The 144179-nt window shown below is 44.8% G+C and overlaps 3 protein-coding genes, 6 long non-coding RNA genes and 1 other non-coding gene across 12 annotated transcripts; 5 read left to right on the top strand and 5 right to left on the bottom strand.

Annotated features, from left to right (window-relative positions):
• Positions 1–23588: 23588 nt before the first annotated feature.
• Positions 23589–24550, bottom strand: LOC135395429 (uncharacterized). Its single transcript, XR_010423079.1, has 3 exons — positions 24297–24550; positions 23946–24134; positions 23589–23818 (listed from the first exon to the last, which is right to left on the bottom strand). It is a non-coding gene; the product is annotated as an uncharacterized LOC135395429 (long non-coding RNA).
• Positions 24551–30761: 6211 nt separating this feature from the next.
• On the top strand, positions 30762–32530 carry LOC135395428 (uncharacterized). The gene is made up of 2 exons (XR_010423078.1): positions 30762–31903; positions 32008–32530. It is a non-coding gene; the product is annotated as an uncharacterized LOC135395428 (long non-coding RNA).
• A 4998-nt stretch (positions 32531–37528) lies between these two features.
• On the bottom strand, positions 37529–41866 carry LOC135395659 (uncharacterized). Its single transcript, XM_064626754.1, has one exon. It carries the CDS (start codon positions 41864–41866, stop codon positions 37529–37531), a length of 4338 nt encoding a protein of 1445 aa, XP_064482824.1.
• A 1910-nt stretch (positions 41867–43776) lies between these two features.
• LOC135394267 (sodium-dependent dopamine transporter-like) lies at positions 43777–86966 on the top strand. Of its 2 annotated transcripts, XM_064624946.1 has the most exons (12): positions 43777–43937; positions 49163–49470; positions 56994–57169; positions 62211–62340; positions 71791–71925; positions 72097–72203; positions 74161–74401; positions 74514–74642; positions 75292–75391; positions 81829–81935; positions 85650–85805; positions 86553–86966. In XM_064624946.1, the coding sequence occupies exons 1-12, from the start codon at positions 43814–43816 to the stop codon at positions 86826–86828; spliced, it is 1989 nt and encodes a 662-aa protein (XP_064481016.1). In that variant the 5' UTR covers positions 43777–43813; the 3' UTR covers positions 86829–86966. The 2 variants fall into 2 exon arrangements, with proteins under 2 accessions (XP_064481016.1, XP_064481017.1); XM_064624947.1 differs by lacking the exon at positions 71791–71925.
• On the top strand, positions 51309–53357 carry LOC135394268 (uncharacterized). 2 transcript variants are annotated; one of them, XR_010422807.1, is made up of 3 exons: positions 51309–51678; positions 51851–52009; positions 52506–53357. It is a non-coding gene; the product is annotated as an uncharacterized LOC135394268 (long non-coding RNA). The 2 variants fall into 2 exon arrangements; XR_010422806.1 differs by having other exon boundaries at positions 51791–52009.
• LOC135394269 (uncharacterized) lies at positions 78062–79154 on the top strand. The gene is made up of 2 exons (XR_010422808.1): positions 78062–78388; positions 78450–79154. It is a non-coding gene; the product is annotated as an uncharacterized LOC135394269 (long non-coding RNA).
• Positions 84417–84489, bottom strand: Trnaa-ggc (transfer RNA alanine (anticodon GGC)). Its single transcript has one exon. It is a non-coding gene; the product is annotated as a tRNA-Ala (tRNA).
• A 6691-nt stretch (positions 86967–93657) lies between the features above and the next one.
• LOC135395426 (uncharacterized) lies at positions 93658–94397 on the bottom strand. Its single transcript, XR_010423077.1, has 2 exons — positions 94082–94397; positions 93658–94022 (listed from the first exon to the last, which is right to left on the bottom strand). It is a non-coding gene; the product is annotated as an uncharacterized LOC135395426 (long non-coding RNA).
• A 205-nt stretch (positions 94398–94602) lies between these two features.
• LOC135394266 (peroxisomal membrane protein PEX16-like) lies at positions 94603–114115 on the top strand. Its single transcript, XM_064624945.1, has 9 exons — positions 94603–94717; positions 95030–95142; positions 99330–99463; positions 100186–100385; positions 101677–101829; positions 104923–104995; positions 109390–109512; positions 109973–110037; positions 113927–114115. The coding sequence occupies exons 1-9, from the start codon at positions 94615–94617 to the stop codon at positions 113986–113988; spliced, it is 1026 nt and encodes a 341-aa protein (XP_064481015.1). The 5' UTR covers positions 94603–94614; the 3' UTR covers positions 113989–114115.
• Positions 114116–132224: 18109 nt separating this feature from the next.
• Positions 132225–133548, bottom strand: LOC135395425 (uncharacterized). Its single transcript, XR_010423076.1, has 3 exons — positions 133275–133548; positions 132498–132607; positions 132225–132362 (listed from the first exon to the last, which is right to left on the bottom strand). It is a non-coding gene; the product is annotated as an uncharacterized LOC135395425 (long non-coding RNA).
• Between the last annotated feature and the right edge of the window lie 10631 nt (positions 133549–144179).

Genomic DNA, 144179 nt, shown 5'->3' with positions numbered 1-144179 from the left:
ATGTGATGTGCTTCCCTCTGGAGATCTTTCTGACCATGAGGGTGTGCATCTCTCGCTCACTGGGTTACGAGGTTCTCGCTCCGGATCCGTCTGTTGGAAGCTTCGTGCTGAGCTACTGCGAGACACAGAAATTCGAAACGACGTCAAAGCGTTCCTTGTTGATCGCTGCGCTGACACTTTAGTCTCACCGGAATGGTGGGAAGAGGCCAAATTAGGAACCGCGAGACTTTTTCGTCAGTGGAGAGCTAGGCGTGCCAGGGAGAGCCGGGAGGAATTTGTGCACCTCCGGCAAGTGCTGTCTATTTTGAGCCATCCTGGGTCGCGAGGCCCAGGCAATGATCAAGCCATACAGGACGTGCTAGGGAGGCTAGCCTCTCTGAGGTTACGTTTCTGGGACCAGTTTGCGGCAGCACAGACTGTCGAGCGTTTGTCGCGAGAAGCATATTGCTCTCGCCTTTTGCTTGGCCGTTACCTCCGTCGGCCTCCCAGTGTCATCGAGCATCTTGTTGCAACCGACGGTTCGGTTCAGGAGCACCCTGATAGAGTTCGATCACTGCTGCGTGATCATTTTATGGCGCTTTTTGACTCCGTGCAGCCTGCCGACGTCGAGCTCAGTGCAGCTCCGTTCTCCGAGGACGAATATACTGCTGCCGTCAAAGCTCTTCACACAGGAAAGTCTCCCGGTTCTGATGGCCTCCCAGCTGAATTTTATAAATGCTTCTGGTCCACTCTTCGGAGGCCTTTGACAGTTCTGTTGAATCAGTGCTTGGCACGACGTCTCCTCTGTCCGTCCATGCGTGAGAGCATTGTCACCTTGTTGTGCAAGGATGCTTCCAAAAAACAAGACCCAAATACCTATCGCCCTGTTTCACTGCTTAATACTGACTACAAAATTTTATCAAAAGCGATTTTGCAACGCATCTCTCCAGTTCTTGGTACAGTCATTCCTCCTTTCCAGGCCTGTGCTGTCCCTGAGCGGTCCATCACGCTTCATACGCATGCTTTAAGAGACGCCTTGTACTGGGCACATAGTCGGCGGCGACCTTGTGTTTTAGTGTCGTTTGACCAAAGTAAGGCCTTTGATCGTGTGCTTCATGAATACATGTATCGTGTGTTGGAGGCGAGTTGGTTTGATCGCGAGATCATATCGTGGTTCTGAGCACTATATGCTGGTGCGTCAGCTTCCATTGTCAATGGGGTTACCTCTGCTAACTTCCCCATAAAGGTGGGTGTCCGCCAGGGCTGCCCCCTGTGACCGGCACTGTATGCCCTAATGTTCAGCCTGCTTTTAGAGTCCCTCGCATCCTAAGTTGCATCCTGGATGCTTGCCCTTCCGAGCACATCCGCGTTAACGCTTTTTGCGTATGCAGACGACCTATCTCTGATACTCACCGACGATGAAGCTATCGGGAATGTTCTCCAGGTAATTGAAAAAAGCTACGGTAGCGTTTCGAATGTACAGATCAATAGAGTTAAAAGCGCACTACTTTTCGTCAACCTCATCCCGTCGTGCTCCGCACCCTTTGGTATTCCTGTGAAGTATGCCGTGCGCGTTCTTGGGTATGATTTCCTGCCTTCAGGAATATCTCCCAGTACCTGGGCATGTGTTCATATGCGTAGTATTCCTCTCCTCCGGGACTTGAAAGAGCTCGTAAGTAGTAAAGGGGCGGGCGGTGTAAGCATGCGGTCCAAACTACGGCACCCCTGCCCCTGAGCCCTGCGCGTATTTTTCCCCGCGCGGCGCGTGTGCGGAGGGTTGTCCGCGCGCTTATCGGCAGGGGAGGGCTGCGCGTGCGCTCATCGTAGCGTATTTTTCAGCCTGGACAGACTTCACATATTTTTTCCGATACAACATCGGTGCGCTTATAGCATGCAGAGACATGCAAAGGAGGGCCATACACAAAAAGTACAAGTGAAAATATATTTATTAATGCCAATTGTAATGCCAATCAAGTTGAGATATATTTATTAAAGCAAATAGTGCTGGGAATTGTGCCAATTGTGATGCCAATCAGGTGAAGGAGAAAAACCCAGCCGAAAAACCTTCACCACCTGTAACAGGGTGGGGCTCGGGTCTGGGGCTGCTGTCGTGGGCGGAGTGTGACTGGAGGGCTGCGTGCGCGCTTACCCATCAGCCTGGGACGCCGACTTTCGTCATTTTTCAGCCTGGGTCGACTTCTTTCATCATTTTTCAATCTGTGCCGAATTCAATCATAATTTTTTTCCAGCTACAACAGGTGTGCAGTAGGCTGTTTACATGCAAAGGATAGCCATACACAAAAGTACAAGTGAAAATATATTTATTAAAGTCATTAGTGTCAGAAATTATGTTATGACTCTGCCTGAATGGGAAAAATCTGAAGTAGAAGGGACACAATGCACATAACAAAGAATATACTTTTTAAAGGTATGATACAATAGCATTGAATAGGTATCACAGATCAAACACAATATTTTTTATTAACTGTAATCACACAAGTTTTCAATGAATCAGAATGCAGTAGCACATCTAAATATTCTTAATCAATATGATTACAATCAAAATTACAAGTTTTATTATAAAAAGTCTGAGATGTGAGAACCTGATAGATGTAAGTAATTTGGAGCACGATAGCTAAGTTTAATATTCCAATATGACACGAATTTAATTAATCAATTTCTATTGAAGTGAATAGCGCAGACATAAGGAATAATTCGAATCAACACATAGCATTAATATAGAACCAATCATCCAACATGTAGGGAAATAATAGCTACACCTTATCAAAACGAGAAACAGTCACAACATTTAATCAAAGAAGATATTCTTAATCAATACGATTACAGTGAACCCTCATTATTATGACCATGGTCGTTCCGGAAAATTTTGGTCATAATGCGGAATTGTCATATAAACGGGGGGCATTTCCAGAGGTTTCACTAAATTATTCCCCAGGAGTGTGGTCGTAAAGCGCGTATGTCAGATTAACGGGGGTCATATTAACGAGGGTTCACTGTATAAACAAAATTACAAGTTGTATTAGAAAAAGTCTACTATTCCTATACGTGAGAACCATCAGTGCAATAGCGGGAAGTTCTGATAGTTGTATGTAATTAAATGTGAACAGCACAGACCCTGGAAGATTATGGGACACGAACACAAGAGGAAGTAAAATCTATACCACTACATTGATTAATCAAAACAACATAGTAATCTATCATTCAGAAAATCAGAAGAAAAAATCAAACTCATCAGAAAATAGACATGTTAAAAATGAACTTCATCACATAGCACGCTCCTAGCCAACAACCAGATCTGATGATATCTACACTGATTTGTTGAAGACGGCTGCCAATAGATGTATGGAAGACCACGGAACACGAACGACAGGCCGACACGAACACAAGAGGAAATAAAATCTATACCACTACAAAGAAGATATTCCTAATCAAAACAACAGAGTACCAGCGGCATGGCCGAGTGGGCTAAGGCGTCCGCTCGTTGGTGATAACCAAGGTCGTGCTGTAGACTGGGAGGTGGTGGGTTCGAATCCTACCGCCGGCTGTGCTGTCTGAGGTTTTCCCTGGGTTTTCCGAAGACTTTCCAGACGAATGTCGGCACAGTTCCCCCTGAAGTCGGCCCAGGACGCATACTAATCCCCCTGTCCCCCACTCCTTCCTGCTGTCCTCTCTCCGTCTGTCCACATCTGTACGCCGCTCATAGCCACAGTTGCTTCGCGGTGCTAACACGCAATCAAAAAAAAAAAAAAAAAAAAACAGAGTAATCTATCATTGAGAAAATCAGAAAATCAGAAGAAAAAATCAAACTCATCAGAAAATAGACATGTTAAAAATGAACTTCACCACAGAGCACGCTCCTAGCCAACAAACAGAACAAAGAACGACACGAACACAAGAGGAAATAAAATCTATACCACTACAAAGAAGATATTCCTAATCAAAGCAACAGAGTAATCTATCATTCAGAAAATCAGAAGAAAAAATCAAACTCATCAGAAAATAGACATGTTAAAAATGAACTTCACCACATAGCACGCTCCTAGCCAACAAACAGAACACGAACGACAAGAACACAAGAGGAAATAAAATCTATACCACTACAAAGAAGATATTCTTAATCAATATGATGACAATCAAATTACAAATTGTATTATGAAATGTCTGAGACGTGAGAACCATCATTGCAATAGCGTGAATATCTGTCATAACATTTCGAGCGCAATAGGGAATCTCAGTTTCATATTCCAACATTACTCAACGTTTAATTTCTTATTAAGTGAACAGCATAGACGTAAAGAAATAACGAGAAACAACACAATCAACAGCTACAATTAATAGAGAGCCAAACCTGCGCACCACCCAACACATAGATAAATAATAGCTAATCAATCTATCAAAAGGCGAAATAGCACAGACTTAACGCTGAAGAACAGAGGAACACGCGGCGACACGTAAACATCAACAGAGGAAAATAATCTATCATTGAACCATCATAAAATCGACCAATATACAATTTCCATTCTAACAAACACTACGAACCTTGATGGAGGTATCCAAGACATAGGAAATATGCATGGTTTTCACTCTTTTCCTCAAAGCCGGTAGGCTTTATGTCTCTATCTATGTGACCATAGCACCGCGCAAGCTTTATCACTCAAAGGGTTGGGGGCTATATTACTTCGTCCAGCAAACGGGGCGCTCTAGAGGTTAGATAAGAGAGTTCAAAGGCGATATATTTTATTGTGCAGCGCAAATAGATGTCGATATCACTCGCGGGGGTCACTATCTTTTCGCATCCTTACCCTGAAACGGAAACCTTTTGTCAAAGTGGTTGACAAATGGAATAAGTTTGTAGAGATGCGATATTGTTATTGAACATGTAGAGAAAGTTCAAATTATTAATTCGTAGCAACGATACTCAATCAAAAAAAGAGAAACAAATTTAATTACATCAATTTTTGTAATATCTTGCAACAGAAATTTCTAATGAACCACACAGAAATATCAAATGGGAAATGCAACTCAGAGTTATGAGGCATTCCCATCTTAGAGGTACTTACGTATGTCAATCGAGTGAACAATTGAAACAAATACAAGACAATAATTATTTCGAGCAGGAAGTTCACAACTCATAGAATATCAGTCGAGTGAATACTTGAAACAAAATCAAAACAATAATTCTCACGACAGGTGGAGATTATAGCATTCTAAACCAGATAATAAAATTTTAATCAATAAAATAAACATAGCTATGCTTTTAATTAAGTGTAGATGTGCACTTGAAAACAGAAGAGACAATTGCTCTACATTGGAAAGATGGACAGATTTTGTGCTCGATACCATAAGTCATGGGAAAATGTGATAAAAAACTGCTTCGAAAAGGAGGAGCCGCAAAACGATTTCATTGTCGCTGCATTTCAATACGTCCTAGACATGGTCGTATTCGGAGAAATGGTACAAACTACAGAACTGAAGGTGCAAGAATTTACATGCCGAATCTACAATACTTATAAAAATATCTGCGCATCAACGTCGGAAGGGCCACTGGGATTGATGGCGGAGTTTTTGAGGTTTGCCAACGAAGAATTGAAATACACTAAACCAGATGTAATTGTAATCATTGCAATGGGCATTGCGTTCATCAAGAAAGCAGTCGGATCAAATTATCATATACAAGCCGTCTATATCGCACTATTCATTACGGATTTGTTGAAATTACACATATCTGCGATGGAAAGTACATAAAATCTTATCACATGGTATGTTCCAATACCACGGCAACGCAAATTATTTTCTTCTACCAGTCAGTGATGTCGAATCAACAGAAGTTCAATATTGTCATGCAAGGTCTGATGTATTATCACCTGTTGAAACTCAACAAACATATCAATTACGGTGGACCACTGGACGATTTTCATCTAACACTCTCTTGTACGCCATTCAAGAATCTTCATACAAAGAAAGGAAACATCAATAAGAGACTGTGCAAGTTCATCGCGACAAAGTGCAAGTTGTTGAAGCGATACAGACACGGCGACAACATAGCGCCTGCGTTAATCAACACTGGATTCAAGCGCCCAATAATCAGAATAAACTATTTAATGTCTTCGGAATTCATCAATGAAGACAACAAACGAAAACTTCAGAGTTTGAAATAGAACTGTAATTTATCGAAATAAACAAGTGTATAATTGAAACAATAAATGTAACCTTTGTCATCATTATAATGAATTCTACGCATCGTAACGAAAACAGCTTATGATTAGATTGAAGATCGCTAAGGAAACGAATATTCCACAATTTGTGTAAGAATTCTCATATGGAATGAGACCTGACCACGAAATAGGTTTTACTCGACTATACTCTGTACAAGTTCAACATCCGAAGGATAGAATTGCCGGAGAAGGATCGGTCATTGAAATTTAGAGACATGATACATCAGTGTATGATTACAAAAAGGATCACTAATCTCATGTGAAAACTTATCATATTTCATGAATTAAATTCCACAGTGCATGTATATTTCTCAATCAGTGGCACTAGCCCAGACATAGTAAAAGAAGAAGAAAAGGCGTCTTTGACAAGCAACCCGATTGGAGTGCGGAACAAATAAATAAATATTTTTGTCAACACAGTTGTCCGTTTGTACGACTGGTTAGGAAAAATAGCCGTCCAAGATAGGGCAAAAGGGAAATAAGGCAAGATAACTGATTGCGGCGGGATAAGTCAAAGCGTTCGCGACACAGTGTCATCGACTTTTACAATCGCATTCGGGTTCAGTGCCTGGGAGATAATACGAAGCCTTCGCGAAAAGCGAATCTATTATCAGATGCCACAATACAAACGAAAGATTTTACGAGCATGGCGTGCAGGCCAAGTCTACATTTCTAATCACATAGTCTTCGTAACACACGGCACACAAACGTATATGAAATAATTTCCAAGTGGCAATCAGATTTTGGGAAAAGTGGATCACACAGCCGTCATCAGAAATGCTTAACCAATATACAATGAAGATGAGCATTATGCATAAACACAATGGAAGGTATGTTATATTAATTATAATAAGCTGATCAGCACAGGTCACACATAAACGTAGATCCAATTCACAAAATATACTCGAGGTTTCCCGTAACCATACGGAAAAACCATCACATTATTTTAGTGTCATAGCATCCGGGCACTACAAATGGAAAGGCCATACTTTAATTTTATAAGTCTTTAGCTCATAACGTTGTAAAACGCAAATTCCACACTAAAGATCATTTTCCTCTTTAAATTTTCAAAGTCAATTTTCCGAACGAAAATTTACTTAAAACTCGACGAAAGCGTCACCCGCGTCGACGAACGCGTTTCCGGAAAAAGCAACACGCTCGCGTGCGGTACCGCGTTAACGCGTCGGGCGCAGAATCGCGTTCGGTTTCGGGTACGGCATTGGGGAAACGCGGCAAGGCGTGTTGCCGAAACGTCTTCGAAGACGCGGGTGACCCTTTCTTCGAGTTTTAAGTAAATTTTCGTTCGGAAAATATTCGTAGCTTTTAATATCCACGACATAAAGAATTCGCATTATGTTATAGTGTATACAGAAAATATCAATCCATTCGAATAACTTCTCTGACATCGTGAAAGAGTGCTCGTCGAAGTGAGCGACCTAAAGCTTGCATATTGTGAAATTACACATTATTATAATTAAGCATTATAATATAAGCATTATAATATAAGCATTACTGATCATAAATCGCAATACCTGTTCAAATTGTAATTAAACTCTTACTGATGTGTGGTAGTCACCACTTCTCCTGAATGTGAATCGATAAATTTTAGCGATTAATCCACAATCAAATATGTTGTATAGTATGTGTGAGTATGTGCACAACTTTCTAATCTATATAACAAATAGCGTGCAGTTTTGACTTTGAAAATTTAAGGAGGAAAATGATCTTTAGTGTGGAATTTGCGTTTTACAACGTTATGAGCTAAAGACTTATAAAGTGAAAGTATGGCCTTTCCATTTGTAGTGCCCGGATGCTATGACACTAAAATAATGTGATAGTTTTTCTGTATGGTTACGGGAAATCTCGAGTATATTTTGTGAATTGGATCTACGTTTATGTGTGACCTGTGCTGATCTGCTTATTATAATTAATATAACATACCTTCCATTGTGTTTATGCATAATGCTCATCTTCATTCTATATTGGTTAAGCATTTCTGATGACGGTTGTGTGATCCACTTTTCCCAAAATCTGATTGCTACTTGGAAATTGTTTAATATACGTTTGTGTGCTGTGTGTTACGAAGACTATGTGATTAGAAATGTAGACTTGGCCTGCACGTCATGCTCGTAAAATCTTTCGTTTACATTCTGGCATCTGATAATAGATTCGCTTTTCGCGAAGGCTTCGCATTATCTCCCAGGCACTGAACCCGAATGCGATTGTAAAAGTCGATGACACTGTTTCGCAAACGCTTTGATTTATCCCGCCGCAATCAGTTATCTTGCCTTATTTCCCGTTTTGCCCTATCTTGGACGGCTGATTTTTCCTAACCAGTCGTACAAACGGACAACTGTGTTGACAAAAATATTTATTTATTTGTTCCGCACTCCAATCGGGTTGCTTGTCAGAGACGCCTTTTCTTCTTCTTTTACTACGTCTGGGCTAGTGCAACTGATTGAGAAATATACATGCACTGTGGAATTTAATTCATGAAATATGATAAGTTTTCACATGAGATTAGTGATCCTTTTTGTAATCATACACTGATGTATCATGTCTCTAAATTTCAATGACCGATCCTTCTCCGGCAATTCTATCCTTCGGATGTTGAACTTGTACAGAGTGTAGTCGAGTAAAACCTATTTGGTGGTCAGGTCTCTTTCCATATGAGAATTCTTACACAAATTGTGGAATATTCGTTTCCTTAGCGATCTTCAATCTAATCATAAGCTGTTTTCGTTGCGATGTGTAGAATACATTACAATGATGACAAAGAATACAATTATTATTTCAATTATATGCCTGTTTATTCCGATAAATTACAATTCTATTCCAAACTCTGAAGTTTTCGTTTGTTGTCTTGATTCATGAATTCCGAAGACGTCAAGTAGTTTATTCTGATTATTGGGCGCTTGAATCCAGCGTTGATTAAAGCAGGTTATATGATGTCGCCGTGTTTGTATTGCTTCAACAACTTGCACTTTGTCGCGATGAACTTGTACAGTCTCTTATTGATGTTTCCTTTCTTTGTATGAAGATTCTTGAATGGCGTACAAGAGAGTATTAGATGAAAATCGTCCGGTGGTCCACCGCAATTGATATGTTTGTTGAGTTTCAACAGGTGATAATACATCAGACCTTGCACGACAATATTGAACTTCTGTTGATTCGACATCACTGTCTGGTAGAAGAAAATAATTGCGTTGTCGTGGTAGTGGAACATATCATGTGATAAGATTTTATGTACTTTCCATCTCAGATATGTGTAATTTCAACAAATCCGTAATGAATCGTGCGATATAGACGGCTTGTATATGATAATTTGATCCGACTGCTTTCTTGATGAACGCAATGCCCATTGCAATGATTACAATTACATCTGGTCTAGTGTATTTCAATTCTTCGTTGGCAAACCTCAAAAACTCTGCCATCAATCCCAGTGGCCCTTCCGACGTTGATGTGCAGATATTTTTATAAGTATTGTAGATTCGGCATATAAATTATTGCACCTTCAGTTCTGTAGTTTGTACCATTTCTCCGAATACGACCATGCCTAGGACGTATTGAAATGCAGCGATAATGAAATCGTTTCGCGGCTCCTCCTTTTCGAAGCAGTTTTTTATCACATCTTCCCTTGACTTATGGTATCGAGTACAAAATCTGTCCATCTTTTCAATGTAGAGCAATTGTCTCTTCTGTTTTCAAGTGCACATCTACACTTAATTAAAAGCATAGCTATGTTTATTTTATTGATTAAAATTTTATTATCTGGTTCAGAATGCTATAATCTCCACCTGTCGTGAGAATTATTGTTTTGATTTTGTTCCAAGTATTCACTCGACTGATATTCTATGAGTTGTGAACTTATTGCTCGAAATAATTATTGTCTTGTATTTGTTTCAATTGTTCACTCGATTGACATAAGTAAGTACCTCTAAGATGGGAATGCCTGATAACTCCGAGCTGCATTTCCCATTTGATATTTCTGTGTGGTTCATTAGAAATTTCTGTTGCAAGACATTACAAAAATTGATGTAATTAAATTTGTTTCTCTTTTTTTGATTGAGTACCGTTGCTACCAATTAATAATTTGAACTTTCTCTACATGTTCAATAACAATATCGCATCTCTACAAACTTATTCCATTTGTCAACCACTTTGACGAAAGGTTTCCGTTTCAGGGAAAGGATGCGAAAAGATAGTGACCCCCGCGAGTGATATCGACATCTATTTGCGCTGCACAATAAAATATATCGCCTTTGAACTCTCTTATCTAACCTCTAGAGCGCCCCGTTTGCTGGACGAAGTAATATAGCCCCCAACCCTTTGAGTGATAAAGCTTGCGCGGTGCTATGGTCACATAGATAGAGACATAAAGCCTACCGGCTTTGAGGAAAAGAGTGAAAACCATGCATATTTCCTATGTCTTGGATACCTCCATCAAGGTTCGTAGTGTTTGTTAGAATGAAAATTGTATATTGGTCGATTTTATGATGGTTCAATGATAGATTATTTTCCTCTGTTGATGTTTACGTGTCGCCGCGTGTTCCTCTGTTCTTCAGCGTTAAGTCTGTGCTATTTCACCTTTTGAGAGATTGATTAGCTATTATTTCTCTATGTGTTGGATGGTGCGCAGGTTTGGCTCTCTGTTAATTGTAGCTGTTGATTGTGTTGTTTCTCGTTATTTCTTTACGTCTATGCTGTTCACTTAATAAGAAATTAAAAGTTTGATTAGCTATTATTTCTCTATGTGTTGGATGGTGCGCAGGTTTGGCTCTCTATTAATTGTAGCTGTTGATTGTGTTGTTTCTCGTCTTGGATACCTCCATCAAGGTTCGTAGTGTTTGTTAGAATGAAAATTGTATATTGGTCGATTTTATGATGGTTCAATGACAGATTATTTTCCTCTGTTGATGTTTACGTGTCGCCGCGTGTTCCTCTGTTCTTCAGCGTTAAGTCTGTGCTATTTCGCCTTTTGAGAGATTGATTAGCTATTATTTCTCTATGTGTTGGATGGCGCGCAGGTTTGGCTCTCTATTAATTGTAGCTGTTGATTGTCTTGTTTCTCGTTATTTCTTTACGTCTATGCTGTTCACTTAATAAGAAATCAAAAGTTGAGTAATGTTGGAATATGAAACTGAGATTCCCTATTGCGCTCGAAATGTTATGACAGATATTCATGCTATTGCAATGATGGTTCTCACGTCTCAGACTTTTTATAATACAATTTGTAATTTGATTGTCATCATATTGATTAAGAATATCTTCTTTGTAGTGGTATAGATTTTATTTCCTCTTGTGTTCTTGTCGTTCGTGTTCTGTTTGTTGGCTAGGAGCGTGCTATGTGGTGAAGTTCATTTTTAACATGTCCATTTTCTGATGAGTTTGATTTTTTCTTCTGATTTTCTGATTTTCTGAATGATAGATTACTCTGTTGTTTTGATTAGGAATATCTTCTTTGTAGTGGTATGGATTTTATTTCCTCTTGTGTTCGTGTCGTTCTTTGTTCTGTTTGTTGGCTAGGAGCGTGCTATGTGGTGAAGTTCATTTTTAACATGTCTATTTTCTGATGAGTTTGATTTTTTCTTCTGATTTTCTGAATGATAGATTATGCTGCTGTTTTGATTAGGAATATCTTCTTTGTAGTGGTATAGATTTTATTTCCTCTTGTGTTCGTGTCGTTCTTTGTTCTGTTTGTTGGCTACGAGCGTGCTATGTGGTGAAGTTCATTTTTAACATGTCTATTTTCTGATGAGTTTGATTTTTTCTTCTGATTTTCTGAATGATAGATTACTCTGTTGTTTTGATTAGGAATATCTTCTTTGTAGTGGTATAGATTTTATTTCCTCTTGTGTTCGTGTCGTCCTTGTCGTTCGTGTTCCGTGGTCTTCCATACATCTATTGGCAGCCGTCTTCAACAAATCAGTGTAGATATCATCAGATCTGGTTGTTGGCTAGGAGCGTGCTATGTGGTGAAGTTCATTTTTAACATGTCTATTTTCTGATGAGTTTGATTTTTTCTTCTGATTTTCTGAATGATAGATTACTATGTTGTTTTGATTAATCAATGTAGTGGTATAGATTTTATTTCCTCTTGTGTTTGTGTCCCATAATCTTCCAGGGTCTGTGCTGTTCACATTTAATTACATACAACTATCAGAACTTCCCGCTATTGCACTGATGGTTCTCACGTATAGGAATATTAGACTTTTTATAGTACAACTTGTAATTTTGTTTGTAATCGTATTGATTAAGAATATCTTCTTTGATTAAATGTTGTGACTGTTTCTCGTTTTGATAAGGTGTAGCTATTATTTCCCTACATGTTGGATGATTGGTTCTATATTAATGCTATGTGTTGATTCGAATTATTCCTTATGTCTGCGCTATTCACTTCAATAGAAATTGATTAATTAAATTCGTGTCATATTGGAATATTAAACTTAGCTATCGTGCTCCAAACTACTTACATCTATCAGGTTCTCACATCTCAGACTTTTTATAATAAAACTTGTAATTTTGATTGTAATCATATTGATTAAGAATATTTTAAATGTGCTACTGCATTCTGATTCATTGAAAACTTGTGTGATTACAGTTAATAAAAAATATTGTGTTTGATCTGTGATACCTATTCAATGCTATTGTATCATACCTTTAAAAAGTATATTCTTTGTTATGTGCATTGTGTTCCTTCTACTTCAGATTTTTGGCTAAGTTTTTCCCATTCACGCAGAGCCATAACATAATTTCTGACACTAATGACTTTAATAAATATATTTTCACTTGTACTTTTGTGTATGGCTATCCTTTGCATGTAAACAGCCTACTGCACACCTGTTGTAGCTGGAAAAAAATTATGATTGAATTCGGCACAGATTGAAAAATGATGAAAGAAGTCGACCCAGGCTGAAAAATGACGAAAGTCGGCGTCCCAGGCTGATGGGTAAGCGCGCACGCAGCCCTCCAGTCACACTCCGCCCACGACAGCAGCCCCAGACCCGAGCCCCACCCTGTTACAGGTGGTGAAGGTTTTTCGGCTGGGTTTTTCTCCTTCACCTGATTGGCATCACAATTGGCACAATTCCCAGCACTATTGGCTTTAATAAATATATCTCAACTTGATTGGCATTACAATTGGCATTAATAAATATGTTTTCACTTGTACTTTTTGTGTATGACCCTTCTTTGCATGTCTCTGCATGTTATAAGCGCCCCTGTTGTATCGGAAAAAATATGTGAAGTCTGCCCAGGCTGAAAAATACGCTACGATGAGCGCACGCGCAGCCCTCCCCCGCCGATAAGCGCGCGGACAACCCTCCGCACACGCGCCGCGCGGGGGAAAATACGCGCAGGCCTCAGGGGCAGGGGTGCCGTAGTTTGGAGCGCATGCTTACACTGCCCGCCCCTTCACTACTCTCGTACTCCCCATTACCTGCAGAGCGCGCCTTGCTGCGTCTTGGTTTCTGAGTAAATATTGGTATTTAGCCAATATCTCGATCCCTCCGCGGAGTACTCTTCAGGCCGCTACACGTGCGGCGTTTCGGTTTATCTGGGGCGGTTCTGTAGAATGGGTTGAAAAGATGTCGTATGTATCGGCCTCGCGTAGATGGCGGCCTATTGGTGTCCGATTTCAAAGTGAAGTGCCTTGCCTTAGGTCTGCGCGCTATCTTTCAGGGTCTCCTATAGAGCAGCGGCATCCTGCTCAGGGTCTACTAACTTTTCTGTTAGGACCCGACTTTCGTTTTTTTTTTTTTTTCTGAGCTGACACACACTCGCTCGCGCTCAGAGTGCGTGGCTCCCCACCTGAAGGCATACGTCGTGGCAATGCGCAGCCTGCGAGCTTCTTTCCCTGATGATGACATAACATCATGGCCTGTGCGGCGCCTTTACATGGCACTTCTTGCGCTTAATCGGCCACCCCCGAACTCGACGCGTATTCAGCGCCAGATAGCGTGGCGTACGACCACTGCTTGCTGGCTGGACGCCCGTCGGGCCAGTCTTCAGTGGCGCTTAGCGCATGACGTCATGCCGCTGCGTGAGCGTTTTTCCCGTTTTGGTGTAACGTCACCTGGCTGTCACTTCTGCGAGTACAGGGAGTCAGCAGAACATGCTTTCAGTTTATGTTTGTTGCCGGGTGTCCTGTGGCATCGTGTAGCAGGCCTCTATAGCCTGACGGATGTTGAGTGGAGCACAGTTCGTGGTCTGTACCCCCTCCCTGTCTCGCAGCGGGATAAGCGGCATTTTGTGCTCTTGGTAGTCAAAATCAATTACCAAGTGTAGATTTCACGCTGTCGACGAGTGCACGCGCAGCAGAGCCGCAGTGTGCAGGATGTGATTCGGCTAGTTAACGCCGGTATTCGCAGAGTTCTTTGCAGGGAGCATGCGGTGCTTGGAGCAGTTGAGTTTCACCGTCGCTGGATGACCTCTGACATCCTCTTCAGGGTGGACAATGGCAAGTTCCATGTTAACTATGAGGTGTCCACATCCTAGTGTTGTTCTCCCACTTGCAGCTTTCCAGTGTCATGGACTGGTGCATGGCGAAATGGACACGTATAGCAACCTCCAAACATCCTTAGTCGCTGGGCGAGAGTTGGTAATCAGAATGTTGTTCGAGTCTGCTTGAGATGCTACAGGAAGCATGCCCCTGTGGCCGGCCTTCCATTTGATGCCAATACACTCATGAATGAGTTCGGCACCCCTGGTGTACACTAAAAAAAGAAAGAGAAAAGGATGATCGGATATCGGCCATTGTGATGGGAATAATGGGGTAACGTTATATCTTAGGCCATTGACAGTACTTTGTCGAAGGCGAAATACAACGTCACCTCGAGTGTTTGCAAAAATAGCAAAGGGTGCACTATTTCACGCGCAAAACATGCCGCTAAAATAAGCAGGCAGTCGCACAGAACGATGCAGAATCTGCGACAATTTGCTTAAAGGAAGGATCAAAAAGCGCGCTTCTGGCAATGTATTGTCAAGTCTCTGCACAGGTACGTCGCCATGATCGGCTTGAAGTAAAAAAAAAAAACGTTTAGACAACACGATTACATGCGCCAGGTCCCATTTGTATTCGACGCACTTAAGTGAGTTGAACATAATGGTGTATGCCTTACTTAGATGACATTTACGTTTTGTTCGTGAATGACGCTGCCAGACAGCGCAGGCGCAACGGCAAGGCCATGCACAATTTAAGCATGCTGTCGCCGAGACAAATGTACGCATGAAGAAAAGAAAAAGAAAAATTGTCTTGCGTTCGCTTCTCCTAAATAGAGGTATATAACGTCGTTAGGCAAAATATACGAGCTCACAGCCATTAAAGTACCCATCACATTTCATATAATTAAAATTGAATATATAAATGTTGATACTAAGAAGAAGAAAGCGTTCGATTTCCCAAAACGCGAACCTCAGGGGAACGCAGTATCTGCAGCGTTTTCTTTTCTGTTTTTAAAGCAGAAATCACTAGAGAATGTTCTTCAGTCTCTTTGGCCGTGAAAGCACACCTCTATTTTGTAGATGTTTTTATCAAACCCGTCTTACGCTGCTGGTTGTCAGAGGAGAATGCGCGCTGAGCTCTGATAATTCCCCTCCCTTTCGAGTTTCATTCCTCCTCCCATTTACACATGCTCAAAAGCAGAGTCGGCTTTCCTACATGCGGAAGTGTCGTGATGTCTCACATCTTAGTCCCACTTTCATGCCCTCGGGAACAAAATTGGCTCGCTACATAACCATGATATTCACCTTAGGTTTCAGACATGGTCCTCGTATTATAATTGTGAAACTGCAGTAGAAAATTACCTAAAGCGGATAGCTTCTGATGTATAAGACTATGAAATCACAATGGAGCGCGAATTCTAGTTCTGTCCCATTGAGTACAATGTGTTAGATTTGAAACGCCGGGGGAACAAAAACCTTTGTGGATATACGGACATAGTTCTTTTTCGGCACGATTTCTTGTGTATAGATCTCACAGGATCCCGTGTGGAACCATTGAAAAGTGTCGACGTTTTCCGCCAAGATGAAATTATACGATTGTTACGCATTACGTCTATGGTTGTAATGCAGGCGAAACACGCTTTAAGTTTTTGTCCGCGAATCTTAGGCATGTGCTGTGTTGTTTTCAACGATACCCGTAAAAGCACAAATATGTATAGTCCAAACTACGAAAAATGACCTCCGAATGTTTATGTCTGCTTTTTTGTCCTCCTCCTCCAAGCATATACTCTACAGCGTAGGAATTATCCGTGAACCATGTTTTCCGTTGTCGACCTCCTTTGTTGAGGGAGACATCCTTTTCCAGGACGGGTACTTTTCCGGAGAAACTTGCAATCTAGCGCGACAGACGGAACACACGTCTTTTTTGTTTGTTTTCCAAATAAGCAAACACGGCTCACTTTAATCTTAAACGGGAGCGGCTGTACGGGACATGATCCGGTACAGATACGAATTTAGGTGCCGGGGATGAGACAGGATGTCCTCCTTTACTTTTTCCAGCGTTAGTGTCCTTCCCGCCCAACAACAGGATAAGCCTTTCTTCTGATACATACGACATTTACTGATAAAAAACAATATCATAAATAATTCGAATGAATAACATTTTCGTCTTAGTAACAGGTTTTGACCTTGTTGTGATTAAGATGGGAGGAGAACAGCAGCAGATATCGATAATAATCGCAGAAACTGGACACACAAAATGGACCACGCACATTATTGTAGCTCCGCCGTTTGGGTGGCGTGAAGACGGACTCCGAGGCAGACGCCGGTAGGCAGAAAACGGGGGAAGGCGACACAGAATATATTTACATCATTTGTACAGATTGGTGACGGACATACGTCCAAAGTACAGAAAGGCCATGAGCACCCGATGTCGGATGCTTTTAAAACCAACGAAAGCGAGAGTGTCCCGCTTTCGCTATTCCAGGAATACATTCCCTGCTTTGTTCGACCTCTTCGCTGCGTCCCAGCTTTATTGTCCGAAGGAGACCGCAGGTCTGTTTTCGGGATGGTTCCTTTTCTTCCCTGGCGTAGCTGCTCCCAAAAGACTTCTCAACTAGGTCGTCCCACGATGCCAACTCTCGGAACTTGACCTTGAGTCATAACAACATACACACAGGGAGAGAGAAAGATCACACGTCCAGACATACGCTGAAAATCACTCTTCACTGCATAAAACGGTCGTTCTGTGTGTTTCGTGCTGGACGGGGTGTCGAGAGATGGGAGAGAGGGCAACCAACCCCCATTGAGCTCAAGGTTTCGGGGACCTTGCCCCCTACCCCTTTCATCCATAGGGATCAGAAAGGGTGTCTGGTATTTTCTCTCATAAGGCAGATTTTCACAGGCTTTTTGAGACTTTGTGTTGTGTCGTCTGTTTTTCGTCTTTTTCCCAGTCTCGGGTTTTCGTCATGGATTTTCACAGGATTTCGTAGCTTGAATAAATTTGTATTACTGCAGCTAACGTTTCTCTAAGTAAGGAAAATCTCTTTGCATAAGCATATTCACTGGTACCGTTATTGCTCTGACATGAAACACATTTGAAACCTAAATATGTCTGTATCTGATATGTCTGTATTATTATTTCTTCATCGACATCAACATCAACATCTGTATCTGATCGAATGCTAAATGAAGTAAAGCTTCTTCGTCATATTTCGAGTCATCCTGCCCTGCTTGAAGCATGTGCCACTTTACTACACTCTCATTTGTTCCCTTTTTTATATATACAGATGTCTTCTACCAGTCTTTCGAACTTCAGCTTGGGGCTGAACCACCCCCGCGCTTTCGGGGGCGGGGGGCCGTTTCATTGTCAAAGCGCGTAATAGGAAGGGGAGAGGTGGAAAACTAATGTGTGACCTAGTGTTTGGGGGGCTGTTGGGAGGTAGCGCCACAGATAAACGTGCATGTCTCGGAGGTGATTCTCTCAAACGCGACCTCTCAGGGAGAAACTGTTCTGGGGCTCAAACTCTGTGATCACATATACATTTTACAAAATCAGCTTATGACATTCTTGATATTATTTTTGCATCAAACGATATTAAGCGCCGAAATTGATGAAATTGGCCATTTGGCCCTGACGAGAGACGTTTTGGAAACGATTTTGTCAAACGTGACCTCTCACGGTGCAACAGGGGAAACTGGTACGGGGCTCAAACTCCGTGATCTTAATCTCACGTATACATACTGCGAAATTAGTTTAGGACATTTTTATACCACATTTATATCAGATGATATTAAGCCCACAATTTGATCAAGTTGGTCGTTTGGCCTTCGCGAGTGCCGTTTTGGAAGCGATTTTGTCACACGCCACCTCTCAGGGTGCAACAGGGGAAACAGGTACGGGGCTTAAACTCCGCGACCTTAATTTCTCATATCAACTACAAAATCAGCTTAGAACATCTTTGATGTCAATTTTATATCCCATGATATTACGCGCCGAAGTTGATGAAATTGGCCATTTTGCCCTGAGGAGTGCCGTGTTGGAAACGATTTTGTGAAACGCGACCTCTCAGGGTGCAACAGAGGAAACTGTTACGGGGCTCCAACTCCGCAATCTTAATTTCTCATATCCATATTACAAAATCAGCTTAGGACATATTTGATATCGTTTTTATACCACATGATATTAAGCGCCGAAGAGATGAAATTGGTCATTTGGTCTTAACGAGTGCCGTTTTGGAAGCGATTTTGTCAAACGCGACCTCTCAGAGGGTGCAACAGGGGAAACAAGTACGGGGCTTAAACTCCGCGACCTTAATTTCTCATATCAATTACAAAATCAGCTTAGAACATCTTTGATGTCATTTTTATATCACATGATATTAAGCGCTGAAGTTGATGAAACTGGCCATTTTGCCCTGACAAGTGCCGTGCTGGAAACGATTTTGTCAAAAGCGACCTCTCATGGTGCAACAGAGGAAACTGTTACGGGGCTCCAACTCCGCAGAGTCAAGGTCAGCGAAAACGAAACGTGAAGGACAGTTCATGCCAGTAACTTGCAAGGATGCAACGCGTGCGCGAGAAGCATTGAGATTTTCTGAAGCCGTCTATTTGTCCAGATAGAGCAGCCAGACTTGCACTGGAAGTGCTCCCAATCCGCCATATTTTTTTTTTGTTCTATGTTAGCGCCGCCAAGCAACTGTAACTATGAGCAGCGTGCACAGATGGAGGAAGAACAGCAGGAAGGAGGGGAGGGGGGGTAGTATGCGTCCTTCACCTAAATCAAGGGTAACTTCCTCTAATCTGAAGAAGACCTTTCGCTCTAAATGTCACTCTCTTTTTTTATTGCTCCCAATCTTCGGTACACCAGCCCCCCCCCCCTCCCCAAACAGCACACCATCACTGGTCCAATATCGGTCCAATATTGGCAGGCAATACAGTCAACCCTCGATTTATGAACCTTCGATTTATGAATTCCTTCGTTTTATGAACACGAGCACGGGGAACCAAACTTTTTCCATTCATTTTTCCCTCGTTTTATGAACCTCGATATTCGAATAATGAACGGAATTTCTGGGAACCAACTAGGAGTTGCCCAGCGTTTTTGCCCCCAATTTATGAACGGATCGTTCCGAGGTCAACAGAAACCTTCAAAGGGATTATTCCGTGGTCTTACGAATGACGCCTGAACGGACAAAACGTTTTCCAGGACCAAGTGTTCCTGACCTCAGTTGATGAATAAGGTGGTCGCTGTCACCCGGAGATTAATAAACGGAGGTTAAAAATCCCGGAGGAAATCCGAGACCAGTCCAGTGCGAATGTGGTGACATCTCTTCTTTTCAAGATTGACATAGCGGAAGGCATGGTCCAAAGCAAAATTAAACAATTTAGTATTGCATAATAAACAGAGTGTGAATGCGCTAACGTCTGTTCTTTGCGAGATTGATACAATAGAAGGCATGGTCAAAAGCAACATTACACAATATATAGCATTATAAACACAATCCCAACTCGGAAATACTGTTCCATTTGCTCGATAGTACTCAGTTAACGGAATTTTCGATTTATGAATGATTTTTCGGGGAACCGAGGGTGTTCATAAATCGAGGGTTGACTGTATAAGTTACAGTGGTCCAATATTGGCCGTGCAACTCGGTCCGATGTGCGCCAATGAAACTGCCAATATTTGTCCAATGTTGCAAGCCAGTGGTGAGTCAATGAAAAATATGAATGACCTGTAGCTATAGTAACTGCAACACCAGTCTAGTTTTAATTGGTTTTAATACGTAAATTATTTTGTTATATTTCTGTGTAGATACTCAAACTTTGCCATGGGTGGCACGCGGTGGTGGGATCGTAAGATCCCGCTTGGTCTGGGATCTGGGTAGTGCCACAGAACTACCCATCATAGCAAACATATACGGGCATCCCTCAGCACCCTTCATTGGGAAATATCGCCGCAACAGCCAGAATCATTGGCAAAGTCAGCAAATTGTACACACATCCCGCTCCTGGAGTAAAGGGAGCGTAACTCTCCTGTAACGGCGAGGGACGTACGTCTTAACAACTTACAATGAATCTGTAATTAACTCAAGGCGCCTAACGTACAGCTGCAGAATTCATCCCTATCGAGTATAGCGTTTTTTATTTGAACTTCCGCTCCCGCTGTCGTTATCTGCTTCGCCGCCCATCAAACCGATAATTTTTGTGCGTGGCTTGAAGTCAAAATTAGCAGTATATGGACTGTACAAATAAGAAATATTTGTTGCAGGAATTTTTCGCGGGACCACAAGTTCCATTTTACTAATACAATTCTGTTCCCTTTCCCTCACATAACACATTTTGTGAATATTAAAGTACAGCCATGCACCACCCAGGATTACCAATGGAGTGCCAATGAAGGTGCATTGGTTGAAAGCTGGCTACATTGGCACTTTGGTTTGATGTCAAACCAATGTAACGCCAACTAAGCGCCATTGTTCAGTGACCAATTCCAGAAGGTAATTATATGGACGGCATGACTTCAAACTTCAATAACAATGGTATTCTGGTCATTTTCTAACACGATGAGCTTGATTTGTTCAGTTTTGCATGCTTGTGGATGACCAAAGCTAACACTGATAGAGCCAATCCCTTTAACTGGTAGCTCGACAATTTTGTTGAGCATATGTTCAAAACCGGCATTCGCTGAGGAGGAGAGCGATTGAAGAGTGCCGACACCTACATTCTACTTCTGAAATAAAGTTCTGTTGTTTGACTAAGTATCGTGACGATAGGTGTCCCGGGTGCATCTAAAAAGAAAGACGGCGATCGCGCGCCAAAAATTACGGCGCTTTGGACTGACCTTTGGTGTCTTTGTACAGGACATTTCCTCAGACAGAGATCAGGCAATGCATCCAAACTTTTTTTGGTAATAATATGGCCCTTGTAGCACGTACAGAAAAAAAATCATCTCTCTTGTTTTATTGGGCTCTCTGCTAACACGCATTTCCGAACTTTACAAAATTGTCGAGGTGCCAGTTCAGGGGTAATGCAGTGAGTGAGAATTACATAGCTTCGGTGCATGGCTCCATGTTGTTATTAGTTGTTTCTAAGGGTTGGTGGCATTGATTACCAGTCTATCAGGGTATTTGGGACCGATTGAGCTCACTGACATCCGACTTGTATAAATTTTCACAATTTCCACAAATTTGTGGAAATTTCTAAACGGAGTGTTGCAGCGACCTGGCGCTTGCAGTTTTACATTTTTGTGACTTGTTGAAGCTTCATAAATGCATTAAAAAATTATTTGACCGTGCGTTCTATTTGCGCCAGTTAAAGGGATAAACCGCCATTTATTGGCTCTTCATTGGCTTGAGTGGGCCTCCTTAGGCCCAATGAAACCGGGATCGTGCCAATATTTGACCAATATTGTGTGCTGCTTGGACCCCTTTTTTCTGTGTTTCAAGGGGAACTGTGCCGACATTCGTCTCGAAAGTCTGCCGGAAAACCCAGAGAAAACCTCAGACAGCACAGCCGGTGCTAGGATTTGAATCCACCACCTCCCAGTCGCCAGCCCGATCTTGGCTACCACGAGTAATCCGCCATTGGAATTCAACGTAAGTACCTATCTACCCTTGCAAAAAATTTTGTTGTGACAGGAAAACTCTGTAGAGCAAGGTCAACAGGGCCATGAGGGTAACTAAACACTAAGTACTAAAACAAGTCCTACTAACCAAATCGTAACATTAATATAAGTACTGTGCTTCGACTGTTTTCGTTCGAGCGTTAAGATTATTCAGTCGCTGATTCTGCATCGAGGCTTTCGAAAACAACGTAGTCTTTGGCTCGCTCTACGAGCTTGTTTCCGAATAGTGGCAATAGCTCTATTACGTGACGAAGATCTGTTTTTTCACTACTGCGGACAGCTGTTTGAGCCATGAATACCGCTCGGCAACAGGCTGCGAAAAATATGTAAGTGGTTTTCGAAATTACATCGAAAAACATGTCATTTAAAAAGAAGGTATTTATTTACGGTAACCAGTTGGTGAAGGAGGTAAGTATTGCAGAGATCGCTTATCCGTACACTTCGGGAGTCGTCCCTTTTTGTCCGCATAAGCGAATCCAGCGGATTGCCAGAAAACCCAAAAATTTAGGAGACTTCCTAATTGCTCCACAAGAAAGAAAACAAGGAAGAGATGACCCCCTGGTGCCCTTTACCTAAAACAATACCTCAGAATGGCCCCAGCTGCGTCACCCAACTGTGGGTTCGCTGGAGCGCCACTTCTCTTTTTTCTGGGACTTTCCCAAATCAATGCCCAGGGTCTTTTTGGCCCAGGCCAAGAGACTGGAGATGCTTTCGGACGGCCTGGACATTCGACGTTCACATATGGATTTCATGTGCACAGTGGATACAGGACACCTCGCCCGCTTCTCGTCTAGCATCTCTACTGTGTGCCCGCAGCCGCACACGTTAGAGTCACTGTACCGGGGGAAGAGTACCGCAATCGCTCCGCGTCGTCTGCTCCTGCAGCCATATTGCTTCCAAGCCGCCGCGGAGCGCGTGTTAAGATGGCTGTAGTCAGTGTTACATCTCGTTGATTCTGCGGCTGTGCGGCACGCCTTTTGTGACTTCCTGTGGTGGGACGTGGCTAATACTTAATGAAACAGGGCACAAGCGTCACTACAGTATCATTTGTTGTATACTGTAGCTAACAGAGGAATTATGTTGGCGCGTGTTCGCCGCTAAAAGGCATCGTCGAGTCACGTTTGCGCTCTATAGATCAGTTTTTTGTTTCTTTTAGTTCACTTGTTTTGTGGACATAAAACTATAGTACTCGGGTGTGCAGCTTCAGATTGACATAAATGTCCTCCACCAGTTTTATTCTCATCTCTTAGCAATTAAATTTCTATTTCACACGTTCAACGGCGATGTGCATGCCAACGCTTTTTGCGCGCATGTAAAGTGCTATGGATTGTTCTTCCAATCCCCCGCTCCAATGCAAGCAGTTGATCTTCCATGACGAGTAGACCGTGAGCCTGAGATCACTACATTCTCTCTCAGCCTTTGCTCATTTCTTTTAAGACTGCGATCTCGTCGAGGGGACCATGGCTTGTCTGCAGTTTGTCTTGTGCATGTTCCTCGATGCTCTGGTCACAGAAATTTGTGACGGTGTTGTCTTCCTCTGCAAAGTTTATTCATTCACAATTACAGCTCAATATTTAGGAACAGCTTTAATAAGAGTACCTGATACGGTGCATATCTACATATATTTCGACACATTACCTTCCTTCATTGCCCCTGAAACTTACACTGGGATGTCATCAACTTGGTGCAACTCTTTTGGTGACTCCTCGGAGAACTCTGCGTGCGAAGAACGGGGGATAGGAGCTTTCCTCAGCCTCGTAGGTGTCCGGTATGCGAAAATGCTTCGGACTGCCGTTCACTTCAATTTCTTCCTTTCGATTCTTCTTGTCCTCGAGGTATCGCGTGGGATTGCCCTGAGAGTGGCGTTTTGTTAGCACTGCAGAACAGGGAACGCAATGGGAAGATCCGACAACCACTACTTTGATACGCCTGGCTGTTCTTCGCACAGTCGAACTGTTATTCAATACAGTGTGCAAAGGTTCTACAATGGAAAATAAACACACTACGAAATTTACCTCGCTCAAGCGCGTGTTATTCGTAGGCGCGAAGTTCTTCCGGCCGATTCTGTGCCGATCTACGTGTCTCGTAATTTTTGCCCGTCGGAATGCAGAAAAAGGCTTTGCCTGACTCTGTCCCGTTGCTGCACAACAATCAGGCATGGTTGTTCGTAGTTCCTCAGCTCTCTGAGATGCATTTCACGTACAAAAAACACGAGAGCAGCACACGAACGTACACGCACATGCGTCCCAGCTATTGCGTTCCCCGTAGACCCGGCGGGAGGTTGGAAGCAAAGAGGAGGAAAACGCACCACGTGACGCGTTTCGGCGAATGAGCGAGGCGGCGGCACGGGGAAAGCGAATACGATACTCTTCCCCCAGGTACATTGACTCTAGCACACGTCAGACGGGAGCGACCTATGAGGAAAGGCGAGACAAATATTACAGAAGGCCCGAGTGAGATGTGACCCTTTTTCCAGAACAATATAAACACAGCAAAACAACAACTTTATTTTGAGATGATGACAAAAAATGCCCCCGGAAAAAATGTTCCCCGGAACAATCACTAGAGTTGTTCCTGGTGAAGAGATTGCATGCAACCAAATTGTTTTGCACCCCTCTTTTAATGTATTTTTTCGTGGAAAAGGTGGGGGACGGGGGAGGTTTATAGAACAAAACGGTGCGTGCGCGCACGTTCAAGGAATACGAACGTGGTGCGGAAGAGAAATGAGATCTTTAATAACATATATCAAACACAAAAGCGAACTGTATGCGCAACCGCAGTCAAAAAGTCTTTCATTGTTTGCGTGCCGCTTGCATACTCGGAGCACAAGTTTCTCAGACGTTCGACAAGTTCGAGACGTACAGTTACATACCTAACACGCTTTTCAGGCGCCGCTCCGTTCTCACTTCTTGCCAGTTTTCCTTGCACAGTTGCTTCTTCTCTCTGAAGCGTTTCGATGAGCCTCCAGACGGTGCATGGGGTGTTTGTGCCCCACGATAGACTCTATGCGACGGTCCAGGCCTCGCACTTGTTGTTTGTCTGGTGTCCTCTGCACAGGGTTGCCTCATGAACATTCCAAAGGGAGGGTGGGAACACCGGGGCGCAACGCCTCACCCGGACAGTGCCATCTTGCCTGGTGACCCTCCTGTACGTTCCGGTAACGTAAGTTACGTCGAAGTAGTCTAAGAGCTCCACGGCCTCTTGCGGGCAGGTGCTCCTTAGAAGGCCCCTTCCTTCTCCGACGTCCTCAACAAACAAGAAATAAGACGAGTCCGTCTATCTTCCCCACGAATAGCCTGAAGTCGACGTCATCTTGTCTTCACCTTGTTGTCACCTTGTCTTCGCGTCTTCGTGAAGGACATAACCCACGGCATTGATGGCTGCAGGCTCAAATTCCGTCATGACTTCTTCCGGGTCTGGGTTAACACCCAAACGTTTGCACGCGTTCACTGTCACCCCCAGGAACTGTTCGTAGCTTTCCCTTGTCTTGTTTTCCATGAGCGCGAAGACTGCTGGAACTACACTCTGCCCCAGAGGTACAAGTACGAAGTAGAGTTGCCGAGACCAATTAGGCGCCAGGTCAATGTTCCCATCCATGAACCACAGGTCGCTCCGTGCCAAAAGCCTCAGGCGCTCAGGAGACCCAAAAATCAGCAGCCTCCCGTTAAGGGTACCCTCCCAGGAGGGTAACTGGATGATCGCTGCTGTCGAATGCTTCGCTTGATGCTTTCTACACTCTTTAGCATGCCCTTCTCCTCCCTTGTAAGGTCTTCCGTGCACTGAGAAATCACGGCAGAAGGCGGTGCCACTGTACAATGAGATAGTTCCTTGATCTTCTTCCGGGCCTTCCTCACGTAGATTTTGCAGACGCCTGGAGGATGATTGTGAGGGGTGGTGACTGTTACTTCACCAGTAGACGCTATTGCTGCCCCTTTGCAAGCTCCCGTCCTGTGGACACAGTGCCAACGGGTATCAGTCTTCAGGAGCTTCTGCTTGGTGTACTGATATCCTTCGAACGCAAAGCATTTATCGCCCTTTGCCGTTTACAGAATTTCCATTCTGGTGATCTGGAATATATGTAGAAAGGTATTTCCATGGGTGTTTAGCCTTTCCACAGTGTGCTAACAAGAAGTCTGGATCCCAATGCTGACAATACAATGACTGAAACAATTAAGATAGCTAAACGCATAGAAGGTACAACTTACCTAAGGGTACCCCCAGGGAGCTAGTGGTCGCTGCCAAGTTACCACGGTCCAGAGGCAGGTACGGTCATGCGTGCAGAACTCGATGTGCAGATCACGGCACACCGTGCTATGCTTTTAAGCAGGGCGCCGTCCACTATTAACGGGCGGAGGCTATGCCGGGTTAACCCATTTTTCTACGAGGCAACGCCATAGCCCATAGTGCCCTGCTGAGATTTTTTTCCCTTTCTACAATTGAACCATGGTCCTTGCAGCCAAGGTGAATGCACTTTACTTCTTGTTACCCCGCGCTCCTGGCAAATCCCTTCACAGTAGGATATATTTTATCCCTGCCATGTATCCACAGATCTTAATTGTGCCTTGCTGAGCTTTTCTCTTTTGTTTCACAAACAAACCTATGGCCCTTGCGAACAAGGTTGATGACCTGAGTGAGTTCTTTGACCACTTTCATGGGGACGTTCGCCGAAACAGTGAAGCTGGCATGGGTTTTCCCCGCAATACAATTTTCTGTGCCATGGTTCTACGACTAAATGTGAGTCGTCGACTCTTCGTTTGTTATCTTCTAAACCAACATCTGGCCTCTGTGGCCAAGGGAAGTGACCTTCGTCCACAGGCCTTCGCGTATTGGAGAACACTTGCTCATGGTTTAAACGCTTATCACCGTCCTCATGTCCCTCCTCTTTGTCGTCTTTGTTGTTTTACCGGCTCTCTCTTGGTATTATTAGCCCTGCTTTTTTTTTCGAAGGGGCGCAAATAAATCGCAAGGAGAGAAGTTGGCCCAAGACGCACTATCTCCACGTTGCAGCATGTCGCAGAATAGGGTACCTCCTGTTTGTCGTCTTCTTTCCTCCTTTTCTTCTTCTTTTCTTTTTATGTGTGTGTCTTTCTATCGCTTGCTTCACAACCTCGCGCCTACTCTAGTGATGGTTACGGGAAACATTTTTTCCGGGGGCAATTTTTCCGGGGAACATTTTTTCTGAGAACATTTCTTCCGGGGGACATTTTTTTTCGGGAACATTTTTTCCGTTTCCCGCTGTCCGGGTACGGATAACGAATACCTGAGACAAAAGCCAATGGTAGCAGGTTCATACCAGGCAATGTAGTCCGGATAACAAGTTTTCCGGCTTACCTAAATTCCGGATAAGCGAGACATGGCTGTAGTTGAAAGTGGCACTCTGGAGGAGAGTAATTAGTTACAGTTGTTGATTACGTTCACAATAACTGGTTGCTGTAAGTATAGCCGTGCGTTGTCAGGATGGCGCGTTTAAGCCCCACCCTACGTGTGTTCCTAATGGATGCAATAGCAGGCCGCATCGCTCCTCATCGCGACAAGTAGTGCACCGACACCGAAACTATAAGAGCTCTACAGGCGGCACCTGATGGCGCTGCAAGATAAGTTTTGGTCCCACCGTCGGCACTCGCTGACTCTTTCCGGCACACCTCCTTCAGTATAGTTTTTTTTTCCGCCGGAGAAACTCTAACAACAACAACTTTATTTTAAAATGAGAAGTGGGGAGGTTCATCGCCAGAGGCGATACTCTACCCCATTGCTGGTGGGGAGGTGGGGAATAAAATAATGAGCCCCTTCACAATAACGATCGAAGTCCGATGGTGTCCAGAAATGTCAGAGAGCTTTGAGCGCACATCGTTGCTGGGCTGGATTGGGCAAGGCACCAAGCAACTTCGATAGGGAGAAGGGGCAAAGAGTCCAGCTGATTAAAAGACTCGAAGAGTGCGGTTCGGGAAGGTTGGTAGTGGGGGCAATGAAGAAGAATGTGCTCCAGATCCTCAAGAGCACCACAGTGGCAGCAGGTGAGAGAGTCAACTTGTCTCAAGCGGAAACGCCACTGAGCTGTAAAGGCCACCTCGAGTCGCATTCGGTGGATTAATGCAGCATCTTGACGAGAGGTGTTTCGTGGCATGCGGAAAGCGTGCGTTGGATCAACTCTGCTCAACATAGATGGGGGGAGATTGTCGGTTGTCCATTGGCGGGAAGCCAGGGGTGTCACGAGGCGTCGCAGAATGGAACGGCGGTCTCCTCTCAGCAGAACAATACTGGTCCGTTTCCGATACGAGAGTGCTGCTTCCGATACGAGAGTGCGGCGCTGTCGGCCTGCTCGTTCCCCACGACACCACAATGTGCTGGAACCCACTGGAGAACTAGCCTGTGTCCTGCTGCGTAGACAGTGTGGTAAGCCATTAACACATCTGTGACTAGGGTGCGGATGGGCCTCGTATGCCGGAATTTTCAATAGCTTGAAGTGCACGTTTGGAGTCTGTGAAGACTGCCCATTCCGGCGGGGTAAAATCAGCGATGTGTTGTACAAAGAAAATGATGGCATAGAGTTCCGCAGTTGTTGAGGAGGTTGGATGTGAAAGGCGTCGTCCTTGCACTACGCCTTCGGATGGTATGACGAATGCTGAGGCGGACTTATTGTGCGGGATGCGCCATCTGTATATGCTGCCATAAATGTAGAAAACTTCTCGTCTACCAGAGCATGAAAATGGGCTCGGAGGACTTGAGGGGGGACCTGATCTCTTCTTTCCAGAAGGTTCGGAAGGCTTACGAAAGTCGCCGGTACCGGCAGAGACCAGGGGCCTTCTGGCCATAGAAATCATAAGGAGAGACTAGAAGCAAAGGCCTGAGGAGGAAAATGGGAGAGAGCAAAGGAGTTGAACTATGGTGGGACTAGAATGAATGGGTGTGTTTATCGTCTCATTCAATGCATGGGGCGCGCGCGGGCCCCGCTGTGAAGCGAAGCACGTGACTCTCAGGCCTGCGCTCGTAGCGCACCACGCGGATTCCTGCTGAACTATTTCATAAAATGCATTATTGGCAATTGCATTTATGTGAACCATTAGTCTTGCACGACATGCTTCCTTGTAGTCTTGTTGCCGCATTCTTCACCCCCACGCTGTATAGGTCACGTGACACATATGGTGGCCAGGTTCGGGGAGCGAGCCACTGTGTGCAAAGATCATGCCGAAGAAGATATCTGAATGCTACGTTGAACGGTCGCATGCACGCGCTTTGGCTAGACCGTCGCGCGCTGCTCGAGCGCCGATTTAACGGTGCGTCCTTGTGTCTATGCTTTTTCTGAGTCAGAACAAATAATAAGCCGGACCGCGAGAAGCGGCGGCAACTTAAAAAAAGTTTCGAAATGTTAGTTTGCACTAACTTCACTAGTACAGTCGTGAGTGCATATCACAGGGTGTCCAGAATAACTATACAAGTGTCATTTCATTTCAGAGCTAAAAAAATACTGACGTCTTTCCCGCGAGACTTGTGTTGCAAAGAAGGCAGATCTCACAATGAAGCATCTCTTTGCAACACAAGTCGTGTTGGAAAGAGTTTTCGTTTTGTAGCTGTGTTTCTGACAAAGCACTTCCATAGTTACGCTGGACACCATGTACATAAAAACGTGTTGTTAAGCCATATGAATAAGTTGTTGTTGAAGTATTGCTTTGTACGATTGTCAACATGAATAACAAAAGGTTGGTTGGTCTCCATTGGTAGTTTTCCTGGATGTTGGCAATACACAAAAGGGAGACTGGGGTTTTTCCTGGGTTTTCCTCAGACGCTTTCAGACATATGTCGGCACAGTTCCCTTAGAAGTCGGCCCAGGACGCACATTCCCCCAGGGCGTCAGTCGTGACGTTGCCCACATACGTGAGGCCGACAACGGCAAGCCCTATCACCACCACCACCACCACCACCAAAGGGAGACAATTGTGGATCATATGCCAAAAATACTTCTTTCTTTTTTTTTGCAATATGCCGTGTAATAGTTAGAAGGATCTCGTAATAGGAGTTACCCACAACCAATGGAAGGTCAACAAGCTAGTAAGTCATTATACAATTTATGCGTTCAAATATTGTCAGGCTGTCAGGTAACACAGCAGATAGCCCGTGCTGTGAAGTATACTAGAGCACACTGTGAAGAAACACGTAGATTACCAGGGTAATTTCGTTTATTTATTTGTTGTATTTTTACAACTAACTAAACCTCCAACACGAAATATGGATTCAACGGCAATTACACTAATAAAGATAACTAAAAAATAACATAGCTTCCCGACCGGCCGGCCGTGCCCACGTGCAGAGCGCGAGCTTGGCCAAAAAAGCGAGCGGCCCTTTCCATTGCGACATCCTGCCGTGCAATGACCACTAGAACGAGTGTATGAAGAGAAAGATGCGCGCTCTGAGTCTAGAAGCACTAGTGCTATCACGTGATGAATAGTTGCACTGGGATCTCTTAGGGGCGCCTCAATCACAGGCCTTGGTGGGACTAGAACGGAGGGACTTTCCTCCTCAACGGGAAAGCGCGGGCTTCGCCATATTGTAGTAGCCGAAGCCGACCGGAAGTGCATGAGCGCCAGATAACCAAGCCAATCCACAAAAAAACAAAAACAAAAATGGCAGCTAGTGCAGGTACGTATTCGTTTTTCTGCCTCCCGAATGTGCCTCTCCAAATATTGTACGCTGCAACGTCATGCTAGCCTTTTATGTCAGATATCGTATACCTGTTTCAACCGCAGGTTCTGCTAGCATGACAAATAATGTCTGTAAACGTGTACGCTGCGTAATTTCTTACGGGGATGGAACGTCAATGCTCAAATTTTCAGTGCGTGTTACCGATATATCTTGGTCTGTGCAAGAAGTTTAGGTATTGTAAGCTACTCTGTCATATTGAAAAATGCATGAACGGTGATCTGGGTTGATATGTGACCTCCATTGAGCTCGGCGTTCTTCACTAAGCAGACACACAAACACAGGAAAATGGGAGGCCTAGCTTAAAGGTGATAGGTGCTGTCATTGTTGTAGCATAAATTTTGAGTAAACGTAGGACACTTGGCGCCTAAATATTGTATGGCGTGTAACGAACATGACTGATTGAACTCGTTTATTGGTCTTGTCGTGACCTCCGCCTCACTGGTTCATGAAGAGCACTTGTTTTGTCATCTTGCGCATGATGTAGGCCTTCTGGGATATCTCTGTTATCTTGCGGAACAGTTCGTGCAGCTTCAACAGCAGGAATGATCTTGAGCTTGAATGAGCTTCCACAGCATGATCACTTTCACCAGTGAGATGATATGTTCGGGCTCAGAGCTGTAGTTGTCCAATAGATGTTCTTGATCTATGTAGTGGACTTTATGGTAGAGTTATGCTACATTGTTTATGACAATGTGATTAACCAAAACAGAGTTCTCATTCATTTTGACTTGAAGGAATTTCACCGCACGTATATGCATGTAGAGACTGTGTTTTCAAATCTGTTGCTTGCGCTCTCTCATTTTCACATTTTCTTAAATCCTAATTTCACCGGCTGTGGACACTGGAGTCATCTGCTCAGGAATGACATGAATATGGCACCGTGCCTCGCAAACAGGTGAAAGCGCTTCATCACCTTCAGAAGAAGGTATCGCCAGAGTGTGGAGCCAAGCATAAATAGTAAAGCTTTGTACCACAGTACAACTAAACAGTTTTCAGTATTTGCTTATTCATTGTAATACCTATTTCTAGGTGCACTTTACTGTGTGCTACAGTAAACATTTAGTAACTGCAACAGCCAGTATCCAGCACTTCTTGTTTGAGCAAAGCAGTAATTCGACTAGTGGACTGCACTCAACACAAGAGTGAATATCCCTGTGCACCATGGTGTGTTTGAGTTGACCATAAGTTTCAGCTAATGTAACGTTTGACTGAAAGAGCATTCACTGTATAATGCTCGAAATTGAGGTATTGATCTTGAACTTGCACGTTAGTTACACCTCAGTCATAGCTATTGCATATCTCTGACATTAGTACTTTTCTGGAACTGTTACTTACTTGTACTATGATAAAAATCTTGATTATTACTGCCTACTCCTGCCAGAGGTGACAAGATGTAATTATGTAAGTAAGAAAACAAATGTAAGTAATTATTTTCTTGACAGGCATCGTGTGTGTACACGACCTCATTCTTGCTCCAAGATTGCTTTCATCTGTCCTGTTGTTCAAAGGCCATACCACTTTTTGCATATGAAATAAATTGTAATGTACCACATCTTGTTCGAGTGTCATTCCTGCATGTTTCATGGACAAGTGTAGAATGAACATCATGGACCCCCGACCAGTTGCAAACGCTGCCAATACCCCGAAAGTGTGTAACTCTCTGCATCACAAAATGAAATTAATATACTACCGTGCTGCTGTCCTGTTTCTAGGAGAAAATAGTGGGGATAGCACCTGGCTTCAGCCATTTCTTGTTGTGGCTAAAGTAAAAGCAGGAGGGCTCGAAGTGTTTGGGACATATCCTTTGATTCTGAGAAGGATGAAAAGACTGCTCAGATACACTTTGAAACCTGTAATATTGACAGAAGTACGACCTATGGCACCTCAACAATTCCCATCGCCTATCAATAGAAATAATGATTTGATTATTTCTATGTCTCCAATAAAGGTGTTAGGGAATGCTAGTGAATAATGACAGTCACTTGTGGAAAGATACTCCAGATACGGCAGAATGTCTTGTGTGACACCTTGGAAGCGCGCATGACATGGGCATGACTTGTGCCCGAAGCACAAACATAATTCGGGAAGCAAAACTCCAGAAACTGTGCAGCAAGATTCGCAAGTCCACCAGCCAACACCAAACACCTTATTACAAATGAAGAAATGCTGACATGACAACAACACCGGAAATAGTGGGCATTGCCGGTGTACATTGAAGACCAATATTCACCACGATCCTGCGGCCTGGGAAGCTTCCTTGCACTGGCTTCAAAACTGTAATCCACATCTCCAGGAAGCAGACCATTACATTAAAAAGAAAGAAAGTCAGAGCCCCAAAGAATTCTCGGCGAGTTTGTGCTGTGAGGTACCACCTCTTCCCCGGGGGCGCCGAGCCCGTAAATCATTCCAATTCACATTATGTAATTTTTCTGCTGTCTTTGCTATTCCAGTGACACTCCCCTTTTCATGTGTTGTCTTTTCAATGTGTATTAATTGTGTAAAATGAAAAGAAAACAAGTCGTCGCACCCAAAAGTTTAACATAAGAGTGACGGGCATAGAAATCATAAGGAATCATCCTTATGATTTCTGTGGTGTCAGGGCCCCATGTCTTTAGCAACGACAGAATGCACCTGAGGCGGTATGTTTGTTTGTGCGCTTACGAGGCTCTTCCGGGAGAGACAAATATTTTTCGGCTGTGGCGGCAGTCCCACAAAGGAGGGACCGCCAGAATTACCATCCCCAGGGTCAAACCAGTCTTTCAATCGTTTCATTACTCCGTCGGAATTTCCCCTAATTCATCATGTTCTAACGTTCTAGTCAAGGATGTCTGGTCACTTTTTTCAGCCGCATTGTCTCTTGTGATGCAGCGAGCGTCAAAGTCGCACTCCGCGTAATTAGCTTTAGCCGATAACCGCGGCCGGCTGTCGGCAATTCCGGAACCGAAACTCTGGTAGCTTCTCCTTGCACTCAAGGCTGCCTTTCCTTTTTAAAACAGGTGATTACAGCACGGGAAGGCCGCAGTATTACTTACTTCACGCTTATTTTATGCTTACTGCCATTTATTTCCTCGTAAATTGATTACAGTAACAATATTCACCATTGAAACCGAGCTGCCAAGGACAGCGCGCAGACAGCACTGGCACATGGCAACACTGGCCGCCACAATATGGCGCATCCCTCGTTTTCACGCAGAGCAAGCGCCACCTTTGCTTCTAGCCTCTCCTTATGATTTCTATGCTTCTGGCGGTATAATGTCCTTAGCTATGAAGCCAGTGAGAGTCTTGCGTGTCCTCTGCACTATATGCTCAATAGAAGTCGCTTTCAGGGCGGTATCGAATTTTCCTGAGGAGCGGGTGACGGGGAATGTGAGCACGCAAACGTAGGAAGTGCCGAGCCGTTTCACGTTCACGTAGAACCTCAACCGGGAGTTCACCAGCTTCAGCCAGTACTTGCCGTGTTTCAGCAATTCTTGGAACTCCGAGGCATCGACGAAGGCTTCGAGCAAACTGGGACCGAAGTGTATTTAATGAAGTTGTTGATATCCTGTGCAGAATAGGAAGGCTGTAAAGCACAGTCACCCTCACCAATGCCGCGTGAACCGCGAGCAGGGAACGCTGATCACAGCCCCATCCTGAGCCAGAAAGATGTTGAATTGCGGGGAGCCATCACTGCACTTTAGTTTCAAGGTGTTTTATGTGGCGAGCCCAACGTAAGTCCGAGTCGATTACCACGCCAAGGAAGCGGTGGAAGCGTACCGGCTCAAGCCTCTTGGCACCAACCCAAAGAGGGAAATTGGTCATAGCTTTGCGCGTGAAAGCGAGCTCGACGCATTTTTCGGCTGAAAGGTCCATTCCAAGGTGCGTGAGGTACGTATGTACGTTATCTAAAGCGAGCTGCAGACGGCGCTGTATGGCTGGGCGTGATTTTCCTACTGTCCAAAGGGCGACGTCATCTGCATACACGGAAAACGACACTTTGCGAGGAATTACTGATTGGAGGCCGGCCATCACCACATTAAAGAGTGTCGGACTGAGAATACTTCCTTGGGAGACTCCTTGATGAACAGGATGCTGAGGGCTTTGGCCTTGGGACGTACGGACAGCGACAGTTCGGTCCGTAAGGAAGTCTTGGAGCCAGATGAAGAGCCGACCGGATACCCCAAACGAGCGCAAGGCGTGCAGCACACAAATGTACGAGACGGTATCATATGTGCGCTTGATGTCGAGGAAAACCGATAGGACGATTCACCGATGGGCACGAGCATGTTGGACTGTAGAGACTAGGTCGAGAACTGGATCCATGGAGCTCCGGTGGCGACGAAATCCAGCCATTTCTTGAGGGAACGCACGTTGTTTTTCGAGCCACCAGTCGAGGCGATGCAAAACCATTCTCTCCATCAGTTTTCACATACAGCTTGTCAGGCTCACCGGGCGAAAGGAGGATAGGGCATTTGGGGGCTTGCCTGGTTTCAGGATGGGAACAACCAATGCCTCCTTCCAGGTAGGTGGTAAAGATCCTTGTTGCCAAGACGTAATATACACATGAAGGAGAGCTTGGAGTGACCGCCCGTCAAGGTTTCGCAGTGCGGCATAGGTGATTTTAGCGGAGAAACTCTGAGTTGGCGAACTACATTTCGTGCTGTTCTTAGGTTGAATATGGGCTTAGTCACTGCCCGAGACTGCTTCGTATTACCCACTGTTCTTGAACGTTAGTTTGCCCTTGAAGACAAATGGTATATTAGTAACTAAACTTACTGAACTTCATTATTAAATATTACAAACCTTCCATGCCTGTTTTCAGCACGCGATGAATATTGTCTGTCCCGTCTGGTGTAGTTTCATCGCATCCATCGCATTCGTCCTCGGTAGCTCAGTCGGTAACGTGCTGCCTTGCTGAGCTCAAGATCGCGGGTTCGTTCCCGGCCCTACTACGGTAGTAATGTGGGGGAGGTAAACATTGCTTCCAGCACCGTGTGTCGGAGATTTCCAGCGCACGTAAAAAAAAAACAGACAGTCCAAATTATCCGCAGTCCTACCGTGCGGCACGTGCAACATGTCGCCACACTGCAGCGCAGACAAACGTTACGTGTAACATCACCAGTACCATTACCACTGATCTCTATTGTATAGGCTGGATCGCGCATAGGGTGCTCGACAGCGGTCACCGACCGCCATATTGGTGGGCCCAACGCATTTAGTTGTCTGCATTTAGTTCAAGCGGGGCTGCCCGTATTTTTTAAAATTTCCTTTAAATTAAAGGGCATGTCATGCCAGTTTGTTGCAGCTTTGAGTACACTTCACACGGGCAGAGAAAAATTGATAAATTGTTCACAGGTAAGCTCTTTACTTCGAGGAAAAATCTCTTTAATCGTATCGCGCATCTGACAACTGGGACTTGCTTACATAGCTACTTCGCTGGTGCCATTACGTACTAAGAAAATATGTGTGGCTGCTCCTATAAATCTCAAAACCATGTATTTTCTATAAACAATGCGCTTGTGCTATACAGGTTCCCCTCACAGTCGCTCAGCTGTGCCGAAGAAGCGGATGCAGAACCTGCGCCAGTATGCCAATTTGTTCCACTGTTCTTTTAATTTGTGAGGTACGGTGGAAGTAAATAAACTGCTGTGTTAACCTCGTATGTGCAGTCGCTCCTACAGCGTGTGTGATAAGTCATGCATGTGCATGCTAGTTGGTGTTTCCCCTTCTTGGGAAAACGTTGGTTCCTTTTGTTGCGTCGGACACCTTGCAAAGAACTTGAGCGACGAAGCGGTGACTATGTTCATTTATTTACATAGGACCAGGACGGTCCTTCATACAAGATGATTTTTCCGTGGGTCAGACATTAATTAAAATTCAAACAAAAACACCAAGTCTTTTTAGAGCACAAAATATTAGGGTCCATCCCAAAACTTGTACCACCAATCAGCGGTAATCACACTCTCTCCAGAACGACTGATTCGCAGTCGTTAATTAGTACAACAAATCAAAGCGTTACTGCATCCTCTCCCGAGCTTCGTATAGGCACATACAAACATACACACGGATTCAATAGTTACGAGACCCCAACCTAATTCTCACGTCAAAGTTCCACGAAAACCACTTAAAGGATTAGGAGGCTGGCCCGGTATCAAGGGCAGCGTCCACAAATCTCTGTAACAAAGACCGTCGGGAAGGACGTCTGCCTTTTCTTCCACAAGGTTGGTGCCACTGAAGGTCGGCCTGGCTTCGTGTCTTCGTGTCGCATAATAGGACAAATACGCAGCGTAAACAATACACTGGAGTATATCGGAAGCGACATACAAACAACTAAAGCGTGCAGCTTTGGGGCCACGGAGCTGTGCCTGACACCCCCAACGCAAGTGTGATGCATATCTTATAATAAAATGCAGCACAATTAAATACAGAGCACAGCTGCAACTTCGGAGCAGAGTTCACAATCGGCTACAGTTCAGTCCGTTCACATGACTCAAGGTGCCTCATCGTCGAGACTCATCATTTGTCATGACCGGAGTTGCACGTTCAAATATAAACCTGAGCTAGCAATGTACTAAGTAGAGCACTCAGTGGCGGTTGTCAGTCTGGACAGGGCGTCCGCGTTGGCATTTAATGTTCCCTGTTTATGAACGATAGTGACGTTGAACTTTTGTAGAGCCAGGGCCCATCGCGTCAGCCGAGCACTGTGTGGTGTCGTTAGCGTCAAGTACTTCAACGGGTTATGATCTGTTATTATGGTGATCATAGCACCAAACAGCCACGTCTCTAGTCGCTGCAGCGCCCAGATAATAGCGAACGCTTCTCGTTCTATGGTTGCCCAGCGGGTCTGGGTTGGAGACAGCTTTCTGCTCAAGAAAGCAATAGGGTGTTCTTTCCCATCATCCGCCAATTGTGACAAACATGCCCCTACTGCGTAATCAGAGGCATCGGTGGCAAGAAGGTAGCCCTTTCCGGGATCAGGAGCGTAAAGTAGAGACGCACTAGCCAAACACCTCTTGACTTCACAGAATGCCTTTTCTGCTTCTGTGGTCCAAGGTAGTTTTTGCGGTATACGCTTACAGGTTAACTGCGTTAAAGGTAACACCACCCCCGAGAAGTTTGGCACATAATCTCTGTAATAATTGCATAGGCCTAAGAAACTTCGTAGATCCTTTTTTGTCTCAGGTCTAGCAATTTCTTCTATTGCTTTGATCCGACCAGTGTCGGGTGCATGAGTGCCAGACCCAACCACATGTCCCAAGAAGTGCACTTGTTTCTGTGCAAATTTACACTTCGTTACATTTATAGTTAAACCAGCATCTGCTACTGCGTTAAGTACCTTGCCAAGATGCCGTATATGGTCTTCCCATGTCTCTGAGAATATAGCAACATCGTCAATGTAGGCGCATGCGTAATCACGATGAGGTAACAAAACTTCATTAACGACTCTTTGGAACGTGGAGGCGGAATTCCTTAGTCCGTACGGCATTACGCGCCAAGCGTACTGTCCTTGATGCGTTACAAAAGCTGTGCAGTGTTCTGCGTTCTTCTCCAAAGGAATTTGCCAGTAGCCTCTCAGCATATCAATGACGGTTATGAATTTTGCTCCAGCTACTTGACAGAGAATTTCATTAGCTTGACTCATAGGAAAAGCATCGGGTTCGGTGATGGCATTTAATTTCCTATAATCAACACATAGACGCATTCTCCCGTCCTTTTTGGATACACACACGATCGGATGTGCATATTTGCTTTCAACGGGATAGATTAAGCCCCACTCCAGCAGTTCATGAATCTGCTTCTCTACCTCCTTCCGAAGTGCCATTGGTATTCGATAAGGATAGGCCTTCTGCGGTTCTGCACCGGTCTTAACATTGATTGAATGGTATCCTATTTTACATCTTCCTGGGGTCTGCCCAAAGACATCTTTGTACTTGTTGATAACTGACCTTAGTTCTTCCAATTGCTGATGAGTCAAGTCATCTGTAGTCAGCGTTAGCTCCTGACGCCCATTTTCTCTTCTAGGAACCCATTCTACTTTCCCAAAATCATTATCCTCGTCAAAGATAACGCCTACCGTGTTCGCTTTTGCATAGTATGGCCTGAGTTTGTTAGCGTGCACAGTTTTTCGGTTACCATCTTCAAACTCAATCAGATACGAGTATGGCCGCGTGCGCTCGAGGATCGTCGCGGGACCTGTCCACTTCGGTCTTAGTTTGTCCCCATTGTTGTCGTCAAACCAAATAACTTGATCACCGTCAGAAAACTGTTTATCCCTAGTGCGTAGGTTGTAGTGCCTGATACTCCGTTCCTGACTCTCGGCGACTGCCGCGCGTGCTCTTTCATCAGCGACATTGATCTTATGCCGGAGTTCTGCTAAGTACTCACTGGCCGGTTTGTTCAGCTCATTTGGAACGGTCCAGTCTTCCGTCCAGGTCTTTTGTAGTATAGACAGCGGCCCATTCGGAGATCTTCCGTACATCATTTCAAATGGGGACTCCCCCGTTGTTACATTAGGGACCTCCCGGTACGCCCACAGTAAGAAAGGCACGTGTTTATCCCAGTCTCTACCGTATTCCTCAACTACGTGGAACAGCATGGATTTAAACGTCCCGTTCCACCGCTCAACTAAGCCGTTACTCTGAGGGTGGTCAGGGGTAGAAAATCTGGGTGTGGATCCCATTCGCTCTAGAAACTCCCTTGTGAGCTTTGCTGTAAAGTTCGTTCCGTTATCGCAGCATATGATTTCGGGTACGCCTAACCGTGCGAAGATTTCAAGTAGAGCACAACATACAGCCTTGGCCGTCAGTGTTCGCAAGCATACTACCTCGGGCCACCGAGTACAAAGATCGACTACACAAAGCGCATACTTATGTTCCTTAGACGACGGCGGATCTATTGGTCCTATGCAGTCCATATTAACTACTTGGAAACGTACGCTAGGTCGTGCAATCGGTGTTATCGGTGCTTTGTCCGACCATCGAGCAGGAGACTTAATTTGGCAACCATGGCAGCTTTGACAATAGCGCTTTACCTCTCCACTAATTCCAGGCCAGTAGAAGGAGCCCTTTATTCGCTGCAAAGTCTTTTTCTGTGACAGGTGCCCAGCCCACGGTATGTCGTGCGCTAACTGCAAGACTTCTGCGCGCTTTTCCTCCGGTAGGACTAGTTGTTTACAAGTGTGGCCGTTTATGCTGTCCTGATGATAAAGTAGGCCATCTATGATCGTCATACCATGCGTTCCCTCATGCGCTTGATCCCATGCGTCCGCTAACGTTGGGTCATTCTTTTGTAGTTCTATGAACTCCGCCCGACTACCCTGCCTTTCGGTGTTCCGACTCTGTACCACTTGCAAGCTAGAGATGCGCGGTGCCAGGTCATCCTCTTCGACAAGTCCGTTGTCTTCCTCATCAGAGTTTATATCGTCTACTTCTGTTAACAGAGTATCCCTGACTACTGTATCATCTTTCACACATTCTCCTTCATTAGGGGTAACGGATGGATCAAACGTACGCCGAAGCTGCTCATACACATCATATGTTATTAGCGCAGTGGTGCCCTCAGCTAATCTGTCAACTAATGCACACAGGAAGACGGGATCGGCTTGTTCCGACGATACATATGTGGTGCTCATAACCAATCTGAGAGGTACGTATGCCAACTCGGCCGTTTTTACTTCTCCAAACGCGCCTATTAGTTTTAACGTAGATCCAGATGTATCATATTTGCTCACCGATGACCTCTTTATCACTGATATCTCCGCTCCCGAGTCCACATATGCAGTGAACGTGCTGCCACTATTTTTTAGTTGCACCTCCTGTAGCTTATTAAAGTGCAGCTTGTCACTACCGTCTGCCGGCTCGTGGCTTAATTTCCTATCTGCTATAGGTACAGCTACTCGTGCAACCAACACATTGTCCTCCGGCACAGTAGCTACACTGACTGCATTTGTTTGCGCTTTCGGTTCTTTTTTTCGTTGCGGGCAGTCCTTCAGAATATGATCAGGGGAATGGCGCCCATAACAACCCCCCTTCTTGGGTCTCGCTCCCGCGTGAGACGTGTTAGGTCTCAAGCTGCTGTCCAATTTAGCTTTGCTACTGACAGTCTCACGATGCTTATTAGGAACAGTGTTTCCGCTACTATTCGTTTTGCACTTGAGACTTTCATCAAAATTCTCAGCCATCTTTGCCAGGTCGCTGGGCTTCAAAAGACCTTCACCACCATTAAGGATTATATGCGCCCGCGCTTCTGGGGTTAGGCATTCCTTCAAACGGTCCACTACCATCAACTGTTGCAGCTCTTCCATGCTTTTCACATTACAGCTGCGCAGGTAATAACTCAGATAGTTTTCTATCCTTACGGCAAACTGATCCCAGGTTTCCTTGCCACTTCGCCTGGATTGCAGGAAGAGATGTCTGTACTCAGCCGTCGATAGTCGCAGGCCCTCAAGAATTTTGGACTTCAATTTATCGTACTGCGTTCTCTCTACCGAAGACAGTCTTGTCAGTAACGCTCTTGCTCTCTCGCTAAGCAGCGGCAGCACCAAACCGGCCCGCCATTCTTTAGGCACATTATATGCTTCTAGAGTGGCTTCCACGTCCTCAAACCACCCGGGCACGAGCGACTCCTGAGTCGGCATTGGCGAAAGTACGCCCTTCAACAAATTTGCAAATTTGAGCATTCTATCTTCCTCCCCACTAGTGACCGTCGTACCCCGATGGGCACTGGCTCCTTCCAAAGCTAGACGCTGTGATTCTACTACCAGCTGCTGGCGCTGCATTTCAATCTCGGCTAGCTTAATCCTCATCTCCATCAATCTCATCTCCTCACTCCCTGACGTCATAGAACTAGCCTCACTAGGAGCCGTCTCCGCAACCACCACCACCTGGGACTCTTTCTGCTGATCCTCCATTCTCAATTCGTTACCTTTACCTCTACTTCGTAAGTTATACCCTCCGGTCATCACTCATGATAAAGTCCGTAACGAATAGAGGCACCCACCTGTGAACCTTTTCACTCCTCTGGGTAGAAACAGCAATCCCAACGACGGTGCGACAACCTTGCTGCGTTCCGCGACGTTTCTCCTCTGTGAGACTTTCTATTCGGCGTCCTTCCGAGTGGTAGCGACGGATCGTCCGATGGCGATGCGGCAGATGTAAACCCCGATGGTCCTAGACGGCACACCCGAAGCCAGCACGGTTCGTCTTTGTGTCCCACGGCGATGCAGCATAGTCCTCTTCAATGCAGCTCACCATCCATCCTTGCAGAAAGTCCAGCCGCAATCCTGTCGACTGCGCCAGTTGGTTTTTCCCCTTCTTGGGAAAACGTTGGTTCCTTTTCTTGCGTCGGACACCTTGCAAAGAACTTGAGCGACGAAGCGGTGACTATGTACATTTATTTACATAGGACCAGGACGGTCCTTCATACAAGATGATTTTTCCGTGGGTCAGACATTAATTAAAATTCAAACAAAAACACCAAGTCTTTTTAAAGCACAAAATATTAGGGTCCATCCCAAAACTTGTACCACCAATCAGCGGTAATCACACTCTCTCCAGAACGACTGATTCGCAGTCGTTAATTAGTACAACAAATCAAAGCGTTACTGCATCCTCTCCCGAGCCTCGTATAGGCACATACAAACATACACACGGATTCAATAGTTACGAGACCCCAACCTAATTCTCACGTCAAAGTTCCACGAAAACCACTTAAAGGATTAGGAGGCTGGCCCGGTATCAAGGGCAGCGTCCACAAATCTCTGTAACAAAGACCGTCGGGAAGGACGTCTGCCTTTTCTTCCACAAGGTTGGTGCCACTGAAGGTCGGCCTGGCTTCGTGTCTTCGTGTCGCATAATAGGACAAATACGCAGCGTAAACAATACACTGGAGTATATCGGAAGCGACATACAAACAACTAAAGCGTGCAGCTTTGGGGCCACGGAGCTGTGCCTGACAATGCTCTTCGTGCACAGCGCTTCGAATTTCTGTAATGAAATACGCTGGCAGCTGAACAACTGCAACGCACTCGTGACAATAATGTTATTTTAAGATAAGGAGTGGGGAGTTTCATCGTCAGGGGCTATATTCCACCCCATTGCTGGTGGTGATGTGGTGAATAAAATAATGAGCCCCTTCACAATAAGGGTCGAGGTCTTACTGTAGAACACACACATGGACACTCGTAGAACATAATACGATAATGGAAAAAGTCAAACGAGACCCATACAGCACCAAACCATACAATAACAAACCAGAACCGTGGAACACCACACGAAAACCGAACAAACGAAAACAAACAAAAAATATAAAAACGGAAGTACCTTACAATAGCAAACAGCGTGAAACCTTTCTGAGCAAAAATAATTAATTTTATAAGTTGACATTCACCTAATTCACCTTCATGCGTATGCTCCCCGTGCACGACACTTACGACCCCCTATTCGGAGTACAGACAGCGGAGAAGAAAAAGAAGGCAATTACCATTAAAAACTACAGGAACACGGCTGAAGCACGTTTGGAATACATCAGCACACTGATTCCTACGAAAGATGCGTGCTAATCAGCAATGGGGAGCGTTTAAAGCGCAATAAATACTCCAAATCAAATCGCTTCCCATTGTTTCCTATGGGAGCAGCCGGAGCCAGTGGGCCCTCCGGTTGCCGCACCTCTCTCCCACGAGCCCCTCTCCTATGCGCGATCCAGCCTTTACACATAGAGATCAGTGACCATTACCCTTTGGGCAACGTGCCACTTCCTCTTGGCACTCACTCAGTACCATAACCATTGTCATTATCGCCTCACGCGTGCCTCATGCCACACGTAAAATTCGCTTTGGACTGGTAGCACCGAAGGAACCATGGTCGAACTCGATCGCCTGCGTTGGTCCGAGAAGACTGACTTCTTCACCATCTGTCTGGTCAGCTGCATCAGTTTGGGAAATCTCTTCCAATTCCCGCTCAGCGTGTACAAGCAGGGAACCGGTAGGTGTCACAGAAGCCCCGCTCATAGTCAAGAAGGTACTTCTTCAAAATGTTGGAAAGACAAGGGCTTACCTTGGCTGTTAGTGCTGTCTTTTCCCGTTGCTTAGCCTCTGACGATGTGCTATGCCCTGGTGATATAACACCAGGATGAATAATTCAGTGCGGATTAGGGGCGGATCTAGGGAGAGGGTCTGGGGGTCTTTCCTGACCCCATCTCAATTTCTGTCGCAGCCATGTGCCTTAATTGATCGTAGTTAGTGTATGTAGCATGCTGTCCTATATCAGACCCATCCTATATCAGAAACATCCTGGGTCCACCCTTGGTGCGGTCTATCAGCATGTCTTCCAATTGTCTTTAGCTGATCAGGAATATTGAAGGAATGGCTGTTACTGGGATAACGATTTCCAGTAACTTATAATGCTCTCGCCCTCCTCGGGTCCATGGGAGACGCCGCTCAAACAGCTTCCCCTTTACAGGGGTTACAGATACAAGTAAAGCGTGGCAAAGCATTTCGTAGCCTGCCATGACATGGACGCATGTATCTCAAGATTCTGTCCCATCGCAAAACAAACCGAAAAGGCATGACTTGTTACAAGACGCATAGTCTAAACGCGTGTTATGCAAGTTCTGCTTTGATCTGCCTTCGTGTTGTTTGACGCAAAATGAGGTACGAATTTGCAATTCAGCGTCGTTTCTTATATGTACTTCTGTTTCGAAAAATTAATCATAGGAGCGTTCTTATGGGTGACCACCTGTAAATTTGAAAGCAGTAGACAGAGTTTCACTCAAACCAGCTCCCGTTCCATAGTGGTTAAGATGACCGCTTTCCATGCTGAGACTGGGAGGTGACACGGGTTCGAATCCTGTCACCGGCTGTGCTGTCTGAGGTTTTCCTTGGGTTTTCCGAAGACTTTCCAGACGAATGTCGGCAAAGTTCCCCTTGAAGTCGGCCCAGGACGCAAACTTACCCCTCACTCCTTCCTGCTGTCCTCTCTCCATCCGTCTACGTCTGTACGCCGCTCATAGCCACAGTTGCTTCGCGGCGTTAACACGGAAATAAAAAAATAACATAGAAAAGTTTCACTCAAAAATATACGGAATCGTATACGAAGACGGGAGTCAAGTCCTGTAGATCACATAAACAAAATACAGAAACCGACACTGAAGATTTTTGTTTAAGTTTAATTTGTACAAGCTTTCGCGTGGAGGTCCACGCTTCCTCAGGTACCTGAGGAAGCGTGGACCTCCACGCGAAAGCTTGTACAAATTAAACTTAAACAAAAATCTTCAGTGTCGGTTTCTGTATTTTGTTTATGTCAAAAATATACTATGAAATTCAAATATTTGATCTTGTCTCATTTGAAAATGAGACAACATAGCAACAACGACAACTTTATTGTGAGATGATGAATGGGTAGTTTCATCGCCACGGGCGATACATTATCGCAACATAGCAAAATTAGTTAGCATACCAAGCATAGCATAGTTAGTTCTTGCAATGGAAAAAGCAACGTGAAGTTCATGATCCCCAATACAATCTTGAGTCCAGTCTACGCATGCTGTGTCTAAATGGAACGTTGTCGCGTTATGCCAGGTGCATGTCCTTACCTGCGTAAATTTTCTCGTCAAGACAAGGGTACCAAAACAGGATACATAAATCCAGCTAGATAAGTAAACAATTGAAATGCAAACTTACTTTCGCATACTGCTAGACTAATTTTAAAGTGCCACAAAAAGTGAAAGAAAAGTGAAAGTGAACAAAAGGTTAGAGTGAACACAAAACTAAAGCTGAAGAATCGCACACTCTGGCTTGATCCTATGATGTATGCAGAACTGGTATAGAAATAAGAGGAAGGAAGAACAGAAAAAAAAAAAAAGAAGAATCAGAGAGAACGTAAACAGTGAACATGTGCACAATTGAAGGTAGTGATGGGCGATAGTCATCCAAACACTATCGATAGTACTATCGATGGTTGAGATGACCACTCATTTAAGTATCGATAGTTTTGTTCAAAACTATCGATGGTTTCACCTATCGATAGTAAGCTGGACACATACCAAACCCGCTTGCTGCAAAAATGTAGAAGTCACTGCTTCGAGTTATTTATCAATCTAATCAAATACCTTTATTTATAGTTACACAGCAGATATCTTTCAAATAGTTTCGCACCGTTAGCACGAAAGAAAAAAAAAACTATTATATAAGGAGCCGAAAAACGGACGGGAACTTCTGCTCTGCTTTTAAGCCAACAAAGCAGAAAAAGAGATTTCGTGGGTTGTTGTGCGCTATGCGTATGGTTAGTATTATTCAGAGCAGCCGCATACGCTGTCAAACTGTTACTAGTTTATGTTACTATCACAGTAATACGGGTTTGTGACAATTAAGGGCCACTAATTCCTCCTCAGAAATGCCAACTTTATAGAAGTGTGTAGATGTATACTCCGATAGTTCATATTTCGTGAACTTCATATTTTATTTCCCCCCCCCCCCCCCCGCGAGAGGTAATTATCAATGACGAGCGAAACGCGATCGTCGAACTGCATGCGAAAAACAAGAATTCATACGGTTTTGTTCCCGATGGAAATATGTTCACTTTTAAATTGCGAGTGACTAAACGATACTTTGCATGAGTGAAACGCGAACTCATACGTTTTTTTAAAGAAGCATGAGTAAATTTTTAAATTCGTAGTCAACAAACTATTGAGAGTTTGCAGGAGTGAAACGCGAAGTCAGAAAGTTTAGTTTTCAATAGAAACCTGCTCAAATTTTAAATTTTGAGTGAACAAACTATTGAGAGTTTCCAGGAACAAAAGCGAATTCAGAAGGTTTCGTTCTTAAAAGAAACTGCTAAAATTTTAAATTCGCAGTGAGCGGACTATTGATAGTTTGCTGGAGCGAAACGTGAATTCAGGAGGTTTCGTTTTCAAAAGAAACATGCTGAAATCATAAATTAGAAATAAATAAACTATGGATAATTTGCAGGAGCGAAACGCGAATTCAGAAAGTTTCGTTACCTGCTCAAATTTTAAATTCGAAGTGCAGATAGTTTGCTAGAGAAAAACTAAAATATAATATCGGATTGAGCGAACTATTGATAGTTTGCAGGAGCGAAACGCGAATTCAGAAGGTTTCGTTTTGGAGAGGAACATGCTAAAATTTTAAATTCTGAGTGAACAAACTATTGATTGTTTACAGGAGCGAAACGCAAATTTCGCATAAAGTGTCATTTTCAAAAGGAACAAGCTAAAACTTTAAATTCGGACTGAATAAAGTATGAAAAGTTTGCAGGCAGAAGCGAAGTGCTGGACTGGCTTGGCTTAAGCGACGTGAAGCTCAGTGAAGTGCACAACCGACGCATCAGGCGCACCAGTCACCATACTATCGATAGTCCGAAAAACTATCGCGATACTATCGATATTCCGGTTCACTCGATAGTTGGACAATCGATAGTCAAAAAGTATCGATAGTATCGAATGTTTCGATAGTATCGCCCATCACTAATTGAAGGCATTACGCCTTTGAAAACTGAGTGCAAAAGGAACAAAATGCATTGAATCCTCGGTGTTTGACCCGAAATGCGCCCAATATAATGAATATGGTCAATGAAATGGAGCAGCGAGAGTTGAACCCGCTCCCAACGGATATGTGTTCTGGAGATCCTGCCGTTACACCTGACTGGCCAACTGCTGGTACCTTTTCGACTGCCTCGTTTCATTGAATTGCTTTGGGCGAAATTCAGGCTATGTGTTGTGTCATACTCTGTGTTTCTTCGCCTCACCTTCTACTGTGATAATGAGTATGGTGGGCGGATACATATTTTACAAATTGCAAGATGCGTTTTGGGGGTTGGTGCCTCTTCGCTCTTTTGACCCGGGCGCGCCGAGCCCCAAAGGTTGGTGTCAGTCTCTTAGCGGGACTTCCCGGGGGAGGCGGCGCCCCCGCTAGTTCATGTTCCGGGGGTGCAAGCCCCCCCCCCCCCCCCCCGCAGTCGGCGCCTATGATGAACAGCATAAGTGTTACAAAAAATGCGTACGCCTCCCGTTTTCAACAAATCAGGGCGAAGACGATATCATTCAAGATGATGGTTGGCTAGGAGCATCCTACGCGGTGAAGTACATTTCTAAAAGTGTATTGTACTGATTACGAATACGAAGCGTCGTCAAGTGTCAGCCTCAAACGTCTGCACAACCTTGATAGCGATTACCTGCCCGAAACATGCCAGTCGTGGCTAAGCATGCGCATGTTTACTCGGAAAAGGTTCATTAAGCTTCCCTTGCTTCGCCTTCCACGAAGGGTCCAGCTTTTGCTTTTTCGAAACCGTGAGCAAAAATTTGGAGGCAGCAGATAGGTCTCACTTTTACGAAGCGCCCAGTGTGTCAGCATCGCGTGCTAAGACCAGTATACACCGAAGTAAAAGCAACAAAGTGACTTACTGGATACGGCATCCGCCCATGTAAATGGAATCGATGATAGATAACCAATGATAATGAATGAATGACGAATGACATAACATGATAACCAATGATAATGAATTAATTACATTACGGACTTAACAAAGACTTAGACAAACATAGAGCAAGGACACACGCGAGCTGGTAGTTACGTACATCCATGATTTGGATTTTCGTTGTTTTTCGCTAATCTCAGGGTTTAGTCATGGGTGTACTCATTGCATCTCCAGCGCTTATCACACTCCAGGCACTCTTTTTCTCTAGTACACCCCCCACCCCACCCCCGTCCGTATACACTAGTTTCTTTCCTTACACTCTCTTTCTTGACTGAATGATTTCTGTGCTGTCCTTCTTGTTATCAATTCGTCATCAACACGCCTCTCACTGTGAAATAATGCTGCTGATACTCGTCTAACAAAATTACGAAGTGATACAATTGTTCCTTTGATATACCACACTGTTAAAACAGAACTTCACCACATAGCACGCTTCTATAGCCAACAATCATTCAGAATGATATCATCATGTGTCCTTGTTTGCCGAAAATGGGATGAGGCGCCTATCTGGGACACATTATGCATGTCCCAGATAGGTTCCTCCCTCTGTTTTGAACAAATCATGAGACAGAATAATATCATTCCGAATGGTGGTTGGCTAGGAGCGTGCTATGTGGTGAAAGTTCTATTTTAACAGTGCACTGTTCTGATAAGGACACATTTCAGGTGTTGCTGATTGTTGCCTTGCGACGTAAAGCCACTTATCAACATTTCAGGTGCTTTCCTGCTGGTGTACGTGTTTACAATGGTCGTGGCCGGCACCCCTTTATTCTTGCTGGAAGCACAGCTGGGTCAGTTCAGCTCCTGCGGCCCCCTGCACGTGTTCAGTTGTTTTCCTATGGCTAGAGGACTAGGGCTGAGCATGCTGCTAGTGGCCTTTGTGCGCGCCGTGTTGGGATCCGTGTTGCTGGCACAGCTGGTGCTTTATTGCTACAGTTCCTTCCAAAGCCGCATTCCCTGGATGGACTGTGACACCGCTTGGGGAGCAGATATAGAGACATGCTTCGTTCGCTCCACTGGCATCGTAAGCATCTGGCATATTTGATACTATCACATATGGAACGTTCATTGTCAAGATGCGTGCCTCCAGCCCCAGTACATTTATACATGACATTTTCGGGTACACATAAACAAGCCGCCGCCACAAATTTCCGCGCCACGAAGACTTCTGGTCCTTTCGCGACTAGGGACGCTCGGAACCAGTCGCCATGCAGGGTTACATCCCACTTCGCCTATTCACATTTCGCCTAATCCGGATTATCGGATTAAGGAGGTCGGAAGGGTGACAGGTGTTAGGCGAAATGGGACTGCCGTGCAATGCGATTAGGTGAAATGGGACTGCGCAGAGCGATCTTGCTCTTGAACATTTTCTTTAGATTTCAACTCCACATATTTCTTTTTTTAGATGCAGAGTAATGTGCACGAGGGTTTCGTCCTACTTCACAATCGTTTGCGTGTGTTTGTAGTACGTGTGCGTGTATGTCAAAAACTTTTTTCCCTCCAAAGGTGATTTTTCTAGTTCCTTCCTCTAAAAATACCCATGCCTAGGTGTGATGTAACACCATGATGGTACTCGTGCAGACCTTCACAGGGGTATAGAGCTATACCCCTAAAGGTATGGCATATAGCCCTTTGTTGAGGACTATTTTTTTATACCTGTAACCGAGGTATAAAATAATACCTAAGAAGGGCTAAGTTATTGAGCAGGCGATCTATACCTCTAAAGGTATAGATTTTTCTCTGAGTGCGGTTGAATGAGACATTAACTGAATGGCTAGCAATGTTGCTAGTCGAGGTGACGGACAAATAAGTGATCATAGCGATGCGGCGGTCATTTTGAAGCGTGAACAGAAGCGGCGCTTAGTGCTGCGCTGTGTTTATACTTACTGCCGCCAACAACAGAACAACTGCAACAATCATCACGATAAGGAACACCATACAAAACACAGACATTGACAGAACAACGTTTAACTGGCACCTGAAGTTTATTTTCATAATCCATCTACTCCTGAAGGTCGCAGGAGAGAAAAGCGAGCTCCAGCGGGGACATGTTGACCGATTTTTGGTTAACGTTGTCCGGGGAGTTCAATGAGGATGGTCTCCACAATCTCACGGCCTAACCTTGAACCATGCCTTGAACGGTGTCTGTAGACCAATGTTCGTTTACTGTATCTGATAAATATAAGAAAAAGCGAAAAGAAACTTCTTCCACCGCTGCGGCGTGGTTCCGAGTGAAAAAATAGCAGACGACGTTTCTCTAAACCAACCAGCGGCTCCCCTTTTCTGACGTCAAAATGACGCAAGCGGCTAGTCTGCTCGTTCCAGGCATTGCCACCGTTGCGCACGGTCGCGATTTTCAAAATCGAATTCTGCGATATTTGTACACCTGTTGATTTAATTATGTACTTCGCACGGTGCATTTTAATAGGCAAGAGAACCGCTTGGTTTAAAAAAGTAGTAGTGATTTAAATGTTTTCCGAGCTCCTTTAAAGGGACTCTGACCAGAAACTGTGGGAGCTCTTTCGTACCTGTAGTCGATAAAGCACCCAACAAGGACTCTCCATGCGAAAATTCACGCATTAAAACCCCACGGTTTCTCTAAACTCGAATTTTAAACATTCGACTTCATCCGAGTGCAGCACGCCTAGCGTCAAACCGAGAAAACATACGTTTATATAGAATATCCACCCCGGTCCACCATCAAGATGACGTCAACACGGGGGCCACTCGCAACACCCACAATTGGCTCAAACGCGTCACGTGGTCACGCAATATCTGTCAATTTCCTTCGTGAAATGGCATTTCTACGTTAATATGTTTTTGTTACAGAGCCTCAAAAAGAAAAATATACCCTGCATTTATCACCTGCAACAGTTTCTACGATTTTCTTTTCAATCTGTACACGGCGTTCGATATATGCTTCCGTATCCGGTCAGCTGTAATGGATGCCGTATGCCGAGCTTGCGAACTGCGAACTTGTGTGACTCCCGGTTCATCCTCTTTGTTCGGGTCATTGGGTTGGTGTTGGTCACCATATTCTGAACGTTTCACCTATCGTTGCGGTGTACTGTTCTTGATCTGCTGCGAAGCGACGAACCGCAACGGCAGTCACTCGCCTCAGCGAACTTCTGTCTGCTGCATCTCAAAGGAGCATGGGGACCTGATAATACCTTCAACTAAAGAAACCAAATGTGCTCTCGTGTGGTCCTGACGGAAAAGTAGTATCAACAAGGTTAGCACATTTATTTTTCAGTTCCAAGTCTACGTACTGAAAACCATGCAGGTGCAGTCGATCATTCTCGTAGCTGTTGTGTAACGCGTATGCTTTCTTACATATCCCACAGAACCCTCCACTTTTTCGACCAAGTTATCGTTATGAGATCCTTCTGATGGCTTCTTACTAGGCTATGCCGCTCCGAAGCATTGAGATGACGAAGCGTCGTGGTAGCTGCACCTCTGCCTTCGAAAGATGAATCAGTCATTCCACACTGTGCTTACTGGCTTTGTGTAGAGTCTGGCAAATCCGACAGACTTGGACTGCCTTTTTCAAGAAAGTTTGAAATGTAAGTATGTGCATATTGGTTTCACATATCCACCACATATTGAGCGTGTGTATGATTGTACTTTATATGCTACAGCGTATCAGCGTACATTATTATTCAACACGTAGTGTGGCAAACTCGACATCAGTCACACAAAGCCAACAATTGCCTTTTCTTCAATTGCTTATTTTTATCATATCATGTTTTTGTCTATATCTCAATTTACCAACCAACAAAGTATATTATTTTAGTATAATCGTCTGATATTTAACAAGTCACAGTTTTACCATGGTTTTGGCACACTATAGCCCGAGTTGCTTATGCGTCATTAAATTGAATCATCGTCATCTTCAACTGCCATTATTCAATTGAAGTGCCAGGTGGATATAATGATATGGCAAGATATATTTTTTTGCTGTCATCCTGGAATTGCTCATTTCAGAAGAATAGTCACCGTGAAGTTTGTTTTCGTTTTCAGAAACATTAAGAGGACTAAAACCAAACACTTTTCTTTCAGAGCATCCCTTATGCACCTGCATTTCAATTCCAATCTGTATTACAAGAATGACAGACCACTCAACAGAGATGAACATCTGAAAGTGAAAGAGCTGGAATGAAGATACGTTAATCTGTGTCAAAGGTTCTTGGTATGTGTGCGAGTCGAGGACATAGGTCTCAAGCTTATTCCTGTCTTCAGAAGAGGTGACAACTATGCTCCTTCTATCTATTAACCAGCTCCACTTTTTAGGGTTCCCTGTAAACTAATGGAGCACATCATGTACTACCACGTTGTCAACTAAGTTGACTCTGTCAATTTCTTTTTTTAAATTCCAGCATGGCTTTAGAAAAGGGTATTCAGGCAAAACTAACGTAGTGGAATTCGTTCACAGCATTTCAAACTGTCTTGATTTCTGGGTCCATGTAGATGTAGTATTCTTTTTATTTTGTAAGGGCTTTTGACACTGTGCTCTACGCTCGCGTGTTGGCCAAAGTAGCCTAATTAAAATTTGATCCTGCTACCTGGATATGCAGTTTCTCAACTAACCGTAACTGTGGCGACAACTCGTGAGGAGAACCTATCATATCGCCACCATGCAGCATTTGTTATATTACAATCGCTTCACATTTTAATCTAGTCAAAAGCAAGGCCTTTTGGTGATCGGTCTTGTATAATTACATGCCCATCCGTTATGTAACACCACACTGGGTTCTTCAACCTATGAGAGAGAAATAAATATATTGCCAAGTAAATTGTCTACAAGGCTCGTTATTCCATTTCGCCACACTACCACAAGCAATTGTTAGAGTAGTGGCCCAGGGTATGAAGCTCGCCACTAATCATCATTCAAACAAAGTTCATAATGTAAAATGCTTTACTCAGAACACTGGCTTAACACAACAATTAAGAATAAAGAGAGTAAACGTTTCATTGCCTATCCAGGTGGCATCATCCCTCCAACAGAGAACAATCAAAAACAACATCAAAGGAGTCAAATCGGTGGTCCGCATTCCTTTCATGCAATGTATTTCATACGCTGTTTGGAGGGCACTGTGCCCTTCAGGCATTTTGACTGTGCATATCAAGTTGAGTGCATAGAATCTGATGCAACCTACATTGGCGAGATAGACAAAAGACGTGGGACAAGACTAAAAGAGCCAGTTGCCAGGGCTACTAATGCTTAGCTTAACTAAACAGGACCGAATCAGTCTACCACTGCTGTCCTAAGGGACATATATTTTGATGGTGCAGTAACCTTTGCTCATGACTAGCGATGGGACCCTAGAAAGTTCTTAGAATCCTGCTTTATCAGGCGTGATGCTTCAGCCTGTAATACATACCGTGGCCCCCTATCGGATGTGTAAGATTCCCTCTTAGATAGGCTGATGTGCTCATCTTTGGCCTCTGTTGTACTGATGATGCCACCCGGATAGGCGACAAAACGTTTACGCTCTGTTTTTATTCGTTGTGTTGAGCGGTGTTTGCAGTAAAGGACGCTACATTATGAGGTTGTCACCCGGCTTTTGGAATATATTTTTAAATAAAGTTGTTGTTTTACAAAGCTCAATACATTGCAGAAATCATTCTTGTTGTCTATTGTTTTGGGGGTGCCATTCTAGCAGTCACATGAAGCACTGAAGGGCCAATTTAAAAAGTAAAGGCAGTCTGATTTATGTTCTTGCCGACATGGCACAGCGTATGTACGAGGTAGCTCCATTTCAGAAGCCTGAGAACACTCAAAGCAATTAGTGTGCTAGCATCAGATATGGTGTACAGCATTACATATTTGCTTTTGCTAGGGCAACTAAGAAGGGTGGATAGAAAGGCAGTTACAACCTGTTTCCACAAAAGACACTCAGATTCATTAGCAATTTCCTCTAAGAGAGCCAAGGCTTTTTCTAGATTACTAGAACATGGGTACCTGGTTATAAATAACAAGAATTCATCTACCAGAAGTCAGTGTTTCACACACCCTGCTTTCCATCAACACTATTAAAAGGTGTGACCCCCAAACCTGCACAAAATTCCTGGAGAGTCTTTACTGGACACTGTTGCTGTCCCTCTCACCAGGTGCTCCCTATGAACCCGATTCACAGTTCTGGATGCACTGCCTGAGCTAACTTCAGCATGCTTTCCCAACACGAATGGTAACTGCTATGAGGAGTGTTGTACTTACTGAAAGCAACATGAAATGCTGTACCTTGACAGGTAACGTTGATATCCTTCTTAAGACCGTAGAGAGATGTTCCTTGCTCCCTTTCTTCCAAATCTTACTATCAGACGCAAGCCCACTTGCCACCAAGCCAATGAGATGTGCCTCACAGTCAGTGCAATCAAGGGAATCAATCACTGAGGCTCAGAAAAGCTGTTTTCCATCGGGATCTGATCCAGCACTGAGCCGTGAGTAGCCCCGTGAAAGTACCAAGGCTTCTTCGAATTTTAAATGTGCCAGCATTTGTTTTCCTCCCCTCCTTCTTTTTATGTAGTAGCTGATTACTTTAGCCTTGTACTGCTTTGGAGATTGTGGAGATGATGTAAGAGGTGGAACTAGGCTTTATGCAAAATGAGGCAAAGTGTGACTATGTACAAATCTTCTGAGAATGTCTATGTATCATTCACACAAAGAGAGGATACGTGTTACATCTTTTTCCGGTTTTGATATTTATTTATTTATGAATATGTCTCAAAGGCTATTGCAGGCATTACATGAGGGGGGACATCAACATGGGTCACTTAACAAATACGGAAGTTACAAGGAACATACATATTTGGAAGACAAGACTCTATTTTTTGTTCGTTCATCAGTCTTGCTCAAGAAATTGTTCACTGTAGCAATGGTACACAATGTCACGAAAGGAGTGCTCATCTATCGTTCCGCAAGACTCATTAAAAAGGACTAGTGTTGTGTTTCAACACAACATGTTGAACTCATGAACCATGCATCATCCTGAGAGCTATAGATCATCCTAAATACAGATGCTGAATTATTTTAAATGTGATAGACGAGCTGTGCGAAGAGGTACCCCCAGTTAGGATCTTGGGTACTTGAAGCCTGTGGTATTTTCTGTGGGAAAGGCTTGCCAGACCCTCTTCACTGCACAGGCTGGGATGACCATGATCTTGTTTTTTCCAAGCTTGTGCCATACTCACCTTGCAAACTGGCGATACGCAGTGTATCTGCATCGTCTACACAGATGTACATAAAATATAGTTTAGGCAAATAGGTAACCGGTTACAGTACAGTGTGTGTGCATTGTCATTTCTACATGTACCTGAGAGTAACTGCAGTTTACCTGCCCACACCTTGTACATTACTACACATGCTGTGTTCTTTTAGAACCCAAAATTGTTTTGCTTTTCACTGAATCGACAATCAAGAACACTCAATATCGCTAAAAACCTACGCTAAAACCTTATGCACAGGGCAATACATAAAAACGTGACTCGGGACACAGCACACTGACAATTACAAAACTGCCTATATTGGTTTTCTCCAGTTCAGAGTCGTGTACTGTATAGCCTTTTTATGTGCTGCGCCCTGTACTGGAGCTTTTAACGACTCTATTGCAGGACCAAACCAGTTTTGGGCGCCCAAATTTTAACATCGTTCGACAAGGACACATGTGACTTACTTGTGAATACAGTCGCTCATAGGTTCGCGCTGCCCACGGAGTTCAATATGCGACCTTCAGGACAGTCATATTGAAGAATAGAAGTTGGAAATCTTTGTGGGTTGTAATGCACTGATACTGCAGTCATTCGGCAGTGTTTTCGAGCTCCTTGCAGCACAAGCATTCGATCTCCTTCGGCATTATGACACACCAGCCACACCGGCACCATGAACAGCAAGTGCGCATTAGATATCAGAACACGAAATTTCTGAGAACGTTTACATGTTCGATCACAGTGTGCGTTAAAAAGCTCATCGCTTACCTGAAGACAGTCGACTCATGCTGTTTGCTTCATCTGTAACTGATGTTCGTAGAGCTCTAACTTCGTCTCGCATTCACGGCATCGGCGACGTTTCGAAAGCCTACCGAGCTGTTCAGCACGCAGAATTTTCTTCTCGATGTCTCGATCGCAGAAAGGTCAGAAAGAAGTTCCGGGCTCGAAGTCTCCGCATTTCTGCCTTCGACGTCCATATTGAAGATCGCTTTCCGGACGGATGCCGGCGCTCTCACAAACTCACTAACAACAGAACTTCCGGTCCGGGCGCCCAATGAAACGTGGCCCTCGTGACTTCGTCACACACACGGAAATTGGCGGATGTCCACTGCAAAGAGGCTAGATTTCGGCCCCGATAGCGTGAGTTGAGGGGGAAAAGCGAAGCCGGTTTTGAGCTCCCTGTTTGGCAAACTTTGCCTCCGCGCACAGCCAAAATATTTCGCGTGTGGCTTGGAGGCATATTATACCTTCGTAATAGATGCAAACGAAATATTTGTCGAACTTCTGGTCAGAGTCCCTTTAAGAGTGAATGTTTACTGAAGCGACGAATGTTACTTTCAGAAGCTGTGCTCAGCAGGACGTGAGACGATACTACAAAACTACACTTCAGCAAAGGCATCATTTGGTGTTCCATTGTTGATCGACAACGTTACTTACATCATCAGTCAGGAAGCGTTTATGACACAAATGCACGGATGCCTCGAAGCCGAGGAATCATCGCCCAGGCAATTCTACTTGTGAGTGTCGCCTCATGCGTCATAAAAATTGGGATACTAGAAGGGTACTTCGCCATTCGTAGTAACGCAGGCATGTGAACGAGAGGAACTCTAATGTTGTTCCAGCAATAGATACGTCTCAGTGACAGCTGAGCTGCCTTTTGCGTGACAGAAGGTTCCAAATCATTAACATGACGAAGGTCGCATGAATGTGTGTTGAATCGATTTCCAATGTCACCCAAACGTATATATCTACTCAATGCAACCTCCCTCGAGTCAAAGCAGCGCACTTTTGAACTGGCTTGGACTAGAACACTGCGCGGGACAGGGTATAGCCCGAGACCCGATCCTTGCCTTCTCAAGAGAAAGGTAGTGCCTTCCTTTGGTTGGCTTGGCCCGGGCTTGGGTTAGACGTAATGGACCCTGTTCGGGCCCGTATTGTGACTGGCCTAAATGAGGATCGAGAGTGTGCAACCTCCCGTTAGTTAGCTACGGCCAGATTTTACAGTACGCAATACTTGACGGGCCAGGTAGCCTAGAAAGCCCTCGGGCTACAGGGAGGAACTGGCAGGGAAACCTATTCCTCGGGCCTGCGCCAAGTCGGGGCATTCATAGAAAGCCATCGAGCTTCGAGCATCGAAGTCAAAAGAAGGTTGAGCTGGGGAACGGGTCTCGATCTAAAATTGTGGCCCGTGCAGTGCTTTAGCTTGGATATCAAGGAACAACGCTCCGTGCCTAGCGGGTGCGATCAGCGTTACCAAAAGTGATGTCGGCTGTGACTCAAAAAAACGTGGGGTTTCCAAATCCAACACCGCGAAACCCGCTGCAACAACTTTGTCTTGAACTGACATCGTATTGACGGTGACTACCCCGTCTCGATGCCTGTTTCTGGCATGAGGCTAGAGAAAACGAAAGCGCATCAAGTGCATCTATAGCGGACAGGTTAGTTGCAATGGTCTAATAAATAATATTCGTTTTGCCGGAAACGCCACAGAGTTCTCCTAGAGTGATTCTACAGCGTCTCATGCGACGCCTTTGAATCCTCTTGCGTTGATACGCGAGGTCTGCCTGCTTGCGTTATCAGTAGGATTCCGGGGTTTTGGAGTGCAGTTTATTTTATGGCATATTCGGAAAGTGTTCGGAGTTCATTATTTTCCGAAAATTTTGTCGATTGCTTTTTTTACGAATGAGCTGATACTGGGAAAAGAAGCGACGGCTGTGAAACGACATGCTCACAAAGAATGAGAACCTAAACCGTCCGACTGGAACCGTTGGTATTTCATCTTGATTAAAAGCACTAAAAACAATGACAACACACACTGAATGCGCTAGCAAGGCATTTCATTGTTGGGCTTGCCGGGGTTATTGGTTTCTCTTGGGCTTGTCGCGAGGGAGAGGGAATGTTTTACAGGTCGTTTACGTGTGCATCAATAAACAAATCGTGTGTGTGTTGTAGTCAGTCAGTGTGTGTGTTGTCTTTTTTGGCGCTTTTAATCCAGAATGAGAAGCCGACTTGCGAACGTTCTTACTGTGCGGCAGAACTTGTTGAGAACGACATCTGTATCATGATTACCTGGCGACATGAACATTTCGAAATCCGGATAATCCTTAACACAGTTGCCAGGCAGCTTTTGCGCGGTTGTGTCCCACCTCCTAGTCTGTGTTGCAACTACTACCTCTCCTTTCATGAAGACAATCGTCATCTGTACTCCCAATTGTCTACTTTGAGGAAGAGGTGAAGCGTGATTCTCAGGAGGGGAAAGGGAAACGGGAAAACCCTAGACGCTGGAGGTTTTCGAAGTATGACCACCAGAATGGTCTAAACAAGCTCTCATGTCGAGTAAGTCACTAAATAGGGTTCCGAGACTCCCACGTCGATGTGCCCCTATAGCAGAGGTCTCCAACTCAAACTGAGCCGCGGGCCGCATTGGCCTGGTCTACACCACGGCGGGTAGCAGATAGTGAACGTGCACAAATGCTGCCTCTGATTTGGGGGACCGCGTGACCGAGGCCGACTGGCGTAGCGGCAAATTTCTGAACTGTCTTTAATATGACATATAACTCATTCTCCAGGCGATACATGGATGCCGTTGGCTACGATCCTCTCGTCTAGACGAGAAGCCCGAAGGAAATACGCAGGAGAACAGACAATATCGACTATTGCAGCCAACGGCAGGAGGCATGCACCTCGGAATAAATTAAACGCGAAAAAGGTTGCAGGAGGACGCGCTCCTAATTATGCGCTGACGACACTTGGGACCTCTTCTTCCTCGCCAGATTCCCGAGGTCCACTTGTAGGTTGACCACAGCGGCAATTCTCAACTGGGCTCGAAGATGGTCATCAGAGAGCTGGGACCTCAGCTTAGTCTTGTTGATATTCATCATTGAAAAGAACTGCTCGCATACGTATGTGCTTCCAAACGTCGACAGAACACGGTTGACGTCAGACATCAGGCAAGGAAACGACTTCCTGCCTACATATTTGTAGAACTCGGAAGCCCGATTTCGTCACTTTTGTCTCATTGTGGAATTGCACTGGAGATCTATTAGTTTCATTTGGAGCTCGGGCTTAACGTCTTCTCGAAGAACTAAAAAGGGGTCGGCGAACAGTTTAAACATCGCCTCGAGGATCTCAAAATCATGAAACCTTGACATGAACTCATACCGCAGCACCGACACTCCTGACGAGTATGTGCGAAGCGTTTCCTCGTTCTTGCAGTCAACGGCTTTTAGGCAAGGATTGTGGATGAGGTCCTTTGACGTTAGCTGTTTCTCTTAAAGTTCCAACTTTCTAACAAAACCTTTCAGGCTGTCGTACATCCCTGTGATGAATCGAGCTTTCCCCTGCAGGTCCATATTCAGAATGTTCAGGTGATTAGTTGTGTCGATGAGAAACGCCAGGTCACGCAACCAATCGGGGTCGGCTATTTCAGGGCATTATTACCCTTTGTTGTGAAGAAATTCCTTGATTTCATCGAAGGTCGAAGAAACATTGAAGTACTTTCACCCCGCTGTGCCATCTGACCTCTGCATGATAAGGCAAGTCTCTGTACGTGGCATCCAAGTTTTGAAAGAAATCGACAAACAGACGATGATTCAAGCCTCTCCACCGAATTAAGTTAACTGTCTTGACGACAACGTCCACGACGTGTCTAAACTTAACTACGCGGCAGCGCGATGCCTCTTGGTAGTAGGATACAGTGAATTGGTGGAAGGTTCGTGGGCACGCCTTCTTCCGAAAGCGTTTCTTTAAGGCGGGCTACCACACCTAGACTGTGATCAATGATTGAAGGAGCTCCATCAGCCGCTACTGACGCGAGATTCTCCTACTTAAGACCTGCTGCTTTGATGCTGCCTTTTACCGCGCTCCACAGGTCACTCCAAGTCGTCGTCCCTTTCAGAGGAAGCAGATCAAACAGTTCCTCGTATATGTTCAAGTCGTGCGTGACACCGCAGATAAACACCACGAACTGAGCAATATAGTTTATGTCCGCGGATTCGTCAAGTGCTAAGGAATATGCACAAAAATTCTCCGAAATATCGCGCAGCTGCATTTCGAAATCTGCACCCATGTCCTCAACCCACCTAGCGACAGTATTTGCAAAAAGGCTATCTTCTCATAACAATATTTTGCGGGTGGGCACACAATTTCAGCGGCACGAATTCTTCAGACAGTTCTTGATAAAAGGACCTTCTCTTCAAGGGTTTACGCTTTTGCGATCACCTGGGTGTTTTTGTGTAGTGAAGGAACTAGGAAGAAAAAGCTGAAGGGACTGAAATCCCCCGTGCACCCGGTACCACAACTCGAGGTCGTATCACTCAGGTGTGGGGAGAAAAATAACAAACGAATGATAGGCAGCTATCCAGAAGAAGACGAATGGGGTAGGTAGATGAGTCTGTCTCCAACGAAGCCGCAGCCGACGGAGCGACCGCAGCAGGACCGGCGGGGGAGGAAAACCCCATCAAGCCCGACGTCCACCCAATCTGTGAAGATAGCCGCCGTGTTGGTTTAGGCCTGGACAAACCCCCATGCTGGGCAAGTCCCGCGGAAGCAACAAGGCTCCTGCAACGGTTGTTGTTTCTGTTCCATGTGGATTCGCCTTCTGCCCTATCCTAATCTCTAATCTATGTCGAAATTATCAGCCATGTACCTAAAGCACAGTTCAAAGGCCCGCGGGTGAGGCACTGGCAGGAGTGGAGACAGTATTGGGTCCCTTGTCCCAATACCGGCCATGCCTTTGCCGAACAACTGTATTGTTAAAAATATTTTTACTCATGATGACGCATGAACAACGCCAGCTGAAGCTCGCAGAATATACAAATGCTGGGACACAATATCGTACTTCTCTTCCTTAAAAGGACGATCGCATCCGGAAACCCATCTATGAAACCAAAACTACTATGTTCGGCATCGACCGACAACTTGGCAATTTTTTTCGTTCGGAATGTGCTTATCTATTAAAGAAACGAATTTTAAAAGATCGGCGTTGCTTCCGTAGCTACACAGGTTCCGGCTGTGTAAAGTCACTCCCTTACCGGAGGAGTAAGAGGGCGACGCTAAGGTGAGAGGGCGCCATCCAGACGCTCGCACCGCCGACGCCAAGGCATTCCTTTTCTCAAGGCCGTGCTCTGGTTGGTGGTGTAGGGAATGACGTTTTCTCCCGTTTTCTAAAGAGAAAATTCCGGCATACTCTCAACATCCTGCGGCTGCTCTTGTCATGTATTCCATCGAATACCAGTCAACGTACGCCACTATTTCGGGTGGGACTTTCGATACCGTGGTCAGTGGTATACACGGGGAATAAAATGACACAATGGTTTCAAAATAGAGTGGAACGGATGCGACCGTGCCTTGCAATATCGTTATGAGGTCGTGATTTCACTATAAAAGTCTAATCTCTATATGATGTTTGGGAAGTTCGGCAATAATGAAGCAAATGTGCTTGGTGCAGCGTTCGCTCACAGCGCGTCAATCATCATCCTGTGCTAGCTTGGTCCGGCTGACAAGAGCGACCGGCACTATACTCACGGTTGAGATTAACCCTGTGCATTCTGTATGCAGTCGTCGGATACTCGCACTGAGTAAAGATATCTCCGGCATCACAGAGTTCAGCTATGACCTGCTCATCGCGTACGCCATCATCTGGTCACTGGTATTCTTAAGCGTGATCAAGATCCGCTTCTGTGCTAGGGTGAGTTATGTTCATCCCGTCAGCCCAGCGCTTAGCAATAGCGTTTAGCGTTGTCATCGACGAGGGTTTATGATCCCTCATGCCCATTGCGACACACACTCTAGAAACAGCGCTTCAAACCGCATAGCACGCTTCTAGCCATCATCATCACGAATGACAATATTCACTCCCTTGATTTGATGAAAACGGGGGGCGTTCCCCATTTTTGTGCCAATTATGAACTATATCACACTAAACTTTTTTACACCTATATGTTAGTGTAAGAGGGGTATACGCATTTTGCAATAAACACCCAGATCACACTCATATTACACCCCTTCGAGGCTGATCCTCTCATAGATGGGTGTGAATTGGGTGCACATCTACATTGGTCTGTTAAGGGTGTACTAAGGGTGTAATAAGGGTGCAATGCTTTAAGGGTGTTTTGCCTTATTGTACACTCTTAGACATGTGACACTTAATAAGAGGCATTTTTTGAAAAAAAATTGCCGCCTAGAGGAGGCGTCGCCGCATGCTCTCTACACAAAGGTCTACGATCCAAGGCGTGGTGCACGTGTTACACGGTGCCGCTTGCACACATGGATAGGGTGTAGCGCGTGGGATACCAGTTACATTGTGCTTCCTGGGTATGTAGCACGAAAAACCGCCTGCGGTACGCGGTCCAACGTGCCGCGTCGCGCGCCTGTTATTTTGTGCCACATTATAGAGGCAACATGACTGACCTAGACCTAGGACAGCGACCAGGCAAAACAGATAGAGAACACACACGAAGGATTCAATAATGAGTCTGCTGCGTGTTCTCCGGTCCGTATAGTCTCGTCGGTGTTCTCTGGCTCAAAGCAATGCTGTTTCTGTAATGATAACAAAAGGGTAAGTGCAATATGTAAAACTATGCAATTACAAATACAGGGGCGAATACACACTCTTAAACCCGTACCTTTTATTGTAACTTTTAGAAACATGTAACTTCTATATAGACGTAGATTTCGAGATTTCTTATAGGTTACACCACTGTAACGTATATTTAGGTTAAAAGCGACCAAGGTCATGTCTTTACAACACGAATAGAAGTTACATCTCGGAAAAAACAAAAACAGCTTGTTGTAACTTATAAATTTTCCCTCTACTCCGACACTGTAACTTCTAAGCGAAATGTCCAACGATAATTTCTTTGTTAGTTTCTTATCGTTTGTTTTCCTTCTGTTTTTCAGCATAATGCCACGTTTCAGCCTCCCATTCGAGACGAGAGTTGCGAATCTATACGCTGTTATTTTTTATCTGCGTCATCTATACGTCGACTACATGTTATCAATGCTGTGTGAACACAGATTATAAGTTCGCAGTCTGGAATACTGATAGTATGTTTCTTTCTAAAGGGTGGAAAACCATTGTCAATGCCGCAACCACCAAGATTTCCGATTTCGCTGCGTAGCCGAGCCTGGTCTAGGTCTATCCACATTGAGAGCGGTTTCCTTGAAACGCTCGTCGTCACTCCGTTAACAAGTGTAATCTGTTTTAATCAGTGGTTTTCCTCGCGTTTATCATAGTATCGTCAGGAACAACGGAAAAGCTAGATGTCGCTAGCAAACAAGGATATTTTCGGTGTTCTCAAGGGAAAGTGTAGTGAGTGCGAAGATTGCAAAGAATATATAACCGAAAACGAACGTGACCACCGCAGCCCTAATTCACACACTTCATACACTGGGTAAGTTTACATTTTGTGCTAGGTACGTGCTTAATTTGATAGTAAGAGCTCTTAGCGCATGTTTGTTGTGATTATGGCAAGCGTTTTGCGGTCCTGCATATGAACGCCACTAACGCTTGCTACTTTTCTGCTCTTACTTGCATTTTGCGAGCTGCGGATATATGCATCGAGATATATAATTCGCAGCTTCCTACTTGTTGTATTATTACGATATTCTAAGACTCAATCGCGGAGTGAACGCCTTCCTGCATTTATGCTGCTTTATAGCTTGTGCTTTGTACGGATTTGAATGGCTCCGTAAATGTTACTCTCATTGCCCAAACTTTTGTTCCCAGGATCTCACATGCAGGTTCACATACCGTCACCAGCGCAATGCAGTATACCTCACAAACTCGTCCCAGAGCGCCTCCAACGCTGATAACGCAGTAATGTAGTGTCCCCTGTGTTACTGTACACTTCCTCACACTGTATTCCTCAAGGTTGTGTGCGTTTTATGTAATACTGTATCGCCATTTGCGCTCGCCTCTGCAGCACGAATGTGGAATAAATTTTTTCTGCTGCAATTCTCCATTTCGTTGGGTCTGTTCAGCTTAGCAAACATAGGTCAGTTGTTTTGACTCGCTGGCTTCCTTGCACTTTTATGCATTGCTTCTGACTTAGAAGATAGTTCTTTTTTCCACATACATGGTAAAGCGACCATGGTTTCTCCTCACATCAGAATCGCACTTGTGCACAATGTGTCACCTCTCGACAGACTTCTGTTTTTGTAATATGCAGATGTTCAAGATCTCCTTTTCTGCTGGTTCATTTTGGTACCTTGGTGTGTTCTGTAAAGGTCTGTCCATATCCCACGCACAGGGTGTTTGTTTTTATTCGCATCACACCAGCGCTCATTTGACAGGTGGGTTATGTTAATTTTCGCAAATTAACCCATCCGTACACTCTTAAAAATGAACGTCACCACATAGCACTCTCCTAGCCAACCATCATCCCGAATGACAACGTTCTCGCCCCCTATTTGTTGAAAACGGGAGGAGGAGCCTATTTTGTGCCGTGCATAATGGCACAAAATAGGCTCCTCCTCCCGTTTTCAGCAAATCAGGGGCGAGAACGTTGTCATTCGGGATGATGGTCGGCTAGGAGCGTGCTATGTGGTGAAGTTCATTTCTAAGAGTGTAGTTACAAACATTTCCGACATTTCCTGACGCATGTGTTTGTAATTACGGATCGATTAATTAGCAAAAATTCACATAACCCACCTGCCAAATGAGCGCTACTCTGTTGCGAATAAAAATAAACATCCTGTATAAAAAGCCGCACGTTGGCGTAACCTTTACGGGCAGGTGCATGGACTGAAGGCCGTAACCTCTAATTAGTGGGTTTCCTTGTAACTTTTATAAAAGGTACTGCTCAGAGGGTACCTGGTAGCTTCTGAAATAGAGGGTAAAATATTGCGATTTTTTACCCTTTACTAAAGGGTACCGAGTTAAGAGTGCAGACGCGCGTTTTGAAAGCGTGCGGCTAGGATAAAGATAGGTAAAACCCTTTTACTTCGCGAGCTCTCAATTTTATTTTTTTTGTATTGTTGACTATTGTATTGTTGACTCTCAATTTTTGCGAATTTCGTGGATAGAGAAAATCCGAGAACTTTGACACGCAAATAGTTCAAAACAGAGAAGGAGGAAAGCTCGAGAAGCAGCAGCTCTGAGGACCTCGCGGAGCTCGTGAAATTTAGTCGCCACGAATATATCCCTGTTACTCGATTCGAGAAAATTCTAGAGCCGTGACATTAGAGTTTTACCCTACAAGGACCATTATTCCTCATGTGAAAAGCCTGAGCGTGGGTAACCATTAGAGGGACAGGACAAACACACTACTGGTGTGTTTGTTACATTCAAACCATCATTTAACCAGAAGCATCAGCTCAACACCGATGTGTCATATTTCATTTTGCAAAGTCTCAATCGGTTGCCGGTAATGCTATTTGAAAACGACTCCAGTCAATTAGTGATCAACAAAAGACACGAAACAGATACTTATTTATGTCAAGACACCTAGATTCAGGCAACAAAGCAAGCACTATACAAAAGTTGAAGCATTTATCACACAACAATATCACAGAACAGTAAATATCACCGATGGGTAGAAATCCAGCGAACCGATAGAGATGTAGGAAGGGAGTTGTCTCAGGACAGGAGCAGCCGATATTTCGAACAGAGACTGTTCTTCTTCTGGGTCAAGAACAGTCTCTGTTCGAAATATCGGCGGCTCCTGTCCTGAGGCAACTCCCTTTCTAGTAAATATCACAGCACGTTTTCTTCAAAAACAATGCAGAGCCAGCATTTTGCATGGCATATAATGAAAATCAAGGTAACGTTGAAGTTTTTATATGACTTCGAAACCGGCTGAAAAATATGCTTGTAAATGCACACCCCGAGCACCGATGGTGTACAATGATGGTTGAGGGAGTTGTTGCCGTAGAAGGCTGTGGTGTCCGTGCTTCACTTCCTGATGTGCTGGCTGGTTTGTTTGAAGGACACACTCGTTTTTCAAATTTTGTAGCGGCAAATTGTAGTAGCGAATTTTGTAACGATGAGAGATGTCGCTGACTTATTGAAACCGCTAGTCTTGTTTAGTGATATATGGCACACGATCGAAACTGAACACGCTGCTTGTGGAGCTACCTCTGCAAGAAAATTATGTGTTTGACAAAAATGAGTGCGGGAAAATACTGAACGCAGGCAAGGGAATATGTTTTGCGCGCCTGCACTTTAGCAACGTAACTGCCCCACACAAAACAAAAAGGGTGTTAAGATCACTCAAGATAATTTTCTTGCTGTTTCGCTCGTTCCTTTGACAGAATTTACTGCTCAGGGAGGCTGCACTTTGCGAAACTTGATTTGAAGCGTCACTTGTGTGTGGTGGGCTACTGCTTTATTCTAGCGCATCTGTACGAAACAAATAGGGAGAAATATGAACCTATTTGCATACCCACAAATTCATTTCACGATGCAGCAACCAATTTTAGTTCTTACGCTGAATAGCATGAATTATGGGATGATGCATGCAGGAGAGACACCACCCCCTTCATGAGGTAGCTCTCCTGTTTGATTACAGCACATGAGTGGGCATTTGATGTAGTTCCGATCGAATTGCATATTGCCCCACAGAACTCTCCGAGCTTCTCTGTTACGTGACATTTGTGAGTCAAAATCGGCACAGTCACTGCTACATCCCGTTCATTCCCCAATCGCCATGCATGCCACGCACATTTGCTTCGGCCATATCACGAGTTACTGATTCATATCGCAGTAAGCCCACCCGATTTAATTGACCGCATCGATAAACAAGAGCCTGGAACACGGCATATTCCACGTCTAGTTCTCATGAAATCATAACGCTCTGAGGGGCTGAGGCCCTATACATAATCAGTATCTCTAGTACAGGGTTGGCCACACTTAAAAGTATCGCGGGAGCGGATGACCTGCAAGTACGGCAGCGCCAGGAAACGGATGCTCCTGGGTTTGAGACCTCGCGCCTAGTGAATGTTCGCCACCACCAGTGATACGAGAGCAATGACGGACCCAACCGAGAGGTGGCGAACGTTCGTCAGGCGCGTGGTCTCAAACCGAGGAGCATCCGTTGCGCGGCGCTGGCATACTTGCAGGTCATGCGCTCCCGCGATACTTTTAAGTGTGGCCGACCCTGTACAACTGCTATTAGGAATAATCACAGTGTACACAAAGAGAATTCGACAATGAAGATTTCTTCTCTGTTGCTTAATGTTAGTGTTCTTTATAAACGCTCGTGCATGTAACCCTTTCTCATGGCTAATCCCTGTATGAATATCCACTTCTTTTCGGTACACCCCTAAAAAATGAACATAAATGCGACCAGCACAAATGTAATTGTGCACTACACTGCATTTCTGGAACACATTTCGGAAATGACAGCCAGCCCACCTTGCCGCTTCGTAGTAGTCGATGTTGACTGAGAGACTCCTGAACTCCATATTCCGTAAATTCCGTCAAGGGGGGGGGGGGGGGGGGCAATTTATTGGCAGAGAAAAAACTGTGCATTTGATTTTCCACTCGCATGCGTAGACAGACAGTTGACCCCGCGTCCTCGCATTCTGCGGTTATGGTCGTTATGGTGGTTATCGCTTATCAACTGCCATGCGAGAGAGTGAGACGGTTGGCGACGCAGGTAAGAGCGGAAGTATGCAAACAAAAGAAACAAAAAGCCAGACACGTCTTGACTTACCCGGCACAAATAGGCGGCACATTGCTTTCGGTGGACAACTTTCCTCTCATAAAGCGTTAGACCTTGATTTGTGCCGCGTGTTAGGAGTAAAATTACACGGGCAGGCTTGTATCGCCTACAAATTGACGGAAAACGCTTGAAATAGGCGTTTTTCCATCGCAAGCGGCACAATAAGCGTTTTTGGATTTAGAGTGTAAAGCAGCTTATTGTCATGGAGTATGAATGGCGTGTACACTGAGTCTTAATTTTCCCTCATGCAAAAACAAGGAAGAAACACAAACGTTATCTTGATGGTGAGTTGATACACCAAGCAATGCTTCAATTCAGTGTTGTTGTTGTTGTTGTTGTTTTTTTTTTTTGTGTGTGTATGATCAACTTAAACTTGGACATCTCACCCTTGGTTTTGACTGGAATGCAAGCACGGCTATCGAACTTGCAGACGCCTGCAAAACAGGCAATGTATATAGTATCTGTTTTGCTCTTAGAAAGGAAATGCCTTTGCAAGTGAGCTTTTGGTTCGTCATCTCGTTTATGTGATGTTTCAAATCCATCTCTAAATTTAAGCGCGTATATCCTTATCCGTATATCAGACCGTATATTGGTCCAATATGGCACCAGTTCGTGATTGCTATATTGGGAGAACACAATGCATTACTTCATGTTATGCATTTACTTTGGCTGGTATGCATGATGCACCCACTATGGAACCAAAGCTGCACACGTTGCGCCACACCAGCTGCACATGATACGGCACACCAAAAATTGAATCAGTTTCAGTTATAGGGGGGATATAGGTTTATTGCAAAAAGGTTATAGGGTATCGTCCAATTACCAATGTGGACCAACAAACCGCACACCCGCTAAGTATATGTTACACGCTTTCAGAGGTGTGTATACAGGGTGTTTCAAAAAACGTGTCATTCGGACTTTATAAAAAAACAGGGCGACGGAAAAATACGGGGTAAACGGCATTTGTGTGGCAAGTGAATTTGCCATCTTGCAAAAATATTTTCATTTGATTTTAATTAAAATGAATTGAATTTCTTTAATTGAACTCCAAAATTTCCCAACTCAACGTAATGGTTTTTTTACAGAATTTGAGATCCCGTAGCGAACTTAGTCAGATCCACCAAGAAATCCGCTCGATATTGCAAATGGAACTGCCCAAAAAAAGTCCCGAAGTTGAGGCTTCAGAGTTTTGGGTATTCAACAGCGCACCAAATCAGTCGGAAAAATGCGCGGAGGGCAGGACATGCTCCTGCCCCCATGAAGCTAGAACAGTTTATCTCCGGACCGGCGTTTAGCACAAGACGCGCAGATAACAAGGCAGGTGACATTCCACCATACGTTGATAAGCGGCAAACAAAAATGATTCCGCCTCTTTTTTCCCGCCCTGTGTTTTTTCGACCTTCTATCTTTCATGGGGGCAGGAGCATGTCCTCCTCTCCACGAATCTTTGCGTCTGATTTGGTGCGCCGTTGAATACCCGAAACTTTGAAGCCTCAATTTCGGGTACCAGCTCCGGTGGCGCAGCGGTAACGCGTGCGCTTGGAGACTGGGAGGTCCGCGGTTCGAATCCGCGGGCCGGCTGTGCCGTCTGGGGTTTTTCCTGGGTTTCCCTCAGATGTGTAATAGGCGTATGCCGGCACAGTTCCCCTGAAGTCGGCCTATGGACGCAGCTATCCTCCCCCCGAGCGGATTCCGCTCGGTCTTCCACTTCACCCTTTCCTCTCCACCACCTTTCCCTTCCCGAGAAACATGCCGCCTAATCAGGCAGGCAGACCTCTCGGGTTCCTCCCAACGACACTCCTCCTCCTCCTCAATTTCGGGTCTTTTTTTGGGCAGTTCCATTTGCAATATCGAGCGGATTTCTTAGTGGATCTGACTAAGTTCGCTACGGGCTCTCTAATTCTGTAAAAAAAAACGTTAGGTTGACTTGGGAAATTTTGGAGTTCAATTAAAGAAATTCAATTTATTTTAATTAAAATCAAATGAAAATACTTTTTCAAGGTGGCAAATTCAGTTGCCACACAAATGCCGTTTACCGCATATTTTTCCGTCGCCCCGTTTTTTTATAAAGTCCGAATGACACGTTTTTTGAAACCCTGTATACAGGGTGTCCCAGAAAACGTGTCATTGAATTATAATTAAAAAACTACGCCACCTAGAATCATGCGGTCAACAGCATTTGTTCTTATTAGGTTTTTGCCACCTCCTAATGTGAATGTCATATACTCCAAGTTTAATTATGTAAATATTTGCGAACTGAACTCGGAAATTTGTAAATGTCAGTAAATGTAAGTAAAGTAAGTAAATGTCACTTTTTTACCCCACCAATATGAAGAGCGTGCCGAATTCACTCAAATTCATAATAATTGACAGTGATATTCATGAGTTATCCCATCGAAAAAAATAGCCGAATATCATGCTTTTCGGGGCACCGGACCATAACGCGCGATGACTTTTTGAGCGCAATCGCTCTCAGTGCGACGAAAGGAGGGTCCGAAGACAGCCCACAGTGTGATAGTAGAAAAAGTAACAGTTCCTAAAATTGGGACAGAGAAAGCATTATCCCAGCGAAAGTCGGACGTGACAAGACGTGCCTGTTTTATCTCTCTCTGCGATGTCGGGGAGGGCTGGGTTTCCAACCTCCTTTCATCGGACTGACAAAGATTGCGCTGAAAAATTCATCGTGCGCTATTCCGTGCGACCTCCGTATAGCATGATGTTCGGCTATTTTTTTCCGATGGGATAGCTCCTGAATATCCCTGTCAATTATCATTAATTTGACTAAATTAGACACGCTCTTCACGTTGGTGAGGTAAACAAGTGACCTTTACTAGGCAAATTTCCGACTTGAGCTCGCAAAAATTTACATAATTAAGCTTACGTTACACGACATTCACATGAGGAGGTGGCAAAAACCCAGTAAGAACAAACGCCATTGACCGCATGACCCTAGGTGGTGTAGTTTTTTTATTATAATTCAATGACACGTTTTCTGGGACACCCTGTATGTGTGTGTTGTGAAGTACACCCTGAGAGGTACGTGTGTTTCATTACACTTGGTACACCCACCTTCCACTCAAAAGGGTGTAAGAAAGTTTAATGTGTACATAATACCGCAAAAATGGCGTACGGCCCCCGTTTTCAGCAAGTCAGAGGAAAGAACGATGTCACTCGGGATGATAGTTGGCTAGGAGCGTGCTATGTGATGAAGTTCATAGTTCATACTTAGGGTTTAACCTCACATACCACGCTGATGGCCAACCAGCCCTCAATGATCAATCCTCAATAGACTGGTTGATGCATGAATGTTTAAAAAAGTATACGCTCTGTTACGTTATACGTGGTGTTCTGTTTTTAGTGTACCATGTGTATTAAGCTAATGTTTTTGGGTATTTCTTGTGTGGGGGGTGCTTGGAAAATCTTTAGCCTTTGCGACACAGGGTAGTAACGTATGGCATTGCCTTCTTCGGTAGTTCGTGTATGCCTTCGCGCCGTCGGTGTACGTCGTTCTCCTTGTGATCTGCTACTTTGCCCAGCGACAAGACCATTCCTGGAGCGGCATCACTTACATGTTCAGTGTTGACACTTCACGCCTCACCGATCCCACGGTCAGTTCCTTCATGCACGCTGTTCCCCAACCACCTTCGCCAGATATAGTGAGAGTAGGATGTATATAGGACACAAGAAACAAATCCGGAAGAGTTTCCGGCGGACTACATTTTTGTTTGTTTCTTGTTTAGCGAGCTCTATAATATTTTTTTTCTTTTTAATGTGTGCAGGTTTGGCATCGAGCTGTGTCCAGTATGCTCACCTCTTTGGGTATCGGCACAGGATCAGTTTTCGTCTTTGCTAGCTTCAACGAAATCAATACGCCAGCAGTGCGCCGGTGAGCCATTTGTTGTGTATGCCTCAATGCAACAGCAACAGCGCCGAAAGAGGAGAGGGGGAGGTGCGTACGCCTTTTTGTGTCAATTATATTCGAATTGACACGAAAAGGCTTACGCCTCCTCTTTCTTCCAATCAGAAGTGACAGGTCGTGGCAATGGTTCATTTCTGGCGGCATTGAAAGTACCAATATAACAAATCGGCCATATAGGGTTTGCTAGGAATATACCAAATATTAATATTAATGAAGAAAAAATCAGACGCCAGGGACGGGTTTAGAGACTCGTCAGCGAAGACGACGAAAGCAACACAGACAGACAGGGAATGCCGTACTCTGAACCTTTTGCCATATCATTAGAGGCTTATGATTAATGGTCGAAAGTTCGACGTTCCCTGTCTACATCTGTGTTACTTTTGTGGACTTCGCTGTTGTCATGTGCCAATTGGCCCCGCTCGTCTCTTAAGGACTCATCGGCTGTTATACAGGTCAGCGGTAGGAGGTTTCTATCACTAGTTAAAGGACCATTATCGTGACCGGTAGTCGTTTTTCGGCACAGAGTGTTCTTCAATGAATAAAATAAATTCCTGCGAAAGAACGATGAGCGCAGGTGATCTCAGAGCGAGCGCGAGGGCTCTGTTCTGCACACCTTCCAAAAATTCATGTCCTCGTGAAAAGAGCGGGTCACAGAACGAGAGGGCCCTCACGTAACCAGTTACGTACAGCGGCACAGCTCAAGCATGTATGAGCGGCCAAGAAAAACAGAAACATGGCACGGAGCCTTTTCAACGTCACGAGAGCATCCTGTCGGCCGTACGCGGTTGCTTTCTCCTCCCTTTTTTTTTTTTTTTTGTAAATTGGATTGCACAGCTATAACGCACCGCAGAGCGAAAATATTTTGCACGGTGACTTCTGGTGGACAGCTTCAGAGATGAGGCAGGGTTTCGAGCGATGATAAATGTCACCTTATTGCTCCTTTAACGCAAGATAAACTGCACGAGTACACAGCCTATCGCGTCATATCAACATCATAATCCATCATGCGGCATCAACATGAAACCCCATCACTTGGATGAAGTTGAGGTCGAACGACCATTCGATTCCAACTTCAACACCTTTAACTTCAGCATGACATCACATCATAGGACATAATTGAACATCAACAATACACGTCACGTCACGTCATACAATACAGCCAATCACACAACATCACATCATTCTCCATGATGTGAATGTGAATGATGTCTGTGATGACCACCATGAATGAATTTACTTAACTGCGCACCAGAGTGTGTATTTTCACTTTGTGACTTTAACCTTCGTTATATTTCTGCGAAAGTGCCTCTAGCAATGGGGTAGAGTATCGCCTACCGCACTGAAACAGATTGTTGTTCAGCGAAAACGATTATAAAGGAAACGAAGAAAATGAACTCAGCGATATGACAAACTTAAAAAAAAGCACACACATAAATATATATATTTGTGACACCAGCGTGTGTTTTATCATGCATGTGCATGCTGCATGGAATTAATTGCTTTTGATGCCCACGTTGCGTGGCGTTTCACACAGGTCACCTACGTCAGTTATACCGGATCGGCTTGCTCTATATACCGTTACGTGTAGCGGTTGGTACAGGCGCTGTATGACGTATTATATAGCACACGTAATATACGTGTGCGGGAGATGGCGCTAGAAGTGGATCTGCCAACAAGTGGCACACTTCTGTCTTTTGTAGAGCCTCTCTAGAACATCTTCATTCCTCTAGTTTCTTAATGCCAGAAGTAATGCTCTTGAAGGAAATTTGACAACACACTGAGAAGTATATACAGACTCCTGGTCCTATACTCCCTATATACAGACTCCTATATATACTCCTGGTATATACAGACCGACGTCGCGACAGACGTATGTTTGAGCTGCCCCGTATTTGATCTGCTTATCCATTTTCTTTGTTTATAGGGATGTGGTGTACATCGTGATCCTTGACCTGCTGACGAGCCTTCTGGGTAGCTGCCTGCTTTTCCTGGTGATGGGAAATCTCTCCTACACGTCCCACGTTCCACTTGACACCTTTTTCTCTGGCGAGGGCGCTTCCCTGTTGTTTATCATGTCAAGCGAGGTGTTAGGGGCTCTTGAGTATCCGCAGCTGTGGTCCGTCATATTTTACTTCACAATCCTTTACATCGGTATTACCCACATGGTAAGCGTCTTGGTTGTATAGCTTCCAGTAACGATCGAAGTTGTACCGGTCGGACCTTGAACTTTAGGTGCTCGAACTGTCCCACGTATTTTCTTTTCGTTTCTGTCCTCAGATGGCAGGGATGTTGACGGTCATTACTTGCGTGACGGATGAGATCCTCGTTCTGCGCCGGGCCGGACACTTTGTGACACTAGTCTTCTGCGTCTTTGGTTTTGTGGCCGGACTTCCCCTCTGTTCTGCGGTAAAGCTTAGACCACAGTGACCGTCTTCGTTAAATTTGCCACTTGTGTATCATATCCGCATTGCTAACGAGTACTGTTCATGGTGCAAAGCCAGATCTCAAGGCACGATCTGGGCGTTATGTCAGTCTTCTTCAAACAGTTTGATAGCGATAGCTGAAGCCGCATGTGGGACGATCGCCTGCACCCAAGCAGCACAATGTACTGAAAGTCGGGTGCAATAGGGGTGGAGGGGTAGGTGGAAGACCTTGAACAGACTCCTGAAACTAAAGAACATTGATAAGACACATACCGTCCACCCCTATTGCACTCGACTTTCAGTACATTGTGCTGCTTGGGCACTCACTTCGGTATGAACCACATTCCAAAAGGGGCGGCAGCGTGTGTAGTGTGACATATTGAGGCACTAGCAATCTTCAACGTGGCATAAGCGCTTGGCGCGAGACAGCCTGGCGTATCACTTGCTACGTTTACATGAATGCGGCAAAAGCGTATCGCATCGTCCTATCGCAAAAAGTCCTTTCCGACAGGGCCGAATTAACCAATCCACTGGCCGTAATAAGTGCGCGATAACTCGATACGATGCGCTTTTGTCTCCCCCACTGTGTACCCTAACACCTACCAGACCCCCTGTTTCTTTAATTTTTTCAGGCTGGCTACCATGTGTACCAGCTGGTGTCACGATTCGCCGTTGAGATGCCTGTCCTCATATTAGCTTGCTTCGAGGTCGTGGCTCTGACTTGGGGATACGGTACGTTTGTGTTCTCATACATTGCGTATCGTAAAAGTCCGAGAAAATCGCCTCATAACGACATCTGAGAGGCAACCTCTTCAATATATTAGTGACACCGTGGAAAGGGCACTTCGGAAATGCGCTTTCCGTGAATACTTGTAATGCGTTAGCATATGAACCCCCGAGTTGGAAAATTGTGACCGTCTGTCTATGAGATGGATGTGTGAAGCCTCTAGTTGAGACATAGGGTGCTAGATACAAGAAGAGAGGTAGATAGTAGATTTAGATAGTAGGTACAGCAGTAGAGGATTTGAAGATAGTAGTGACAGTGATATTTAGTAGTAATTAGTGATTAGTGATAATTGGTGATTAATGATGGTGAGTAGTGATGATAGTGAGTAGTGAATGTGATAGTGATCATATGATAAGAAAACGTATAAAAAACAAGAGAACGTATAAAACGCAAAATTCCATAATAGAATACGTCTAGTGCTGACGCATTTCCGACGCATTAATGATCATAATGAATCGTCCTTCAAACTTTTTACACTGGTATTCGATTGAGTACGCTTTGAAACATGTTCTCTCACTGTTGTGTAGCGTATAATGATAATGAGATGCCCGTTTGCATGTCGCCGGTCAGGGACCTTGGTTGCGAGCAACAGGTTTAACGTCTCATTTCCTGTACACTACTTCCCCGCTACAGAAAGCAGAGGGAGAAGAAATAATTACTCGAGATTACTGACCTCCTATAATGCTGGGCGTCGTTATCATGCTTCAGCGTCTCACTTCGCAGTATTCGTGAACTTGCTTCACGCGGCATCAGAAAGTAATTTAAGCACACCACGGAACAGTCCAGACAACTGTCCTCTGACATTCCAAGACAGTGTATCCACTCCCTTCCTACATCGACGTAAGGTTTGTCATTTCTTAGAACCTACGAAGGACTATGTATAACGTTAGTTTGCGGCTGCACGCCCTCACCTTTCCCATAAAAGGCATTCGCTCCCGACAGCATCAGTACGTGCAGAGACGTGTCGTCATGGTCATCACAGCAGCGCTGTATTTAATGGGTTATTGATCTAGATGGCTGTTGACGAAGAACTAGCGAGTGCCGTTGGCGGGACTCGAACCCACACCTGCATGATTGCCAGTCAGGTGGTGCTACTATTACACTACGCGACGACATCACGCGCTCGTCAAAGTACCAGGACCTCATTCATGAAGACACGAACACACATTCACCCTGGCCTATTCTCTTACATTTTCTTCCATGAACGCTCCATTCACACCCAGAAGAACAAACCGAGGCAGGCGGCATTTTAGATAGGAACGTAAATTGTGTAGGCTGAACGAAAGATTAAGACGAACACAACATCTCCAACGTCCAGCCAACGTCCAAGCAATAATCTGAACGTGAAGCGCAGTGAACCACACTCTTAAGGGCAACCTCCATGGAGCGAATTTTTGCAACGAAGTTCGCGCGGCAGACTGCCACGCGCGTTCCGCCGCCAGTTGTTCGCCGGCACCAGCTCCATGGGGCGAAAATCCAGCGGACGGCGTCGGGAAGTCACGCTGTGATGTCACTGTTGCCAGGGTATAAGGTGAAAGCTTAGTGAAATCAGTTGCTCGAAAAATTGCATTTAATGTCACAAATTTTGCAACTAAATCCAACAACTGTCTGAAAAGATGCACCCAGTAACGTACCGAAAGGCATATTCACTACTGCATAAGGAAAATATGCTTCTTGGCAGAGAATGCCTCACGTTCTAGCGCTGCAGTTGGCGAAAGCGCGAGCAGACGACAGCACCCAGTTGCAAGAAGAGGACGATGACGATGATTCACGAGAGCAGAGAACCACGTGCAGACGATCTGGCGTGTATTCGTAGCGGAAGAGCACTTTGATTGGTTCATCTGCAGTTGACGCTTCCGGAACCGCGGACGCTGGGCGAAAATATCTAGCATGGGCAGATCGGCGGCGGACGCTCACATTTTTGACGCCTCGCGCAGGGCGTCCGACGCTGAGCGAAGTTCGCAGCTTTTTCGCTGTACATTCGCTCCATGGAGGTTGCCCTTTAGAAATGAACTCACGCTCACGCTCATAGCCAACCATGATCTCGAATGATATCGTTATCTGCCCTGATTTGTTGAAAACGGGAGGCGTACGCCTTTTTTGTGACAATTATGAACAGCATAAGTGTCACAAAAAAGGCGTACGTTCATGTACGTAAGTTCATTTTTAAGAGTGTCCATTCAACATGAACACCCAAGGATCCTGATGCAAGCCTGGAACCATGCCTGGATTGATGCAAGATGGCGTCGCTGGCGAAAGACGTATGCGGCAGCTGCTCTCAATCATTTGTTGCCAAGGCGAAGGCAATTACTTGTTCTGGAGCTTGTGCTAATCGCTTTCATCTGAACTGTGTTAACATCGCTGTTTCTGATTTACCGTTCCTTGTTAAAAATGGGAAAAGTATGTGGAAATGTGTTCCGTGCACTCGGCGGAGTGGGAGTAACCTGGTTCTGCCATCACCGACCAGCAGTGATGTAACAAGTAAGCCTAACATACGTACGGAAAGCCCAACTTCTGACGCCGATTTATCTGACATGTGCCTAGTTCCACGTGTGCAACTTAGTAACCTACTTGCAAAGGTCGACGAAATGGCATCCGAGCAAAGGGAACTGCGTTCCGAAATAATACACCTCAAGGACTTATTGTCTCGAGTTGTGCCAAACGCGTCAGAACGGCATGCTGATGGGCAGAATAAGCAGACATATGCCTCGGTGTCACACCTGAAATTTTCTTCATTTGGTGCATCATCTACTGGAGGCTCCTCGACAGCAAAGTTTTCCTCTGGTCCTAGGTTCGCAACAACTCCAATGGATCCATCACCGTCTGCTCATGGAAATGGTCTGGTACGTCAGCCGGTGGAACAAGTCGGAAATAACGAATGGACGACAGTTCAAAGAAGGAAACGACCTGCCGCTGTGGGTGGAAAGAGCACTTCGAGCAAAGTAAAATCTGTCGCCCGCAGTTCGCCCACGAAATCTTTATTTCTCTCTCGGCTTGTCCCAGACACAACTGCTGCAGATGTAAAGGATATGGTTACCGACGCAGTGGGACACGAATGTGTGACAGTAAGACAGCTGAAGACAAGGTATTCTACCTACAGCTCTTTTCACATAACAGTCAGTGCCAATGATTTTGATAAAATAAACTCGGAGGAACTTTGGCCGGAAGGCTCCATATTCAAACAGTTTCTGGGAAGACTAGACGAATTGCGTATTATCGGTGGTAATGACGAGGACAAAGATGCTACCACGAGCGTTTAATATATTTCATGTTAATATTCGCAGCATGAGAAAAAATTTTGACTTGCTTGTTACTTTGTTAGCCACATCTAAGGTTCATTATGACGTAATCTGTCTTTCTGAGACATGGCTCAATGCCAGCGAGCAGTATAAATTACCTGGTTTTGCCTTTTTCTCGTCTCCAAGAAAGCACTTGTTAGGAACTGCAAGGGGTGGAGGAGTCGCACTTTTTGTATCTGACAGGTTCTGTTGTGCTGTGAGAAATGACATTGACCTGTGGGTGCCTGATTATTGTGAATCTATGTTTATTGATGTCGTGGGTATTGGGCTAGTTGGCTGCATTTATCGTTCACCCAGTTGCAGCTTGGATGCGTTCCTCAGCAGGTTTGAGAATGTGTTATCTAAAATACGCAGCCGTGAATGTGTATTTATAGCAGGGGATTTTAATATAAATTTGTTACATAATCCATGTAATGACTACACTATGCTTCTTGAGTCATATGGGCTACGTAATGTCGTAGATGCGCCTACTAGGGTTGCTGCTCAATCGGAATCGCTGATCGATCATATTTTGGTTAGAAACAGGTGTGTTGTTCGATGTGAGGTGATAGGTGAGCCTATCACTGACCATAATGCGGTTTGCTGCACATATGATTTTACTGTTCAATGCAGCACGATCAACAGACACGGTTTGGCGCGCCGTAATACAATCGAGTTATCGCGGAAACGGGTTAATTATCAACAACTCCGTAGCTACCTTGAGTCATTTGATTGGTCGTCCATATACGATGCTGATGTAAACATCGAATTTCGTAACTTTATCGCTCTTCTGCAGTATCTGGTTGATAAATGTACAACCTACATCGTTGGGAACAGACGGGAGATACCAATATGCCCGTGGATGAACGAAAACCTGCTACATGTTGTTAGGCAGAAAGCAGAATGGTACAGAAAGCATAGAAGATGCCCTAATAATTTATTCTACTTCTCCCAATACAAAAAGTTTCGAAACCATGTAAGCAAGTTAACACGTCAACACAAACGAGACTACTATGCGAACTTAGTCTCTCGCGCTCAGGGTAACACACGAAAGATATGGTCAGTAGTTAATAGTGTAACAAAGGGAAAATGTGAAACGAAGACATATCCGGAGAATATCGGCTCTACTGAGGAGATGTGTGCTTTGTTTGGAAAGTACTTTTCGAGCATAGGGCCGAAGCTTGCAGAGGGAGTTAATAATATTCGTGCACCTCATCCTGAAACATATCTGACCAATCGCATTAGTAATTCTTTCTTCATGTCTGCCTTCGTTGTACCTGATATAGTTAAAGTTCTGGGCCGTATGAAATGTGACACAGCAGCTGGTTATGACGGCATTACCGTACGTGTGATTAAGGAATGTTCTAGCGCATTATCCATCCCGTTGTGTTATATGTTCAACCACGCGTACTTCAGCGGTGTTTATCCAGACATACTGAAAATAGCACGCATTGTTCCTATATACAAGGCAGGTGACAAGGAAAAAGTTGAAAATTACCGTCCAATATCTGTACTTGGTGTAATTAACACTATCTTTGAGAAACTCGTCTGTGCTCAGATGACATGTTTTATCGAAAAATATGATGTTCTATGTAAAGCACAGCATGGTTTCCGCGCAGGCAAATCAACGAGTTCAGCTGTTTTCTCTGTTACTCAGAAAATCAACTATGCTCTAAATAACAACCTTGTGACTGTTGGTTTGTTTGTTGACCTTCGCAAGGCTTTCGACACTGTGAACCACGGCATTCTGCTAAGCAAACTGCATCATTGCGGCTTTCGTGGTCTTATGTTGTGCTTCCTGCAGAGTTATTTGTCATCAAGGTGTCAGTTTACGTCAATCAATGGAATGCTCTCAGACCCTTTCCCGATTGTTATGGGGGTCCCTCAGGGGTCTGTATTGGGTCCTCTGCTATTTTCCTTGTATGTCAATGATTTGCCGTTCTCAGTACCTAAAATGTCCACATGTATGTACGCGGACGACACTTGTTTTGTTATCAGTGGTAAGACAGTTGACGAAGTTAAAGCTGCTATTTCGAGTGAGACTAACTGCATTGCACGCTGGTTTAGAGCGAATCATCTGTCGTTAAATGTAGATAAGACATGCTTTGTTGTTTTTAGAAAGCCGTCCACAGTCGGCACGCAGATTGAGTTGAGTATTGAAGGCCAATCTGTTAAACAGGTAGAGGAGTTTAAATATCTTGGTGTCTTGCTTGATTCGTCTCTCACCTGGAAACCGCATATCGATTACATTGCGAGAAATGTAGCGCGGTCTTGTCACGCTCTCTTTTTGGCTCGTCAGTGTTTTTCTATTCATGTAACTAGACAACTTTACTTTTGTCTCGTTGAATCTCATTTGTCCTATTGTATAACCTCATGGGGAAATACATTCCCTGCTTATCAGGAAATCCTATTTAAGTTGCAGAAAAGAAGCCTAAGACTGATAACTTTCTCTCACACGAGGCATCCATCGGTAGACCTTTTCACGAGACTTAACATACTACCGTTACCTGATTTAGTTCGCTTTTGGTACCTGAAGCTAGTGTATAAAATAATAAATACCGGGGAATATCATGGCACAACAGGGTTTAATTTGTGCCCTAGAAATAACAGGAGTGTACAACGTCTTATTTTCAAACCTTTTCGAGCAAACAATGTTTATGGGAGCCGGTTGCTAGAAAGCTATGGTATCAGATTGTGGAATATGCTGCCATCCGACTTAAAATATGGCAAGTATTTTGTGCGCAGCTTACGTCGCTATGTGATGAACAGCTCAACCATTCTTTCATCTTAATTATCTTGCTGTAAAATTGTAGTGTAAGTGTATGTGGGTAATACTTTTAATGTCATTGCACTGCTTCTCAGTGTCTTTCTATGCGACTGTGAATTGATGTTATTGAGGATGAGCTGTGGGAGTCAATACTAGCCTGTGCTAATGATACCCATAATTCCATCCCAAAGCTTTGTATTTAGTAATTTTAATTCAATAAACAATAAACAACCGTAAAAAAAAAAAAAAAAAAAAAAAAGATATCATTGCAATATTAAACATTCCCCTGGCAGAGGGTACGGGTGCATAACCCATGTATAAACTACCCACTCCGCAGGCATCGACCGGCTTCTCTTCGACATTGCCTTCATGGACCGCTCGACGACCGAGTTGCGTGCTTACTGGGTCTTCTGCTGGAAATACATCTCGCCCATTACCTTACTCGTGAGTCGTGGTGTCTGACGCAGAGGCGTATCTATAGGATGTGGCAAGAAGGGATACTCACCCTGGACCTTGCTTGACGGGGGCGCCGGGCAAACTTACATAGTGGGAAGAAGAAATTGGGACGACGCGCCAGCGGTACTTGCGCTCTATCACGTGTTCCACCGTCCCCGGCGCGACTAAAACACCAGCGACCAGTATCGAGTTCAAAATCGTAACGAACTCGAATTGTACTTTGCGTTCAAAATCCGGTAACGCCATTCCAGACATGGGTGTCAGATGCTTTGACAGGGGGGCAGTTTCATTTATAATCGAATGATGCCCGCCGGTCACATTTTTTATTTATCTCGGGAAAAATGTTACTCCACCCACAAAGAGATGCAAACGGTGCCTGACCGCAGGTCTCTGCGATATTTTCTTCTCCGTCCACCGCGCTTCGAAGCAACCGGCGCGGTTTCGCGGCTTAAATTTTTTCCAACTTTGTGACCTTGTATCTCTTGAACGAGATGTCCCATTTGAACGAATTTTTTTTTTTCTGACAGAATGGATGGTGCACGTTCCACCGTGGGCTATTAAATTTATATGGTCAAGACAGAAGTATACGAAAAAAAAATCTCGAAAATGCAACAGAGAGCCTTTTTACCGCACGTTTGGAAGGTCATGGCCGAGGCCCTGGATCTCCGACTGTGATGTTCTTCGCGTGAGCAGAAAGATAATTCTTTGCTCTTTCGTGTGACGTCAAATACATTGCTTTATCTTATGCTATGATCCCGTAACAACGCCGTGAACACGGAAGGGTAGGGGAAAATTTTCATTTTCGCGGCAGTTTTTACCCAAAAAGGACATCTTCAAATTTTCCGATCTTTTGTAGTAACACAGCTGAGACATAGCTCTTTCAGGATATGCAATAAAATGTTTGCTTTTTGTCTTTTCTTTTTCCTTTCGGTGAAGGTGCCGTCATGCCGATAGCTGACTATAGTAATATGCACAGATCACTGTGATGTCAGCAGACAAGCAAAAGTTCGTTGCTTAGGCTTTCCCACCCGGTTAATGCAAGCGGTTCAAGGTTACGTGCTTGAAGGAAATCTGACGTGGGAACAGGGCATTTATGGCAATACTCCGGCTTTGCTGAACCGAAGCGCGAGACGTCTATTCTCTTGCAATTTTGTTTTATTTCCTGGTTTCTTCTACTTCTGTTTCTTCTGCTCCATATGCTACGGGTGCCTCAGTAGGCTCACACCAATATCGTGTTCTGATATGCTCCTGTTCAGTCTGCACAATAGACCTGTAGAGGAGGTGGTGTTCCTCTACGTGGTGTTCCTCAGGACGCATGTAGAGGAACACCACCTCCTCTACAGACCATTTCTATATTCGCGTCGCCCCTGGCGACGGAATGTCGAACGTCGTGTCTTTCCCCCCAATAATGGTGACGTGCTTTTCGGACTGGCACAGTGCGTGGGAAAGTAGCAAGAGAAGATTGGAAGAAGAATGCGGAAAGAGTGAAAGCGCATTGTACTCGTTGCCAGACCTCAAACGTCCGCGCAATCTTGAAACCGATTATCTCCCCACAATGAACATGACAGTCTCCCGCAGGTGGGTCCATAGCGATGTTTTCCACTCAAAGATGGCTTACTCAAGGGCTGGGCATGCGCATACGCGTTGTCGGAAATGATCCACTGAAGTCAGCGTCGTTAGGGCTTGAAGCCGGAGGATCTTGTTCACCTGAAGGCCCTGCCTCAGCAACTTGCAGTCGAAACGTGTTATAGCAGTTCACACATATTTCGTCGATGTCGTGGACATGGACTGCCTCCGAGGTGCTCAAGATGGTCTTCAAAAGCCCTGATCCTATCAACGATACCGGCCTGAAGTTCTTGTTCCAGGGTATTTTTTTCTTGCGTCGTTGAGTGTAGTCCGGGCAGTATAGTCGACTTCTGGTGTGGCTATGGCTGGCCATGGGGAGCGCAGAAGTACACGCTACGCCGACGACAAAACGAAATCCATACGTAACATCGAGGAAAGCAAGGCCCTTGTCTTAAAATGTGGAAAGCGGCGAGAACCCCGTAGACGCCTAAAGACCGTCTTTTCCCACGCAGCGCCCCGACTTTCTCACCTATTGGAAGGCCAAGTCCTTCAAATAATATTTCTGAAAGGAGTTCGCCTTGAAGAAATAAGGGACCGGACATGTCCTATCATTCCAAGGAAGACCAGGCGACAAGTCCTTGGGCGATCTGTCGGCATCGTTGCACATCACCTGAGTGTTTCAAATTCGGTCTTTGATCACAGGTAGAAGAAACCAGCAAATAACACAACAAAATTGCAAGAGAATAGACGTCTCGCGCTTCGGTTCGCCAAAGCCGGAGTATTTACAAATGCCATGTTCCCACGTCCGATTTTCTTCAAGTACGTAACCTTGAAAAGATTAACCGGGTGGGAAAGCCTAAGCAACGAACTTTTAGATCAAAGATGAAAGTCACTGAAAAGGTTAGCCAGCTGTAGGACTCGAACCCACATCTTCTGGATTGCCGGTCCAGGGCTCTACCAACTGAGCTAAGCTAACACGCCTAGCCAGCGACTTCCAGGGTGCGTCATCTGAAGAGACAAACCAGCCTGTCTCTCTTAGAGCCTTAGACCGGCAATCCAGATGATGTGCGTTCGAGTCCTACAGCTGGCTAACCTTTTCAGTGACTTTCACCTTTAATTTCTTAGGCAAATTGAGGCTTTGTATGTGTTTGTCCCTTCTATGTTGTTCCAGCCTCAGAACATCAGTTCATTCATGTTCACTTTCATGAACGAACTTTTGCTTGTCTGCGGACATCAGTTATCTGTGCATATTACTACAGTCGGCTTTCGGCACGACGGCACCCTCACCGAAAGGAAAAAAAATAAAAAATACAGGGAGTGGGTTAGAAGTCCACTCTTTGTACGTGTGTTTGACCCCTGCGAGCGCTGCCCAATAGGGATGCGAAAAAACATTGCACGCCCTGTGGGATAAGCAAACATTTTATTGCATACCCTGAAAGAGCTATGTCTCAGCTATGTTAGTACAAAATATCGGAAAATTTGAAGATGTCCTTTTTGGGTAAAAACTGCCGCAAAAATGAGAATTTTCCCCTACCCTTCCGTGTTCACGGCATTGTTACGGGATAATGGCTGAAGATAAAGCAATGTATGTGACGTCAAACGAAAGAGCAAAGAATTATCTTTCTGCTCATGCGAAGAACATCACAGTCGGCGATCCAGGCCCTCGGTCATGACCTTCCAAACGTGCGGTAAAAAGGCTCTGTTGCATTTTCGGGATTTTTTTTCCATATACTTTTCTCCTGACCATATAAATTTAATAGCCTACGGTTGAACGTGCACCATCCACTCTGTCAGCAGAAAAAAAAATCGTTCAAATGGGACATCTCATTCAAGAGATACAAGGTCACAAAGTTGGAACAAATTTAAGCCGCGAAATCGCGCCGGTTGCTTCAAAGCGCCGTGGACGGAGAAGAAAATATCGCAGAGACCTGCGGTCAGGCACCTTTTGCATCTCTTTGTGGGTGGGATAACATATTTTTTCCGAGAGAAACAAAAAATGTGACCGGCTTGCATCATTCGATTATAAATGAAACTACCCAGGAGCGCAATCGCGCTGCGTGATATGGGCGCTGTCCTTCCTAGATACGCCACTGGTCCGATGGCATAAACGTGTCTAACTCACTTCACCCGTAACAGACAGCCCTGGGAGGAACGGTACCAGCCTTCCAGAAGCACACCGAAGAACTCTTCCAGCTAAATGTCATATTTACCCTCGTCGGTGCGGGTCTCCTGCTTGCTTCCCTTGTCTGGCTTCCTGTCTACTTGTTCGCCTGGCTCCTGGAAAACGGATTCGTACGTATAAACTCGTACTTCTCGTACAGGCTCTCCCGCACTGCATCAGGATGCGCGCGTAGTTGAATCTTTAAAGAAAAATCAAAATAAAAAAAAGTCGGAAAACAACGTCGAATAACGAATCCCGTATTGAACAATGCACAGACAGGTTAACACTACATAGCATACAACCAAGTTTTAGAATAGGATGCGTGAGGACAGGGGATCCGAACAGCACGCAACAGCCTCTTCCAGCGCGCGGCTTATAAATAGGGTAGCTTTTTTTTTTTTTTGCAAATTGGAGCGCTTGCTCTAACCGCCTGCGGCACCGCATGTGGAAACCAGCTACAACGTTTTAAAAATACACCTGCAGTTCAGTGTGATATCCAATGCACTCGTAGATGACTACATACGTAGTTACGAAACACGAGATAGCGAAGTCCGCGTATGAGGCATGAGGAACGACGTGCTAGTGCAAAAAGTCGCTAGAAGTAATTTCAGGAAAGCATGATGGTTGAAATAAGGTTGTGAATTAAGAATTGGGAACACTCAAGATCAATAGCAGATTTTATCAGGTCATGCAATACAACAAACATGCCAAGTACAAAAAAGCTGAACACGAACGCTGAAATGAAGTGAAGTGAAACTTGATTCTCGTCAGTAGAATGTGCCGAAGGATCCTTTGACCTCGATATTCAATTACCGTCATCTCGTGCTGGCCCACGGTCCCAGACCGTAGCTTCTTAACCTGTATATCTCGCTTTGTAGGACGTGACCATGTCCCTGCTCCCGTGTTCCCACTGGGGACCCAGAGAGCCTCAGCAGTTCCGTGCCTACCACGAAGCCCTGAAGAACTCTGACCTGGCTGCCCAGAAGAGGGTCTATCGCACCGATCGCAAGGAGACTGTGGCTGAGCGTTTCACCCTGTACTTGGTACACCACAGCCCAAAGTACATGGGCCGATTCATCAAGAAACGTGGTGAAACTGTTCAAGAGGCTCCCAAGGTGGTCAGAGCCCAGCCAAACTATTTTCCCTGCGAGTAGGAAAATTACTTCACAACTAATTGTCTCCCTCACCTCATCGCCACCGCAGTGTCTTAACGCCAAACTGCGCGCGTGTACTGCATTCACTGTTCCACCCTTGTAGCATCTACGAAATAAAACGATAACTATAAATTCTCATTTGAGATACAAGAAAGGTGTGCTTGTAGGTTGGAGTAGGTAGGTTGGTCCGATTTTTCGGACTCTGCGGGGATCTCGTAAAAGTCCGAATAATCGAGCTGTCGGCTGTCGATGCTTTCTTGATGGGCAAGTCTTCCATTTCCGCCTGATAACATCCGATTGTTTTTCTCGGAGCGATATTTCGCTACTATAGTATACGGACGAGAGCACCACAATCTGCTTCATTCAGAGTTTGACGGCTACGCTGGGAGACTGCAATGGTCGATATCCCGAACAAGGTGAGGGAACATTTCCGGACAACTTCTGGCAACATTAGGTGCAGTGATTTATCTGTACACTCTACACCCGGTAACCCCCCCCCCCCCCCAAATATTCAGTGACATCCCCCTAACTTTTTCACCTGTGTACCTCCTACAGGAGGTGCCCTTGCGATTTCAGCTTTAGACACATGCCGATTATGATATGTTAAGCTGTAATGACATATATAATGCCCCCCCCCATTTTTTCTAGCACCCCCTCCGTGCTTGGGATTCTGGATGAACCACTGATTATGCGTCACCATTCCTTAAGTTGGCTTCACCTAACGCCTGCGTGCTCTAGGTGAAGGTCGCTTTACGGCACTGTCGCGCGACTCGCGGGTGGATAGCACGTGCTGGGCCTTCGCGAATTTCGGGAATGAAGCCGTAACCGCGTACGACAATTTCTCGACGGAAAACGGCCAACTTTCTCACTAGCACGACAACTCGACGGAGGAACGGCGGGACGAACCGCATGCACAGATTTTCACGGCGACGGACGGTGGCGCCCTTGCGGGCGTTTCGTTAGTCCGTGGTAAGTATTGACTTCAAATTGACTTATAAATATCGTGCTACACATAGAAAAGCATAGTGGCACACAGAAGAAGTTCTTGCGGTTAAAGCATATTCGCAAAGCAAGCGCTACAAAAGCGCCCTCAGACAGCAGCTGGAGGGCGACAGCATGCTTCCCCCCAGTTCCTAGGTTGGTCATACGAGCATCCGAAATGCCCGCCACGTCCGCTCGTGGAACGGTAGCGCGTGGGTCACCAAAAACGCATCGACAATTCGTTGTGCTGCATGCGATGTCAGCAGTGCTGACTCAGCACTACATCCTAAGAGACTAAGCTGTGCCTTGTTCTTCAGTGGACCGATGCAAGGTGCAATTCTTGGATTTTTCTTCCCCCCCCCCCGCACGTTGGCTTATGCATGCGAAACAGACTGATGAAACAGTACATAGGCACGCTTTGAATGCCTTCTGGGCTATAAAATTAAATTATGAATCATAGGGTCGACGCCTCTGCCGCTAGGTGACGTTAGGCCTAATGTTCCTATCGGTCGGGCAATTATCGGACAGTGAAAATTCCGCTTCAGACCCGCCTACTTGATTTTCGCAAAGAAGCGCGCGCCACGTGTACGTCTAGGGGAGGATGTGTCCCCGCCTCTTGTTCTACACTCTTAAACATGAACTTCACCGCATAGCACGCTCTTAGCTAACCATCATCTCGAATAATATCGTTATCTGCCCTGATTTGTTGAAAACGGGAGGCGTACGCCTTTTTTGTGACACTTATGCTGTTCATAATTGTCACAAAAAAGGCGTACGCCTCCCGTTTTCAACGAATCAGGTCAGATAACGATATCATCCGAGATGATGGTTGGCTAGGAGCCTGCTATGAGGTGAAGTTCATTTTTAACAGTGTACATTTCTTTCCCCCGCTTTGACCTTGATGCTGGTGATTACCGTCTTATCACGAAGAAAAAGAAAATAACCGTCTTATCACAAGGAAGGAAAAACAAATGAAGGCGGGGACACTTCCTTCTCCGCACATGTCTCTTACGCGTCTTTGCGAAAATCAAGCAGGCGGGGCTAAAGCGTCATTTTCATATTCTTTTTTTTTTTTCAACTATTTCTCTTGTGATACTGTGCATAGTTTTTGTTGGGTCTGTGGCAGACTTGTACGTATCTTGAGTACGTACTCAAAATACAGTATTTTAAATACTTTTTCCGGTATTTTGGTACTCTACTCAATACTTTTTGCGACAAGTATTTTTAATGTATTTAAAATACTTTTTTCGGTATTTGCTACTCAGTACTCAAAATACTTTCCTTCCTCGTTAAACCATATCCAGCACGCTTCCCGCCGTGCCGAGATTTTCAGCTCACTGGAATTTAACCCCCTTTTTCTTCGTTTTCTTTCTTTCGGGAATTCGCGAATCTGTCATTTATCATCTTGTACAATAGGCTGGTCCCAAGCCTGGCCTTGCTTCTCAATAGCCAGCTTCGTCAGAAAACCGTTCCTATATATTCATATTGCCAGGTGAATCACCAGGGGATTAGGTACAAGATAATCCCGGCATTTATTTCCTTGGTCATCAAAGCAATAAACACGTGCCAGAGGTTGAAAGACCCAAACCGATATACAGGAGGGATTACGAAGTTTTGGGTCAGAACATATCAACAAAGTTTACTTGGGTTCACCAAAGTTAACCAAACATTACTTGACACCAAGACGTTGCAAATGAAAGATATGCATGGCTGATGAAGTTTATTCCTTTCATTTGTAAGGCCACGTTCAGAATACGCGTTTCACTTACTGCTAATACTAAAGTACTTTAAATAGTATCTTAAATACTTCTTAGAGTATTTAGTACTCTATTCAAATTACTTTCAGTTTCGAGTATTTTGAACTCTATTTTAAATACTTTTTCCGTAGAGTATTTAGTATCTTATTTTAAATACTTTTGCGCAGTATTTTGTACAAGTCTGGTCTGTGGTTATCCGTGGAGGGCTTCATATTTCTGTCAAAAGAAAGTGAGGTTCGCTTGGCAATTTTCAAAGTTCATTTGAAAAAAATTAATTTCCCTCAATTAAAAAATGTCGAAAGCCTTCCTCAATGGTGGCAAAGATTCCAGAAGGTAATTGCCGAAAGTCTCACAATCCTTCGGCGAGTACATCGCCAGTTAGAATTTTCTATCACGTTAGGTGCAACACCCTGTATACTTCATCGGAGTATAGCGGGTGTGTCACGAAATTCTCCCAGCTGAATAATTCAGAAACTGCTGATTATATCGAAAAACTTTCTGTTCAGTAAATATCGGCAAAGCACTGAGCAGCGAGCAGCTCATTTGCGTACGCTCATTAATCAAATTGAAGTCCTAAGTTTTAAATTTCACTTCGGACGCACTCGGCACCTGTGCCGTAGCGATTGGAGCCTTCAGCTAAATATATCTCAGAAGAAACCTGCACTTATTCAACACCTATTGATTTGTTCGAGTAATTAATTGGTCTCGGTTTGCATATTACTTACGCAGGGTAGCGCAGCAATGCGCACTTCGCTCAGCTATCCGGCTCTCCCATCGCGTGTTCAGAGCCAGGCGCACATGCGTTCGACCGGATCAGTCACCGGCAAGTATCCTAACCATCGCAGTGTGTTTATCCATGTGACGTCACTCTCAAGGGCGCGCCACTCTCGTTTCTGCTGCTATGACGCAGTCCGACGGTTCTAACTGGCCTGACTTTCGTCCGCATCGCCGTTCATCGTTTTTTGCCGGTTTGTTACTGCGGCAAGCAGTTTCATCATTATGACAGCCACCACCGTTCTTTTGCTGTTTCATAGTTCTCGCACTGTGTGAACATTATTGAGACCAAACCAAAACCAAATTTTGTCTTTTCGAAGCATGCACTCTAGAGGGGTGACATCAGTGAATAATCGCTTCCACATCAAAAGAAAAGAACGTTACCGCCTAAAAAGCTCAGAACCAACCGTCATTCAGAATGACATCGTTCAGTTCTTACCTATATTTGTTGAAAACGGGATGTGTACGTTTTTTTTTTTTTTTTTTTGTGACATCTTGGATGCACACCGGTACCGATAACTATATCATTCGGCGTGCTGTAGGCAGGCGCGGATCTAGAGATGGGGGTCAGGATGTCCTGATGTTCTCTGTCTTTTTTCTTTCTTTTTTTTCTTTACAGCGGCAGCTGTATATGTGGAGTTAAACACCGAAGAAGCGCGCTGCGACGTTGGGTATCACGTGAGGTGTGGTGATGCAGGTGGCAGGAGTGGAAAGCACAAGACGCCAGGATGGCTCCGCCGATGAAGGTTCTTGTCTTGTGTACTTGCAATGCGAACTCGTTCAGAAAATATTCTAAAGATCCCTAATGAAGCCCTGAAAAAAATGATGAGAAAAGTACCCTCAAACACAGAGAAAGAATCGTGTTAAAGTCTGCTCACAATGCGTAGAGGTACAGCTATCGCTGTATTTCAGCTGCGAGTACCAAAGATTTCAAAGCTATATACTCCGGATATATATATATATATATATATATATATACTTTTTTTTGCGTTCACCCTAGTGTGGTATGTGTTATGAACATTCCAGTGTGGCACAACAATTTATTTTGTACGATATTTGTGTATGCAGAGTTTGGATGCCGTTTCCTGCGTAAAAGTGAAGCAAATGTAATCTTTCACACGTTTCTCTTGCCTTCAGCCACCAGATCATGTTACGTATAGGGTACCGGGTTTTCGGATTTATCCGAAAAAATCCGAAAACGGACTCCGGTAAAATTTTAAGCAATTCGGATTAATCCGAAAAGCTCCGCTTGGCAGATGTTTTTTTTTTTTCCTGATAACCAGGTTATTGTTCTTGGCCTCCTTTTGTGTCCTGGGTTTCTTCTGACCTCGGATACCTGCCCACCGCAACATGGTTTCCGTGACCTAGTGTTTTCTTCGGCGGTCATCTCGTCCACTTGAGGGTTCACCGCCCGGAGTTTTCCCCAGTCCGTTTCTCCGATTCCCTTGTCCTACACGTGACCTAAGCACTAAAATTGAGGTCATACTGAGTGGTCTTTTTGAAAGGGCAACTAGTTGCAGTGCTGACTACAAGATGGGACGCAAGCGAGAGCTGCCGTGTGAAAACGTCAAGGAATACCCTGATTTCGAGGAGTTCACGTCGTCCCGCGATCGCGATGCAGAGGTTCTCGTATGCCGCATAACCGTGAACATTGCACACGGAAGGGGTGCATGAAGAATTGCGGAACGCCTCAGTGTGCGTCGCACGAAATGTATTGTTAAGCTTGTGTTTCTTTAGCGTTGAAGCAATAAATGTGACAACTGCGTTTTCGCTGCACAACTGTGCGTGCGTCGTCAAGTTTTCTCCGAATTTCGTATATTAACTGAGCTGTAAATCATGAACTCCGAAAAACTCCGTTTTTTTAAAAACAATAAACTCCGAAAACCCGGTACCCTAGACTTATGTACAACCGTTCCGCCGAGCTGTTCTATGAGGTAGAATATTGAAACAGGATTTACAGAGTAGACACTAAGGGTTCAACGGTGCAAGAGCAAATGATCTCAGCAGCCCTTTGTATCTATGGCATGGATAAGAATAACCGGAGCTGTGAAATAATTATGAGTACTTAGGCTACTGTAATTCCTTTCAGAGTTCTTGTATTCTGTGTCTCAATACTTTAAAAATGGGGACCACCATTGTAATTTAACTTTGTCCATAACTTGCACACAGGGGACAGTTACTTTTTGCTATTGCTTAAAGTAGCACAGAAGTCACTTTTAACACCCTGTTTTCTTTCTGTAAAATTGTTAAGTAAAATGCACCATGAGAAGTAATTCACCTCACAGAGCCATAATTATCCTAGAAATTGAATTTAAAGTACGCAGCAGAGAGCGACTGTGCTCACTTGAGCAACTTGCACCTTGTAGGGTGAATCGAGAGTGAATGAGCACCACTGTATTTGTGTACGTTTCTTTTTTCGCTGCAAAAAAACTTCCATGCATCTAAACCTTTTGTGCTGTTCGGCAAATTGACGCATATACTTTCATCAGATGGCTTAACCTGATATTATTTTGGATGGCCCTGTTTTGGATGCCACAAATTTGTCAGCAGTATGATACATTGCAAAAGACCGAGGCATGTTTACTCCATTCAGGTTTTTCAGTTTTCTTATACCTACTGATTTTGTACCATTTTTTAGCCCTTCTAACCCTTTAGAACATATTATACTCACATAATGCTTTAAGTGCTGGTGTGGACAGCACCATCATCTACAGGGGGGCAGTTGCCTCCCCTGATACTGTCTAATGGGGTGCCGAAAAGACAATTTTCAGGCAGGAAGAAGGCACATTAGGACGACAGAAGAGAGGAAGAAACTCGAGAACAGAGGGGGGAGGGGCACAAATTTTCCTTTTTCTCCACCAGGAGGCAAAAAGTAGACGCCGGCCCTGCGTGTGAACCTTCATGACAGCTACTCAAGGGTGTAGATGTTTCACTTCCGTTTTTTAAAATTCTATTTATTGTAGTATGTATGCACTACTTTAATGTTGAGTATCTATAGTGCCTTAGAACAAATTTCACATGTTAGATGTGCTTTTTGCATCTGTTGGGGAGTTCTGTTCCATATATATGAGACTCCACATCAACATTTTATGTAAATTATGAACGTGTGGTACTAAAAGCTTTCATGTAAACTATTTTGCGAGAAGCTGTAATATCTGGTGATTTTAAATGCACTGAGCCTTAAGAATAACACAATTACATTCAATTAGTTGTAATTGAACTACGTTACATTTTCGTTATGGCAAACTTTTCCTGTAACTTAACTGCTTTTGGAGCCATGAGCCACTTTCTGCACATCTTTTACAATAACACACGACTTCCAAACTGAAAGCGTTTATTAGGTTCTCAAAGGACCACATGACTAATGCTCTTCAAGGGCACTAGTCTTTCCCCATCATCCTGTGAGAAAGTAAGTGTTGAGACAGGCTAGTCTTCTGAATGTAACTCTTGGGGCACATGTTGCACTTGAAAGGTTTCTCTCCTGTGTGATACCGCATATGCGTCCGTAATGACTGGCTGTGCCTAAACGGTTTCAGGCAAATACCACATTTGAAAGGCTGCTCGCCTGTATGGATCCTTTCGTGCACCTGCACGTTGTTCTTGTAATCGGAGCTGTAGTTACAGTATCGACACTTCATCCGCTTCTTGCGGGAAAGGCCGATGAGGACTCCAGTTCCATCGCCTGTAATTCAGAAGTTAAAATACATGTATACAAGGATACAAACCGATATGATGGATTACAGTATGAAACACAAGAGTTGCGAGCACAGCAGTAACAGCATATCCATGTGATTGCTACACAGAAATATATCAGCATTCGCCTTTGCCGCCAGTAATCGGTTTCTCTGATTTTCCACTGACAGTTATGCGCACAGTATGCGCAACTTGCAGATGTTTTGATGTTTCTGAAAGAGAAAAGAAAACCGTAATGTACGATGCTATGGTTTCATGCAAGGCGCAAATATCACTCGAATCAGGCCAATAAACAAGTAGGGTGCACTATCTGCCAGAAACACCTATAGTAATGAATTAAGAAAGTGAAACGACATTCTCTACACAAAATAACAACCATTTTGAAGATGTCATTCGCACTACGGTTGGAGCTTCGAGGACTCCTGCAATATCTTTGCTGAATTTGGGCAGAAACGCTACCAAATAACTGAATCTAAGAGAATTATTAGTAAACCTCTATCTTTGATAGTTTGATAGTATTCCTATTGCGGTGTTGTCTCATTCTTTACCGGCAGTAGATGGTGCTGGAAGTCGTGAACAAGATGGCGGATAGTATTGCGCGATATCTGGAGTTCGTAAAAGCAAATCCCACATTAGCAAGTGAACTAGAGGCTGTCTTGCGATGGGTATCTTATTTTACGGCTGGTATGTGAGTCTGCTACATCTATTAAGTGAAAGTATTGTCTTTCACTTGTTAATATTCCATGAATAGGTTTAACGCCACCACGCTGAGCCATTGACATCTCCTGCTGGCAGTTTTGCCGCTGATAAGAAAAGTTAAAAATTTATGTAAATGCTCTCTTTTTATGAAGCTGAGAATTTTGTATACGTTTCGTACTCCTCGTAATCCTGATGTCCCGCGCTTGGTTGCTTCATTTCCTCCTTCCAGACTTGCTTGCTTAATTTCTTATCTTTACACTTCACCCTCTGTCTGTATGTGATTTCTGTCTGTTACAGGTCGCTTTGGTAAGTCAGCTGTGCTGTCGGAGCTCCTGTACTCCTCCTCGAGCCTGTTAACGTTGCTGAATGACACAATCCTCCGTCGAGCAGCGAATGTCCCGGCCCATCTTGTACGCACGTTTGTTTTAACTACACCTAATCACTTGTTCAGCTTACAGTGCTTGGCAGTCCAAATAGAAGTCAAAAGCTGGAGTTTCGGGAATAGCGTTCGTTAAGAAAGAAAGAAAGAGAAGAAGAAAAAAACGTTTATCTTTATGTTTAATGTGCCGACTGTCTGCAGGTGACTGGGGAAAAGCCTGAAATCTCGAAGCATAATAAACATCAAAAGCCTGCTTTGAAAGTGCCAAAAGGTGCCTACCAGGGTGCCGAACCGAACCCGAACCGAATACCGTACCCGAACGGTTATTTTTGCCGGAACTGAACCCGAATCAAAATTTTCATGACACTCTTGAACCCGAACTGGAGCAGAACCAAAAAAAAATAATAGCGGTAACTGGTTTGCAACAAAACGGTTCGGACATAAAAGAAGTCAGCATAAGAGTTCGAGTGGCTCTCAGTCCACGAACAAGGACACATTGGTCTCCATATTATGGATTGTAAAAATTTCACCTAGCAGGTCAAACAAGGAAGTATAATAAGTATACTTTCAGAGTCTTTTTTTTTAACACGTTGAAACGCAGTTGTTCTTGTGAGTGCCGTGGCTAGCGCACACGCTGCGGCGTCTGCTCTTCAGGGAGGAGGCGCCATGCAGACGAATGAAGCAGGAATGGAGTAGGCCAATTGTGTAGCTGTGCAGGACGAATATGTGATTAAGCAAGCGGCCAGCATTTCCCTTTACACGTGAGCAGTAGAAATTAAACAAGGCAGAAACATGAGAAGTGGAGAAGGAGCGTACGTTCCTGTTTGATTGGTCATGGTTTGGAAAGTAAATGTAGTTCTGCTTACGGGTAGTGCAGTTGTGTCGTGACACGTTGCTGTTGTGTTGTGTTGTGGATTAACTGGTACAGTGCTGTGAGCTCGGACAGAGCAAGGCTGGAACACATTATTTTCGACATGCTTCAGTGCGGTTTCAGATTGATTCCCGCTGCGAATGCAGTGTGCCGGAAAGTGCTGTCGTCTATGTAAAATGCTGTCTATCTTATTAGGCCTCCTGTAAGTGTATCTTGCTTGTATTGTGCGTGGGAAAAATATATTTTGGGAACAGAAAGTAGCAGGGCTACACCGCTTCATCAGCGTGGACGCAATTTGCAAGTGTTTATCCATTTCGCCTTTTTCTCGCTAAGCGGAGTACCTGACCACTAAAACTATCGATGCAGACAACAGCAGTAAGCTATTGGCCACGCATTTCCTGATAAAAGCAGTTTTACAGTACAGTTTTTAATTTTTGCCGTGGCCGAACCGGAACTGAACAGTAACGAAATTCAAGCAACGTGAACCCGAACCGAACCCGTATTTTTTTCGGTTCGGCACCCTGGTGACTACTCTGACAGACTATCTCATGTAGGATGGACAGAGATAGTGGGTTTTCAAAGGTTTTTTTCGAGGTGAAGCTGAAAATGGGAGGAGGAGGGATTCATTGTAAGGGTCAGCTCACCTTGCAAGACTTTATTGCAATGTCTTATCCATCTTCCTAGTCTTTCACCTATTCACCTGATTGTGGCAAGGGCTTGGTGTTGCCCAGGCGAGACTAGCTGTACCAGTAGCAATTGATCTTTTCTGAGTAAGCATGTGCGCATGCTCAGCAACGGCTGCCATGTTTTGGAGTAGGTAATCGGTGTCAAGGTTGTGCAAACGTTCAAAGCAGACACTTTATGACGCTTTGTACTCGTAATCAGTATGATATGCTCTCACTCTTTCTGCATTCTTTTTGCAATATTCTCTTGCTACTTTCCCATGTGACGTACCGGTCCAAAAAGTACCCCTCGCTGATTTGGGGTTAAAATACAGTGTTTTGCATTACGAAGCCAGGGGCGACACATAAATGGAAAAGGTCCATTCGGAACCTGAGCTTTACTCATGTTGTTAAAATGACGTTCCTCGTGCCTTTCTTTCCTCTATGTCCTGCATATACTATTGGTGTGTTTCATTGTTGTCGTCTTCTGGTACAACTGGACACTCCCAGGATTATTTCCAAAAGGGTGACGAAGAATTCCCTCCCTCTTGCCCCCTTTCTTGCTCCAGGATATCGTGGTAGAATGCTGACTACTTGGCCTTACAATAGTATATCAAAAAGGGTTAGATATTGGGCATTTCGGTAGTCCATAATTAAAAACGCTGAAACCCCCAGTGGCGAGGAGCTAAAATGAACGACACACCACACAAGGCACCGACTGACGAACCAGTGCTTTGTGGCGTCGTTCATTTTAGTTCCCCTGCACTGGGGGTTTTACCGTTTTTAATTAATTGCTTACAACAGTAACATTTGGAATCAAGAGTAGCATATTTGGAAATGAGAAAGTACCAGTAGTGTAAAAAGCACACATGACAAAAAACTTACCAGACCCGCGAAGTCCTCGCATTGTGCATTGCTCACAAGACATGTGATGCATTGCTACAGTGAGGTGTTAATAAGGTGTTTAATTCTGTGTTAGCGTCTCGAAGCAACTGTGGCTGTGAGCGGCAGTGAGTGGACAGATGGAGAGAGCACAGCAGGAAAAAGCGGGAGATTGAGGGGGGGGGGGGTTGTTTTGCTTCCTGGGCCGACTTCAGGGGAACTGTGCTGACAACAGCAACATGTGCCGTGTGCATAAGTTAGTTTAGAGTCACAGTCATGGTTACCGCATGCCAGCTTTCCCATATACTGTGTGCTATTGCCAAAATTTTATCTTCTTGTGCACGCGGCTCTTCCCCAAGGAGGAGCTTTGATAACTGTCACTTTCTGAACGATTATCGAAACCTCTGATACAATGTGGAGAGTTCTCTGTGGTAGGTAGACTTCAGACTGTTATGACGACATCTGAGTACAAATCTTAGTGCCTTGCATGCGATATGTAGCTTCCATAAAACAAAAAACTTCCTTATTCAACGTGCGAGACATTTAGTATCCTTGATCACTAGCAAAGGCTACAAGCTAACCATTTGCTGGGTGCCCAGCCATGTGGGCATTGCAGGAAATGAATGTGCTGACCGGGCTGCAGCTGCCATCCTGCAGTCCGATGATGTTACCCCTTTTGATGTGCCGTTTGAGGATTTAGTTCGCGTGTTAAAATACAAAATGAAGGTGAAGTGGCAGCAGTTTTGGGAAACTCAAACCAATAATAAACTCCGTCTCATCAAAGGTAAAATTGGGAGGTCTACTTATCCTCTTGAAAACCGGCTTCAAGAGAGAACACGTTGCCGGCTAAGGATAGGACACACATATGTTACACATGGGTTCCTACTTGAGGGAGAGGAGCCACCACATTGTATGAACTGCGACACACAACTTTCCATTATACACATTCTCATAGAATGCCCTTTGTACAATTTTCATCGTCAATGCTACTTTCAACACTTCTATAAGAACTTTATTCCTTTTCATCCAGCTCTTTTACTGGGTGATGAACCACTTGTTCAATTTGAGAACGTTTTTAAGTTTTTTAGAGACGTCTGTATACTCGACGAGTTGTAAATTTTTAATCCCGGTTGTTCTTTTATCTATGCTACCTTGTGGTTTTAAATAAATCACTACAATTTTAACTTTCACCAAGCTTGGCGCATTATGACCTTCGTTGTCGCTGCGCCAAAAAAATCCCAATCATCATCATGAGTACAAATCATGATGACCTGTTAGTAAAGGGCGGGCAATTTCCATGGACGACTTTAGAACCCCAGTAGTGAGAGGAATGCAGGTCCCCCCCCCTTGCACTTTTTTATGCATCACAATGCAAGCATGGTCCGGTGCCATCGTGCTGTTGTCAGTAAAATCTGAAGCTATAGGAAATGCTCACTGTCTTAATGTGTCTGTACTTGGTGTACATCTTTTCCAACCGTATTCCCACTCCATCCTAAGGGACCTTTTGAGCCTAGTGCACATTTGAAATAGCTTTAGCAGCGATTCTTGCATGCCAGCTGTTCAGATGTCCCTTGAAGTGCAGGTTAGGGGGCTCAGTATAGCTGTGCATGCATCTGCAGGCCTATTTGAGATGTGGTCTCCTGTAAGGGACGTTGAACATTGCGAGATTTAAGCACATGTGTCACTGTGGCACCATTCATGATCAGAGCTGTTTAGACCAGAAATTACTATGTTTATGATCATGCATCATAAGTTTACTGTAGTAGTTGTCTAATTTTCTTTTATTCTACATTATCTTTGCAGAATGAAGTGGTGGACAGGCTACAGACCTGTTTAGCTGTTGTGGAATACGTGGAAGTATTCGGTGAAATTGCTGCCTTGCACTTGAGTGGGCCAGGAACAAGATGGGTCATCATTGTCATCCTACAGATCATCAAGTATATCAACACTTTGTTCCTTCACGTGTTACATTCTGTCCTATCTGAACTTATTACCTCCGATGTACTGGATACCATTTGTTCTGCCGTGCAGTGTGGGGGAGACATTTTGTGAAATAATGTTGCCGAAGAAAGCATTGAAATGTGCTCCTGGTATGTGGAATGCTAAATGACACAGTTACACAATTTTCAAAGCATACCGTGCAATCGGCAATTAGGAATCATTGCAGACAAGTGTGTCTCGAGCAGTAAATTCTTGCAGGGTACGCTGAAATTGTGCAAATACCACAGTAACAATGCACAACAAAGTAAGTGACTTAACAACATATGAAAAAGCTTTCAATTAAAGTTTAACAGCATTTCCAGAAGAGTTACACCAAAAATATGGCACCAATGATGGTCCTATAAAGCTACTGCATCTAAACCTGTTTGGCACAATGCCCAAAACTGCAGCAAATTTTGCGTTTTCATTACATTTCTAAACAGTAGTGTATGTATAGTCTGGAGCATATTGACTGTAGCACAGCAAATTATATACACTTTGTACAGTACTTTATCGGAGGTTGTGCCTCTTTAAAACCAAAAACATCAGTTTTGAAGACATCTAATGAGTCTTTGCAGCCATGCATACAGTTCCTACATAGTGGAGAACTAGATCCCATTTAATGCTTTCAGTTTTGCTAAGACACTTTGAAGCTACATATCAAATTTCTTTCATCCAGGACAATCATTCGGCTAGCCCTGCTGCTGTATCACCAGCAGGGAATCCAGCGGTCACCACCGATTCAACCATTGAACCGACATCAGGTCCTGCAGCCCAACTCCACAGGTGGATCAGATGCATCGTCAACACAGGATAGCACTTCAATGGCTACATATTCTCTCAGACACAGTGGACGTGTAGTCAGGACATTAGCTGCTGGTATGGTACTAACCAACATTTGTTATGTGATGCTTTCGTGTGACATGTACATGCACTTTTTTTTTATTCATTGGTCTGAACCACATGTAACCACACACGTAACCACAGCAACATTTCGTTCCTTTTTACATGCTTCCGTAACTACTTAAAAAAAAAAAGAAGCAAAAAACACACACCGTACAATTATGTTCTTCCGTATCTACAGTAGAATCTCGATGATACGAATCTCACGGGGTAGCGGAAAAAATTCGTATAATCCAAAATTCGTATCAAAAGAATTATACCAAAATAAAAATTGAGGCAAGAAAATAGACAGCGACTGTTCATTTTCCAGTACTGTCAGTGAAATTGGAAGGTGGTAACGCTTTTATGTCTCCGTATTTGGCCAATGCTGCTCAAATTTGCGAGATGATTCAAAAGGCCTAGCATGTGCTTTCCACCCGCGAGTCGTGCGACAGTGTTGTAAAGCGAGCTTCTCCTAAAGCACGCAGGCGTTAGGTGAAGCCGACTTGCCGAATGATGACGTGTAGTGTTGCCAGAAGTTGTCCTGCTATGTTGTCTGGTTCCTTCCACGAGTTCTCATCGCTGTTTTCCCACTGCGATGTCACACAGCTTCGCGTTTTTTTTTTTTTTAGCATCTGTTTTTTTTGCTACACGCGGGGGGACGCGCTATTTAGGTCAGCCCTCGTTTAACTATGTACCCCGTATAACGATGGAATTCGCGATTACCGTCAATGTCTTTATACGCGGGTTTCACTGTATATGCGAGCAAGCGCTTTCGCGGGGATCATTATATCGATGTTTTGCTTACATGTAGTTCAATGGGAGAGCTGATGGGAACCAGCAATTTGATCGCAATATCAGAGTTATGGTTCTATGGAAGGTCATAACAAACAGGCTCGACTGTAGTTTAGTTACTATCAGTAGGTTTGTTGAATTGATACAAAGAAGGAAAAAAAAAAGAATTTGTTACACATCTATTGCTATACATTGGCCAGGAGCCATGGATTCACGGCTATTTTATTTCAGTACGTACATATGGGGGGGGGGATATACTTTTATTAGAGGGAAAGGTCACGTACATATGTTTAAGTTAAGCAACTATGCATTGTCTAATGTGATGGTACCATACTTGAACTGTCTTGCTTTCTACCTGAACTTGGGGAACAAACATGTTCACTGTTCAGCTTGCTACACTCCAAAATAACGTATGGGAAGACACACCTTTGCACACAAACACAGCCACATTGAATGGTTTGCGTGAAATCTGTTTGTGCATGCCTTTATGCAGCCCCACCCGTATCCAGGAGAAGCTGGAGGCTTCCCACCCCATTGGGAGGTGACAGTTGCTCATCGTCTCTGCAAGATAAATTACCATCTACAAAACTGACTGGAGCAATGCTTGCAGCTGAAGTGGTGCATGTTTTGCGGCCGCTCACACATCGTATCCTTTGCACATATCACTTTGTCACAAAGTGACCTGAGACACTGTCCTTTTGAAGCTCGTGTATTTTTCTCTACTACAGTAAAACCTCATTAATTCGGACCGCACGGGACTGACGAAAATGTCCAAATGTCGAATTATCGAACAGGCAACAAAATATACTAGGTGAACTTGCCGTTATCAACGTACCTTTGTTGTGAAAAGAACTGCAAGAGTGTGGTTTGCTTTGTACCGGAGATCTGAGCCTTTAAAACAACTGTTCTGATAATCCGCGGATAAGTCCGCGGATTAACGGAATTCCACGGATAAGTCCGTGGCGTTCTTTAAACTGCGCAAACCACCCTTCTGATGCTTTGAAGGCTTCGATGCCCAATCTTGCCGCAAAGTTCTCGTCTTTGGTGCAGATCAGTGGTACTCTCAGGGCGTTTATGTTTATTCGCTTGAAGGCGCTCGGATGCATAGCAAATACACGGCTTGGAGCGCCTCCAAGTGAATAAACCTAAACGCCCTCAGAGGTAGCTGTCCACGACTGCTGCCGAATTAATGAGCGTTCGTTCCCATGGACTTGTGCAGGCATTTCCTGGGACCATGCAGGTCGTCCGAATTTCCGCATTAACGGGGGTTGAATTATCGAGGTTTTACTGGGGGGGGGTACCAGCTCAAGGCTGTCCAAAATCAGCATCAGGAAACTTGCTAGAAGAGCACCAACATAACGGGAAAAATTAGCACTGCTGTTCAGGCATTCCACGACTGCTACAGCTTCCCCGCATGACCTGACGTTTGCTGGCAATCGTGTTTGGATGATTAATTTCAAATTATGATGTTACGCGAGATTAGGACCTCTTCAGGAATATGTCAATATTTTATTAAGTCAGTGGGTGATCATGTCACGGACTGATTTACCAGGGGAAGTATATACAGTTGCCGACCGATTTTTCGGACATGCTCGATTACTCGGACTTGTTCGCGGAAATGCCACGGGCCCCATAGAGTTGATGTATAGGAACATCCAAAATTTCTGACACCGTACAGCCCCTTCACTCGATATTTCGGACCCTGTTTGCCCGACCAGCAAATCTCTGTCTTGGGGTGACGAAAAATATTGGTATCATCTGAAATTCGTATCAAAAGAATTCAACCAACAAAAATATTGAGGCCAGGAAACAGACAATGATTCTTCATTTTCCATTCCTGTGAGTACAAAAGGGGCTAGATCTTGAACTTTTCGCTATCCCGTAACGCTTGCTAAACGCTCGTGCTCCCCAGTTGACGGCCAATGCACCTGACGGAATGAGCGCGCAGATTTCTAAAAATAGCTATAACAATCGCAATGTGCAGATCAAGATAGAGCCGAAGGTCTGTCGGACTATTCTCTAGAGATCTGGCCTAGGATTTTCCCTCTCCCTCGCGCGCCCCGCCCACCCGGAGCGCGCCGTGGGCGGAGTCGACTTTCATTGCCATCTGGGGGCAGAGGTTCGAACGTAGACGGAGACGTGCTTTTCGCGATGCTACGTCCACTGGGTCGTTCCATTCACCGTGGCCCTGAGTTGGCCCGTGTTCCAGAGATGGCGCTGCTCGATCTGTGAAACCAGAGCCGTTTGGCTCTGGAGCAAAAACAAACAAACAAACGCAGGCATCGCTCAGAGACGCCGATCATGAAGCGTTTATTAAAAGCAAAAACAAACAAACAAACGCGGGCATCGCTCAGAGACGCCGATCATGAAGCATTTATTAAAAGCAAAAACAAACAAACAAACGCGGGCATCGCTCAGAGACGCCGATCATGAAGCGTTCATTAAAAGCAAATGGACGTAGCATCGCGAAAAGCACGTCTCCGTCTACGTTCGAACCTCTGCCCCCAGATGGCAATGAAAGTCGACTCCGCCCACGCGTCCTCCCATTGGCCCGCTCCGGGTGGGCGGGGCGCGCTAGGGAGAGGGAAAATCCTAGGCCAGATCTCTAGAGAATAGTCGTCTGTCGTAACGCTTCTGCGCAACAGTGCTGTAAAGCGAGCTTCACCTAAAACACACAGGCGTTAGGTGAAGTCAACTTGTGGAATGGTGGTGATGGCGGTGCCATCGTCAGTGTACAGTTACGAAATGTGGCTTCGGCAAATAGAAGCTGCTGTTATCAGGCAGAGCTGGAAGTCCGTTAAGAAGGTATTGACAATTTTTTCTAGCCTACTAGTGCTTAGCAAAGTTGACTTTGAAGCGAAATTTGTGTTTTCGGACTGCTCGATTAGTCAGACTTTTGCGTGATACCCGCAGAGTCCCAAAAATCTGACGGCGGCTGTACCTATCTTAGTTACTAGACTTGAGACACTTGATACTCCTGGCTATTCTCATTATGTATGCATTATATCACACACCAAACTAATAGTGAAGTGGTGGAGTTACCGTATTTGCATGATTCTAACGCGCCCCCGATTGTAACGTGCAGGTGAACTTAGCAAGAAAAACCACCAAAAAAAGTTAGATGCCAATTCTATCGCGTGAGTATGAAACAGGAGGCCAAACACGTTTTTATGACTAGAACAAAGTATGTTGTGACTAGAAACATACAACACAGTAACGTACAACCGCCAGTGAGTCTTCCAGTGTGGGGAAGCATCCGGACTGAGGTCCGTTGAATCCTTTTCTCGAGGATTTACAGGAGATGTTTTACTTCTGTTTTCTCTAGTCGTGCACACATGTTCCCGGTTAGCACAAGTTACATTGCAAATTAGCATAGCTCCCTGCGGGTGTGGAATTCATGCAAAATGCATGTTGTAGTTGTGTCCCCTTCTACAAAGTTATTGGAGATGTAGCACACTTGTATAGTGTCAGTGAAATGGTTTTATGCAATACCGAACATCCATAGAGCATAGAGTTCTAGGCTCTGAACAAAGGTTGTTCCTTTATCTTTTTTACAAGTAACATTTTCATCATAATACTGTAAAAGAGTGATGTGTTTGATAATTTGTTAATTATAAATATTCACTGCATTTGAGGTTTGATACTAAAGCACATTCAGATAGAAATGTTTCACAGCCCTTTTATCCAGTTTCATTGGATGAATGTTGACCTCTGTAGTCCTTAACTACATAAACCCCAGTATCTGCTGTTGGGGTTCTTGGTGAACAGTCTTGGGCACCATGGTTGGTAGCTGCTGCCATGGACGTCGGCAGGTAAGCCTTATCACACTTACCACACATAAATGACAACGTACAAGGTTTTTTACCTCTTGGATATCCTATGCACTTGAATTTGTGGTATGAATAGACAGCGTATTGACAACCCACTTACCTATCCTGATTTAATAAATGATTATATCCTGAAAATGATTTGTGGGTGATCATGTTTTTTATTTGCTTGTAGCCCATCTATTTGATGCTTGCTGAGGTGGACCAGCACAGAAATACGACAAGTACAAAGCGTTGGGACAACAGAAATGAATTACAGTAAAAACCTAATAATACTACAGACGAGGGACCAATGTAGGACAGGTAGTTTAATAATAAGCACATCAAATACAAAAGTTCTTGCTTGTCATCTCTGACCTTATCTGTGATGACTTCCATTGTTGAAGTTTGAGGGCATCCTGACACATTGTGATTAGGGCCTGACTTTTTCGGGTTTTATTTTTGGCCAGATTCGGGGGGTAAATATCGGGTGATATTTTTCATTTGAAAATCCGGGTGTATTCGGGTTAAATCCCGTTACGGCATATTCTGTCGTCAGGAATTCGGGTGTATTCGGGTGATTTTTTTTGTTTAATAAAAATTTGTCTTAACATGGAACTAATGTTTAGCAATGTTATCAAACTTTATTTGAATGCACGCTTATGAGTGTGCCACGCGGCCCAGATGTTTTCGGGTAGATTCGGGTTAAACCCGAATTTTACAGATTTCGTTCGGGGGGTAAATATCGGGCGGATACGGGTTTAACCCTAAAAAGTCAGGCCCTAATTGTGATGTGATACAGGTGTATTTCAGATGACAATTTAAGGTTTGAAAATGGCAGCAGCCTTTCTGAAACTCAATTACAACTCAAGAGAACTGCTCTTTGGTGGACGTCCGTTGGGAGGTCCCTGGATGTAGAATTCCTTGGTACAGAGTTACAGTGATTTTTTTTTTTTTTTGTTCAGTTGCTCATTTTGATTATACAGCAATATGCATATCTTAAAGGGTTGTGACATTTTGCTTGAAGTTATATGGAGTATTTATAAAATGGTTATTTGCATCAGTGTGAAGCTGTGGTCCAGGCTTTACAACAAAGGAGGAACTAGTACTACAGAAAATTCAAATTGCGTATGCACTGTTCTGACATCATGGTGGACTCTTGCACTGCAATTTTGGGAGAGGTCACTTGCTCCTGAGGATCACTAGGAATCCTCTGATGTCAGCATACACAGAAGTTTGCATCCTCTTAGCTGCATCACTTAGTTTAATATCTTTCTTCTGTATGATTTAAATCAGAGTGTCGCACAGCAAAAAATACGGGTTCAGTTCAGGTTTGCGTTATTTGCATTTCATTCCAGTTCAGTTCCGGTTTGGCCACGCCAAAAATCAAACCGGTTCACAAACTGGTTCTCAGCCCCGAAACGGTTCAACGCTTCCATTTTATGTCTCCCATAAAACTGCTTTTATCAGGAAATGCGTGGTTGATAGCTTACTGCTGTTGTCTGCATTGACGTCTCTAGCGGTGAGGTACTCCCTTTAGCGAGAGAAAGGAGAATGTATGAAAACTTGCAAACAGCGTCCACGCTGGCGAAGTAGTGTAGTCCTGCTATACTTTCTGTTCCCAAAATCTCTTTTTTCACACGCACAGTGCCAGCAAGATACACTTAAAGGAAGCTTAATAAGATGGACAGCATTTTACATAGACGACAGTACTTTCCGGCACACTGCATTCGCAGCATGAATCGATCTGAAACCGTAACGAAGCATGTCAAAAATAAGCCTGCCAACCTTGCTCTGTCCGAGCTCACAGCAGTGTACCAGTTAATCCACAACACAAAAGCAATGTGTCACGACACAGTTGCACTACCAATAAGCAGAACTGCAGAATAAGCAGAAGAATAAGCAACAACATTTACTGAAAACCACGACCAATTAAACAGGCACCGTTCTGCATACGCTCTTTCTCCACTTCTCATGTTTCCGACTTGTTTAATTTTTAGTGCTCATGTGTAAAGGGGAATGTTGGGTGCTTGCAACATATTCGTCCAATAGAGCTACACAACTGGCCTACTCCATTCGTGCTTTGTTTGTCCGGCACCTCCTCTCTGAAGAGCAGACGCTGCAGCGTGTGAGTGGGGCGATAGCCACGGCACTCACAGGACAACTGCGCTTCAACGTGTTGAAAAAGACGCTAAAAGCATACTTGCTGTACATCCACGTTTGATTGCTAGGTGGATATTTGCGAAATCCATGTTATGGAGAGCAATGTGTCCTCGTCCTGGGATTGAGAGGCACTTGAACTCTTATGCTGACTTCTTTTATGCCTGAACCGCTTTGTTGCGAACTGGTTACCGCTATTATTTTTTTTGGTTCTGCTCCGGTTCAGGTTCAACAGTGTCACGAAAATTGGGGTTCAGGTTTGGTTCACCACCCTTATTTAAATACCATGCGAGATCATCGCTTTGTTGCCAAGAGTCTCGCACAGCATCACTGTCTTGTTATCACAAGGGTGAGCGCACCATTTGTAGGGACCAGGACTGTGTTGTTGACCACACAGCTGAGCATTTCCAGGAAAAGAACGAAGTATCTTGAACAAGATTATCTTTTCTGAATTGAATGATTCCAGGGCATACGTGCGAAAACTGCCAACTATAATTCTGAGATCACGAACCCACAACAGTGTGGAGTAGCTGAGCGTATTATTTTCGTTTGCTTATATATAGTACTTGACGTGGTTTGCAGTTTCTTTATTCTTCGAGTTTTGTAAGAATTCTTTATACTAACTTCTGTGTCATGAGGTGCAAGGTGGCCATGCTGTAATTAGCCTCTTGCACGACCCTGGTTTTTGTGGAAGGACTCCAGCTTTAACTACGCTTTACTTGCGGATCTAACCATGGCACCATTCTCAAGGGTTCTCCCTTTTCTTACACTTGAAGGAAATCGATTAAATCTGGAGCAAACATCTTTCTCTTCTTTTGCATCATCCTCTTCTTTCACTTGCAATTTTTGTGTGATTTTTTAAGTATTCCATGTAGATTTTTAAGCCAGTTTACGAGGAGGTTCTTTCAGCATGATTGTCTTAGTTTTTAACTAGTTTCTAGTTTCTTAGCTTTTTGGTGACATCACCTAATCTGAAATCTGATAATCTGAAACTATAAAAAGTAGAAAGTTATTTTTGAAAATTTGTGGCAGCGCGTAATGTTCATGAGCAGCGTTTATATTTTTCCACCGAGCCATATAGATTTTGCAGAGTCTTTCAGCATGCTTGATTTGTACACTGAAAGCTCCCTATTACGGACGCCCACGGGACCAGGATTCTTGTCCGCTGAAGGGAGGTGTCTGTACATGAGAGGTGTTAAAGGAAGAGCTTTAATGCTCGCCGATGGAAACCCAGCTGTCAGCTGTAAGGGAGTCTCCGCCTAGGAGAGGTGTCCGTAATGGGAGGTTTCACTGTAATATGAAATAAAATAACTAGCATTCTTTTAGTTCTGAGTGGCACTTTAACATGAGCTTTTGCCACTGCTGTGTGCTTGATGGACCTCACTTCCGATTAGGGTCCCCCCATAAAACTGCCCAAATAGCTTATTCTTTCGAACTTCAACTATTACCTTTCCAGCAAGGCTGTAGCTTGGTCAACATATTCAAACCTTGCTTGTGGTTCATCTTCTACTTCCTCAGTCCCAATAATGCTAGTTCAGCATCCACTTGTTTTAAGCTATCTAACTGCTTCACTGGAGCAGTGAATATGTCAAGATCATCTTTTGCCATAACTTATCCAAGCTTCTCTGCAGCATTCTTGATGGTACAAGAAAGTGCACTGATCAGCAATGATGCTTTGGGCCATCCATACCTTCCGTTTATTTTACTGTACACTCTAAACAGTGAACTTCATTGCATAACACACTCATGGTGAACTTGCACTCTGAATGATATCGTTTTGTCTTCTGATTGTTGAAAATCGGGAGGCGTACACCTTTTCTGTAACACAAATACTTGTGGATATGCAAAGTATCACAAAATTTGCGTACACCCTCGTAAAGGAGGAGGCAGAGCGATGCTTTTTGGCCTTGGACGTGTTATGCAGTGAATTAGTGCTGGCCCAGAAACTTCTGTGGTATTTCTCCGAAATCTTGCAGCAATATTCTAGCATACAGCACCACATCCTGCAGAGAATTGAAACCTACACCTTTAGCATAGACCTTGTTTACATCGCTAATGTAAAGCGTCTAAAAAAATGTTATTACAAGAGCTGAAAGACAACATCTTCCTCATGAATCTCCTTGTTGTTCGGTGTCCTTTTGGAATGAGTGTTTCTTCACCACTGGTGTCAAAATGCAATTGTGACCACATGTGTGAAATGTATACAGTGTACCTTGCATCAGGCCATCTTGTCTTCACAGCCTTCAAGTTCTGAGCAACGGCAGAGCTTCACTGCACTATCGTGAAAGAGTTGAATTGAATCGACGTCTGCTCCTTCTCGTGTTCTACCTTCTTCGGTCACCATTCTATGATCGTTTCACCAAGTAAGTTCTGATAACACATTCCACGTTAAGAATGGCGTAACCATACCGCATGTGTGGCAGGAAATGTGTATGTAACGAGTGTGGGTGGGACTCAGTTTGCGAACCCAAAGTAACGCTTAAGCTTTAAACCAAAGCCTGCCTTCTGCCCAGTACATATCTGCTAACATTTGTGCACGTGCACTGCGTAACGAGTTAATCACCCCAGTGTTAAAAAAAATCTCTTTACAAGGTTCCCCAAATTTGAATTCTCCAGGAATTCAGGTGGGAAAGTGGTGTGCCCTAACTGCACTAGGTCAAGCACTAGGTCATTCCTTTGGTCAAGTGACTTGTCTACATGCATTTTCTCTAGTGCTAGAGTAAATTAATAGTTTTCTATAAAGGGCAGAAATCAAATACATGCAAGTTTTACATCAGTGACAAAGTTCGCATAATTGTAAGTTTACGTCACTGTTCTGTCCAGGGTTCGACTACTCAAGTTTCTTGGCACCTTGTCCACAAACATTCCACTTGTCGGATACCTGTTGCGTAAGTGATGCCAATCTTTTTACCACACCGGTCTTTCAAGGTTTGTTTTGTAGAAATTTTCCTCGTTAGATTTTTTGTTGCTATTCCTGTCTTCCCTGCATTTTCAACCCACCGAAGACGGGGACCCCATAGCATCAAGGTGCCCGGTCTGCATATTTGGAGGCCGTACCATTTTGTCACATCGTGCTCCGGCCATTTGGAATGTCACACTTTCATCAGTTATTTGTGATGAAATTATACAAGGTGTTTCACCTAATGTGTCATAAATTTCTATTCAAAAATCTACTTGTCTGAGTATTATGGGATCAACAGTATCTATCTCAGGGGAGATTTTGCCATTACTCCTGAGCACTGTTATCAAATTTAATTTGCGAGAAATTGAATTTTCCCAATTGAACTCCGAAATTTGCCGAGTCAGCCTGACGTTTTTTTTTTACAGAAACAGAAAGCACATGCAGGTTTTACCCCATTCTAGCACAAAATGCATTCGCTACTACGAAGGTAACAGCCGGGAAAAAAAAATTGCGAAAAACGTCCTTTCGCGACCCGCAAATCGACAGCCGCACTCAGACCTCCCAAACAAGTGATGGGAGGAGGCCATGTACCTGCCCTTTCACTTTTTCGTTTATAACCTTCCTCTGATAACGGCAACACAGTTGCAAGAGGAAGTATGTGAAAGAAGAGAGAGAAGGAAACAGGAAAAGGCGGGTGACCGTTTGTTTTCCTTCCCCTGCATCTTGCATCATCTTGACGCAGAAGTGAGCTTGATCGCCAGTTTGCGCTCTTCGAAAGGATGACTTTTGCAATTTTCTTCTGGCTATTACCTTTGTACAGGCTGTTACCTTTGTAGTAGCAAATGTATTTTGTGCTCGAATGTGGTTAATCCTGCATGCACTACCACTACCTGTTTCTGTAAAAAAAAAAAAAAAAAGAAACATAAAGTTGACTTGGCAAATTTCGGAGTTCAATTGGGAAAATTCAATTTCTCGCGACTTAAATTTGATAAAAGTGCTCGGAAGTAATGGCAAAATCTCCCCCGAGATAAATAGCTTTGATCCCATAATGTCCAAACAAATAGATCTTTAAATAGAATTTTATGACACGTAAGGTGAAACAAACCGTATAATGACCACAAAGTACACTAGTGCCATATATGATGTTACTCGCTTGTACGTCCACTCTCATGCTCATGATTTTGACAAAGTTTGCATTGTACTTAACTTTTATATGCTGTTTTTGCTGGCACGGCAAGGCTTAAAAAGAGACTGTCTGGTTTGTCTGATGTCGACTGTAAGCGACATGTGCATGCCATATGCAGAAATTCATCCAGGAGAGCATTCTAGCTTTTGAGGTAAACAAGAAAAACAAAGAGCATGGTCACATCCATTTTTGGTTTGACTGCGTGACTTCTCACAAGGGTGAGAGACCAAGATACAGGTGACAGAGAACTGTTTTGAGATATGGTAAAATGTAATGAGCAAGCTTTGTCTTGAATCAGTGGCTTGATTGTTTGGTAAAACAAAAAACTGAAGTTGCTGATGTAAAAGAAGTGAAAGTATGGGCGTATAAAATTTAATTATGAAGCGTAGTGGTGTATGAGGCAATTAAACATAGAAGGACGGACAGAACACAAGCCTCACAATGCTCAGTCGCATACTTCAAGCATGGCTTGGTACATTCAAGAGAGGATAGCTGGCATGGTGTAAGTGCATAGTAGCATCTGTGACCGCAAATCACTGGGTGCGGGTTCGAATCCCACTGCTGGTGCCTTTTCCTCAACTGCCACTATTCGACATAATTAGGAAGAATCGGCTGCAAACTTAATTGAAATAGTCACGTCTCGCTTATCCACAGGCCTCGGTACCCACACTTCACTGTCCGGTAGCGAATGCCCCGATCAGGATGAGGTTCGGAATCAGTGACCTATTCGATCACGCAGGCTGGATAGAAAGTTTTCCAATTAATGGAGTTACGGATGAGTGGGACATGACTGTATTTTGCATGGCGAGTCTAAGCACCATGAGAAAGCATGCGACAGCATTTATTTAGCTTCAGTTTGTATCTGGACTCTTGCTTTAAGTTTTTTTAGAAGAATGTCACTTTTCCCTAGAAGGTATGCCAGGTATGTAGGTGTGAACGGGTGCGTTAAGTAGGCTCCTCTCTTTTGGCACACTAAAACAGGGAGTACGAGACATCCAGCGTGCCCACTTAATAGCGAAAAATATCTTTGTCGCATTATGCTTCTGGCTCGCTCATGCCACTTCCTGTTGTGCCCATGGTGTGCACATGGAGGAAGTGGTAGATTTGTTTGGACGCAGGAGGTTTTGAGGACATTTCCTGGTAACAGCAAAGGAAACTTTATGAATTAGGAAGACTTGCAATAGATGCCATTGGAGCAATTATAAAAGAATGGCATGAAGTTACCTGTGTTAAAGCCCAGCATGACTGCAAATAACCACCACTATCCATAGGAAAGTTCCCAGTAATAGAAAAGCATCACGGCAGTTGAAAAGAAAGTGACACCTTCACGAAATGTAACAGTCATTAACATAGTAGGCCCATATTCTGCCTTCAAGTGTACGCTTCGAAGTAGAGCCCTGCACGGGCACGGGCTCCTACCCGGCCCGCGGGCTGGGCATGTTATTGGCTGTGTGCTCTGGGCCGACAAAATACACCGGCACCACGGGCCGAAAAAAAACATGTCTCCGTGAGTCAGGCTCGGCCGGGTGACACAGCAAATTCCACACAATGGAGGACTATTAGTTCATATCATCACGTCCTTGTGTCATTCCTGTGCATGTACTTGCAAAGACAAGCAAAGGACACTGCATTATGCGTATCATTTGACCCTCTACAACATTCTCAAAGCCACTTCACATTGCTCCTCACTCCTCACGTATTTCACAATCACGTTCGTAAAGCTTGGTGAGAGGGGTAGGGACTGGGAGAAGGAGTTTGTCGACAGCATCCTCTACCTCCGCAAAAAATTGATAGTGTTACGATAACGCCCTTGCCCGAGTGTGTTCTGGCTTTAATTTGGTCTCGTGCTCTAACGGTGTTAAACCGCTTGCACTTGTATGCTTGTGGCCTTGTCTTTTCTTCGTATAAATTTACTTATAAATTTGTTCGATAAGCGCCAGAAACGCGTACGTCACGACTGGAAATACTAGGCTGGGTTCTACTTACTGCGCCGCCGGGCCGGGCCCGGTTTTTCTATTCGCCTGGGCCGGGTCAGGCCCCGAAAAATCGGCCCATGCAGGGCTCTACTTCGAAGAACTTACAAGAACAGTCCTGCCAGCTCCAGCAGCTTGCACAAAGTGAATCAAATCACTTGGGAAAGAATGCAGAAAGAATGTGACGTTTCGTTAAGGTTTCCCAAAAACATGCGCACCAGTGACATGCGGATGTCGCAACATTACCGTGTAACTTGTAAACTACATTCCTACACGCGCTACACACTTAGATGTTAGCTCTAAGAGAACTGCAGCACAGATGTCGTGTGCTTGCATGACTCTCAAATTCCTGCAGTGCAGGACACTCGCTGCTTGCTATTTCGGCCTCGCAACCGGTAAACGTGAAATTCACCTTCACGAAATGTGGTTGATCAAACACGCAGGAACTTCGCAAATAATACGCGACAACTATAGCCTTCTCTTTGGACATCCCGGTTACGCCTGCCAGAAGTCAGTGAGCAGCGTTTAATACTTGTTTGTCTTCAACGCATCGAGAGTTAACATTTCAGTTCAGAAATCTCAAAATCGAAACTAAGCGACAACCTCGATACGTCCGCCATGGTGGAGTTTAGATACGCCACCTACAGGTCATGAAAAATGCGAATACACCTTTGTGCCATATGCACAGAATAATTGTTTTGTCATCTTTCTTACAGGTCCATTGATGGAATACCTCCCTGAATGGCAGAAAACTTACTTTCATACTTGGGTATTTTAATATAAGACTTGTCTGGTTGACATCTATAAACGGTGATGAAACGAGGCTGCTTGAAGTCTTCACAGACTCGATTTCTCTTGATTCTTTTGAATCAGCAAAACAGATTATAAAACTTTCTATGAATGCATTTCTGTTTTCCTTTCTATGTATGTGTAATACCATATTTACTCGCATAATTTGCATGCCCCTAGTTTGGCACAAAAAATTATGAGAAAAGAAAAAAAATAGCGTAACTTGCGCACCCACAGTTTCATGCGCGGCTACCTAGCGAGCGAATCTCAGCGACTGCAGTGGTCTGTTTTCACCACGCCCTCCGCGTGTGCCCGCTTCACAATTAACGCCGCCGCTGTCAATGCTACCGAAGTTACTGCAGGGGTTTTTGTTCAGTTTGCGCCCTGCGTTTGGATTATGGTCTACTGACACGATGGATTATACTGTCGCTCAAACCACAAAACAAGCGCGGAAGGAAACAACAGACAAACACGTTACGAACATACAGCACAACACGACCAAGTTTTCAGCGTCTGCCAGCAGCGTCTGAGTGTCTCGCAGTACCTTCTCCGGTAGAATGAGTGGTAGTGTACCCGGTATTTTGCCTCCCGACAGTGCCAACTGTTGCCAGTTGCACGGTAGACCAGTACTTCTTTCGCGCTTGTGCAATGCCGTGATAACGCCATTAGTACCACCTTTACTGGAAGCCCACACGACCAGTATGCTCAAATTTGAGAGTATCTCGTCGTTTGAATATCGTTACAAATGTTCCTGCACAATTTGCACGCCCCTAACTTTACAAACTTTTTTAGGAGAAAAAAGTGCGCAAATTATGCGAGTAAATACGGTAATATGTACATGATACATAATTCTCTATGAGGGTTTGCACTTTTCTTTCACTTCCAGGTGACCAAGCATTTTGCCTAAGTGAAACTGTTGTCCCAACGAGAGTACAATATTTAATTTTCGAATAAAACAGATTTTTTATTCAAAACGTGTTGATATTTTTATTTCACTGTAATCTTGATGATTCGTGGCTTTACGTCGCGAGACAACTGTGATCATGAGCGACGCCTCAGTGGTCAGCCTGTGGTTTGATTTTGCCTCCCTGAGGGTTCTTTAATAGCACCGAAAGCTCAGCACACAATATACGGCACACGAGGGTTCTTTAAGGCTACGGTCTCACGGTAGCCATCTTGAATTTACTTACGGACTTCCTACGGCAGGGCGCCACCGTCGCGGTTTCTGTGGATGACCCCGTTAGGGAGAAATGCGCGTGGGGACAGCTGCTGACTGGACCCTTTGACCTTGAGTCTCTTCTCTATGCTATTGTACCCGGTGTTTATACGTGTGTAGAAGGGACGATTGCCTCGTAAAAGTCTTCTGAAACTGTCGTGCAAGACGGCGAGTTTCGTGCTTTCGTGTTTTGAGTAGCACGGGGGTAGCTGTCGCGCGCGTAGCGTGTGACGAAGACTGTGCAAAATATAATATATTTGAGATATATAAAAATATATATCTCAAATGCAAAATGGTCAAACAACCGTCATAAAAAATGGACGCAAATACTAAATAATTGCAGTCAGCTGTGAAGTGTCTGTTCACGTGCCGATCGGTAGCAGTTTTATCTCAATACAGCTTACAGAAACAGGATTTCTTGAAATGAATTATGGAATTACCAGTTCTGTTGAAACTAGAAGTGCAACTCACAGTGCGCACACAAAATGATAAGAATCAAAGGAATGGCATAACCGAAGTAAAATAGGGAAGGCGACAATTATACGTTATGTAACCTGTCCGTATTCGGTATAGTAGCGGCTGTGACTAGTAGGCAGTGGCGTAGCCAGACCTCCAAGGTAGGGAGGGGGCTTGATACGAAAACTCGCCCCCCCCCCCCCCCCCCCAGCTGATCCTGTGTCGACAACACACACATACTTGTGCACACTGCAAATTGAGGATTAAAAAAAGGAACGAATATAGTTGATTTAGACGTTCACAGTACGATTACATGTATAGGCTGTCATGACCAATGAGGTGGTGTCACGAGGTTGGAAGTATTTTGAAAAGCTCATACTTTGAAAACCATTCAAGAGTGCTTCTTAGATAGACGCCATGAACTGCAAGAACTGCAAGAAAGAAAAATAGGATGCTACGATTTTTAGTTCTGTCCACAACAGTTGTTTCGATCCAAAGCCAATATGTTACTCTAAGGAAACATTGCAAGAATGTCAGAAATACAAGCGACGAGACACTCACGAGCCAAGCTCTAAACAATAGCTTTGTTGCGTTCTCCTGTGATTCTCTCTTACAATGAGAAATGAGATACAACAACCGAAGTAATGCCAACGCGTGCGCATTCTCGTTGTTTTTCTTCAGTCTTTCGTCCTGTGGCTATGTGTCACGTTGACCCGGTTGCAGCAGCGCAGTGGATGCCAATCTCCCGTGAGGTGGTCTATTTCCAGGTCTCGCGTAACGGACTGTTACACTGGTTACACACTGGTCATTTCAGATATATCCGCTGCGCCGTGGAGCACTACGTAGAAGGTAAAGAGCATGTTGGTTGGAACTCATCAAAGGAAGACGTCACCTTTGTCGAGAAACACGCCCCCGGGTAGCGGTAGGGAGGATTTGTGTCAAATAAACCTGGGTTTCTAGTTGAACGCCGTCCGTGTCTGTCGTGTTTGTGTTGTATTGCCAACTGTAGGATGGGACAAACGAAAGCTTGCCCACATTACATTTCAAAAATAGTACTGCTCTCGCCCTAAATACGAAGAGCAGGATCAAACAGGAGCAGGATGTTTGTGTTCGTTCGTCCACCACGATGCATCGCCGAGAAAGCACGAATTGAGCTGAAATCGCCCGCAGAGCGCTGGCGCTGTTGTCACTTCCGCACTTCGTTCGTAGACCATGGCGCAGACGATATCCCCAGGGTTCAACTGATTATCGCTGCTGAGTACACTTTTCATGCTGCTCTCATTTGTTTTGAGCAACGACCGCTCGTCAAAAACGCTTAGGAAATGTTCCTGGGTGGGTTTCCGTGAATCTACAGTTGTGAATGTAGAAAGGCGCGTGTAAAAAAGGGAAAAATAGATTTGCCCCATTTCCTGTCTTTTTTCTTTTTTTTCGCTAATAGAAAAATCGGGAACTCCGACTCTGTGAAAAGCATGGCGGCAAATGATGCGCAATGGTTCGTTGTGCTTTGTTGGTTTCTATGATGTTGTTTTACGCTTGATACACATAACCAACCAGCCAAGCAAATACAGTCGACACTACAGTACGAGAATACAGTAGCATTTTAGTAGTTATAGTATTTTTCTTTTTGGAATACAGCGTACTGAGGAACGTAGACCGGGACCAGTGGCGTATCTAGAGCTACCTGCGCCCATGGCAACACATGGACTGATAAATCGATTGAAAGCCCCAGTCGACTAATCGTCAAGGTCGGATGGCGAGGGTGTACATGACAATCGGCTGGGACTCCCAAGGTCGCACAGCGCTCGACTGAAGCTTAGGGGAACCTGCTGGATAAGTTGCATGACCGGTTTCAGTCGACAGCTGTCGTCTGAACCACCCCATCGTAGCGACTTCCTTCCTCTGTGTCGACTTCCCTTTTAAGTCGATGTACGCCGGTTTATATGCAGAGGGGCAATCGACTTGTCTCGTCCAGTCGACTTTTATCGCCCTCATGTAAACGCGCCTGGTTAACACGATGTCCTTGGGGATGCGTTTTCGTGTTGTCCGCACTAGGTTTCACACTATAACCTCTCTAATGGCGGGTGCTTTAGATCGTTTATGAATGCCTCAGGTTGAGTACCCGACCTGGCACATTCACAGGCCTCGAGCGCTGGTTTGGCGGCGCCACTATCGGGCTTGCGTCAGCGCCCCCTCGTTGCCCTCGTTGCGAGCCTGTCGTTACCTGTGTGGACGATGGCGACGATAATCGTATAGGCACCGCATCGGATGTCTCCTTTCTGCGAATATTAGCTGGTTTTAAGTCGTTAGTTAACATCAAAGCGTTTTTCCAAGGCCAGAATATCAACAAGGGCGAGCTCCTGTTTCGCTCCAACCACGTTTACTGCATGGGTGAGGGCACACAAGATCACGGCTGAGACATAACTAGGCAGTGTGTTCCACTGACACGAATCAACAATCGCAGTTGACAAATTGTGATCTAGGGAAGGGTTCGCAAGCTGATACGCAACCTCATTGACTAAATCAGAGACGTTTTTATTGAGGGTGAACAACGAAAGAGCCATTGTAAGTGCGCTCTGCGGATGGAGAGCGGGTATTTCTAGCAAGTGCACGCTTGCGGCGGCAGTTGCCGTCTACATTCAGAGGGGCGCTGCTGGAACAAAGACGTTACCAGGGAACGTGGGACATATCGGCAGAGCGCAAAACGCAACCCAAAGCAGCAAGACCCTGTGTTCCAGCGGTTCAGCTAATACAAATCAATTGTTCCAAGAGCGGAGAACAAATGAAGGCATGGGATCTCCCATTTCAGTTTCAGGGTTTGCTCATGCACAGATGAAACTAGGCTACATGTTGCAATGACTCCTTTCCTGTTTTTTTTTTTTTTCTTTTTTTCGGTACAGAAGTACCAAGGCCCAGGAGCTTTTATTTTGCACATCTCAGAAATCAGAAAGAGGAACAATATATGTTCTTGTACGCCACTGTGTGTTGAATGCTACTATGAATAAAAAGAACGCGTACTTTGAGATGATGCATGGAATGGAATTGATAGTATCGAAGACTTTTAGGCGTTGTACGACTCTCTCGACGCGAATCCTCGATGATAAAACCCAAATGTTAAAACTACACAACAACAACAACAACAACATAGATGAATGGATGATGATGATGTGGGATGTTTCCCTACGTTGAGTGCAGGACCCTACCCCATTCCAAAAAGGTTCACATGAAAGGATGAGGAGGGCAGGAAATCCCTACAGTTCGTGAAGGAGGCCGGTGGCCCTCAGAAAGGAAAGAAACTGATGATGCAAAGGGTAACGGTAAAATATATCTCTGTTGCTGTGTAGGAAGCACACGACAAAAACGCCGACAAGAAACGACCTGAAAGTGTTGTCTCTCCTGCCTCTCTGCGACGCATGTTACACGTCAGGGAATACCGTTGCGTTGTAGTTGGGGCTATCAGTTTCGTTAGAGTTTTTTTTTTTTTGACGATGAAGTGCTTACTGCATGTCGTGGAATCGACAGAATTTCCATAGCTGCTGTTGCATTTCATGATGCAACAATTTACTTTACTTCATTTAACGGACGTCATCCCGCATGCCGAGCGAATTATCCATGTGAACGCGGAACACTGCTGCGCGTGGCCACACAAGGGACGACGTCACCGCCGACAGGGCGGCGCTGGTGCCTACGAGAGTTTGCTCCGCTCGGGGCCTATAATAGCGCCCCTGTTCACCTGGCGCCCATGGCACCTGTCCACACCTGCCACACCCTAGATACGCCACTGAACGGGACAACGTCATACGCGAAATTGATACATTAGGGAAATGTGACGGGGTTTTCATTTCGTCATTTCGACTGGGACATTTTACCCAACGCCGTTTCATCGAACGCCGATTTATCATCCCTTGCCTTTCGTCGTCCCTCGTCTCGGGATTTTACTGTCACGCAAAGACAATTCTCCAAAGCATCGGGGTGCACAATCGGTTATGAAAAGCAGAAAAGCGTGAACGCAAATACAAGAAAACGTACATCTGGTAAAAACATCTGTGATCTTGTCAGCCTGCTGGCCGGCATCAGCCCCACGCCATCATCATGTCTTCGTGTGCGTGTGTTGTTGTAATCTTGTATTGTGTTTCGTTAGAACGGATGCCCGGAAATGTTTTCTTCCCTGTCCCGCAATAATTATACTTGAGCCACTACACGAGGAGTTCCTCGTGACATTCGCACTTTAGGAATTAGCTAACTCTGAAATTAGCCGCAGGAATACCGCTGGTAGCCTGAATAACGCGGTCAGTCGGGGACATTTTTGGGGCGGGAACTGGACATTTCGGTGTGGAAGTTTCGGTGTACGGACTTTTTTTTTTTTCGGGGATATTGTTTCCTACAACCATTCTTCGCTGTTTGCGAAGGCAACGCCGATAGCTACTGTCATAATAATAATAATTCGAGGCTTTGCGTCGCGAGACAACTGCGATCAGTTACTGTCATGAAACAGGTTCTCCGTTCATTGGCTTACGTGAAGCTAATGGCAAATGCTATGAGCACGATATGGAGAAATGCAACGAAATAAAAGCAAGTTTCTCACAGACACGTAGCTGATTGACGTACTGTCACTGTGACTTCCCTGAGAGAAACATACGACGCATATGACACGCTACTGCTATTTCCTTTTCATGTTCACTCCCAAAATCGAAAATTCTCTTTCCACACCCAAGGTCATCGAGTATAGCTTTAGAACAGGTTTGCTAGCCAATTTTAGATAGCTTTTAATTATGACACCCAAGTACTCATAACGTTGTACTCGCGCGCTTTAGCCCGAAGAGGAAAAGCCAGTTCGCCGCGTGACTCAGAAGAGGCACCCGAACATATGTATATCAAATATCGTGTACGTCCTCGAAGGAGGAGCAGCAGTCGCCAAGTAAAGATGCTCCAGAGCAGTCGTGTGTTTTGAGCATCTAGACGAGCGAGAGGTTGTCTACACATTGAGCACGCGACCATTAGGATATCCCGCGAAACGTTCGTCCTGAGTGTCAGCTGGATAGACTGCTTGTAGGGGACCTTGCCCCAGCAAGTTCCGAGGGACAGTGGGGCAGACACTCAAGCCCCCACGTAGTTGTGTTAGTGTATATCACACAAACAAATGTCGTTGACTAACAACGCAGTGTGGGGTTGGTATGACATTTCAGACGCGACGGAGCTACGGCAGACGAGGACAATACGGAAAAGGGCGGTGTGGTGCCTTTCCGTCCTTTCCGTACTGTCCTCGTGTGCCATAGCTCCGTCGTGTCTAAATGCCGTTGATCACACATTTTCCGCGGCACCACCAGCTCCGGTGGCGCAGCGGTAACGCGTGCGCTTGGAGACTGGGAGGTCCGCGGTTCGAATCCGCGGGCCGGCTGTGCCGTCTGGGTTTTTTCCTGGGTTTCCCTCAGATGTGTAATAGGCGTATGCCGGCACAGTTCCCCTGAAGTCGGCCCATGGACGCAGCTATCCTCCCCCCGAGCGGATTTTGCTCGGTCTTCCACTTCACCCTTTCCTCTCCTCCTCTCCACCACCTTTCCCTTCCCGAGAAACATGCCGCCTAATCAGGCAGGCAGACCTCCCGGGTTCCTCCCAACGACACTCCTCCTCCTCCTCCTCCGCGGCACCCTTTTTTTTCTTTTCTTCTTGTCTTGATAGGAAAGTTATGCGTCAACTTGTACAACTTCAGGAAGGTGAATTGCATTGTTGCATTTTTGGTGATACGATATGCCATGTAAAACAGTTGACATGGTTACAAAAATACCATGTTTTTATTTTTATTTTACTAAGTTATTTAACTGACTAACTACTAACTACCACGTTTTTGTGGCTTCATAAGAAGAACTATTAGCTGGAAAGCCACTTATGTAAGGACGCGTACATGTTCACTTGCAAGAGTCAAGGACGTCGGCAGATGGAAGGAACGTTATACGGAAGGTTTTCGAGATCGTGCAATGCGAAAGACAAGAATACATAACACAGAAGTAGTCCCACAGCATATGCCTAATCTAATTTTATGAATTCCCCCCCCCAAAAAAAATGTAAATTTTATCACGATTTGCTGTCTCCTGTTCTTTCTCCTTCTTTTGTTTTTCTTTTTGCCATAAAAAAAGGATTTGACCGACAAAATCCCCTTGCCTACATAACGACTGTTTATCATGGTGCAGGCGGTACCTGAATTCAGTCATACGTGTTACATTACGGTACACACGTGCGTGATTCGGGACGGTTTTTTCTTTTGTGCGTTTGCGTGTGTGGCTGGACACGTTTCCTTGTCGACAGACAGTGCTGTGCGTAGCGGCACTACTAACAGAGCAGCTCTTTTCGCAACTTTTTCAGTAGCGGAGGAGCGCTCGCGCTAAATTTATAAGCAATAGCGGAAAAATAATTCCCGCTACAAATTTTGGTAACGTGTCCGATGCTGCTACCGCTACTTTAGTGGGCAAGACAAAAGAAGTAACTCGTATTCCACGCCATTTCACTTCGACAAGGCAGTATCCGTGTCACAATCCCGCATGACCAAAGTGATATTTTCTAATTTCTGTACGCTCTTATTCTGCCTAGAATAAAGTTCAGAGCTGGTATCGACATTTTTCGTGCTTATTGTTCCTGCATAAAACAATATTTTATTGCCTAAGCGTTGTGTGGGCTCTACTCATCATGGTTACATGTTCGTCAAAAAAATATCATACGAGGCAGCTTGGCAGTAGCGCCATTTCCTTCCGGTAGCGGTACCGCGCTACGTTTCGGAATGAGTAGCGGCATTTCAGAGGAGTAGCGAATAGCGGTACTCCTCTGCGGTACTCTCTAGCGGTGCTAACTGCCGACCGAAGGGACAGGACGCAGGCAATCTGGTGCATAACCCGGTTCCTTCCGTTCGACTAGAAACAATGAAGCAAAAAAGAAAAAAAAAAAAGAAATAAAGGAACAACACGAAGAAGCGTGTGTTTGGGAGACGGGAGAGAATTAGCTCGTAGCCTTTTCTGTGTTCACATTCATTGCCTAGCAGTGACAATTCTTTTGTAGGAGCCTGCTTGTTGCCCCTAACAGCTTTATCTAACACGCAGGATGTCAGTGACACTTGCAGTAACCGAATATGATTCAGCATGCGCGGCGAGGTGTGCAACTGTTCAAACGTATTGCGATAATTAGGTTCATTACGATAATTATGTTGATGATACCGATTACAGTTTTATATTCCCTTGAGACTATGGCTGCTTGCGCACCGAAGATAGTGCTGCACGAAATGCTACAGTCGTTCATTGTACCGCTAGATTTGGTCCACAGGCACACTACACGCACGTATTGCTCTCTAGGCGCAAACATAGGGTTCTATACGATTTTTAGTTCGTCCGCAACAACGATTATGAGCCAAGGCCAATATGTTAGGCCGAGGACACGTTGCCAGAATGCGAGAAAGACAAACAAGGACGCACACAAGAGACACGTTTCAAATAACAGCCTTATGCGTTCCCCCACGATTTTCTTTTACAATTAGACAGGTGGTACAACAACCGAAGGAATGTGAACGGGCGCGCTTCCCATTATTTGTCTCGGTCATCTGTCCTCCTCTGGCCGTGTGCCATGCTAACCCGATTGCAGCAGGTCAGTGGTCGGAAATCTCGCGCAAGTTCGTCTATTTCCTGCTCTTGCATAACGTACTCAAAGTGTTAGAAGACTTTTGTGGGAGAAGAATCTATACGATAGCTTTTCACGAGACCGCAGGACGTTGGAGAAGGTAAAAAAAAAGAAGAAGAATATGGTGAGACTAAAGGAATGTACGGGTCAAATTTCAGGTATGTTAGTACGGGCATTGTGATATTGCTATGAACATGCCCATGCTGAGTTCATCGTACTGCGGAAGCGGCCATTCGCTTGGCGAGGGTAAAACAATGGGATGAGGCAGTGAGGCAACTGTAGCAAACATAGAAAAAGAGGAGATGGAACACAGCCATTAGAGATTGGTAAATGCATATATTGTTTATGATAACATCCGGGTCGGCCTGAACCGCACCACATCGTACGCTCTTGGATAGGGTTGTTGGGCTGAGCCAGAGAGCGCTCCTGATTACGGCATTCACGCCACTTGTAGCGATAGTGCTAAGTTTTACAAAGTAGCGTGTTCTCTGATCACGCCAGTGGCGTATCTAGAGCTACCTGCGCCCATGGCAACACATGGACTGATAAATCGATTGAAAGCCCCAGTCGACTAATCGTCAAGGTCGGATGGCGAGGGTGTACATGACAATCGGCTGGGACTCCCAAGGTCGCACAGCGCTCGACTGAAGCTTAGGGGAACCTGCTGGATAAGTTGCATGACCGGTTTCAGTCGACAGCTGTCGTCTGAACCACCCCATCGTAGCGACTTCCTTCCTCTGTGTCGACTTCCCTTTTAAGTCGATGTACGCCGGTTTATATGCAGAGGGGCAATCGACTTGTCTCGTCCAGTCGACTTTTATCGCCCTCATGTAAACGCGCCTGGTTAACACGATGTCCTTGGGGATGCGTTTTCGTGTTGTCCGCACTAGGTTTCACACTATAACCTCTCTAATGGCGGGTGCTTTAGATCGTTTATGAATGCCTCAGGTTGAGTACCCGACCTGGCACATTCACAGGCCTCGAGCGCTGGTTTGGCGGCGCCACTATCGGGCTTGCGTCAGCGCCCCCTCGTTGCCCTCGTTGCGAGCCTGTCGTTACCTGTGTGGACGATGGCGACGATAATCGTATAGGCACCGCATCGGATGTCTCCTTTCTGCGAATATTAGCTGGTTTTAAGTCGTTAGTTAACATCAAAGCGTTTTTCCAAGGCCAGAATATCAACAAGGGCGAGCTCCTGTTTCGCTCCAACCACGTTTACTGCATGGGTGAGGGCACACAAGATCACGGCTGAGACATAACTAGGCAGTGTGTTCCACTGACACGAATCAACAATCGCAGTTGACAAATTGTGATCTAGGGAAGGGTTCGCAAGCTGATACGCAACCTCATTGACTAAATCAGAGACGTTTTTATTGAGGGTGAACAACGAAAGAGCCATTGTAAGTGCGCTCTGCGGATGGAGAGCGGGTATTTCTAGCAAGTGCACGCTTGCGGCGGCAGTTGCCGTCTACATTCAGAGGGGCGCTGCTGGAACAAAGACGTTACCAGGGGACGTGGGACATATCGGCAGAGCGCAAAACGCAACCCAAAGCAGCAAGACCCTGTGTTCCAGCGGTTCAGCTAATACAAATCAATTGTTCCAAGAGCGGAGAACAAATGAAGGCATGGGATCTCCCATTTCAGTTTCAGGGTTTGCTCATGCACAGATGAAACTAGGCTACATGTTGCAATGACTCCTTTCCTGTTTTTTTTTTTTTTTCTTTTTTTCGGTACAGAAGTACCAAGGCCCAGGAGCTTTTATTTTGCACATCTCAGAAATCAGAAAGAGGAACAATATATGTTCTTGTACGCCACTGTGTGTTGAATGCTACTATGAATAAAAAGAACGCGTACTTTGAGATGATGCATGGAATGGAATTGATAGTATCGAAGACTTTTAGGCGTTGTACGACTCTCTCGACGCGAATCCTCGATGATAAAACCCAAATGTTAAATCTACACAACAACAACAACAACAACATAGATGAATGGATGATGATGATGTGGGATGTTTCCCTACGTTGAGTGCAGGACCCTACCCCATTCCAAAAAGGTTCACATGAAAGGATGAGGAGGGCAGGAAATCCCTACAGTTCGTGAAGGAGGCCGGTGGCCCTCAGAAAGGAAAGAAACTGATGATGCAAAGGGTAACGGTAAAATATATCTCTGTTGCTGTGTAGGAAGCACACGACAAAAACGCCGACAAGAAACGACCTGAAAGTGTTGTCTCTCCTGCCTCTCTGCGACGCATGTTACACGTCAGGGAATACCGTTGCGTTGTAGTTGGGGCTATCAGTTTCGTTAGAGTTTTTTTTTTTTTTGACGATGAAGTGCTTACTGCATGTCGTGGAATCGACAGAATTTCCATAGCTGCTGTTGCATTTCATGATGCAACAATTTACTTTACTTCATTTAACGGACGTCATCCCGCATGCCGAGCGAATTATCCATGTGAACGCGGAACACTGCTGCGCGTGGCCACACAAGGGACGACGTCACCGCCGACAGGGCGGCGCTGGTGCCTACGAGAGTTTGCTCCGCTCGGGGCCTATAATAGCGCCCCTGTTCACCTGGCGCCCATGGCACCTGTCCACACCTGCCACACCCTAGATACGCCACTGGATCACGCACATGGTATGTGCTGTGTCAAAATGGCCAAGCTGTGTTGCGATTTTTATAAGGCAAAGGAGACCAGGGATTGTTTCCCCATCAAGTCGGAAGAAGGGAAACCGTCAATAGCGGCGCGTTTTTGGCGCATGGCAGAATATTATCGGACAGGCTCGAAATACGAGTAAAATGCCGGTGCTCCCCAGGTGCCGTAGATCTACTAGCTCTGAGCGAAACCTAACTGAAGAATAAAGCATGACTGCATACAGTTGGATATTTCTGGTTTCAAATGTTTTACTCGAGTTTACGAAGGAGGTGTGTGCGCCGGTGGAGTAATGATTCATAAAATGAACGGAGCGAGCACTATGCATACTTGTCAGTAGCCAGTAGTTGGGTATTTTTATGAGCGTTACCTTCCCTCTTTGCTTACTCGAAACCATGCTACCACTTATCACATATCCGTGACTGTTTCGAAAGAGAAGAATATGGGAGTCAGATCAGAACGGTCATGAGAACAAAAATTTAAATGTCTTTGTGGCTGGGATTATTGACTTTGAGGCACTAACTTAATGACAGACATGTCTCGAGTGCAATAAAACTTTCATAATCCAATGACCAATTGCAATTGATCCACACCCGGTGGATCCTGCACAGGTCTGATCATTTCGGGATTTACATGCGTTCGTGACATCTCATACTTCTCCTATGCTTGCCACGCACTCGCTGCCTAGGAATTTGTTCCATCTATATCTGTAGAATATGTAATTAAGAATTAAAAATAAATAAATGAATGCGTAATCCACATTTCTCATGATTTTCACATAGTACTACGCAGCCCCAGACATAGGTCCACGCATGGGTATACGTCTACGACAGAATGGCGTAGACGCAGACGAGCTGATGGACGAAATTCATTATAAAAATAACCTGAGCGTGGAGCACGAAGCAGATACAAGACCGAACAGTTCAAGTTTATACGCTTGCAGAATCACACAGCTATCAGCTTGAGTTTGAATGCAAAAAATAACAGAAGAACAGATATGATACAGGTACGCTCCCGTGTTCTTTGTGCAGTTCGTACATTTTATTTATTTATTTATTTATTTATTTATTTATTTTACCCTCAGGGCATACGCATTTCAGAGGGGAGTGGTGTACAGAATGGTTATTGAGCATAGCACATAAATGAAGGACACTAAAGGTTGGCATTTCACACAGCAGTCAATCATTCGAATAGTGCACACATACCGCATTTTTAAACAACTGAGACGAAGAGGTAGCCGTCAGGGAGCCGGGAAGGCAGTTCCAGTCGATCGATGTGCGTGGAAAAAATGAGTCTGAAAAGCCTTTAGTAGAACATCTAGGAATTCCTACTTTTTGTTGATGGCTAGTGCGATGGGAAATATATGTGGGAGAAAGTAAAAAGTGGTTACGTAGCCGACCGTTGTGATAATATATTTTGTGAAAGAGGCATATGCGGGCAATTTTACGACGTATGGCGAGGTCGGGAAGATGGAGTGTGGATTTCATAGAAGATACACTGGACCGTTGATGATAGTTACCGCAGATAAAGCGAACTGCTCTCCTCTGTATGTTTTCAATAGAATCTACAAGTACGCTCAAACCTGGATCCCAAACCGAGGCTGCGTATTCAAGTTTGGGCCTAACGACAGATTTATAGAGCGTTAGCTTGAGGTCCAGTGGTGCTTGACTAAAATTACGTCTGACGTAACCAAGAGTACGATGGGCATTATTTGTTATATAATTAATGTGAGCATGCCATGAGAGGTCACTAGTGATAAGGACCCCCAAGTACTTATAACACTGAACTTGCTCAAGTGGGACGTTCTCTAGTAGATACAGAGGATGACGTTCGAAGTTCCGAGAAATTCGCATGTGCTTGCACTTACCGATATTAAGTTCCATATGCCATGTCTTGCACCATGTTATTATGTTATCTAGATCTGATTGTAATAGGGTAATATCTGAGATGTGAGAAACTTTCCTGTAAACGACACAGTCGTCTGCGAATAAGCGAACAGATGAAGACAGTACAGATTGCGGCATGTCGTTAATATAGATTAGGAAGAGAAGGGGACCGAGGACTGAACCTTGTGGCACACCGGATAGTACAGATGTTAAGCTAGAATTCGTGTCGTTAACTGTGACATATTGGCTGCGGTCAAGCAAAAAAGAATGAATCCAAGATAGGACGTATGTGTCAATATTGAGTGTACTTAGTTTATGAAGTAGTAATCTGTGAGAAACCTTGTCGAATGCTTTAGAGAAATCAAGAAAAATACAGTCAGTCTGGAATCCACTGTCAAGGTTCGAACTCAAGTCGTGTACAAAACATACGAGCTGAGTTTCACAGGAAAATGATTTACGAAACCCATGTTGGCTGTCATGAAAAAAAGAGTTAGAATCAAGAAACTGAAATAAATGTGTACATATGATATGCTCCATAACCTTGCAAGGAATGCTAGTTAATGAGATGGGACGGTAGTTAAGTGGAGAGCTTTTATCACCGTGCTTATGAAGGGGAACTACCTTCCCAACTTTCCAGTCGTTAGGCAACAATCCTTGTTCAAGAGACTGCTTGAAAATCATTGACAGAATAAGCGATGAATAACATGACGTATTCTTTAAGAATTTAGATGTTATGAAGTCAGTACCACAACTGGATGAGATCTTCAGAGAGTCAATAATACTTTCAACACCACGACAGTCAAATACAATTGGGTCCATAGGAATGTAATTGGTAGGTAGCAGGGGGGGATAAGAAAATACAGTGGAGCTAGAGAAGGAGCTTACAAAAGCATTATTGAATGCCTCAGCACACTGAGAATTAGTTAAGTCATCACCGGATGAGTTACGCAGAGCAATGAAAGAGTCCCGATTTTTGTCTTTATTGACAAGATTCCAAAATTGACGTGGATTAGTCCTAAGCATGTGGGGAAGAGACAAGCTGTAAAAACGGGATTTAACTTCTTCCGCAGCCTTCTTATATTCTGAGGCAGCCGCATGGTATCTATCCCACTTGAGGACGTCCTGAGTAAATTTTGCGGCGCGGAAAAGTCGCTTCTTTTTACTGCAAAGCCTTCGGAGCGCTGTATTGTACCAAGGGGAGCGTGACTGACAGGACAGTCTCACGCGAGGTATGTACCTCTCGACGAGTACAGCAACTTTGTTTTTAAAAAGTGTCCAATTACATTCCACAGAACGAGAGTAAAACGTTTATAACGGTAACGTGGTCCAGGCTTTTATTTTTCCCGTTCGACAGGCTCTACATTCCCAGATATTGCACGGAAGCAGGTGGAAGGTCGTGCACAGCGCATGTAATCACATTCGTCGCCCGACGAGTCTACTTTGAAACTTTGCCTCCCCGTACCACCAGGGGAGAAACGCGGTGCTAGTGTCGCGCTGCCAAACTCCAGGCCAGTGTTGCCAGGTCTACTGAAATTTAGGTAGATCTACTGGACTTCGAGTCAGTCTACTGAAATACTGAAAAAAGAACAAAATGCGCTTAAATCTACTGAATTGTTTGCCTCAAGCGTGGTTTTACATAGTAAAAATTCATAGCATAATTCCAATTCACGTTTGCTGACACTGTCTGGTTGCATCGTTGCCCGTGTACGACCGAGAAAATCATGTCCTTTTGACATAGTGAGGGATCTACGCGTTATGGCATCTGCCCAAGTAAAACAATTTATATATAGCAAACACATTGCAGATGTATGCATATTCCACAGGACACCCGGTAACATAGCAAACATGACAAGTTCTGACGAGCTTATGTTTCCGTCGTCAGGAAGTTTCGTTGTAAACCACCTCTGCTTGTCGCATTCGAGCACGTGCGTGGAACGGATATTTTCTCATGTCAACCTTATGTAAACGAAACAGCTTTCGACAGAACTGGACTGCTACACACGGAGAGATTGCTAGGAGACAAGAGCTGCTGTAACTTCACTGTGACTTAGTTGAAACTGAATAGTACGCATATATGAGCGAGAGTACGTGATCGAATGATGGCGTGGAAGCACGTCTGTACTGTGTACATCATATAAAAAGTACATTTTACTTATTCTCTCGCCTATATGTCGTTATAGTTCGCGTTTACTGATCATATGGCCCACTAGTTAGGTCGCCATGGAGCGCTTCACCCTTGTTTTTAGTGCATCTACTGAATTCTACTGAATTTTCTGATGCTGACCTCCTGAATTTCCGCCTAAGTGACCTGGCAACACTGCTCCAGGCTAACATCCCTATAGCCGCAAGTGAAAGTTGGCACCACTGTGGTAATCTGAAAAAGTCAAAATGCACAAAAACTTGGCCAATGCTCTCATGGGCAGAAATGAAATATCGAAGTGAGATACACAGCAGAAGACAGTTCCAAACCTAGAGAACGCTGTCCATCCTCACCCTTTTACTCCTGTGCTGTACCTCAGACTATAAAAAAAAAAAAATCATCGGGGGAGAGTCGTAATACAGGTGCTTCTCAGTCCTGCCCCCAGAGTCAAGGCAATGACACTAGACTAAGACCACTGATGCCTAAGACTATACAAGGGGGGCAAAGGCCACAGTTTGGATTGCCTACGGGGAATAACAAATAAATAAGAGCAAGCGCACTGCACCAGTACAAAGTTACAATCATTTGGTTACAACTTACCGTTTCTCTCTCGCCAGCCGCCGACGCAGCTTGCGGACTGATTTCCGACCGCAACTCCGCGGTTTCCGAGGATTCTTGCACGGCCGTGTCATTGCCGCGCGTTTCCAGTTTGTGCGAAGCGGCAGCAGCAACGATACTATGAACGTGCAACCTACCGCAGTATCAACAGTTCAAATCAGAACGCGACAGTCAGGACCTGTCAACACGGCGTGAATGCGTCCCGCAGCACAGCGGCGGCACATCCAGAGCAGTACGCAACCAACGTGACGTAACGAACACAAGTGACGCAAGCGCCACCTTTCGCAGAATACTGGAGTTGATCACACGGTAGTTACATGCTCCGCCGCGATGTGGCCACCGAAAATCCTGTGTAGTTTCGGTTTGGTCGGAATGTTTTGGAATGGCTTGGGAACGTAATAACCTGCGCTGTGCTCTTCTAATCATGCTGAAATTTTCAGCAATTGTTTTGCGCATAATTGCCCATCCACTGCCACTTCTAGGCTGGTGTGGTGACATTAGAACACCTCGAAACAGGACGCCAAAGAAAGGCATTTTTTCATGTTTTCCTGAAGGCGCTTCCGGATTATCGGCGTCATATATCAATAAGAGCGAGACGGTCCACCTTCCACGTATCATAGAACAACACAACGCAACAAATTGTGCGCCGCTATCTGCTCTGCGCCAGTTTCGTACAAAGACCACCCATAATCGGAGATATTGGCATGTTCCAGGCCTTATGGCGCCGCAACCGCATCCCTGGCCGAAAATCGGAAGACGGTCCCCCCGAGTCAAGAATCATAGCTTCCGAATGGCACCAGTTTCACCACCAACAGACGAAAATGAGAGCTACAGGTCTGGTACAAAGTTGCCTCTTTTTAAGAGGGGAGTGAGACCATAGCCTTAAAGCCCAGCAGTGTTTCGGAAAATACGAACGACGGTTTTCGCAGCATGGTTAACGGCGTATAGTTTGCGTGGTTAGAATGGACTAATGTGCACCATGAACACGCGATACCTCAGACTGTGGTCTGATATGCAAAATGTTCAACAAGACGGTGCCTCCAAGTCTGAAAAAATAAAAATAAAAAAAACGCGGCAGTTAGCCGTACGAAGGTAAAAATCCGGGTGTCATTCACAGTCATTTCTGCCACCCACTGAGTTGATTTCCGCCGATATGACTGAGTAGTTGTGCTGACAGATTCTTGTTTTCACCGTTGACTGTCTTATTGAACGGCCGTTATATATTTAGCGCGAGTGCATGTAGACACAACTATGCATATAAATACCGGAAAACATGCAAGGGTCGTAATGTTTACGTCGCCTGGTATTCACATAGGGCTTGGGCGACGTTTCTACCGTTCAGTTCAGCAAGAGTAAAACATGCATGAAAGCCTGCCACCAACTGGCACTGCTTTTTGTTATTTAAATGTGCTCACTTCGGACTGTACTGTGACGTTTCCTTGCACTTGATTCATAACCCTGCTTAGACGCTTGACCATTTTAGCAGCCTCTGCGCAAGCAACAAGAGAAAATGGTAACGTGTCTACAACAAGAGCTTAATAACTTCCGTGCGATCATCAACAGATTCCTGCAAATCACAGACACATTCCAACAGCTACACGTGATGACGCAACACAGTTAATCAGGCACTGTACGAACCATGCCTCTTCTCAGCCTCATCCAGACGAGATTTCAGATGCTTCACCTGCTTACGGAGCCCCTTCACTTCAGCTCTGTGACTGCAACAGTCCTCCTTCTGCGACTAAAAAAGGTAAACTAAGAAGCGCTGTAAGAACGTCTTGTTGCACTGCTGAATCTGCTGTCTCCGTGCCTAAGGCACTAATGTGATTTACTGAGTGATTCCATGCGTGGACGAGGAAGAGAGCCAAGTTCTTACAGAGGACGTGCGCTTTTGGGACCCTGATGTCGTCCCCTGGTCCGCCACATGCGTTGACGCTGAGTGCGCCGCCAGCTCCGCCCTTAGCTTCTCCATTTTGTTGAGGTCACCTGGTTGAAAGGAACCCATTCAGAGATTGCAGCGAAGACGAATGAAAGACAGTAGCAAGTGTCGAGCTAGGCCCTGCTGTTGGAGAGGGCTTTTTGTCAAATGAAGCCACGATGCGAAGACAACCAGCAATAGGTTACATCAAGCCCACTAATTAAACAGGGGCAACGCTTCACCAGGCTCACGCTTTCTCCACAAAGGGTCGATATTTCATCAGTTGCCCTCCCAATTCATCTACTTTCTCCTTGCTGATAAATAGGGCTGGAAGAGGAGAGCGGTAGAGACTGACATGGGCCGGGCTTGAACTGTCTATGTCTGAATCGAAACTCGTGAACACGTGGGCAATATATGGATTTCTCCGCGTTTTGCAAGTGGGATAAGCGACGAAGACGGCTTTTGCATTACGGCGCAGGAAGTGGGGGCCAATTAATACCAGCTACGAGCCCGGCTGTCGTCAAGCGCGCGAAAATTCGGGTCCGGAAGCTAAGTGCGAATTGTCAGCCAATGTCAATCTCCGGGAGAGACTCCTACATACCACTTGAGACGTCAGCTGTCTATCAATGAAGCTTGCACAATTCATTTGACACACTGTGAATATATATGCATTTAGGTGCTCCACAAAGAAACTCATTCCCGCACTGAAAGTGAAGTAAACGCCATTAAACTTACCTGCTGCAACCAAATATGCCGGGTCAGGCTCCTTATTCTCGTCCCACTTTATATGAAACGCTTTACCGGTAAAGCTGCCGACGGAGCTCGGTTTCTTTGCAATAGCTGAAGCCGTTTTTTGATCCAACAAACACGTGATGGGATAGAAATCTCATGAGTCCTCTGTAACCCATTTCACGAGAAGGTGGCTCATATCCAAGAGGTGGAAATGCAATCTGAAATTATAGGCAATCTCCGAAAAACACGGGAAGGAACAGCGGTGTACGTGAGAAGACCTGTCTGCCACAGCCGCGCGAATTGGAAGTAGGAGATAAGGTAAAACGATTACCCTGGTCCTGCAGCTGAGAAAGGGAAAATGACAGCACATGGAAAGAATAAGAAATAAAAAAGAGTCCTATCGCCTTTTGGGCGATATCTCTGTGACGGGGCACTGATAAACCGCCAGGCTGCCACAGTGCAGGGCGCTTGGGCTTGGCTTTTATGACCAATGCCTCCATCCGTTCTGCCCGTTCCGTGTCCTATGGCAAGAATATGTGATCGTGAGTGGCATCGGCTATAAACACCGTGTGAAATAAAGGCGAGCATAAATGCAAATGTAACTGTCGCAAAATGAGTGACGGTGCTCCCCGGCGGAAGAAATATAGGAAATGGCTTTTTGATGCCAATGAACACATCCCCTGGAGCACCTTAAATCGATGGGAGGAGGAAGGAGGTAGGTAGAAAACAGCGCAGAGACGGGACACGAAGAAGAAACAATGCACACACAGAGCGCTGCACAGCACAAATCTCCGCCTTAACTCAGAAGGAAGGAGGCCCAGCTGTGTCAATTCCACCAGTTCAAGTTCAAGTAGCTCTGACGAATCTCAGGTGTCTGTTGTTCCGCACGTTGATCCCAGCCCAGCATGCGCGTCCAGTGAAAGTGTCAAAGACAATGCCCATGTAAGTACCTGAACGTCGTTTGTGTGGTATCTTACCCAACGTCGTCATCCGACGTACAGTGCGCGCGCATGCCGCCCGTAAATACCCCGCCTGTTTCATATCGGGGGGGGGGGGGGAATGTGCATTTGGGGGCTTTGTCATCCAGGATCTTTTCCATTGGGGGAGGGGGAAAGCCGTATCCAGGCCGTGTCCAGGGGGGAAAGCCGCCGATTTTGCCCCTGAATGCCGTCAATATGAAAAAGTTACCGCGGCCACGGGGGGAAGGGGGCAACGGCACTCCCCCTGCCCTCCTTCGCGGCCCCTATGCACAGTGCGTCCTAAGGAAAGGGGGCCAGGGTATGGCAAGGGAGCGATACACGGAGACTTTTGGTATGGCAGAGTTGTGCCTAACTCGTTACAAGTAACTCGTTACTTGGTAACGGTTACTTTTTTGGTAACGAAGTAACGATTCAGTTACCGTTTTAAAAATTGTAATAGTAACGGAATCAGTTACAAAAATTGGTAACTACGTTACTCGTTCCTTTTCTTCAGCGCGGGGGAGCACATTTCGGCACTGCGCGTGGCGCAATGCGTGCAGATTGACCTGCGTGACCCACGACCACGTGTGACTCAAGGTCCCGCGCTGGATGTGTTGCTGGATGTTGGGAACCGTTGGTGATCGGTGGCGCGAAAACCGGTATTTTTTCTTGTGTTTTCATAATCTCCAATCACCCCGACTTCGGAAAGGAGAGAGAAGGTCCAGGCAAACTGATATAGAGTCATGGTAAGGGGCCGAGAGACACGGAACACCAAGGACGGACGACAAATTTCGAGTATCAGCTTCTTCTGAAGTGCAATTCCTCATAAAGAGTTGAAGGCAAGTGACGGCATGTTTGTTGGCTCCTTTAACTATGCGGCGGTAACGTAAAAGTAAGTCGTTACCTGTGAGTAACGAGAACTCGTTACTTTTGTATGTTGGTAACGAGTAACGTATTTAGTTACTTTTTTCTGAAGTAACGGGTAACGGTATTTAGTTCCTATTCTTTTTTTTTTTTTGTAACGGGCGCAAGTCTGTGGTATAGCACCTGTTTTTACTCATGTACAGATCCCGACAAAAGTTTACGGAACACCAGAGCGACGTATTTCTTGATCTCGGCGACACCCTAGTAGCGAACGGGAGTGGACACACTTACTGGGAGGTGCGTCGAGTTCCCGGTCACCTGTTTGTAAGTCTATCTGCTCCTGTTTGCAGCAACCATGTCGCTCAGATGACTATATACACCACTCCAGTGTTCCGTTAACTTTTGTCGGTACCTGTACCACAGACATAGCCGCGGGTTCCCATATATCGCTTTCTTTGTGAAGCCGTCTGGCACGCTTTTCTTGGGTACACTGCACAAACGGGTGCTATGGCAGGGTCTTTTGCAACCAGGGAAAAATCAACCGAGACTATTTCCACGACGCACCCAGGTCGCTCGGTACTATAACACCCTTGGTGCTGCGTAGATGACCCAGTTGTCTGAAATTCTGACTCCGTGATTCCATGACGGCCTTTGGTCCTTTGATAAAATTGGCTTTTCCAAACGAATAGCAATAGCGGCTGACGTACCTATGTTTGCCGCTCGTTCTAAGCGACTACCTTTATGGGACACCGAAGGGTACCGCGAGGTCACGGAGTCGGGATTTCAGACAGCCATCTCGCAAGCAGTGCCATTTATTGGCGTGTGTTACGCAACACAGAAGCGTCTAGCGACGCGCACATAATTCTGGAAGACACGCGTACATACAAAAACTAGATAATACCGACTCCAAATTGACAGTGGTTACTTCCGAATCACTCTTACAGACTGGTGGCGACCAACCATCGGATAATGAAAGTCACTCTTCGACGGTTAGTGATGATTCAACATCGCCTTCGGAAGGAGAGGAGGAAGAATTATTGGACCTCGGTAGTTCAACTGAGGGTTCACCAAGAGGTACCCAACAGAACAGCAAACTGGTGTGTTCCTAAAGCTGTTAACCGTAAACCTGTCTTGTGAAGGCGGCACTTGGTCGCCGAAAACGCTCCAGTTTCCTGGTGCTCGCGATTTGCATATTTGTGCTTTGAACACACGCATACATACTGCTTGCGACATACTTGTCTGTAATTTGGGTTTCGTGGTTTTGCAGCATTCCGTGGCCTCTGCGAAGAATTGTTGTGCGCAATGAGTAATAAACGGGCACAGCTATTTTTATGGGCATCTTTATTATTCATTACCTGCAACAATTCTTCACACAGGCCGCAGAATGCTGCCAAACCACGAAACCCAGATTTCAGACAAGTATGTCGCAAGCAGTACTTGTGACAGTCCCGCGGGGCTTTGTGTGCGCTGTTTGCAGCGTTTCCATTTCTTTTGCTCCTTCTATGGCGTCTACAACGCTACATCGATCATCAGTGATTTGCACATGTCTTTGTAACAGTTGTACATAGAATGTTTCACTCTACTTACCATTAATAAATCGTACACCTTTCAGAGCGCAGATGTTTATCCCGGGTCCAGAATCACTATAGGTGAAAGCCTCCTTCTGATTATGGGCCACGTTCTGCGGCATCACTCGACGAGAGAGGCAACAGAATCCCTCTTGAAACTCCTGCGAGCACACTTGCCAGACAGTGCTAATCTACCGAGCTCAAAGTATCTCTTTTTTAAAGAGTTCGCAGCTACTAAACGAGTGAAGACAGAGAACTTTTACTGTCCTGAGTGTGCAAGTTAGGCAAAATAAGTGACGAAGCTGTGTGTGAGAGGTGTGAATGTTCCTATTTTGTTTCTACGCTGACAGCTCAAGGAAAATACTTCTTCACATTCGACCTTCAACACCAGCTCAGTGACCTGTTATGTGACGCAACAGTGAACATGAAACAGATAATGAAAAAAAGGCTAGGAAGCAAGCGAGCTGGTGAAGATGATGCATAATGTAAAACCCCGAGACTAGGGAACACGAAAGGACAACTGTGTCCTTTCGTGTTCCCTAGTCTCGGGGTTTTACATTATGCATGAAACAGATATCTCGTGACATAGCTGTGGAAGTGGAGCATATATATCACGACTAGTACTGCCTGCCACAACTTGCCCGTCAAAGGTGATGACTTGTCCGTTACTTGGAACACTGATGGAGTTCCTGCGTACAAATCATCCCGATTTAGTATATGGCCCCTTCTGTTAGAGGTGAATGAACTTCCCAAGGAAGATCGATCCAAACACGCGTTGCTTGCAGGACTGTGGTTTGGTAAAACGAAGCCTTCTATGAACACATTCCTCAAACCTTTTGTGGAGCAGATGAATAATTTGTGTCACAATGGGGTCCACTGGGTCGACAATGACAGCAATGATAGAGTAAGTCGTGTATTCCCTGGTCCTCGTACAGTCGACACACCTGCAAGAGCAATGCTACTGAATATGACCCAGTTCAACAGGGCTTACGGCTGTGCATGGTGCCGCCATGAAGGCGAAGTTGTAGAAAAGGGAAGCGGTCATGTTCGCGTGTGTATACCCTTCGGTATGACCTAAACCCTCAATGAGAACTGACACTTCATTCCGCCTTAATGCGACAAAAGCAGCTAATACTGGTGAAGCCCAGTTCGGCATTAGGGGTACAACAGTGCTTCTCTTTCTCTCGTTCTTCACGTTTCCGAGTGAGTTCGTGGTTGACTACATGCACGCTGTGTGCTCCGGGGGAACCGGTCCACTCGTCACAATCCCACTCGTCACCGGAAGACTCGTCACAGGATAATTGGTCACACCGGCACTCTGGTAAGAGGTCCTTTTGTCACCGGAACACTTGTCAAGGGGGGCGGTTCGTCACAGGAACACTGGTTGCAAGGTTGACCCCGTTCCAAAGGGAATGCGTTTCACCGTGTCTTACCAAAGGGATTAGTCCAGTGTCCGACCCGCATTTCCGCGAACCCGGGTTCCGAAGACGGCTGACCGTACAAATTTCACGTCTTTGCCACGGTCCTTTGGACCGTGTCTTTGCTAAGGGCACGGAGAGCATGGAAGTGACGAAAACTCAGCGTGGGGCTCCGTTGCTGGGGCGCGGACAAAAGTTGAGAGACTGACCAAGGTTAGGTCAGGAGAGCCTTTTACGTATTTCACACGTTGGGGAGTGGGTCAGTTCATGTAGAATATGCACTCGTCGAGACTGACGAAGGATACGTCAGGAGAGCCTTTTACGTATTTCACACGTTGGGGAGTGGGTCAGTTCATGTAGAATATGCACCCGTCGAGACTGACCAAGGTTAGGTCAATAGAGCCTTTTACTATTTCACACGTTGGAGAGTGGGTCAGTTCATGTAGAATATGCACCCGTTGAGACTGACGAAGGATATGTCAGGAGAGCCTTTTACGTATTTCACACGTTGGGGAGTGGGTCAGTTCATGTAGAATATGCACTCGTCGAGACTGACGAAGGATACGTCAGGAGAGCCTTTTACGTATTTCACACGTTGGGGAGTGGGTCAGTTCATGTAGAATATGCACCCGTCGAGACTGACCAAGGTTAGGTCAAAAGAGCCTTTTACTATTTCACACGTTGGAGAGTGGGTCAGTTCATGTAGAATATGCACCCGTTGAGACTGACGAAGGATATGTCAGGAGAGCCTTTTACGTATTTCACACGTTGGGGAGTGGGTCAGTTCATGTAGAATATGCACTCGTCGAGACTGACGAAGGATACGTCAGGAGAGCCTTTTACATATTTCACACGTTGGAGAGTGGGTCAGTTCATGTAGAATATGCACCCGTCGAGACCGACGAAGGTTAGGTCAGGAGAGCCTTTTACGTATTTCGCACGGTGGGGGGTACGGTGCGGTGAGCAGGTGGCAGGTTCACTGTGACGATTATTCCGGCGTGACGGCAGTTCCTCGTACGAGATTCCCTGTGACGAGTTGGCCTCCTTGACGAGTTCACCTATGACCAGTTGACCTGTGACGACCGGGCTTGTGACGAGTTCTCCTAAACCTACGGACAATTTGGGAATTGTCATGAGACTTCCTCGGTCACTTGAGGAACGGCACTATTGGAAGGCTTCAGAATGGAGAAGCTGGCTTTTGTTTTTCTCTCCTATAGTTTTGCGTGGCTGTATACCACCAGCATATTACAGAAACTGGCTGAAATTTTGTAAGCTCATGCATTTCTTTCTCGCAAAAACTATCCCGCTCTATAAACTGCGCGAAGCACGAAAGGAAATGCGTTCCTTCTTGAAGGAATATGAGATGCTGTATGGTCGAGAAAACATGACCTATAATGCACATCTGCTGAATCATCTCGTCGACTCCGTAGAGAGCTGGGGTCCCCTATGGAATTACTCAGCATACACCTTTGAGCACCTGAATGGCTTGACTGGTTTAATGACTGTTAAGGCTTATCAATGGCACAAGGCATGCAGAAACGCAGGTTGTTGAGAAATTGTTTCTCCTGAAGTCACTTCCACGAATCCTGCAGGCATGCCACAGACCCGAAAGGGACCCTTCCACTAACGCGTTAATGGCCTGCTTCGTCAAAGGTTACAACTTAAGAAAACACTCCTCAGCCACATCTGACGTTGTACTTCATGGGAAAGGACGCATGAGCTCGCAAAGTTTGTCTTTCAGAAAGGTCACAGTGAATGGGTTCACTTGTTGTATAAGCAAATGCGACAAATCCCGTCGATTGAATTCGTATGTGGAAATTGACGGAGTGATTGGAAGAATTTTGAATATCTTTTGGAAATGTAAAAGTGGTTGTGCGAGCGGTTGCATTTGCGCGAAGGAGCTGGTGTCCCAATTCATGAAGCTGACGCCACGCGATGACGTGTTGGATGCCGTATGCAGGAATTTCGGCGTTCTCGGAATTATGCAGGTTGCTGAAAGTACTTCGATTGTTGAGTCACAATCAAAAAATGCAAAAAAGTGCATTGCGCTGGAAAGTGATGGGAAATTATTTTTGTGTCGCGTGCATAAGGCCTGTGCCTTGGAAGCCCAATGACGATCACATGCACAAGTTTTACATGCGCTTTGACCTCATATCAAAGCAGATATTTCTCAGTGTTCGTGAATAAAAGATATTCTTCGCCATGGTTGAAAAGCTCAGCGTGACGATTGTTATACACGTTCAGCACATCACATCACAATAATAAAGGAAATAAATAGAAAAATAATGAGGTAGCACGGTATATATGAAAATTAAACAGTTACCATGTCGGCTATAGTACAGTCAGTTACAGTACAGTCTTTACAGCGCATTTGTTAGCAGAATTGTAAGCGTAGTATAATTTCTTCTAAATAAATTTTATGAAAGTCGTTAAGAAATTCTCTAGAATTTGCAAAATAAGTGTGTAATTTGTAACCAAGTTCTTAAGGGTTCTTGAATAACGTATTTATATACAGCGCAATGTTGGTTCTATTCTGGGTGGGTACAGCTGATTCCATAAAATCTCTAAAAGCAGTAGGTAAAAATGGAAAAGTCATTTTCATTTTTTTTATGAAAATATTTTTCTTCTTTCTATCTATACTGTGTACACACGATGTCTACGACATGGTCCCACAGGGTGATAATTAAGGGTTGCATTAAAGCTGCATACATTTGCTATTTAGAAAACTCGATACAGTTTTTATGTACGAATATAGATATACAAAAGAGTTGACCTGTACAATGTGAATAGAAAATACAATTGAACCTCTGTATGCAATAAGAGAATAGTGGTATATATAAGATCTTATAACAATGGGCCGCTCAGGTTACATGCGACACGCACACACACGATAAGATATATCAGAAAACAATGGAAATCATGTATCGATAGTGTGAACAATGGGTTCCCAGGTTTCAATAACATGCGCCGCCAGGATAAGGTAACGGTTAACTCAGGTAAACAATGGGAACTCATGTGTCGATAGTGTTTGATGGGCACCTGGATGCACGTTTAATGACATTTAATAACACGCAATGACATGTAATAACGCGCAATGACATGTAATAACACGCAAATGACATTTAATAACACACAAATGACATTTAATAACAGGCAATAACATCTGATGACATTTAATAGTATTTTTCCGATCGGGTTGACGTCAGTCCGTCACCTGGTTTGGTTGCCGCGTCAGAGCGCCAGGTAGTTTCGGTCAGAGCCGTATATAGGGAGAGTTTGGCCATTGGGAGGAGCCTCACCAAGGCTGCGTCAAATGACGTCAGACACGCGTCACTTGCCAGACGCGTCGTCTGCTCCAAACCGGATGTTCCGCCATTATGCGACTACTGTGATTCGGCGCTTCGTAGCCGATCGCTGTAAACGTTCAAAAACGGTTTGTGAGCCGTTTTTCCGATCAAAAGTATCGATGGATCCCTATGGATAAAAGATGTGCAGATTAAATAAGTGAGATAACATTCAAGTTCAGTAAAGCAGGAAACACGGTGCACGCGTGCAGCAGCGATTTGGAGTCGGCGAAAAGTGTCGTCCCAGTGAAGCAGCGCCTAAAAGGATTTTCAACAGCGTGTGCCTCTCAAATTGGATGAATCCGTGCCAAAACAATGGATCGAGCACCGACAGAACTCACCACGGACGGAATACAACTTTGACCTAAAGTTGTTGTTGCGAGAGCGGCAGTGCCGTGACGATAGTTTATTGCCGGGTGTGATTAAGCGCTTTGCGCGTTTCATATATCGTTCCAGCGCCGTCAAAGAAGTATAGTAGGGAGGCCTCCTACAATATAGCACCATTCTACAACAGGAGGCAAATCCTATGGAATAATATCGCGTATGCGTTACAACGGGTCAGTGAGTTACGCACATGTTGCAAGTGCGGTACCGCCAATGCACTGAGCAACAATGAATGCCACTGTAAATTATACAGGTAATTGTGCATGCTGTAACTGCTGAAGTAAGCAACTACTGCAATATGCAATAGCTGAAAATTAGACTTTATCGCCTATAGTCTTTACACCTTTGTTTGCATACTACGTACACATGAATGCGAGGGAGGAACTCAGACGACACACAAAACACATTTTTATGCATTTTTTGTATCCCTCTTAGTATGACCCCTCGGTTCAGGGCATTTCAGCACGGGTGACTCTGATGTAGCACTCAGCTAATTACAGTAGTGTAACTACAGCTGGCATCTTTTACATTCAACGTGCTGGACATGCTCGCGAGCAACCGCTGGCACCGAATCAAAATGAGGCGCATACCGACATACGACATACCAACCACTTGTAAACCACCTGCCAGAGGAACACAGACTGCTGTTATATTTTGCGCATTTGTCAAGAACATCTAGGTATTTTTGATATTTTTGAAGATTTTTATACATTTCCAGATCTTTCATATTCAACGTGCTCGGCATGTCAGCTTGCAACTGTTAACACCGAATTAAAATGTGTGCCAATATGTCCTAATGAACACACCGGTGTGATATGAGACAAAATAAGGTGCACGACATATCAACAAGTTGCAAACAACCTGCCAGAGGAACATAGACCACTGTTTTATTTTCCACATTTGTCACGCACATCTATGTATTATTGATATTTCTGAATTTTTTAAACATTTCCAGATCTTTCATATTCAACGTGCTGGGCATGTCAGCTTGCAACTGTTAACACCGAATTAAAATGTGTGCCAATATGTCCTCATGAACACACCGGTGTGATATGAGCCAAAATAAGGTGCACGACATATCAACAAGTTGCAAACAACCTGCCAGAGGAACATAGACCGCTGTTTTATTTTCCACATTTGTCACGCACATCTATGTATTATTGATATTTCTGAATTTTTTAAACATTTCCATATCTTTCATATTCAACGTGCTGGGCATGTCAGCTTGCAACTGTTAACACCGAATTAAAATGTGTGCCAATATGTCCTCATGAACACACCGGTGTGATATGAGCCAAAATAAGGTGCACGACATATCAACAAGTTGCAAACAACCTGCCAGAGGAACATAGACCGCTGTTTTATTTTCCACATTTGTCACGCACATCTACAGGGTGTCCCAGAAAACGTGTCATTGAATTATAATAAAAAAACTACGCCACCTAGAATCATGCGGTCAACGGCATTTGTTCTTAATAGGTTTTTGCCACCTTGTAAAGTTAATGTCATGTATCCCAAGTTTAATTATGCAAATATTTGCGAACTCAACTCGGAAATTTGCCAAGGGAAGGTCACTTTTTTACCCCACCAATATGAAGAGCGTGCCGAATTCACTCAAATTCATGATAATTGATAGTGATATTCACCAGCTATCCCATCGGAAAAAATAGCCGAATATCATGATTTTCGGAGCACCGGACCATAACGCGCGATGACTTTTTGAGCGCAATCGCTCTCAGTGCGACGAAAGGAGGTTCCGAAACCAGCCCACAGAGTGATAGTAGAGAAAGTAACATTTCCTAAAATTGGGTGAGGGAGAGCACTATCTCAGCGAAAGTCGGACGTGATAAGCCATGCCTGTTTTATCTCTTTCCGCGACGTCGGGGAGGGCTGGGTTTCCAACGTCCTTTCGTCGGACTGACAAAGATTGCGCTGAAAAATTCATCGTGCGCTATTCTGTGCGACCTCCGTAGAGCATGATGTTCGGCTATTTTTTCCGATAGGATAGCTCCTGAGTATCCCTGTCAATTATCATTAATTTGACTAAATTAGACACGCTCTTCACATTGGTGGGGTAAAAACGTGACCTTTACTAGGCAAATTTCCGACTTAAGCTCGCAAAAATTTACATAATTAAACTTACGTTACACGACATTCACATGAGGAGGTGGCAAAAACCCAGTAAGAACAAATGCCGTTGACCGCACGACTCTAGGTGGTGTAGTTTTTTTATTATTATTCAATGACACGTTTTCTGGGACACCCTGTATGTATTATTGATATTTCTGAATTTTTTAAACATTTCCAGATTTTTCATATTCAACGTGCTGGGCATGTCAGCTTGCAACTGTTAACACCGAATTAAAATGTG

Source organism: Ornithodoros turicata, chromosome 5 (assembly GCF_037126465.1).
Source record: "Ornithodoros turicata isolate Travis chromosome 5, ASM3712646v1, whole genome shotgun sequence".
In the NCBI taxonomy this organism is placed as follows: Eukaryota; Metazoa; Arthropoda; class Arachnida; order Ixodida; family Argasidae; genus Ornithodoros; species Ornithodoros turicata.
The sequence above is the reverse complement of the archived record's forward strand: the minus strand, read 5'-3'. Positions and strand labels throughout refer to the sequence as shown.

Excerpts from the sequence above, each read along its gene's own strand:
- LOC135395659 (XM_064626754.1), bottom strand. The coding sequence starts at position 41,866 with ATGGAGGATCAGCAGAAAGAGTCCCAGGTGGTGGTGGTTGCGGAGACG.
- LOC135394267 (XM_064624946.1), top strand. The coding sequence starts at position 43,814 with ATGGTCGAACTCGATCGCCTGCGTTGGTCCGAGAAGACTGACTTCTTC. Across the intron at positions 75,392-81,828 it reads GGCTCTGACTTGGGGATACG|GCATCGACCGGCTTCTCTTC; the intron begins GTACGTTTGTGT and ends CCCACTCCGCAG. Across the intron at positions 81,936-85,649 it reads TCTCGCCCATTACCTTACTC|ACAGCCCTGGGAGGAACGGT; the intron begins GTGAGTCGTGGT and ends CACCCGTAACAG.
- LOC135394266 (XM_064624945.1), top strand. The coding sequence starts at position 94,615 with ATGGCGGATAGTATTGCGCGATATCTGGAGTTCGTAAAAGCAAATCCC. Across the intron at positions 95,143-99,329 it reads CGAATGTCCCGGCCCATCTT|AATGAAGTGGTGGACAGGCT; the intron begins GTACGCACGTTT and ends TTATCTTTGCAG. Across the intron at positions 110,038-113,926 it reads ACTTGTCGGATACCTGTTGC|GTCCATTGATGGAATACCTC; the intron begins GTAAGTGATGCC and ends TCTTTCTTACAG.